Source organism: Euleptes europaea, chromosome 10 (assembly GCF_029931775.1).
Source record: "Euleptes europaea isolate rEulEur1 chromosome 10, rEulEur1.hap1, whole genome shotgun sequence".
Lineage (NCBI taxonomy): Eukaryota > Metazoa > Chordata > Lepidosauria > Squamata > Sphaerodactylidae > Euleptes > Euleptes europaea.
Genome location: NC_079321.1, coordinates 65,674,900 through 65,783,617, shown reverse-complemented (window position 1 = coordinate 65,783,617; position 108,718 = coordinate 65,674,900). Strand labels below are relative to the sequence as shown.

General features: G+C 44.0%; 1 protein-coding gene across 1 annotated transcript; it reads left to right on the top strand.

Moving 5' to 3' along the window:
- Window positions 1-9,781: 9,781 nt before the first annotated feature.
- METTL24 (methyltransferase like 24) lies at window positions 9,782-95,651 on the top strand. The gene is made up of 5 exons (XM_056856717.1): window positions 9,782-10,126; window positions 52,350-52,448; window positions 60,322-60,461; window positions 70,043-70,268; window positions 95,242-95,651. Exons 1-5 carry the CDS (start codon window positions 9,782-9,784, stop codon window positions 95,554-95,556), a joined length of 1,125 nt encoding a protein of 374 aa, XP_056712695.1. The 3' UTR covers window positions 95,557-95,651.
- Window positions 95,652-108,718: the final 13,067 nt, after the last annotated feature.

Genomic DNA, 108,718 nt, shown 5'->3' with positions numbered 1-108,718 from the left:
GGGTGGAAAGGGACTCTCACTTTCAACTCTATATTACCTTTCGTTTTTTTCTGTTAACTTGTTTTAACTTTGTTCAAAATCTTCTTTTTCTTGTAATTTCTCTATAAAAATTCTGTTTAAAAAAAAAGAAAAAGAGGGGTATAAAAACCAACTCTTCTTCTTCTTTCTAAACCTGGGACCCACTGAGCTGAAAGTCTGTAAAAGGAAAAGGGGATAGAATTATGACCCCACCCCCCAAATATCAAGAAAAGGGCAAGAGTAGTAAGTAGAGTTGCTAGCTTCGTGTTGATAAATATCTGGAGATTTTCAGGTGGAGCATGAGGAGGGCAGTGTTTGGGGAGGGACTTCAATGGGGTATCATGCCATAGAGTCCACCTTCCAAAGTGGCCATTTTCTTCAGGTTAACTGATTTCTGGAGATCGCTTGTAATCCCAGGAGGTCTCCAGCCACCACCTGGAAGTTGGCAACCCTAGTAGCAAACCAGGAAGGCTGGGAATAGGAACTACAAACTGAGCACCAGGAGAGGCTCCATACAGAGGAACGAGCCAAGAGCCATGAAGGAATTCTGTCCACTACTGAGTGGATTTGTTTCACCACCCTGCTGCTCCTCTGAGCATGCCTGCCGAGAAGCAGGAGTCATAGCACCCCTGATCTCTACCCATGTACTTGTGGGTCTTCTGGAAGTGAATACAAAAATAGAAGCTTGATAAGGGCTCATGACCCACTAGTTGGGGCTCCAAGACCCAAATGAGGGTCCTGACCCATGGGCTGAAGACCAAGGCTCTAGGCTAAATGCAAAATGTAGTGCTTTAAAAAGTAGTTTCTCTATTAAATAGGGACTAGCCACACCAAGACGCAGCAAAGGCAAAATTACACCATTGCAACGGCACTAAACATCCACGACAATTTAAGCAGAGTTGGTTCCTTCATTGCTCTGAAAGGCACTGATTACATGGAACCTGTTCCAACATCATACATCGGAGGTTCTGTGGAGATGTTCCGGGTAACAACAGGAAATTAGCCAGGAACAAATGTTTCTTTCCCCAATGCACTGCATAACTGCTTCAAAACAGGACTTCTATGACATTCTGGAGACAATTCCTGGGGCTTCTCTCTGGGCCAGTTTATATGCTCCTGAGGATACTTCTGATAGGAAACAAAACAAGTTTCCCCTTTTGTTCTCCTGCCGGTCCTGTACAAGAAGAGGGCCAGAATGGGGAGAAGGGTGTCACTAACAATGACCCAAAGGAACAGGGTGGTGACGACCAACGCACACTGCTTAGGAGGCCTCACCTTTATGTAAACCAGTGTTCTCTGCACAGCTGGCTGACTTTCTTTTAGGAGTTGAACCAGGTACTCTGTTTCCGTAGAAAAGAGCAAGAGTCCAGTAGCACTTCAATGACTAACAACATTTCTGGCTGGGTAGGAGCTTTTGTGAGTCACAGCTCACTTCTTCAGATACAGCTAGAATGTGAGTCCATCTATCCTTAAGTAGAGAAGAGTGAATTCACACACCCAATGGCAATAGCATGTAAATGTCCATAGCAGGTAAATTACATTAGCAGGCATGGCTGGATTAGGTATGATATGCAGAGGGGTAGTAGGCATGGAGAAATCAGCATTGGTTTCCCAGGAATCCCAGGTCTCTATTCAATCCAGGAGAATGCATCGTCTTGAGCTTCAATCTTAGTTGTAAAGGAATGCAGTTGTTTTCCAGTTAACACATTGCTATGGGCTTCCATTTCCTGTGGTGCTGTTCAAAACCTTTGGTGTTGGTGCAGATGAAGAATAAATATCTATGAAACATAACAATTACCTTTTATTTTCTGAAATTGGCAAAGATTCCAGGAGTGACTGCTTTTGTCTGTAACCACAAACCCTGGTCCTGCTTAGGAAAAAAAAAACCTATCTCTTCAGAATTTGTGGTCTCATTTGGAGCAATTTAAGATGTCTTAATAGCTGTGCAATGAATGAAACACTACATTGGCTCATGATCTTCAGCAAGAAATCGAAGGATAAAAGACCCCACAGTATATCTGAAGGTCACACTCTGCTAAGGAATCAATGGCTAAATGTTTCCCATCTATGGCATTTGAACCCAGAGGTCTTCTGCTTCCTTAGAGAAACATCAGTGCTGCTAACCTGTTCTGTTTCAAACACAAGTCAGAGTTTGCAACATTGCTGAAGGTATTTTGTTTTGGGGTTGTTGTTTTTTTGCTGTAAGGGAAGAGCTGTGGGGAGAGATCCAGCCATGGACCACTCCTCAATGTAGATTTTGCCTCTGCTAGAAACCCAGGTGATCTTAGGCAGGTGGCTTATGCTCAGCTCCTCCACTTGCCTCATGGGGATAATACTGACCTTCCTTAAGGGATTCATTTATTGTATTTTTAATTCTCCCTTCCCCTAAGGCGTTCAATACTGTGTTCTCACCCTTCTAGTTTATCCTCATAACAACCCTCTGATGTAGGTTAGGCTGGCACAAGTTCATGCAGTGAACTTCATGGCTGAATAGGGATTTGAACCCACGTCTCCTTATTGCTAGTTCAACACTTACTGCTATACCACACTCACTCTGACTGACTGCTGGGTTACAGTTAATAGATATGACATGTTTGAGCTCCATAAAGTATTGTATAAATACCAAATGGTGTTGTTGTTGTTAATATGATTGTGGCTCTCCCACAATTTAAAAAGACTTCATAGCGCCTCCTCTTCAACTGTTAAAGTTGTGTTGCTGCGGCTTTTGACTACAAGCAGTCACAGTGCACCAGTTCACATTATTTATTTGCTTATTTGCTTTGCGATTTCTAGCCCGCCCTGCCCGGCTAAAAACAGGCTCTGTGTCCCACCACTTTAAAAGTTACACAGGCAGGTTTTTCAGGCACATAAGAAGAGCCCTGCTGGATCAGGCCAGCGGTCCGTTTAGTCCAGCATCCTGTTTCACACAGTGGCCAACAGCAGAGCATAGAGGCTGAGGCCTCCCCGTGACATTCACCTCCTGGCACTGGGGTTCAGACGTTTACTGCCTCTGAATGTGGAGGTTCCCTTTAGTCGCCATGGCTAGTAGCCATTGGTGGCCCTATCCCCCCCATGAATCAAATTCCCACGTTGGACAACCCGTTGTTTTTCTTTCTACCACTGGCAATTATGAACGAAGCAGAATCCTATTACTTAGGGCAGAGTTACATGTTGGATAGGTACACATGTGACAAGAGCCCAATAGTTTGGTTGGTTCTTGTAGGTTATCCGGGCTGTGTAACCGTGGTCTTGGAATTTTCTTTCCTGACGTTTCGCCAGCAACTGTGGCCGGCATCTTCAGAGGAGTAACACTGAAGGACAGTGTCTCTCAGTGTCAAGGATGTAGGAAGAGTAATATATAGTCAGAAAGGGGTTGGGTTTGAGCTGAGTACTGTCCTGCAAAAGTAATGTGCTAATCATTGTCCTGTAAGTATCAGATAATGTGCTAATGAGGGTGTGGTATGTTAATATGGAACCATTGTATCCTGAAGTGATCTGTTAATGTGTGTAATCCAAAGCTAATCTGCATGGCTATTGTTGACTGTAGTCTTTGTTAGTCTGGAGGTTTTCAGGACAGGAAGCCAAGCCTTATTCATTCTTAAACTCTCCTCTTTCCTGTTAAAGTTGTGCTGATGTTTATGAATTTCAATGGCTTCTCTGTGCAATCTGACAAAATAGTTGGTAGAATTGTCCAGTCTTTCAGTGTCTTGGAATAAGACCCTGAGTCCTGTTTGTGTCAGTCCATGTTCAGCCACTGCTGATTTCTCAGGTTGGCCAAGTCTGCAGTATCTTTCATGTTCTTTTATCCTTGTTTGTATGCTGCGTTTTGTGGTCCCAATAGTTGTTTCCCCATTTGGAAACAAAAGTGGGCACGTGCACCAAAGAGCAAATTCAAATACCTTTATTGGCATAGTATAGTCACCGAAGAGCAGATATTAGCTGTAGCTAAATGGTGGCAATTGCGATGTCATATATTGTGCTAAGACGCCCACAACATGAATCTGTGTTTCGCATTCCATCTCCGGAGCGCAGAGGATTCTGCATCACCTAACTGGGGGTGTAGCAATTTTAGCAAGACCTACTCCTTGAAAAAAAATGTTGGAATGGCACCCACTTTCCCCCTTGCTGACCCGCGACATCCTCCAGAAATTATAAGGGAAAGTTGTGCCACTGGTAAGTCAACAATTAACAATATCTACAATGTAATCCTTTGAGAGTTATGTTTGCAGACATTTGTTAAAATTTATGAAACGTTATGAATATATTACTAGGCATTCATTGCTGCACATGACTTTTCCTACTTAAAAACACACACCTTTTTATTATTCTGCTTAAATGCTTCTCACAATTGTAAAGATACACAGGAGCATGCAAGGCTACATTGTACAAGTTTCAGTTTCTGAATCAAAAGTTTTGTGTCTCTCCCCAGGCTCTAGGAATGGATTTTGTTTGTTCTGGTTCATTGAACGAATTTCAAAGGCATTCTGATGAGTATAATTTTCCTTCTTCACCATCCTATGTACTTTACCATCCTATAAAGTAATTGTAGAGTTTATTTAGAATTTATGCTACAAGTAATTATGCTTTCTTTGCTGTCTTCTGTGTGACCCTTTATTTTCTCTCTCTCTCTAAGATTGGCTTTGTCCTTTCTTTAGGACAAGAGAGCTTTTGTCTGGCTGAATGTATCTAGCAACTGTTCAGTAAATGCTGACTGCTAGAATACGTGGGTATCAGGGCAGGCATTACTTCATTTCAGAGGCAAACACCTCATGGTAGCTGCCAGGCATTGTTATAGTGGCTGAACTGTAGTTATAACCCTGAAAGATGGATGATTTTGTAACAATCATAACAACCATGGCCTTTGAACAAGATTCTCTACACCACATTCTTTCTTTTCTTTCTCAGTTTGCTCCTACAGACGGAGGCTTGCATCAATCTTCCTAAAAACCATTCTTACGTTTTGCTGTACTGCAGACCACTTTTCTCACTTGCTTATTCTTTGCAGGCCACCACATTGTCATGCACTACAACTGTCATAGGGGAAACCACTCAAAATATAAGAACTGGCCTTGAAAATTAGTACCTTGATGGACACGACTATTTTCCTGTCTGGAAATCAAACCGGTGGTGCCTTTGCAGCGCTAAGATTACCCTAAGGCTCAGGCTGTGGAACTCATTCTCCGGGCCTCAGGAAGGAAGGTTAAAACCTCAGGGCCGTCAACCAGCCCACATACGGTGGCCTCTTTTGAAACTTCTGTGCACGGACCCTCCACACGTTGTGGCTGCGCTTGGCAGCCAAGTGCTGTACTCTATTAGCCACTCCCACTGCAATATTACTTTTAACTGTAAGATAATTCTGGACGATAAATGGACAATATACTAATATGTACTAATAGATGAAGGGCGAGGGGTTCCCTCTACTGGGAAGGCACATCAGAAACCCCATAAAACATGATCAACCCCCCTCTCCATGCTAGGGTCTCAGTAGTTATGAAAAGCGCCCCTCAGTCCAAGAAAAGCCAGGGGAAGAGGGTGGGGGTGAAGAAAAACGGGTAGGGGAGAAAGTTAAAAAAAAAGTATCAAGCAAAGTCTTTTGTTTCAGGAACACACTGCTCAGATGAATGGCTCTTTCCCCACATTGCTAGGGAGAGAATGCCAGGGTTTCAGCCGCATGACGTAAAAGGTGATCATTGTGTCCTAGTGGTTAGTATCAAACTAGGACTGGGGATTCTTGTGTTCATATCGTTTAAACTACGAAGCTTCCTGGGCTGTTCTTTCTCAGTCTAACATATGCAAACAAAGCTGTTGTTGAAGGAATAATAAACACTGCAAGTTATTTGATAAATTGGAAATGATTAAGTTAGTTGTGCCTGTCCAAATTCACAGCTTCCTTATGGAACAGTCCCCACTGGTATGTGGAAGTATCATAATTAGAATGGCTATTCAGTGTGACATCAGTAGGGTGACACCAGCCCATGAGTCTCAGGGTTTTAGATGCTGGAGCCCTAGGTTTCTTCCACACCAGGTGTTTGATCTGGCTTGGGTGCTAAAGAGAAGTTTACCATCTCTCCTAAACCAACCTTATTACAATCATTTTGGAGAGATCACAGCAAAGCCTTGTTAGGGAAAATCTGCCTTGTTAGGAAATTCTGGATCTTTCCCACTGCCACCCACATTGGTGCCATGTTCCCTTGTGTGCCACCAAAGAGCATTTTCGTTTTAAAAAAATGTAAGTAATTTTGTAACCCTATAGCGGTATGTCAATTACTAGTTTTAAAAAATACCAAAAGGACCTCAGGGGGTGGGGAGAAGAATGGCCACTGTGAGGGACTTGGTAGGGGAAATGCAGAGAAACCTGGTGTGTGGATACTGTTTCCTCTGTGAATGTCTTTGCAATTACAGCAGCTACAAGAGACCCATAAACCTTGGGGAAATAACCCTAGCAATTCTGTTCAAAAGTTACCTTGTGTGTGTGTGTGTTAGGTGCCGTCAAGTCTCTTCCGACTCATGGCTACCCTATGAATCAATGTCCTCCAAATCGTCCTTTCTTCAACAGCCTTGCTCAGGTCTTGCAAACTGAGGGCCGTGGCTTCCTTCATAGAGTCAATCCATCTCTTGTTGGGTCTTCCTCTTTTCCTGCTGTCTTCAACGTTTCCTAGCATGACTGTCTTTTCCAGTGACTCTTGTCTTCTCACAATGTGACCAAAGTACGACAGCCTCAGTTTAGTCATTTTAGCTTCAAGGGTCTGTTCAGGCTTGATTTGATCTAGAACCCACTGATTTGTTTTTTTGGCAGTCCACAGTATCCGTAACCCTCTCCTCCAACACCACATTTCAAAGGAATCTACTTTCTTCCTTTCAGCCTTAACTCTACTAAAAGTTAATATTAATATATTCCTATTTAATGAATTTAATAAAGGGTGGTAGAATTGGAGAGATCTAGAGAGAGGCTTGGATCGCCTCTGTGATTTGCAGCCCTTTTGCTCAGCTTCAGCTAGTGAGACAACTCACTTCTTTCCTGGACAGCCAGGATTTGGCCAGTTATTCATGCTCTGATCCTATCTGGATTGGACTACTGCATCATGGTTTATCTGCAGCTGCCTTTGGAAACAGTTCAGAAGCTTCAATCAGAGCAAAATGCATCAGTGAAGCAGCTAACGTGTGTATGATTTCAGGAATTTATTTACTTCTTTTCTTGTCTTACCTTTCCCATTGAGCCTCAGGGGATATATGGGCTGCCTAGGCACAATCCAAAGTGCTGGTTCTTACCTTTGAAGCCCTGAACAGTCTGGGACCAAGGTATTTAAAGGGTTGCTTGCACTGATAGAAACTAGCCATTGGATGCAGTCTTCTGAGGAGGTCCTTCTCTTTGTGCCTCCACCTTCAGAAGTGAGGTGGACACTCACCAGAGAAGAGCTTTTTTACACAGGCACCTTGACTTTAGCACTCTCTTCTCACAGCCATTCACTTGATATCTATCCTGAGTAGTTTTAGGCCCAGGGCAAGAGTTTTTTTGCAATCAGGTGAACATGATTGTGAGGGAACTCTTCCTTGTGAATTCTATGCTCTTTCATCTAACTTCTATTCATCATTGTGATGATACCACAATATTTTATGATGCTAAAAAGCTACTTTCTTTACAGAGGATTGTTAATTGTCCTTATTTTGTCCTCACAGCCATCTTGGGAAGTATGTTAGGCCGGGAGAGTGACTGGCTCCAGGTCAGCCAGTAAACTTTATGGCAATAAGGATTTGAAACCGGGTCTCCCACTACACCACACCGGCTGCACCCACTGTAGTTCTATGACGAACTGTTCCACAGGCACAGCCATTTATACGATATCTGGAAATCATTCCTCTGGGTCCAGTCCAAGCTGGAAACAAGTCCCCCTGCTTTATCTCATTGCGCCCCATACACACAGACTCCTTCCACGGGGTAGCTGTGTCAATTTGGGTAGAATCGTAGAACCATCGAGTTGGAAGGGGCCATAGAGGCCATCTAGTCCAACCCCCCGCTAAATGCAGAATCAGCCTAGAGCAGTGGTTCCCAAAGTGGGCAGTACCACCCCCTGGGGGGGATTACCTAGGGGGGCATTAAGAGGCAAGGGGGCAGCAGGGGGGTGCTAGAGGTGGGCCCCTTCAACTGTGTTGTTGGATAGGGTAGGGGGCAGTGGGGTTGAGTCTGTGGAAGCAAGGGGGCGGTGGCCCCATGTGATGGCATCAAATTTTTACTAGCGGATAGGATACCTTCTGTTTCCGAATATGTGGCGGAAGTCCTGGCGATTGTTATTAAAAACAAAATAAAGGGTAAAGAAACAAAAAAATAATAAAATTAACCGAGGCAATTAATAGATACTGGGAAAACACACAAATGGGTGCTGGCAACAGCTGTGATGGACATTAGGCCTTGGTTTTTTTACTTGTCGCTGGGGAGAATGTATTATTACAGCATTATACAATTTCAATATTGTCATCTTCAGAGTTACATAAAATAAAAACAATTTCAAACTAATCAGCCTAATCAGTAATGATTTTTTCTGACTTCCCCTCTCCCCTCCTCTATCATATTGATATCTATTTAATCCCCTCTGCATTTGTTTTCTAATTCATTATAATTCATTGAGTCATTTCTATAAACTACATATTATCATCCTATATACTTTAATTGTTGAATACTCCATCCTTTCATCATCAATCAACTGAATTAGATTAAGTCATTGCCTTTAACATTTCCCATATTTAATTCATTTTTTTACAATAGGTTATCCATGCCTCCCATTCTCTCATATATTCTTCATTGTCTTTTTGATTTACTAAAGCAGTAAGTTTAGCCATTTCTGCTAGTTCAAACACTTTATGGGATCCACAGTGTTCTAGACCGCATCCTGGTAAAGGGCTTGCAGCGGAGGCCAACCCCCCCTCCCTGCAGCAGCATCTTCATTTAATATATTTATTCATTTAATATATGGATATTCATTTAATATATCCATAAGACCCAAAGTGTTCTATTTAAAAAAAAATATTGTTTTAAATTTTCTTCGTTTAATATATTTATTCATTTAATATATTGATATTCATTTAATATATCCATAGGACCCAAAGTGTTCTATTTTTTATTTTTTTTAATTTTTGATTCATTTAATATATTTATTCATTTAATATATGGGTATTCGTTTAATATATCCATAGGACCCAAAGTGTTCTATTTTTTTAAAAAAATATTTTTTTAAATTTTTCTTCATTTAATATATTTATTCATTTAATATATCTATTCATTTAATATATCCATAGGACCCAAAGTGTTCTATTTTTAAAAAAATATTGTTTAAAATTTTTTTTCATTTAATATATTTATTCATTTAATATATCCATAGGACCCAAAGTGTTCTATTTTTAAAAAAATATTTTTTTAAATTTTTCTTCATTTAATATATTTATTCATTTAACATATGGGTATTCGTTTAATATATCCATAGGACCCAAAGTGTTCTGTTTTTTAAAAAATATTTTTTTAAATTTTTCTTCATTTAATATATGGGTATTCATTTAATATATGCATAGGAGCCACAGTGTTCTAGACCGCATCCTGGTAAAGGGCTTGCAGCGGAGGCCAACCCCCCCCCTCCGTGCAGCAGCAGCAGCAGCAGCAGAGGCAGCGCCCCAGCCTCCCCCCGCCCCCAAGCCCTTGCGAGAGGCGTCTCCGGCCCCTCCCCTGGGGGCCGAGAGGCGGCGGGCCGGGCGGGCTCCCAAGGCGGCCGCCGGCATGAGCCTCGCTGCCCCCTGCTGCAGCGGCTGCCGGGCGGCCAAGGAGCGGCGGCCGGGGAAGGGCGCGCTCCTCCGCCTCTGCCTGCTCTCGGCCGCGCTCGTCCTGGGCCTGCCGCTGCTGCTCGGCCGCGCGCGGGACTCCGCGCTCGCCGCCCCGCAGCCCCCGCCCCGCAGCAACAGCAGCAGCAGCAGCAGCAGCAGCCGCCGCCGCCCAGCCCAGCAGGCGAGCGAGGCGGCGGCCGGCAGGAGGCGAGGGACCTACGTGCGGAGCGGCCGCCCGAGGAGCACCGCGCCGCCCACCTGCTGCCTCCAGGGGGCGCCGCTGCGCTCCAGCCGCAGGAAGGTGAGGAGGCGGCGGCGGAGGCGGCAGGGTGGAGGGGGGGGGGGTGCTGCTCTTTTGGCCTCCTGTGCAGGGCCGGTGCCAGTCATTTCTGCGCCCTAGGGGAACGACTTGTGCCCCTCCCCCCCTGTTAACCAATTTTCAAAAACAGAGGTCTGGTAGAAAAATAAAAGCGCAAAACTTTTTTTTTTTATAAGGCGTTATAATTATGTTGCATAGCACTGTTGTGCTAAAAAGGTCAAGGTCAAGGTCCCCTGGGCAAGCACCGGGGCATCCCTGACCCGTGGGGTGACGTCACGGCCCGACGGTTACTAGGCAGACTTTAGTAGTAGAAAAGAGCAAGAGTCCAGGAGCACCTTAAAGACTCACAAAAATATTTTCTGGCAGGGGATGAGCTTTCGTGAGCCACAGCGTGAGCTGTGGCTCACGAAAGCTCGTCCCCTGCCAGAAAATATTTTTGTGAGTCTTTAAGGTGCTCCTGGACTCTTGCTCTTTTCTACCACTTTGTGAGTCTTTCAGGTGCTCCTGGACTCTTGCCCTTTTCTACTACTGCAGGCAGACTAACACAGCGACCCACTGTGAATTAGGCAGACTTTGTTTGCGGGGTGGTTTGCCGGTGCCTTCCCCAGTCATCCTCCCTTTACCCCCAGCCGGCTGGGTCCTCTTTCACTGAGGAAGGACGGAAGGCTGAGTCAACCTGGAGCCGGCGACCTGGAACCGACTTCCGTCGGGGTCGAACTCGGGTTGGGCGCAGAGCTTGGGCTGCAGCACTGCAGCTGACCGCTCTGCGCCGCGGGGCTCCTTATCGTGGTACTTATCCTAAAATTTTAAAAAAAATGTAAATTGTCAGTTGCATTTTTTCCCCAAGCAACTAATCGGTTTAAAACTTTGCAGCTTTGATAAACCAGAACGATAATTGGTTCTTGTAGGTTATCCGGGCTGTGTGACCGTGGTGTTGGTATTTTCTTTCCTGACGTCAGGAAAGAAAATACCAACACCACGGTCACACAGCCCGGATAACCTACAAGAACCAATGAACTCTGACCGTGAAAGCCTTCGACAATATTCAGAATGATAATGTAAAATTTTTGGGGGACTGGGAGGCTTGGAGAATGTACTGTGAAAATCATTTTTTAACGGGACCCTTTAAAGGATACTCTTTGATCTAATCCCTTATTTACACTTTGTATTAATTTTTTATATTAGGTATTGATTAATAATGTTGGATACGATACGAACAGGTTAATTAAAATAATATTGGGATTAGTTCCGTTAGCAAAAATTTATACAATTTATTTTTAGATGGAAGAGGGAGAGGAGGAAGTCACTTTATTGTTAAATTAGAGATATTACTTGTTTTTCTTTTTATTATTACTATTATATTGTTTCTGTTGATATACTAAATGAAGAAAAATAAAAAAATTATTATTAAAAAAAAAAAAACCTGTGCCGCTCAGGCTAGTTATGCGCCCCACTGAGGTCTGCTCTCTAGGCGACCGCCTAGTTCGCCTAATGGTAGCACAGGCCCTGCTCCTGTGAGCAGCTTGTGGGGGATTGGAGTTGGCCCTCCGTGCCTGCAGGCTCAGCCGGGCACCGTGCTCCCCGCAAGCAAAGAGTGCCTCTGAGCATGTGTTTGACTCTTGGGGCCCTGAGTTTAGACTACGCCCATGCTGTCAGTTTCTCAAAGCCATGCGACAGCCCGTGTTGTCTGTTCTGCTGGCCGCAGCGAAACAATGGGATGGCCGTCGGTGACGTTCCATGGAGGCCTTTTCTGGAAAGAAGGGACATCGGTCGAGCTTGCTTTTTTACACTCTTGGTCAACCGTGCGCTGAGATGTTTGATGGGGCTGCCGAATCAAATGTTCTGAAGTGAAAATGGAAGCAGTTGGGTCTCAAGAAGGGTCTTCTGAGGATTGCTGTGAAAGTGGGCAGAAATATGGGATACGTCCTAAAATAAGGGCTACCTCTTCCGCAATAAACGTAAAGCAGTAAAGCTGCAACCTTGAGCAAACACGTTCAGTCTAGTCTTAGGTGTTTATACTCAGAAGTAAATTATTCTGTGCCCTAGGAGGTTTAATTTCAGGTAAGTGCGGATAGAATCTTGGCTTTACTAGGAAGTAAGCCCTGCTGACAGGAATGGGCCTTACTTCCACGTAACATAGGCAGAATTGCATGGCATGAGTTCTAGGCTGGTGACTTGTCCGACGGCATTTTGTATGTTCTTGTGTGTGTGTGGGTGAATTTGCGTACCACGAGGCTCAGGTTTGGGAATGTATGCCTGTCTGCTCAGTGGGCTGCATGCAAGTACCAGGTCCGTCGAACCAAAGAGGTCATAACAGACAAAGTAGCCCGTAGGGTGAAAGGCTGAAAGGGTTGGCCTGCTTTTGAACAACCCTGGTTGAAGCAGTACAAGCTCTTTGTGGTTCTAATGAGGGCAGAGTTGAGATCCGATTTAATGACTTCCAGCATTTGAGCCTGGCTCAGTTTAAAGCTGCAATTAAGCCAATTAAAATTGGAGATTTTTTTTTTCCTGAGCGAACTGGATCCGGCTGCAAAAATGTGAAGCAGACCCAAATAGCCATGTACTTCAGGGAAATGTTTCCAGATCTGTTCTGAATCCTGACATTATGTCTCTTCTGGATGATGACTCTGAAACAATAGTTGGTGACACTAATTGTCCTTTTAAAATGCGGCAGATGTAGTGTAGAAAGAAAAGCTGTGCAGTCTTTCATTTCAGATAGCTTATTTTATAACTCTTTTTCTTCCTTTAATCCTGATGAAGTCTCTTAAAAGCCCAAAATACATGAACGGTAATAGCATGTCTCAGCAACAGTACTTTGCTGGTCCCCACCCTCTGCCCATTTCACCATGTACCTGAATGCTTGCAAATCTCTTTGGGTTTTGTTGAAAATGAAGAATGGAAAATGCAATTGTAGTTTGAAAGTTAAGAGGAAATGAAGCATAGAACTGTCTTGTGCTTTTAGTAGAATATTAGCATAGCCAGCAAGGTTTTCAAAGGTTGCGCGCATAATCAAAAAGTAAAAACGAATATAGAGCCTAAAGCTTTAAGGAGTTGAACACATGAAGCTGCCTTATACTGAATCAGACCCTTGGTCCATCAAGGTCAGTATTGTCTACTCAGACCAGCAGTGGTTCTCCAGGGTCTCAGGAAGAGGTCTTTCACATCACCTACCTGCCTAGTCCCTTTAACTGGAGATTCCAGGGATTGAACCTGGGACCTTCTGCATGCCAAGCAAAGGCTCTACCACTGTGCCACAGCCAGTTACAAATGGTCTGCAGATTGATTTAAAAGTTTGATAATGTTCACATTCACAAATATTTGAATTTTTTTGTCCTTGATCATAATGCAGTTCTAAATTAAACCACAAGGTTTAGAATTTTAAATGGGCAGGGGGAGCCAGTGTGATGTAGTGGTTAAGCGTGGCAGACTCTAATCTGGAGAACCAGGTTTGATTCCCCACTCCTCCACATAAAGCCTACTGGGGTTCCATGCTCACTCGACCCACATTTTCGAATTCAAAAATTGCTATGCACCAGCAAAAGTCACTAAGCTCCAATCCGGAAGCGTCTCCCCGCTCCTTGAGAATGCTGCTTTGTAATTGGCTGTAGTGCTTACTGTGAGGAAAACGTCCAGTTCCCCCCCCCAAGTGCCGTGGTAAAATCTATTTCAGAAAAAGTAGCTCTTTTAAAGGAACGGAATGTGGGGAGGGGGGGAGAAACCTAAGCATCATTTTAAAACCCATTTTTATGTGATGAAGAACTCTGGCTGGGAGATGTAAACTCAGGAAGCATTTGAGTCCCCACCCCCTGAAGCACTGCTTTGTAAGTAGTGCTTACTGTAGTAAGCAGTTCCACTCTCCTGTGCTTTGGATTATGCATGGAGAGGAGGACGATTTGACCCAGGCTGATTTTGGGAGATAGAAGAATCAGGATTTAACAACAGGAATACCCTGGATTTGCAAGGGCTGGCTGCGAGGTTATCGCTAATGGATGGAAAACTCATGCATAACTCCAAGGAACGACCAAGTCAGTCCGAGGGTGGACATGAGTCCAAGTACCCATGCATAAATGACCAAAGTGTCCTTGGGCCAGTCACAGTTCTCTCAGAACTCTCTCAGCCCATGTGGAGGCAGGCAATGGCAAACCACCTCCCAATGTCTCTTGCCTTGAAAACCCTATAGGGTCATCATAAGTCAGTTGTGACTTGACGACACTTTCTACCACCACACCACATAAGGAAGGAATCCACGTTAAAACTCCCTTAAGGATTCCAACACTTCTAAGGTCTGTTTGTGGTCCAAACCAGATGAGATGCTGGAAGATCCGACTGATCTTCCCAGCATTTCTGAAAGGTACATTGCACCTCTGGGGGAATCAATTTGGATTACTCTAATGGTGTATGTGTGGGGAGCGGGGTTGTAATCCTTTCTGTTCCTTGTGATTTAGCTAATCAAAACTGATCTACTGAGCTCTGGAATGGAGAAATGTCTGGCAAACAAGTGTTCTAGGACTGAGAATCCCACTACACCACACTAGCTCTTCCCTCTCTCAGACTCTTGAGAACTTCCTCCATACTGCAGCCCTACTCTGAATTGTGCGGCCGCTATTTCAATGTTTAAAAGACTGGGGAGGCATAGCATGGGCCTTCTGGCCTCACATTAGGTCATAGTATACGCTTTCTGTCACACTGCTCCATAGTAAACCCTCCTTTGTAAATGTTTGCCACCCCTTTGTACCCCTTTGATGGTCTCTGATGCATTTTTGCTGGGGATAAATAACTGATCATGAGGTATTCCTGGAATTTCTTCGGGTGGGGAAGCCCCATGCATAAGGTTTTGAGAATTCGACTGCAAATACTGTGCAGTTAGAGAGCAGCAGATCCAGCGGAAACAGACCATGCATAAAAGGCCTTGGTTATTCAAACCAAATGCAGATTAAAGAGAATAGATGGAGTAAACAAACACTGGCTTAAGGAAGAAGAAGAAGAAGAAGAGTTGGTTTTATATGCCGACTTTGTCTACCACTTAAGGGAGACTCAAACCGGCTTACAATCACCTTCCCTTCCCCTCCCCACAACAGACCCCCTGTGAGGTGGTGAGGCTGAGAGAGTGTGACTTGCCCAAGGTCGTCCAGCTGGCTTCATGTGTAGGAGTGGGGAAACAAATCCAATTCATCAGATTAGCCTCTGCCGCTCATGTGGAGGAGTGAGGAATCAACCCCGGTTCTCCAGATCAGACTCCACCTCTCCAAACCACCGCTCTTAACCACTACACCACGCTGGCTCTCGCTGGAAATGTTTTACTTGACCATCCTGATTAAAGTAGTAGAAAAGAAGAAGTGAGCTGTGGCTCACGAAAGCTCATACCCTGCCAGAAAATATTTTTGTTAGTCTTTAAGGTGCTACTGGACTCTTGCTCTTTTCTACTACTGCAGACAGACTAACACGGCTACCCACTGTGAATTATCCTGATTAAAGGCTAGTGATGTACTTATCTTTTGTGAACATATATTAACAACATCCTGGGTGCTGAAACACAAAGGAATTCTTAATTCAGTGAGAAATGGAGACCAAAGATACATGTAAATTAAAATCCATGGGGCTTAAGTAGACAACCAAGTTTTGCAATGTGTACCAATAGAATTAAGTGATCTAGCATCTAACAGCCTTATTAGCCCAGTTGGGGGCAAGCTCATCAAGGCTTAAAAGCTAAGTAAGGTTGGCCACAGTCAGTACTTGGATGGGGGACCACCAAGGAAGTTCATGGTTGCTCTGCAGAGACAGGCAATGGCAAACTACCTCTGTGATCAAACTTATTTAGCCTGAGAACCCTAACAGAATGAGAGTAACCAGGTATTGTGGCTTCAGGCCACTTGTATCTGTGAGGATAGCTATGAGAAAAACCTTGGGGAGTTCTTGCTCAAATATTGTCAGGCTAAAAGAGCAGACAGAGAGATCTTTATGTTTGCCATAAAAAGCTGCTGTTTTCTTGACAGTTGTTTTCAACAGCAAACAAACCAATCCCAGGAGCACCAGCCTCATCCTGGTATAAAAGCAAAGCAATCCTGGCCTTAAAATATTATACAGGAAGCCTGGATTTATTTTCAAAGCAACCATGCAAGGGGGAAAAGTACTGATCTTTTCATTACTTTTTAAAGCACTTTCATTCTCCAACTGAGGCATCAGCGTCTTGATTCGTGGGTTATTTCCCTCCATCTTCAGGGTAGGCAGGGCTAAATTTTTATTGGCTTCCTGTCTCCCCCTGGTGGGAAATAGCCTGCAAAACCCAGTTTTCGTCCTGCCTTGGAAGGGTGAGCAGGGTGTAAGCACTCTATGCTTACTGCTTGGCATATATATATACTTACCTTTAGCTCCTTTTCTTGTTTGTTATTGTCTGTAGTTGTGTTGTCCTTTCTGTCTACCTTCCCCCCCCCCTTCCTTCGTGCTTCGAGAACTAGTACAGGGAAGGGAGCATTGTTGGTTCCCGTTAATTAACGGGCCCCTAACATGGCGGACGCCACGAGAGAGAGGGAGGATGATCTTTTGTCTGAGTCAGACTATCATACGGGGCTAGTGCAATCCGCCCAAAAGGACTCGGACCCTCCCAATGCCCGCAGCAGCGAGGCCTTCGGGAGCACGGAGCAGGAAGTCTCCGAACCGGCCACGGACGAAAAGCCCAGAGGCAAAAGGGCGCGAAAGTCCGCGTCGGTTTTAAAGCGCGCGGCCCCGGCTCAGCAGATCGGAAAGCACAAAAGAAAGGGGCTCAAGGTCGGCGCTTTTTCGAGGGCCGGGAAGAAGTCTCCCGTCGGCTCGAAGGGCTCAGAGGGCGTAGCGAGTACGTCTGTGCAGGCGTCCTCTCTGGCGGCGGAGCCTACACCACCTCGCGAAGCAGGTAATGCCCCTGCCTTTGCTATTAATACGGGCGGCCATTTTGGCGCGTTTTCAGGCGGTTTTTTCCCCCCTCCTGTCCCAGGCGGCCATTTTATGCAATGTATGGCTCCCCAACTGCCTCCCAATTTCCTGATGGCGGGAACTCAGGCTCCTAGTGTGCCCAGTTCAGGGGACCCCATTCCTTCCCTCATGGGCAACCGCTCCCTTTCTCGCGAGGAGGCGGACGCTATGATAAATTCGGCCTTGCAGAGACAATGGCAGGCCTTTCATGATTATCAGATGCGCATACAGTCTCTCCCTATGCAGGGGCAAGTCGCCTCTCCCACCTCTAATTCAACTTCTAATTATTCGAGAGAGGGAGATATGGCAGACCCTAGGGAGGGGTCATCGGGTGCTCAATGGCCCACCAAAGCGGCATTGAAAGCACACACCTCACAAGGTGCTGATGTGGTGTTGGATGTTAACTCTCAGTATTCCTCCCTCGATTCCGGAGAGGAGAAAGAGGAGGGTGAATTCGAGTCCGATGAAGAGGCAATTCAGGGGGAGGAACCCCAGATGCGACTCTTTAATGCAGATGACTACCAAGCCCTTTTGGCTAAGGCCCTATTGGCACTTGACTTAAATGAACCATCTGCGGTTATAGCAGAGGACAAAAATAACCTGAAGCAGGGAGTGCCTGAATGCTTTCCACGTCAGAAAGCCAAGCACAACCTGGTCCCTTTTCCTGAGTTTTTTCAAAGAGCTGTCCATGATGAGTGGAGTAACCCTGCTGCTAACAGACAGACCCCGCAGTCGATCAAAAAATTGTACTCCCTTGCACCCCACGCTATGGACCTTCTTAGGGTTCCTCTGGTAGATGCTCCAGTGGCTGACCTTCAAAATCCAGGTCTGGTTCCCGAGGACGGCATGGGTTCCATTAGGGACCAACTGGACAAAAAAGCAGACGCCCTAGCTAAAAAATCCCATGAAAACACAGCTCTAGCTATTCAGGCTAGTGCTGCAATCTCTATTTTTGCCCGAGCTTCATTCTTGTGGGTGAAGAAGCTCATCCAACTGATTCCCCCTAACAATCAGAGAGTGATCGGGGGTTTGGAAAGGGTTCAGTCGGCTATCACCTTCATGGCTGATGCATCACTTGACTCTATGTCTTTTTCAGCGAGGTCCATGGCCTCGGTTACCTCAATCCGCAGAGCTCTCTGGCTCAGAACATGGCAGGCGGATTTTAAGGCCAAAACAACGTTGATGGCATACCCCATTCAACAGGGCAGACTATTTGGAGACAAACTGAATAATATATTGGTAGAGACGAAGGACAAAAAACGTGTCATGCCAAAGCAATTCAAGAGGGAACATAAGTCCCAATCTTACCAGTCCTTTCGTCAGTTCAGAACACCTAACAGGTTTAGAAGTGACACCAGGAGAGGCTCCTGGAATTCCTCAAGATCCTTTCGGAAGGGAGGCAGATTCTCTAGGTCTCAGGGTCAACAACCCCGGGCTGAAAGGGGAGACAAATTCCCCAAGCCTAACCCACAGTGACTCAGACCTAATACCGATCGGGGGGAGGCTGCAGTTTTTCAGCTCCAGGTGGGCCAGTTCAGACACGGACAATTGGGTTTTCCAAATTATTTCTCAGGGGTACCTTCTGGAGTTTTCCTCCCCCCCGAAGGACCGCTTCCTACGTTCGCCGGTGCCTTCCAAAGTGCAGACACGGGACAGGTCTCTCAGAGCCATAAGGCATCTTTTATCTATCAGAGCCATCGAACAGGTCCCTGCTCTCGAGAAAGGCCTGGGAGTATATTCAATATTCTTCACGGTCCCCAAAAAGAACGGGGACTGGAGGGCCATCCTCAACCTGAAATACTTAAATCGAAGGATGCCCCGAAGACGTTTCCGCATGGAGACTGTAAAATCAATTATAGACTCCCTTCTCCCAGGCACATTCATGACGGCAGTGGACCTGACCGAAGCATACTTACATCTGGCAATACACCAATCTCACAGACGTTTCCTCAGGTTCAATTTTGGCCCCAACCACTACCAGTTCAGAGCCCTCCCATTTGGGTTGACCTCTGCACCACGAGTCTTCACGAAGACTCTCGTGGCAGTCATAGCCACTATCAGGCAGGAGGGAATCCAGGTACATCCGTACCTGGACGACATCCTGATCTGTGCACAATCTCATCACCAGTCTACTTTACACACAAACAGAGTGGTTCAGATTTTGCAGGAACACGGTTACGTCATAAACTTCCAGAAAAGTTCCTTAATTCCCTCCCAGTCAATGATTCACCTGGGAGTGAAAATAGACTCTTCCATCAATGCTATTTCTCTTTCCCAGGAGCGGATCCAGAAACTAATCAAATCTGCTTCCTCCGTAGCCAGTTCCAGAACAGCAAGGATCATGTCACTAGCGCAACTACTGGGCCACATGGTTGCTTGTATGTCAGTGGTTCCGTGGGCCCGATTCCATTCCAGGCCACTCCAATGGCAACTTCGCCCTTTTCAACAAGAAATTGCCCGAAAGAAAGACAGGATCATATCCCTCTCAGCGGTGACGCGAAAGAGTTTACACTGGTGGCTGGACAGGGGAAACCTGTCCAATCACTCCTTTTACATTCATGCAGAGCCAGCACAGATAGTCACGGATGCCAGCCTAGAGGGTTGGGGGGCCACATATCTGACACATTCGACACAGGGCCGATGGTCGGTGACAGAGACAACATTACACATCAACGTGCTGGAGTTGAGGGCAGTAAAACTAGCCCTCAGAGTTTTTGCCCCCTTGGTCAGAGGGTTACATGTCCTAGTCAGAACGGACAACACCGCGACCAAGGCTTATATAAACAAACAGGGAGGCTCCAGGTCATCAGCCCTACACTTGGAAGCGGTTCAGATCTTTACCTGGGCCCAATCCAATCTAATGTCGATCCGAGCCGAACATATCAGGGGTGCTCTGAACGTGCGGGCGGATCAACTAAGCAGGCACTTCGCGGACGAAGGAGAATGGTCCTTGGATCATGCAGCCTTCGGTCAAATTACATCTACCTTCGGAGACCCTCTGATCGACTTGTTCGCCTCCGCAGAAAACCACAAGGTAGGAAGGTTCTTCTCAAGGTATTACCAACCAGAAGCGGAAGCCACGGATGCCCTACTGAGCCCGTGGCCCCAGGGTCTACTCTATGCGTTCCCACCCCTTCCCATCCTAGCCAAAGTGCTGAGAAAGATCAGACAGGAGAGAGCAGAGGTCATCCTAGTGGCTCCCTTCTGGCCGCGTCGCCCCTGGTTTGCAGCCTTAAGGCAAATGTCATGCCAGGATCCTTGGAAAATACCGACTCAATGGGGAACTCTGAGCCAGGGTCCACTGATCCACCCAGACCCTCATTGGTTCTGCTTAACCGCCTGGCGCTTGAGCGGAAAGCTCTCTTAGACAGGGGCTACTCAATCGAAGTAGTAAATACCATCTCTGAAGCTCGCAAACCATCTACCAGGCGTATTTATAATTCATCCTGGAAGGCCTTCGTCCACTGGACAAGGAGAAAGAAGTTAGACCCATTACATCCAGGACCCCAGGGGGTTCTCGAGTTCTTACAAGAAGGTTTGCGCCTCAAATTATCTGGTTCCACCCTGAGGAGACAGGTAGCTGCCATAGCCACCGTTGTTCCAGAACTTGAAGGGACCCCGACTTCCAAACACCCTCAGGTCTTGGCCTTCTTGAAAGGGGTAGCTCAGATTCAGCCACCAGTTAGGCACCGCTTCCCCTCATGGAACTTAAATCTAGTCCTTAACTCCCTTACAAAATCTCCTTTTGAACCCCTCCGCTCGGTAGACCTTAAATTCCTGAGAATGAAAGTTTTATTCTTAGTGGCCATTTCATCGGCTAGAAGGGTTTCCGAGATCAGGGCTCTTTCCATGGCTAAGGGCTTATGCACCTTCCATAAGGACAAGGTAGTCCTGCTGCCAGACCCCACCTTTAGGCCAAAAATCAATTCGGCTTTTCATAGGAACCAGGAAATTAACCTGCCCTCCTTTTGTCCCAACCCTTCAAATCCAAAAGAAAAAACTTGGCATACTCTGGATGTGCGTAGGGCACTACGCATCTTCATTAACAGAACAAAAGATTTTCGTCAAACGGATTTCTTGTTTATCGGGATATCCAATCCGAACAAGGGCAAGAGGATGTCATCCTCAGCAATTAGCCGCACAATCAAGGACTGCATTGCCCTGGCTTACAGTTCTTCGGGAAAGCCTGTTCCTGAGGGAATTACAGCTCATTCACTGAGGAGTTCGGCCTCTTCTGCCGCCTTTGACCGTCAAGCCCCTGTAGATGAAATTTGTAAGGCTGCTACCTGGGCTTCGGTGACGACGTTCACCAAGCACTATAGGGTGGATAAGTGGGCTTCTGCTCAGGCTGCCTTCGGGCGCCGGGTTCTTCAGCACGTGGTGGAATAGAGGGCACTACCCGCCCATTGGGGAGCTCTTGGAGGTCCCACGAATCAAGACGCTGATGCCTCAGTTGGAGAATGGAGCATTGTTTTACTTACCGTGAATGCTCATTCTCAGCTGAGGCGAAGGCGTCTTGCCCGCCCGTGCTCAGTTTATTATGACGTACACCACTAGTTTAAGGTTACACTGATCGCTGTTTATTCAGTTTAATTATATGTGTCCCTCATATGTTGGACATACAATGTTTACTATAGTTGAAGGGTTAATGCTTAGGATAAAGTCTCTTGAGTCATTACCTACCTGGCTGAGTTTTCCTGTCTATGATGTTGTTTGTTCGTATTTTTGACACTTTGTTGTTCAAGGAGCTTCATTCCTGTTTTTAGTAGCTAGGCAAGACTGTACCTGAGTTTTTGCAGGCTATTTCCCACCAGGGGGAGACAGGAAGCCAATAAAAATTTAGCCCTGCCTACCCTGAAGATGGAGGGAAATAACCCACGAATCAAGACGCCTTCGCCTCAGCTGAGAATGAGCATTCACGGTAAGTAAAACAATGCTCCATTTGCAGTTAATAGACCAGAAAGTACTGATTATAACATGGTTCAGAACAGTGATGTCTCTTGCAAACTTGCTAGGTTAATGATCACACAGCACAGCTTTGATCTTTGCATAATTACCTTAACAAAAAATAGTTAGTCTTGCTTCATGAATTCTTGATCAGTAGCTGGGGAATGTTATCTTTCAGAAAGTCATTACAGCTGACGTGCTTTAATTATAACCACCCAGAAAAATTTCATCAAATTTGACGAGCTGTGGATGAGTTCCATTGCCCCTCCCCAATCAAGGTTCCTTCTTTCTCCTCCCTTTTCATTTGTTTCTGGCAGCCCACGTCTTGGGTCTGGTTTCTCAAGCCTGGCTCCCATGTGAATAGGTCACCACCTCCCACCCCAAGCTGGCTCTGTGCCCACACGGAGCAAAGGGTGTGCAAAGCTCAGAAGGGGGAGGGGGATGTTGTGCCCAGCGTGTGCATTAGCAACAGCCCTCTGCTCACCAGCAACGGTGCCGTTTAGCAGGTCGCCCTCTCTGCCAAGGATGCTCCCACGCCAATCCCCGCACCACTCCTGCTCATGGCAGAGACGGAGGAGGGGCTGTTGGGTGGGGGCATGGAGTGTCTCGGACAGGTCCCCCATCAATCTGTGTATCTATCTCTTCCCCCATGTCCCTGGTGATGGCAAGCAGCTCCTGCAGGTGCCAGGCACCTGCCATATTGGAGGCTGACAGCTCTTCCATCCACTGCTGACCCCAGGAGAAGGCTTCCCTCCTCTCTTAACGGCTCTCCAGCCACTCACACTCGATTGCCACCCACGTGGACACAGGGGTGATGGTGGGCTGAGCCGGGCGTGGGCCCCATGCCCAGGGACCTGGCAAGGGGCCAGCATCCCCAGCATCACCTGGGGGCATCAGCAGTCACAACACTTGGCTCTAGGGGATGGGGCTTGCCCTGACCTCTCCCACCTCCCCAATCTCCACCACCCAATTCCGCTGCCATCCGATGATATCAAATCCTCCTGCTGTATGGGCTCGCCCTCAGCCACTGGCCCCGGAGACTCTGAGATGCCCAGTGACTGCAGGATGACTGACCCAGCCGTTGCAGATCACCTTGCCAGGGTTAGGGCATGGAGGTGGTCAATGACATCTGCTTCAAACTCCAGGGAGAATAGCTCTGGGGTTGGGGGTCGGAGAGTGGAACATCAGGCCAAGGGGTCAACCTGTAAGTCCTCCTATAGCGCCATCAGCCGCCCTGGTGTCTCCGCACTACTGTGGAATTAGTGATTGGTGTTATACATGAGAGATAGTTTGATGAATTATTAGTTGCCTAGCTTGTTAGGGTCCAGATGAGGCTTTCCTGAGAGTGAGTGGTCTAAAGGCCCCCTCCCTCAAAGAATCACTGACAACCTGCCTGACCCAGCCTGTCATTCAGCTTGATGTAATCTGCCTGGGTGTGTAAGAGCCGAGCGTGCAGGTGGTGGTGCACATTTCTCCTGGCACCTTGACAACATCCTTGAGCTACATCAACTTAAATTCATCCAAGCGGTAGTCATTAGGGTTATGAAACACAACCACAGATACATCCATTCATTTATAAAATATAATATGTAATCTTCCTAATGACCAAAACTGAAAACAGATAATAAACTGAACTAGAACATTTTTAAAGAAAGTAACAGGCTGTTTTGATCTGTTGTTTAGAGACAGTGAATCACATGTCTTTAGGATCTCTTTGACATTGATGCAGTCTGAACTTACCTGTGCCTTCCCCCTCCCCCAAAGAATACGTCAAAGGTGACATGAGCAAGAGAATTTATTAAGAGTAATGGGAACCTGTGTATAAATGTACTGAAGGACTTGAATACCAGAGTAATTTTGGATCGACTCTTGTGGCAATAATTCAGTTGCATTTTTAAAGCAGACACTTGAACAGATTCCAGCTTCTTTTACAAGTACCTTGCAGCAAAATCAATTGAATGCTGCATTATTGTGCATTCTTAATGTGTAATGATGAATGTGCAATGACATAACAATGTTTGAATCATTTTTCTTGTTTCATGGCTATCACCGGCTTGTCAGTTTCTCCTTAAATGTCCCACGGGAAAAGGGGGCCTCTCCCTCAGGACTCTTCCCAGAAGCAGCGCTAGGTGAGGTAGCTGCAGTAACAGGGTTCTGCTAGTCCTTTAATGGAATGGAAATGCAAAGTGAGGCCATAAGGCTAGCTTGTTTGATGCCCAGATACTGCTGTTTCTGTATTTAATCCCATTTGTTTCTCATTCTTCCTCTAAAGGCCTCAGGGTGGTATACACAAGTTGAGTTCTTATTATCTTTGCACTCACCTGGTGAAGTAGGTTAGGCTGAGGGATGGCAACTTGCCCAAGGGTACCTGCTCAGTTCCATAGATAGTCCTTTCTACATACTGGATTTCTATATATTAGATGATGATAAATGTTGCCTAAAAATAAAGATCAACTCTGAAAAACTGTCATGCTTAAATGCTAATAATAACAATTCAAGGTGCTGTTTTTAGATCTATAAAGCTCTTTCCTACTTGGGACCAGGATATCTGAAGGACCATCTTTTGCTAGATAAACCTGCCGGCACCTTACAATCTATTACAGGGGCTCTGCTTAGGATGCCAGTAGCCTTTAGAGGTGGCAGTTGTGTCCTGACTACCCCGGGTGTCTACTTTGATACTTTTTAAATCCCAAGAGAAGACAATTGTGTGTTCTCAAGCTTTTAATAGATAAATTATATTTTATGTTGTGTTGTTTTTAAACTTAAATTTGTAGCTTTTAGTTTGTTTTAGAACTTCTGTTGTTAGCCAGCTTGGAGACTTGGGCTGAAAGGTGGGATAGATATTCTTAAATAAATGTGTGATAGACCATGGCAATACTTTAAAGTGCTTTTCTTTTTGCTAGAGTACAGAGAATACAAGTGTGCTATCATGAGTAGATCAAGAATGTTTTGGACCAAGTATGGGTGACTCTTACCCCAAGGAATTCCCCAGTTTTAATTAAACACTGGCTTCAGTCCTGTGGAAGTAAGCCCCTTGAATAAAGTGGGACTAACATCTGAGCAAAGATGCATATGATTGCACTGAAAGTATAGCAGCCTTCTAGAAATTTTAATTTGTACATTTCTTATCCAGGCAATCTTTCATCTAACAAAATCAAATATTTCTTGAAGATGAAGTTATGAAGATTTTAACACGCAGAAGGTATTTGCCTGTAGCTAAAGTGTTTAATTAAAAATCACCTGTTGCTTAGACGCTTAAGGCTTTATTTTACATTAGGGAAAAGGGGTGTGCACCAATTTTTTTTCTGGTATTTGTGTTTAATAGTCCTGATTTTTTTCAGAAAATATGAAAAAAGCCAATTCCCCATACTGATATGGGTTTTGGGGGGCTTTTTTTCAAATATCCAAAATGTTTTGTGTCTATTAAACCCTATGAGAAATCTTTGTGGAGCTCGGAAAGGGGGATTTAAGGTAGAGCCACCAGATTTGCAGCGTAGCTGACGGTGACACTCTTTACAAGAACCCCCAAGTTTGGTAAAGATTGGGTCAGGGGGTCCAATTTTATAGGGCAGCATTTTCCCCTTGTCCCATGATGACCCCTGCCACGGGTGTCTTGGGCCCTTCCTGCCTTCCCCTGCTTACCTCTGCAGCGCAGAAGCCTTATGGGGGAGCCCCCAGTGAAGATGGCCCCAGCTGCCCTGAGCCAACCGCGCCTCCTGTTCCTTCTGCAGGCTGACGCCTTGGGCAATGCCCAAGGCAGGCCGATGCAGGAGGCTACACAGAGGACCAGGAACGCGGGAGGATGTCGGCAGCAGACTCATACCCCACCCAGCGCGGCATGCTGTTCCTCCGCAGGCCCACCGACCAGCTGATAGTCGGCTGGGTGAGGAAGGGTTACGGCTGAGGCATACGAGGCCCCGCCTCCACTGAGAGGGCTGGCGCGGTGCTAAAGCAGGCCCCGGCCAGAGCCCTTTTATACACTTGGGAGGGCGGAGCCAGGGGTGGGATTGGGCGGAGCTTTAGAGCCCAGTCCCTATAAAAAGCCAGAAGAGTGCTGAGGCCAGGGCGGAAGGCTGCAGGTCAGGCTGGTTCCAGGATGAAAGGCCTGGAACCCTGGCATCCTCTGAGGGAGAGGGCAGCTCAGACTCCCCCTCAGAGTGGTCTGAGGCCGAAGAGGCTCCTCTGGCCAGGCCTCTTGGGGATCCAGAGAAAAGGAGTGCGCTCTCTGAGGTGGCGACCCACATCTCCATTGGAAACAGTGGCAAATGGATGGGGCACCCTCTTTTGGGGCCCATAAAATTGGACCCCCTGACATAGTCTTTACAAAACTTGGGGGTTCTTGTAAAGAGAGTCACCTGAAGCAAATTTGGTATCCATACCAAATGGACCCGGAAAAGCCAAAACAATTCAGCTTTTTCACATTTGCCTTTTTGGCTTCATTGAATTGGTGCCTCTTTTTTCGGTTTGGCATATCCAAATGCAGACCCCTAATCGTAAATGAAAAGAAACTATTAGGACTCACCTCCATTGCGAGCCACTGTTCTGAGTGGACAAAAGCCGATGACTGTGGATTCCAGGATTCCGTAGCATCCAGATGCTCAAGTAATCCACCCTTCCATCTAATTTCTTTGGGAAAGAGTGGTACATTAACTTTATTTCACTTGCAGCCTTATAGCAGCGTCCAGATGGAAATAGCTGCAGTAGCTGGAGTGCATCTCTAGTGTTCAATTACAGAGGCTGGGGCAGTGAGAGGCTACTTGAGGAAAGAATGCACATGAGAATACCGTAGTCTCCATTTTGACACTATGCCCCTACATGTGCTCATTCTTGGTCCTGGCCTGCCTTATGGCACGTTGAATGAGAATACTTGCTGTTTGAGAAACACACATCCTAGAACCTTCAGGGTGGAAATATATGTTACCGTGGCAAACTGTAGATAAGAGGCTACTGTTAGGACCGAAAACAGAGAAACAGTGGTTTCCAATTGGCAAAGGTGTCAGACAAGGACGTATTTCATCTCCCTGCCTGTTCAATCTATATGAAGAATATATCATAAGGAAAGCTGGATCAGATTTAGTTGAAGGTGGAGTGAAAATTGGTGAAAGGAACATTAACAATTTGAGATATGCCAATGACACCACATTACTGGCAGAAGATAGTGAAACGACTACAGTACTGACAAAGGTTAAAGCAGAAACTGCCAAAGCAAGACTACAGCTGAACATCAAGAAAAGTAATGACTGCTGAGGAATTACACAACTTTAAGGATGACAATGAAGAAACTGAAATTGTTAAAAGATTTTCTTTTAATTGGCTCCATCATCAATGAAAAGGGAGACTGCAAACAAGAAATCAGAAGAAGATTGAGACTGGGAGGGGCAACCATGGAAAAGCTAGTAAAGATCCTTAAGAGTAAGGATGTGTGGCTGATGACCAAGGTCAAGAAAATTCATATTATAGTATTCTCCATCATTATATATAGATGTGAAAGCTGGACAATGAAGAAAGCTGACAGGAGGAAAGTTGACTCATTTGAAATGTGGTGTTGGAGGAGTTTTACAGATACCATAGACTGCCAAAAAGACAAATAAGTGGGTTCTTGATCAAATAAAGCCTGAACTCTCCCTAGAAGCTAAAATGAACAAACTGAATCTATCATGCTTTGGTCATATTGTGAGAAGACAAGAGTCACTGGAAAATACAATAATGCTAGGAAAGGTTGAAGGCAGTAGGAAAAGAGTAGGAAACAATAGCTTTAATAGCACCCCTTAGGAGTATATGAATTTTATTTCTCCAATATGTCCCTGTTCTAAAATCTGATTATAGTCCTGGGTGCTTCTCTGCATCCTGTGGTGCCTTTTCTGCATGCCCCATTCTTCTTGGACCCCAGATGTGCACATTCGGTAGCTTTTCCTACCATCACCTGGGGGAATTCTTAGGATATTTAGACAGACTGCCACAGGTCAGTCAGTTCTTCACTCCTTGAACAGGAGGCAGTTGTGTGTTTGAGTGAAAAGAGGGCAGGATTTCCCACTCCTCTTCTTGGCTATACATGTGCTTAAAGTGGCTACTCATGGAGAAGATAACCCAGATAGGTTTTTTTTCAAAGCCAAAAGTAGAACTTTAAGAGGTTTAATTCTGTTCACACACACACAAAAAAAGATACTGGGTGAAATCTAAATGGGTAAAACTAGAGCTGATATTGTATCGAAATAAAACTTGATGATGATGATGGGTAAAACTACAGAACGGATGTTTGTAAAGTGCTATCAAGTTGTATCTGACTTATGGTGACCCCAGCAAGAGGCTTTCAAAGCAAGTGAGAAGCAGAGGTGGTTTGCCATTGCCTTCCTCTGCAGAGTCTTCCTGGGTGGACTCTCTTCCGAGTTCCAACCCTGCTTAGTGTCCAAGATCTTTAAAGACTGGGCTATGCTATGCTGCCTTCCTTCCCCAAGCTACAAAATCCTGAAAACTAAAGGAAAAGTTTCTTGCTAGCTAAATGCACAATCTTCAGAACATCTCCTCACCTTGGGAAATGGATCGGGGTAATTAGGACCGTCAGCCTTTTATTGAATTCTTTTTGCTTGCTTTAGCTCTACCATGAGACTTTACAGGAAAGCAAGAAAAAGACAGGTCCCTGCCCCAAGGATCTTACAATATAAAATCTGCCTCAGCGGGCAACGGAACAAGAAAAGAACGGTAGACATGAGGGTAAGCAAGAGAAGAATATGTGTTTGTTTTAACTTCATTTACTTTGGCTTAGTTTCATCAGGGAAGGGGGACTAAGGGATAGTGTCAAAGGCTTACTGGAAAAGGTGCATTTTGTCACTTCATGCTGGTATTGTGGGAAGGAGTTCTAGGCGTAAAAGGCACATGAGACCACGGGAGGGGTAAGAGTGTAGGAACTTGAGTGAAGGGTTATGAGTTGGACATGAGGTTAGAAATGAAAAGTCTGTGTTGGAGCTGATTGCAGGATGGAAGACAGAATAGAGGTTTAAGTGGGGGCATCACATTGGTCTTTTATGCTTTGGAAATTTGTGTTCGGTTTGCCGCTCTCCAGACGCAGTTTTCTGTTCTGAAGTTACAAACGTCTATGCGTTTGGAAAAGCAACAAACTGAACACAATGAAGAAATAACCAGCAAAAATGTGGTCCCTTTGAGTCACTCCCCCCTGAAAATGCAACTTTCTAATTGGCTGTCTGCCCCTCCTGAGGAGGAGGAGGAAGAAGGAGGGTTGGTTTTTATATGACAACTTTCTCTACCACTTAAGAAAGAATCAAACCGGCTTATAGTCAGCTTCCCTTCCCCTTCACACAACAGACACCCTGTGAGGTAGGTGGGGCTGAGAGAGTGTGACTAGCCCAAGGTCACCCAGCTGGCTTCCTGTGTAGGAGTGGGGAAACAAACCCAGTCCCCCAGATTAGCCTCCGCCGCTCATGTGGAGGAGTGGGGAATCAAACCCGGTTCTCCAGATCAGAGTCCGCTGCTCCAAACCACCGCTCTTGACCACTACACCACGCTGGCTCTTCAGAGGAGGAGGCGGTGCTCAAGATGGAGGCCAGAGCCGGGCCTGCCGGCAGCAGCGGCAACCTGTCCTCACCGCTGCCGTCGCCTCACGCTAGCAATGGGCCGCCACCCCTCCTCCTCCTCTGCTTGCCTGCTTCAACTATGGGCCTCTGCTGGTGCTCCTACTGCCTCTCCCGCCACCCCCTCTTCCTCTGCAGGCCTCAGTGGGGCCCTTGCACAACCGTGGTGGTGGCGGCAGGAACCCACAGTCTGCAGCTGCTTCTGCTGCATTGGTATCGGCCAACCCGGCCTCGGTGGCCCCCCCAGGCACAGCCCTCTCCTCCATCAGCTTGTCGCTGCCAGGCCGGGAGCTGGTGTACAACTAGCACGTGACCAAGCCGATGATGCAGGAGAGCTTCGCTTTCCTCTTCAACATCGAGGTGCTGAACGATGTCCATCCCCCTCCACACCTGTGATCATTGCAAGGCCTGTGTGCGTTTGTGTGCTTCGAAAACACTTTCTTCCACGCTCTTTGTCTCCCCCTGCCGCTGTCGCCTTGTTCAGGGTCGCTCTATGCAAGCCCTCCAAAACTGCTTCTTTATTATGTGATCTTGCCATTCTCCAGATGGCCACCCCCATGCCTTTTTTGAGCGTCGCCATTCTCCAGATCCCCACCCCTATGCCTTTTTTGTTTTGTTTCAGGGAATCACTTCATCGATAAAATGATGAATGCACAAATAGAAATGAGGAGCGAGTGAGAGAAAGACCCGGCGCTCCTTTGCACTGCCACCCCTCCTTCTGGTTACTTGGTTGTAAATTGCCAAAAGAGGGGTGGGGGTCTTTCTCTTACCCACTCATATCTGGTTGTGTATTCATCGATCTATTGGTGGATTCGCGGAAATAAAACAAAAAAAGGCATGGGGATCTGGAGAATTGGCGATCCTCACGCTGTTGCAGAAATAAGTGCCCATTCTCCAGTCCCTGTTGTCATTTGAGCTGGCTTCTGGGAGCTTCAGCGGGCTTCATGGGAGGGCTTTCAGGAAGGCTGGCTGGGGGAGAAGTGGGAGGGGACGGGAAATGAGGAGGGTGGTGGTGTGGGGGGTGGTGTGGAAAGGAAAACGCAACATTACAATTATTCACTCAATTTCCTTCGCTTTGGGACCATGGCTAACTTTAAATTCGTGCTAAAAGAGGTTCCAGGAGCCGCGCAGTGACCCCTGAAGGATGGGAAAACCATGAAGGACTCAAAAGAAGACTCAGTTCTGCAGGGGTTGCGCAGCTAAGAACCAAGCATAAATGACCATTGTCAGTACAATCAGGTGTATTATTTTGGTGGCCGGGTGCTGGAGGCAAGGTGGGAGGAACAATTAGTTTATTAAACTTTTTTGAAGCAATTCATTCTTTAAAATGTTTGAATATTTACATAGTTCCTAAATCTTCATCTTTTGGGGATGAAGCTTTCTGTGGCTAAAAAAACCCCAAATATATACTTTTAAAAACAACTACTACTAAGTATTAGAAGGAAAATTCTTCTTTCATGTGTTCTTTTAAAAATTCCTTTTAAAGGAACACACAGAAAAGCTCAAAAATGAAAAAAGAATGCCTTTACATTTCAGTCCCACCTTCTGAATATGCCTTCATCAACTAAAGTTGGCTCACATAAATATTAACTAAAGCTATATTGGTGTTCCAATTAAAAACCAATTAATGCTGTATCTTAAAAATAATATTTATAATCTCCTAAAAAAAGTTTTCTCATTGGACAGAACCTGTGTGATGTGGAAATGGCCTAAGAAGATGCCTAAACCTTATAAAATATGCAAAACAAAATCATGAGATTAACTGGATTTCTGTACAGTTTCCAGATGTTCAGTGTCAGCTGGATCCACTCAGAAAGGTCTTTAATTTCAAAAGCCTATAGAAGTTTCCAAATTGTTAGTTTTTAGCTTGCCAGCACGCTGGTGAGCCTCAAGATTTTAAAAATTGTGGGTATGTTTTCAAGCAGTTGAGCTTGAGAGTGGCTATTGTTGTGATATGGTATAAATAAGATGTTCATGGTAGTGCTCTCCAGGGTCTCCTGAAAGGCTCCAAAGTAGACTTTAAAATCTGGCAACTGAGTGGATGGCATACTTTGGGGGTTGGAGACTTAAGTCTCCAAGCCCCTGATTTCACTAATTAATAATTGGAAACATCTGGTTCATTTGGGTAAGCGTTCTGTGATAAGCTCCTAATTAGCCAAACGGCCTGCTCAAAGTCAAGTGCCGCTAATTCCAAACGTGTTCTGCCTTTGAGCAAATGTTTGTATAGAGCAAAAGAAATTGAAAGGGGGTGGTGGTTTAACTACTTTGTCTTTAATGGAACACTGTTGTTGGTGTCCAGCTCCAGCAGTCCCAAGGATCTGGCCAACTAGAGTAGTGTCAAAATCCGGATTTGAAGAGTGTGCTTTACAGCCCAGGATCCCTGATGTCAGTTGCCAGAGACTGGAGGCTTGGCAAGGGTGGAAGGTCAGGCTTTATACCAGTCTTTATACCAGGCTAGAGGTTTCATAATGCCTGCCAGTCGTAGGAGCTGCACATCCTGTTCCCTTAGATGCTTGACGAAGTGCTAAAATTTCAGCATGCAGAGTCCTAAGCGTGGTTCCAGATACAGACGATTAACTTCCTGGTTCAAGTCCCTGACACTTTGTACTGTTGAAATTTAGATTGTAAGTTCTGTGGGGGCAAGGACCTCTATCTTCAACCTGCAATGTACCTTCCATAACTGCAGCCTCATATACATAATTAAGAATCAAATAATGCTAAGCATTGAGTATGTTTCTAATGGCCTGTTATGTATAAATTATTTATTTATATTTAAATTGGTAATATTCCATAACTTGAAGGCTTGGAGTGGATAATCATACTTACAAACATTTCATTAAAGACTACAGTGCACAATAAATTAAAATAGGGGGGGAAACCCAGCCCTTAAAAGACCTTCTCCTCATCCAATTCTTTGCCATTAAATTATTGTCTGAAAAGGTTTTGCATTGCTGCATGGAGATTTGGGCTTAGACAATTTGCATATGGCATTATTATGCCATTGTTATATAAGTGAATATTTCTCTTCAGAATTAATGTGTTTAGTTATTAAAATGTTATTCTCGCATGAGAACATCTAATAGTAGTGGAACAGAAAACCTTTGCCCAAGTCCAGAGAAGAAGATCTTTATGGGGAAGCCAGCTTCTGCATGCACATCTCTTTGTAGCTCAGGAGCTGTAAGTATAAGTGTGATGCACATCTGAATGAATATTCAAATATATTCCAGGATAAGATGCTGACTATCCACACTGCATTGCTTTCAGCAGAGTACATCTGAATACAAAATCGTATCCACATTCTGGACCAATGTGTCAGGTAAATAACATTTTTGCATAAGGCCTGATCTAAATGTGACACTGGCAGGCATGCAAAACTAACTTGTGTGATGTTGTGTGTCCCGGTATCTCATTTAAACTGGGTCTTTAACCATTATGCATACAAAAATTAGCAAAGATCCATAGCCCAGGGAGGTGCTGTTGTTAGCCAAATTGCTCGGTTATGAATATTTACATGGGGGAATTAGCAAATCAATAACTGGCACTGGGCATAACCGCAGGATCTAAACCTGTGTCTACGGGAGTCCGTTTCCGAGGTTCAAAGAATAAGGCAGAAGCAATAATTTTCTTTAGAAAGTTTACTTAATAATATGCGCACAAGCAATCCAATAACACGTACACAACACACAATCAGAGCCTAGGAAGTACAGGTTGTAGGATAGAGACGTTCGCCAATGTGGCAGTTTCCCTTTGAAGAGGGGCAAAACTACACCTGATCCAGAAGCGGACGTCCAGGGTTCCGTGCGGCTAGAATGCAAGAAAAGCGGGGGAAGGGGATTCCCGGGGCTCGGCCAGCGAGGCGGGAGGGTGTTGTGGCTGGGCTGTGCAAAACCCACACCAACAGAGCGACAGCAAGTATGAGAGGGGAAAAGGAAGGTAGCTTATGGCTGAGAGCGACCCCATGTCTGGTTGTTCCTTGCGAAATGGCTTCTGCTGGACACTTGAACGGGGGCACAGGAAAATGGATTCCCTCTGGTTCACTCGGAGGGGCCGTCCTGCCCGTGGTTCCTTCATGCCTGTTTTGCGGGACGGTGCGGGAGCCCTTTCCATAGTGTTTGGGGCTTGCTGCACGTCTGGGACGGTGGCGACACGTCGCTTCTGGGGCTGCCATGTATACAGTCCGGGAGATTGCAAGCATGGGGTAACACTGTGTGTGTGTATGCTAATGTTGCACATATAGCAGTTTATCTCATCCTCCTCACCCCCATGCACTTTGTAGGTCCCCACCAAATACCGATTCTTGCTGGCTTGAGTGCCTCAAAGCAAGCAGTAAAGATCAACTGCAGCTGGCCTTACATGGAGCTACTACAGCTGTTATCCACTCCAATCCTGAGGCTCCAGTGCCAGTAAGATAAGAACCATAAGCTCTTCACGAGCAATAGAACAAATAAATAAAAACAGTCCAGTACAGCACAAATTTGCTTTCCTAATAAAAACAAAGCAAGAAATCATCTAGGGAAGAAGAAAATACTTCAAAACTAAGCCAAGTCCCAAAATACGTCCACCAGGCATGGCTGCCGGAAGCTCTCACACATATAGCAGCTGGGGGCCCAGTTTAAATGAGATGCTGGGGGAGTGCAGTGTTACATAGGTACATTTTTTCTTGCCTTCTAATGTCATGGTTAAATGAGGCCTTAGACTAAGGCGCTTAAGACACCTTTATTAACTATAATAGGGTTTCCTGTACTTTAAAATATGAGTCATATTTTTTTTAAAGTTAAACATAGATTTACTTGGAGCCAAAGTAGATGTGCCAGAGATATTTTTATTTATTATATCATGTATAGTCCACCTTTCTCCCTTGGACTCAAGGCGAATTACACAGAATCAGTCAATACAATCAACAGGATGGGTTATTCAATAAACAATACAATAGGATTAGGGTTGTAGAACCAATCAGAAATCTAAGAACTGAAGCTAAGCATAAGTCTTAACATGACACATTAATGATACAAAAACTACATAGTATGCGCCTAGTTTCAGTAAACTAAACACAGTGGCACAGACCACAGACCACATTGGGTCCAGTGTATTTTTTCACTTATCTAAGTCACTTTGTGAATCATTTAGTACAGTGCAACTCTATTGCCTGCATAGAAAAAGCCCTCTTGAATAATTCAGTTTTGCATAGTTTACAGAAAGCCTTCCAGGCCTCCTCAGGCAGGCCATTCCACAAGGTGGGGTCCACAGTGGAGAAAGCACGTATATGGGCTGTGGTTGATTTTGCCCATTTGCAGGTTGCCACCTGCAGAAGATCTTGCTCAGATGAGTGAAGCTGTCGTGGCAGTGCATGAGGGAAAAGGTGGTCTCACAGATAAGGGTCCAAGGCCATGAAGGGCTTTGTGTGTGATGGCCAATACTTCAAATTGAGCCCGGTAACTGATGGGCAGCCAGTGGTGTGACCGTAGAATGGGAGTGATATGCCTGCTCCCTGTAGCTCCCAATAATAGCCAAGCAGTGGCATTCTGCACCAACTGGAGTTTCTGAATTGATTTTGAGGGGAAACCAATGTACAGTGCATTGCAGTAGTCTAGTCTTAATGTCACCAGGGCATGGATCCAGGTGGCCAGATCAACCATATCAAAGTAAGGGGCCCTCTTATGGGCTAGGCTGGGTTGGTAAAAAGCCTTTTTTGCAACTGAATTAACTTTCTTCTTTAGCAATAACATTGGGTCCAGTATAGCCTCAGTGTATTTTTTCACATGAAAATTAGGAGGGGTGTGTTTGGGGGGTTATTTTTCCCAAAAAGGGAGCAGGTGGATGTCTTGAAGCCTAATGTTGCTGCTTCTCCCACCTTACCTTTCTGCACTGCATTGCTTGAAACATTTTTCTTTTATCCTGGCTCACTCGAAGCTGAGCTGGAAGAAAAGCATTCAGAGCAAAGGAGTGCAGGGAGACTAGGTGGGGACAGGGGTAGGTTTATCCCCCCTTACCTGTGCACTCCAGAACACCCCCCCCACACACACACCACCCCTGCTTTATGTGAATAAATACATGTGAATGCTCCTGTAATGTCTAGTTTAGCCCTAAGGTGAAACAGGATGGTGCACATCAAAAAACAAATTGGTATTTTTCAGATGTGGGTATATTGGAGCTGAAAAATATCAGTATTATTGATATCTCTGAATTCCAATACTGGTTTGGTATTCGGATTTGGGTTTTATTTGTTCTGTTTTGTTTTATTTTTTTTAAACGTTTTCACAATGTTACAGCTCTGGAGCCTCCTTTGTTTTTGACATTTGCTCTGGAAGTGCTTTGAGTGTTGTCCCCCCCCCCCCGCTTCCTTCTTCATGCAAGCTTGTTTATGTATGCAGTTGGAAAGGAGGGTTTGGCACCTTAGCTGATTTTGGGCTCAAGGCTTTTGTGGGTCAGCTTCAAGTGTCACAACCAGATTTTGCGACAACACACTTGTTTTTCATAGTGCTGTCATTCCCTGTGCGATGGGTTCCGTATGTGGTCTGGGTGCATAACTGCATGAAATTGAATACTGATAGTGAGAGTATTATTCAAGGGACTGGCACAAAGGAGGCTTTGTGCTGTGTATACATGCTGTCAAAGAAAGCTTTTAAAAAATGCTCTCTGAGATAAATGTATTTGAAGTCTAAAAATAGAGCAAAAGCATTTTGCAGGGCTGGAGAAAATTGTTGACTCTGTGCAAGTCTTTCCCCTACAAGCTTTTCACTTAACTGAGTGGGAGGTTTACTCTTGGGCAATTGCTTCCTCAAAAACAGCAGGTAATCTTGCTTCCCGCATAGACCCTGCGACATTAAGCCAACTGACTTACAGGTTCTTAGGAGCAGACTTTACAGCTTAAAAAGGTTCTGTTTCTTCATAACCAGACACAGTACAAAAATTTATACTTTGCTCCTAAAAACGTTTTCCTGCAAGAAGCTGCCTCTAAGCTGTGCTTCGTGGACACCTTGGGCTAATCTTATTTTTTTAAAATCCCTATCATTCTAGCTTTATCACAGTGTCTAGCGAAAAGCATTTTCTATAATACTGCCACTTCTCAGAGACCCAAAGACATTTAATGGATGCAGCAAATATGAAGTTATAATAATAATTTATGTTGTTTGGGTATGATATAAGGCTATCCACTTGTATGCTTTGTACTTCTTTAAAAGACCATTTTTCTCCCTCAGATGTTTTTCAGCTTGATTCAGTCACAGATATCAGGCAGTAGAAAGGCAAAATCTATACTGGTAAAATGAGGAAAAGAGCCGTACATAATCAGAGTCTCTTTACTTACTTTTTTTAAAATGATAGAAAATTGACCATAAAAGTCAATCAAAAGTCAAAGCACAGGGAATATTTTGAATTGCATTATCAATACATTTGTATCCAGGATAGAGTGCATATTAACAATTAATGGTTTTTCATACCATACTTTCTGCAAATGTAACATTGTTTCAGCCCAACTGGAAACAAACATTTACTGTTTAAATTAAATTTTTATTTTTCAAATGGATAAAACAAAACATACACATCAAATTCTTAATTGTACTGGAACTTACTTTATAATTTCAATTCGGTTATGCCTTCTTTGATTATATTTGCATGTCTGACAATGCATTTCTTACTTAAATTCGTACATTCTATTATTTTTATTGGCTAATAACTATATAATAAAAAAATACTTTCCATTATTCATAGAACTCAAAGGTTGATCTGTTATGCAGTAATGACTAACTTAGCCATGAACATTTCCGTTGCCTATAGAGGGTAATGCAGTCCCTATGATGACGCATGGGACCAGCTTTAAGACCACCCCCAAGCCCTAATTAAAGGGACACTCTGGCTTTTTGTGCTAAAATTGGTTCTAAAACAAGTCCCAAAGGGCCATTGTCCCCTGCTGCCTCAGTGCATGTGCGTCCTTTGTGACACATGACAGTATTTGTGTCGGGGGGGGGGGTGGGGGAGAACAGGGGAAGGGGAAGATAAGGAGGTGGAGTTGAGAGTGAACTTTTACATGGGCTTCGAAGGGCCATAGGAGCAACCCTAGACAATTAGTTCTGGCTTAATGTTTTCTTGGACATCTACAGTAGTAAATGTGGACAAAAGGACCATCCTTGTTATAAAATGCTGACCTCACTAACAAAAAATTCTGGCAACAAGCAGGAGTTTTTAAAAAAGTTTTAAAAATTTTATTTTAACAAACATAAACATATTGAATCATATATACAATATAATGTTACACGTGGCGCAACTCGATTGTCAACTTCTTTGAATTACTCTTTGTTTTTCACATATTCTTCCATATCTGTTAACACATTTATTACTTGCTTGTTAAACATATTTTACCTAAATCTCTTTCATACTATCTCAGTTTAATTCAATTCTGTTCCAAATTTCTAGCTATATAACTGAAAAAACTTCCAACTTTTTCAGAATTCTGAAATTGACCTATTATGTATAAAAGATATCAATTCTGCCATAGTCGCATACTATGTTAATTTATTAATCCATTCATCTAAATCTTGATATTTCTCTGCTTTCCATTTTGCTGCTTATGTCACTCTTGCCACCATCAACATGTACTTAAATAGTTCATTCTATATTGTTGAAATACTACTTGGTAAAATATGTAATAACATATTTTTGGATCCATCTCAAACACAATTTTAAAAATCTTTTGCATTTCATGTATAATTATCCAGTATTTTCTTGCTTTCTTACATGCCCACCACATATGATCAAATGTTGCATGTGTATTATGACATTTCCCATTAAAGTCTTCATTGGCTTATACTATATCTTTAGGTGTGTGTACCCATCTAAAAACATTTTATACCAGTTCTCTCTTAATACTTGACATTCAATAAACTTGATTTATTTAGGCCAAAGATTCTCCCACTGACTCATGTGTATACTTCCTCCAAAGTTTTGCATCCATTTATCATACAGTCTTTGACTTGCTCTGTTTCAGTATTGTGTTGTAATAACAGTCTATAAATTTTCCTTAATAAATGTCTTCTCCCATAATTAATTGTTCAAAATTCATCTTCTTTCTTAATTATCCCCCTTCTTTTTTATTTGTTCTCTCAATTTAGAAGTCATTTGATGATATACGGTAACAACCACGGGATGTTCTTTCCTTCTTCTTTAATTGTTTCCCAAGTTTTTATATTCCCCTGCTTATCCATCAGGTTCTCAAGCAGGAGTTGAGAAACCAGCCAGTTGGCAGGCCTAACAATTAAGGTAAATAAAGGGTTCTCTGGAAATTTTAGTGGCAATAGCTGCCACGCTGTCGCTGTAATCCTAAAACAATTTTTCTGTGAGTAAGCATCATTGAATAAAATGGGATTGATGCTTGGATAGACCTACTAAAGATTGCTCCCTGTGTCTGGGTGGTAATTTAAATGTGAGATATCCCATCTCTGTCTGACATTTTCACTGCTTGTGGATGTTTGGGCTTACATAAATAAACTTAAGCAAATATGCACCCAGATGCTGAGTTTATAATGAACACAGATGAGAGCTCTCCATTCCAAAAAGAGAGAAAATAGCAATTTAGTAAATCAAAAACTGGAAATGAGAGCCAGGAAGCCACTTGTTTCCATGGCTCTTAAATATTTTTCAAAAAATTTATTGATGTTCCTTAGCACAAATGGGCTGTGTTCATCTTGGCTAAATTTCCAGAAAGTTATTTGAGAATTATTTCTGTTTTGTGCTCTTATAAACTGATTGTGAAAGAGCAGAGATTGTGTTTTCTTTCGTTCTTTGTCCATGTGCCTCAAAAGAAGTCATGTTGCCAGCGGGCAGGGAATTGCAACTAATTTGCATGACAATTGCTGGCAGTTATTGAGTGGTGCTGTTAAAAAAGAAAATACCTCAGGGCAGACACTTATTCACATTTAGTGACATCGGATGATGGAATGTTTCTACCTTTCTACCCAATGGAGACCCAAGCAGTTTACAGCATTCTCCTTACCTCCATTTTATCCTTACAACAACCCTGTGAGGCAGGTTAGATTGTGAGTGTGTAACTGGTCCAAGTTCACCCAGCAAGCTTCCATGGCAAAGTGGGAATTTGAACCTGGGTCTCCCGGATGCTAGGGAAATTCTCTTGCCACTGTATAGAAAATGAGTCATTATTGAACAGGCTGTAATAAGTCTTGTTTTTCCTGGGGGTTCCTGAATCTTGTTGGGTATGCTTCATTTCAGCTGTTGACTTCAGTGAGACTGAACACAAAATTGCAGGGGGAGATATTAGACATTGTATATAACTCGGTCTTCACCCCAGAGCCAGATTGACCAATGCTCAGATGATGAAGGATATTTCTTAACAATGCTCAAGGTGAGGGAGGCTAGGACCCAATATACCTCTGTGCCCTTGGGGAGAAAGCAAAATGTTCCTTCCTGCAAAGGGTAGCAGAGTTAGGAGCCCAGCAGCTGCTGCCCTTCAGGTTCAGGGGATAAACCTAGCTTATCAAACCTTCAGACGAAAGAAGGAGTGGGGAGGACAAAGAAAGTATGCAAAATTATGGTAAGGAGAAGATTGGGAAGTGGCAGCCCTGATATGGGGTTGGTGGGCAGTAGACTGCTATCCTCTGAGCAGTAGCCTGCTTTTCTGTAAAGACCTGCAAGGGAGTAAGGCCCTTGGCAAGAAGAAGAATGCATTGGAGCAAAGGATCATTGTTTTAGTAAGCCTTTCCCTTTGACAGAGGCTTGGGTTCTCTTTTTCTCACACCAAGGACCCAGAGCCTCTGGTTACGGAAACAGGGCCTTTGAATTCCTGATTATTATTTCAGTGTTGTATTTTTTGGAAGGGGACAAACAAGACCACATTAATTATGCAGCTTATTTAAATGGCACATATGCTCAAAGAGAAAGTGGTCTCCAGAGGAATATCAATGCAAATTACTGTCTAATTATTCGAACAGTGTGTTTTTGCAACGTCATGGGAACATATTCACATTGCTTTGACTCTATATTTCTCATTGCTGTCTTTGTTCTTTGACCTCGCAGTCCTCAGCTTCTCATGCCTATTTTTCATAGTTTTGTCTGTGCAGACTCATGGTTTTGTCAATGACATTATGATTCTGTCTGCTTATGATGATGTCACTGATGCCTGTAAACAAAAGCCACATGGGTTGCCATCGTCAGCTGGATTCAGTAGTGCGCAAATGAGGCTGAGACAGCAAAGAGAGAAACTTGGGAACAAGAAAGAGCAGCAGCAGCAACCAGGGAAACAAAAGCACTGGAAAAGAGAGCACTGGAAATCAAACACATGTTCAGTTTATTTGATAGTCTGCTAAGCTGGGTTGATTGTGCCATATTTGAAATTAATATTGAAATTGGAGAGCATTGATCAGTCCCAGTATTGACACCTCTGCAGATATTGCCTCCAAAATATTACAAGGTATTTCTTGTAATTTTTGCATAGGTAAAGCAAATGTTGAAACAATTACAAATTAGCGCAGGAAAGACGTGATAGAATAGCCCAAATGGTGTTCTCTTAAATGAAGAGAGTATCCAGATATTTTCAGACGGGGAAAATTGTTTTATCAGTCACATTTAAGGCAGATTTTGCTGCAGCTGGCTGATAAGCACAAAAAACCTTGTACAAGTTGTCTTCTCGCATGAGCAGCATGAGATTTGACATTTCAGAAGACTGAACAGCCAATTCTGTGGCTAACTACTGAGACATTCTTCTGGGAGTCTCTGCATCGAACAGTATTTGACGTGTGAAAAATCAAATGGAAAACCCATAAAATATCTGCATAGATTCTGATAAATTCTGCAAGGTGGTGTGCTGTCAGACAGTGGCAGTAGTATTATTAAATTTTGGGTTTCAATTATACATGTCCTATGGCAGCAATCCAGAATTAGTTAAGCATGTACGCACCCTTCTGTGTCCATGGACTTAGATTGGTTTAACTGCTTAGGACTGTACTAAGTTGCAAAAAAATCAGTGGCCTTTAAGTATATCACTCTATATGTATCATGCTTTTTTTATTTATATAGGATGTGTATGCCTGCTTCTAATTATACTGTTCTGCAAAATATATGGAACTTCTGTGGCAATCAGTGTAAGCAAGATGTGTCTTTCTTCCTGTTTAAAAGGCGTACTTTGAACCTATCGCCACAATTTTTATATCACCACCCACTAAAAAATGTCTCATCTATGCTAATTGGGCCAATCACACAAAGTTGGAGGTTCCAAGCCCAGCATCCTCCTACAATGGAGGCAGCCATTTTTGAATGGGTATTCCCTGCAGACACAAAGGTGATGCATCCTGGGTTCATCTGCAGCACCTCCTACTCCAGTGAGATAGAGGGAATGAATTTTACTTTGGGGAAGAGATGCTTTAGAGAAAAAGAAAATTAAGACCAGGAAACCTGTTGACTGATACCATAGTGCTTATGGGTACTATGTTAGGGATCGCTAGATTAGAAGGACATCAATGTGGAGAAGACACACTGAGGATTCCTGGCATGGATGAGGGAAACTTATAATGCAGCTTAGCCTGGTAGATGTCAGAGGAGGAGAGGATGAAGTTATAATGGGCAGAATGAGGCAACTGATTTTGGTACTGCTTTTGTTTTTGAAGGCTGACGCTGCTTCAAGGCTAACACCGCCTGACTGTGTGGCTGCTTGCTCTCCTCCACAGAGGTGTAAAATTTGCAGCAGTTTTTAAGCCATGGGGGAAAAAAACCTTTCCCTCCAGTTTTTTTCTGGGGGGAAATGGAAATTTGGGGGGAAATTGAAATATATGCAATACTTACTGTGCTATCAAACCCGAACTAATTTTACTGCTTTAACAACACCGGTAGATGCATAATTTGTAACTTACTTAGCCTATAAAATTGCAATATTTGACATATTTATGGAATTTAAAAGTTATAAATGCTTTAGTTTTGTACAAGCAAAATTGCATATATATCCAATACTTGAGAGAAAACTGCAAGCTGATTCACTCTATACTATCTTAGCACATGTACCATAATTGTTGCTATCTTGTTAGAGAGACGTCAGTTCTTAATGGAACTTTAAGAGTTTTCCTCTGAGGCTTTGGTGCAGTTTCAGCCCCACCTCCTTCTGATCTTTTTCCCCCCTCCAGCAAGGCAGGGCAATAAGCTACTTGTTATTCAATCTGTTGGTAAACGTTTCACAGTATTATGAGGAAGAGTTAAACAAGTCAACCACAAGTTAGGTCAAAAGAAGGTTGAAAAGCAATGGAAGCCCTACATGCTCCCCTCATGAAGATTAGTATCTTTCTAGGTGCAGAAATGCACCTCCAATTTAAGAGCTGCACATATCTACAGTCCACCGGGAAAATATTTCATATTTGCAACACTCCCCGAAATTTCCAATTTTCCTGTCAGAAAAAAGCCCCCTTCCCTAAACATCCCCCTTTTTATGAACTATCCTATTTCTACTCCTCAACTTGTTTGTTGATAAACAAATATTTTAAACATGTCTCTAGTATTGTTTCCTCAAAATGACACTGCAGTGAGCTTCTGCTCAGGAAAGAGCAAGCATATGTAAAAATATACCCTTGTTAAGGAATATAATATAATATAATAGCCTAACTAAACTGAGAATTTAATTGAGGTTTGCTGGGAGAGGGTTGTGATTGTTGTGCCAGGGCCGGTGATTAAGGTTGATTGCTGCCTGAAAGCTTGATTGTTCCCTTGTTAAGTGGGGCTGTTGTGATTGGAGCTTGTGTCTGAGAGGTGGGGGCTGTGTGCATTTAAATTCCAAGGCTCCTGCTCGCCAGAGGCCTGTGGATCGTGACTGGGGATCTGTAGGTGAGTATAAAATCTTTTTATCTTAGCAGAGTAACTCTCTCCATCTGGTTGGAGTACTGAGCAGCTTGAATATCTATGTGAATTAGGAGCAGATAGCTGCAGGGCAAGGAACTTCGGCACTCAGTTCTTATTTGGTACAGGAAGAGTGCAAGAGAGTAAAGGGCAGGGTTACAACACCAAAGAATAATACAATAATAAATTAATTAATAAAATACCAGTTATGAAGGTAGAAAGCCGGCAGGGATCGGGGGGCTATCCAGTGTGCTGCATGGAGTGTCACATGTATGATTATCTGCCTGCTGGACAGAAGTCGTGGGTGTGCGCTCGGTGCAGGGAGCTCCTGGTTCTCAGGAAGCGAGTTCACTTCCTCGAGGCCAAGGTAGCTCAACTGGAGGAGCTGAGGCAGGCAGAGAGAGAGGTGACTAAGGACTCCGGGGATGAAATAGTCACATCCCAGTCCCAAAGTGACGGCAACCTGCCAGTCACGGATGATGGAGCCCTTGGGGAAAGAGGCCATCTCACTGAGGTAGGGGAATGTGGTACCTAAGAAGGGACCTCTTCCTTGGTGGATGAACAGATATCCTCTCGTACCAAGGATATGCCTCAGAGGCGAGGGGGGCTTCTTGTAGAGGGGGATTCAATCCTTAGGAAAGTAGATAGCTGGGTTTCTAGTGGATGCATGGACCGCATGGTGACTTGCCTGCCTAGTGCGAAGGTTGCGGATGTTACCCGTCATATAGGTAGTCTGGTAGGTAGTGCTGGGGAGGAGCCAGTGGTTGTGGTGCATATTGGCACCAACGACATGGGGAAATGTAGTCCGGAGGTCTTGGAATCCAAATTTAGGTTGCTAGGCAGGAGACTAAAAGCCAGGACCTCCAAGGTAGCTTTCTCAGAAATGCTACCTGTTCACGTGCAGGACCAGCTAGGCAAGCACAGTTGGTGAGTCTCAATGCGTGGATGAGACGGTGGTGCAGGGAAGAGGGCTTTAGGTTTGTAAGGAACTGGGCAACATTTTGGGACAAGCCAGGCCTATACAAAAGGGATGGGCTCCACTTGAACCAGGATGGAACCAGACTGCTGGCGCGTAATATAAAAAAGGTGGCAGAGCAGCTTTTAAACTGAACCTGGGGGGAAAGCCGACAGGAGCTAAGAAGCATCTGGTTTGGGCAAACTCAGTGCACATGGACAAAGGAAAATTGCTTCAGATTTCCCACATGGGAATTACTTGGACATGAAAGGGAATGGGGGAATTAGAGTGCATGGTTTTAAGGGAAAACATAGATATAGTGAGCATTACAGAAACCTGGTGGAGGGTAGAAAACCAGTGGGATACAGTCATCCCTGGTTACAAACTGTATAGAAATGACAGGGAAGGGCGTATTGGAGGGGGTGTTGCTATGTATATCAAGGAAGGCATAGTGTCTAATAAGCTAGAGACCATAAAAAGGGCAGACTCGTCCACAGAATCCTTATGGGTAACGATTCCGGGCCCCAAAGGAGATTTAGTACTGGGGACGTTCTATCGGCCCCCTGACCAAATGGCTCAGGGTGATCTTGAGATGGAGAATGAAATTAGGGAAGCATGTAAAGGTAATGAAATAGTAATAATGGGAGACTTCAACTTCTCTCATATTGATTGGATAAATGTATGCTCCAGTCAAGCCAAAGAGATAAAATTTTTAGACATCCTAAATGACTGTGCCCTCGAAGAGTTGGTCATAGACCCAACCAGAAGGGAGGCGATCCTGGATTTAGTACTCTGTGGTGCTGCCAGTGATTTAGTGCGAGATGTGAATGTAGTTGAGCCAGTTGGCAATAGTGATCACAATGGCATCAAATTTAATTTATATGCAAATGGGAAAGTGACTGGGAAATCTCACACCATTACCTTTGACTTTAAAAGAGGGAACTTCTCTAAAATGAGAAAACTGGTAAAGAGGAAGTTGAAAGGAACAGTTAGGAGGGTTAAATCTCTTGAAAAGGCTTGGGGGTTACTCAAGTCCACATTACTAGAGGCTCAGCTAGCTTGTATACCGCAGGCCAGGAAAGGTAGTAATAAGTCCAAGAGGTCACCACCATGACTAACGGGTAAGGTGAAGGAAGCAATTAGAGAAACAAAGTCTTCCTTCAGAGACTGGAAGGTTTGCCCAAACGAGGCGAACAGAAGCAAACACAAACTTGCACAAAGAAAGTGCAAGCAGATGATTAGAGATGCAAAAAAAGATTTTGAGGGGCATATTGCTAAACACATCAAAACAAACACTAAGAAATTCTTTTAAGTATATTAGGAGTAGGAAACCAGCTAGGGAAGCGGTTAGACCATTGGATGACAATGGGAGTAAAGGAACTCTAAGGGAGGATAAAGCGATGGCTGAAAAACTAAATGAATTCTTCTCATGTCTTCACTGTTGAAGATACAGGGCAGATTCCATCTCCTGAACAGAGATTTTGGAGAGGGGAAAATGAGGAACTGAGGCAAATAGTGGTAACAAGGCAGGAAGTCCTAGGACATCTAGACAAACTGCAAACTAACAAGTCACAGGGACCAGACGGTATTCATCCTAGAGTTCTTCAAGAACTCAAATGGGAAATTGCTGAACTTCAAATAAAGATATGCTAGAAGATATGTCCCTTCGATCAGCCTCTGTACCAGAGGACTGGAGAATGGCCAGTGTAACACCCATTTATAAAAAAGGTTCCAGGGGGGACCCAGGAAATTACAGGCCAGTTAGTTTAACGTCTGTTCCGGGTAAATTAGTGGAAAGCATTATTAAAGATAGAATTGTCAAGCATATAGAAGGGCAAGGTCTGCTGGGCAAAACCCAACATGGTTCGGTAAGGGTAGGTCCTGTCTCACTAACCTATTAGAGTGTTTTGAAAGCGTCAGTAAGCATGTGGACAGGAATGAGCCTGTGGATATTGTGTATTTGGATTTCCAAAAAGCTTTTGACAAAGTCCCCCACCAAAGACTGCTAAGCAAACTTCATTGTCATGGGATAAGAGGACAAGTCCTCTTATTGATTGAGAGCTGGCTGAAAAATAGGAAGCAGAGAGTAGGAATCAATGGTCACTTCTCACAATGGCGGGATGTGAGCAGTGGGGTGCCTCAGGGATCTGTGTTGGGACCAGTGCTTTTCAACCTGTTCATCAATGACCTGGAGTTGGGGTTAAACTGTGAAGTAGCCAAGTTTGCAGTTGACACCAAATTATTTAGGGTGGTTAAAACAAAATCGGACTGTGAAGAGCTCCAGAAGGATCTCTAAATACTGGAAGAATGGGCATTAAAATGGCAAATGAGATTCAGTGTGAGTAAGTGTAAAGTGATGCATATTGGGGCAAAAAATCCCAACTTCACGTATACACTGATGGGATCTGTGCTGGCAGCGACAGACCAAGAAAGGGATCTTGTGGTGGTAGTGGATAGCTCAATGAAGATGTCATCTTGGTGTGTGGCTGCTGTAAGAAAGGCAAATTTCATGCTGGCCATAATTAGACGAGGAACAGAGAATAAAACTGCTGCTGTCATACTGCCCTTGTACGAATCTATGGTGAGACCACACTTGGAATACTGTGTACAGTTCTGGTCACCACACCTAAAAAAGGATATTACCGAGCTTGAGAAGGTGCAGAAAAGAGCAACCAAAATGATTAGGGGACTAGAGCAACTGTCCTATGGGGAGCGGTTAAGACGCTTAGGGCTGTTTAGCTTGGAAAGAAGGCGGCTGAGGGGAGACATGATAGAGGTCTATAAAATTATGCATGGTTTGGAGAGAGTGGACAGGGAGAAGTTTTTCTCCCTCTCCCATAATACTAGAACACGGGGTCATCTGCTAAAGCTGGAGGGTGAGAAATTCAAAACAGATAAAAGGAAGTATTTTTTCACACAACGCATAGTTAAATTGTGGAACTCCCTGCCCCAGAATGTGGTGATGGCTGCCAACTTGGAGGGCTTTAAGAGGGGAGTGGACATGTTCATGGAGGAGAGGGGTATTCATGGCTGTTAGTTAGAATGGATACTAGTCATGCTGCATACCTATTCTCTCTAGTATCAGAGGAGCATGCTTATTATTTTCGGTGGAACACAGGCAGGATGGTGCTGCTGCACTCGTCTTGTTAGTGGCTTCCTAGAGGCACCTGGTTGGCCACTGTGTGAACAGACTGCTGGACTTGATGGACCTTGGTCTGATCCAGCAGGGCCTTTCTTATGTTCTTACTGTATATACTCGCGTATAAGCAGAGTTTTTCAGCCCAAAAAAAGGGCTGAAAAAGCCCAACTCGGCTTATACGCGGGTCAATACGGTAGGTGGAGGGGGGGGACTTTTCGCCGCTGCCTGCCCGCGCGCCTTCCCTGCTGCCTGGGAGTGGCCTGCGGGGCCTCCTGCGCTCAGGGAGGGGGCCGCCGCCTGCCTGCGCGCCTTCCGTGCGGCGGTTTCTTTCCCCCCCACCCCACCCCATCCCAGCGCGCCTTCTGCGTGGCGGCAGCTGTTTCTCCCCCCTCACACACCGCACTGTCCCACCTTTCCCCGCGGCCCCGTCTGGCTGGCCAGCCTGGGGGCCAGGGCCGGTCCTCCCGCTCGCCAGCTGATCAGCGGGCCTGCTGCGCATCGCCTCTCCCGGTGAGTAGGGGCTCTTCCCCCTCCCCCCGTAGGATGGCGCTGGGGTCGGGGTGGGTCTTGAGGGCCTGGGAGCCCGGGCAGGAGGGCGACCCGGGGCAGGGGCGAGATCGTCCTCCTTTTTTAAATGGCAGCCGCCGTGTTAGAGTGCTGCAGTATTGACCCTCGGCTTATACTCAGGTCAATACAGGTTTCCCTTTTCTGAGGCAAAATTTGGTGCCTTGGCTTATACTCGGGTCGGCTTATGCTCTAATATATACTGGTATATTGGTTCATTTTGTTGCAGAACCTGTAGGTTCTAGAACTACATAAAAAAATCAATGCAGCTTTGGGTGTGCTGCAATTTTTTTCTTTGTGTACTGCTACAAATATATTTCAAAATAAACTGAACACAATGGCGTTAGGTGTCCTTGGTTTGCGCCTGGGAAAACACTGGCAGGGCTCATTCTGATCTATTGCCTTTTAATTTCCACCCTTCCAGTCCTCACAAACGCTGCTTAACTAGAGGAACATTTGATTGATTTGGAAAGTCTCTGTGCTTCTCCCTCCAAATGGATTCACATAATTCCACAGCTCCACTTAGAAATGAAGTAGCAGTGACAGATGCTGCAAGTTGGTACTTTAGCTCATTTTTGAAGGGCATTCAAGTTCATTCATTGACCAGTAATGGAAAGTGAAGAGAATCCAAAAGAGCAGTTCAAGTGATGGAAAATATAAGTCTGCTTTCTGGCTGTGAATGAAAAACTTTCCAAAATGTTCTTTTCATCATCACAGTCCCCCTCCCCCCCAAGCTCAATGAACATGACTCATATAGTGATAAAGTTTATTGTCTGCGGCCGAAGGCCATCACAATCCACCATACAAAACATTAAAATAACAGAAAATATCATAAATGTGACTCATGCATGTCCATTCACACCGATGGAGCTTTTCTGACTCCCACTCCTGTTTGCCTCTGAACTTTTGCCTCTGCCCTTTCCCTGTGCTCACCATCTATCCTTGCAACTCTTCCTTTTCTTGGGGATGCTTTCTCGCAGTGTTCACTAGAGTTTTTCTATGGTCATTTATGCATGGGAGTTTTTTTACCTGAGGTTCGTTGCTGGCTGGACTCATGCTTTTCTGTTGGGAATCTACGCACCGGCCGTCTCCCAAGCTCAAATCAAGTCCCGCCTCCTTAAATGCTGCTCTGTAATTGGCTTACTTTGCAGTGCTCACCGTGAGACAAGATTTCCTCCCCCCAAAACCCAACTGCCACATAAAAAAGCATTTGAAGAACAAAAAAACAGAAAACAGAGCAATCTGAAAGAAGGGGAGGGGGAAAAATCCAACCCTCATTTTTAAAAAGCCTTTCTTTTGCTCAGAAAGAACTCAGAGGTAGCAGGAAGCACTTGAATACCTGTCTCTTTACACACTGCTTTGTGATTGGCTGTGAGAGAAACCAATCTTCTATGTTTCCCCTGCTTTCCATCTGCATGCACAGGGGACCTTTACCTTTTTTAAGGACCCTAGTACATGCAGAAATCTTCCAGTGGATCTGAGCCAGTGAATTCAATACAACATCTTCAGCGCCTCTTCTGACACAGAGCTCTGTGGAACTCAAAGGCAGTGACGTGCCATGGCTGCCATTTTATTTACTTTTTTCAGCATGGCTTTGAATGTTGCACATAATGGAAGATGAGAGGAAATGAGATTTTCTACCTTAAATGTCACGTTTCTTTTTCCCTTGCCCCTACTCTCTGACTAACAAAAGAATTTGAGACTTTTTCTGTAGCATTCCAACATGAAAGGATCATATGTATCTTGAAGAGGTTTGACCACAAATGACCAAGAGAAAGATGAGCACTATTACCTCCAATCAGGAAGGAATGGATTATTGAACAAGCTGAAACTGTTTTGAATATTCCAGTAGTGAGGGAATTATCTGGTTTTTAGAATTGCCAACCTCCAGGTGGGGCCTGGAGATCTCCTGGATTTACAACTGATCTTCAGGCTACAGAGATTAGTTTCCCTGGAGAAAATGGCTGCGCTGGAGTGTGGCTTCTAAGGCAGTGGTTCTCAACCTGGGGGTCGGGACCCCCAAGGGGGTCGCGAAGTGTTTTCTGGGGGGTCGCTGCCACTGTCCTGGGACAGCCCACATCCCGGGCTGTCCAGGACTAACCCAGACGCCCTGTAACCCTGATCCGTCCGCGAGGGCAGGGAAGACCCCAAGCAGAGAGATGAGGAACTGGCCGACCGACAGCCAGAAGGAGCCGGGCTGCAGAGACGCGGCGGCGTGCTGCCGCACACCAGCTGTAGCCCCGCTGCCCAGCTGAGAGGTGGGCGGGCCAGCCCTGGGCGCGATCGCACCTGCACCGGGCGGATGATGCGGCAGGATGTATGGGAAGCCGAGGAAGCTCCCCTGGCTTGGCCAGTTCAGGTCTCGGAGGAGAAGAGGGCGGTCCCCCTTGAGGCCGCTACAGCCACGTTGTTTTTACTTTTAGCAGCGCTTGGGTGGGGCGGGAGCTTCAGCCTGGAATCCAAGTGTGCATTTCTGTAGTGTGGCTTTGCTTTTCTGCCCTGAGTCATCAGTTCCGCTCTGGCAAGGCCAAGGGGGAGAGAGTCGAGGTGCATGCGCAGTTCGGGATTTCCCCCTCGAGCGCGCAGGTTCGGGGAGGCGCAGAAGGAGCAGTGACTGGCGGAGGGGAGAAAAAGGCACAAAAAGTCAGAGCAGGATAAGCGGCCCTCGGTTCTTTCCTGGCCCTTCGCTCTCGTGAGGTGATTAAACAGAGCTCCGCTTTGAGGGATAACTGCAGTTCTGTGCACAAGCAGTGTCCCAGTCACAAGAGAGGGGGTTTCCTCGCGAGAGCCCCGGCCTGCTTGGAAGAGTTTTTGGGGAGAGAGGGGAGGACAAGGAACGCAGTGCATGCTCAGAGGCACTCTTTCCTCCGTGCCAGGAAAGGTTGCCACGCCACACAGTCACAGCCGCTGCGCAACAGGCGGTACTACTGTTTGCTTGTTTGTTTTAAACTTTAAAATTTAAAGCAATTATATATATGGATACCCTGGACTGCCAAAAAAAACCAAATGTGTTTTCTTTATCCTATTAAAAATGCCATTTATGCAAATTTATGCAAATGTCACGAGGGTCGCAGGTTACTTGGCAATTGTAAAAGGGGGTCGTGACTCGAAAAAGGTTGAGAACCACTGTTCTAAGGCATTATACTCTGCTGAGGTCCCTCCCCTCCCCAAACCCCGCCCTTCCCAGGCTCCATCCTCAAATCCCCAGGAATTTCCTAACTTGGAGTGGGCAACCATACTAGTTTTGAGAGAACATAATGTTTTCTGTATATCTGGGGGGAAGGGAAACGGCTATTTACATTTCTAACATGGCCACCAAGGCCGACGACACAAAGGAAAGGGACTGCTGGCGCGGGGGGGGGGGAGATATGGTTCCTTTTGGTAGTAAGGTCTTTCCTTCCGTCCTGCTGTTTGTGAGAAAAAAAACTGTTTGCCAAGCTGACAGGATCTCCAAGGTTTTGAGACGACGGGCTTTGACAGGCGTCGCACAGATCACAAGAGCATGAACTGAGACTAGCTTTCCCCAGAGATAAAAATGAGAGCCGTCAGTTCTGTGGGCCACAATGCTTCCTCTTTCAGGACACCTCAGTATGGTCTTCCAAAGAATGAGAGATCTTTTCTCTGCAGATGCAGAATATTTTATAAAGTTTGACTTGCAAATGGTTTTATATCTGCTAATATGCCCTTTTCCGTTTCTCATGAGCTCTGTGGTCACTGCAATCCATGCCCTGTCAGTGGAAGACTGCTTCAGACATTATGGGTAGCTGAAATTTTGTTCTGAAATCACATGCAGACAGCTTTAATGTTCAGGATCAGGTGTACACATTTCCTTGTGCACACGTACCCAGTTCAGATATGTATAATCCTTGTCTGTCTGTCTGTTTAGTACATTTTAATTCTGCCCTTCCATCACAGAGCTCAGAGTGGCATACATGGTTCTCCCTTTCCCATTTTATCCTTACAACAATCCTGCGAGGTAGGTGAGGCAGTGAGTGTGTGACTGATCCAAGGTCCCCAAGCAAATTTCAAGGCAGCATAGGAGCTGGCAAGAACAGGTGAAGGACAGGTGTGTCCCACTGACTGGGAAAGACAATAGAATTTGCCAAGTGACCTTTGCTTTGCCCCCACCCCCAATAGTGGAATTCAATGCTTCATGTTTTAGGAATGGCTTTTACTTTTTTCAAAAACTGCAAGTAGCTTTATTCTTGCTTGTGCTGATTTGTTTTCCTTTTGGTATTCCAGACTATACGATGGCACATAGACTTGCAGCCCTGGGCAAGTCCAGTTCCTTCTTTGAATAATGAAGCCCTAAGGCTCTTGAAGTATATCAGCACCACCCAGGTGAGTTTTCATCTTTTCTCTTGTAGGAAATCATAGGCCATCGGTTAGTTCTCAGGAAAAAAAATTGGTTTTGTGAATGTATTACAAGTGGGCATGGTATATAATTTATTTTTGTGATTTTTGTACTTAACACATACAAATTCAGAGTAAAATTCTGATTCATATCAAAACAGAAACTCTAAAGAGATGCTCCTCCATCAAGGAGTTGATCACAAATTCCATAATTGCCACAAAAACGTAGAACTTTTGATGTGCCTTGTCCACACAATTTCTGCAATATTGTTTGTGTCGTTTTACTCAAAACTTCATCAATGGTCTTTTATGCATGGGGGTTTAACCTTGGGCTCACCCCTCTCTTGACCCACACTTTTCTGATCCGAATTCTCAGAATCCTATGCATGGTGGTTGTTTGCCACGAAAAAATCCCTGGAGTATCAGGAGTACTGCAGAATCACCAGCAAAAATCCAGAAGTGTCTGAGTCCCTGCCCCTTGAAAACGCTGCTTTGTAATTGGCTGCAGTGTTTATTATTAGAAAAAGTCACCACTACCACCACCCCACCAGCTCCCCTCTGCCCCCGGTAAGTGGCCATTTTACAACCCAAGTGCCACCAGAAAACAAAACAAAACAAAAAAGTCAGCATTGCAGCCCAGGGCTCAGCTACCCTTTCCTTGCAATCATGGAGCACACAGGGGAGAGAAAGCTAAACTAAGCCCTGGACAGCAGCCTGGCACTTGGCTTCCCCTCCTCCGTAAGCAGAGATTGTGGGAAGCGCCGGGCTGAGCTACCCGTCCCCTGCAATCAGCAGGGACTGGAGAGGTAAGCAGCCCTCCACCGGTTGTTTTCTTTTGATATGATCATTTATTGTTAAATTGGTAAGAATATAAATAAAAATGAAGAGAGAGGCAGCCGAGGCTAAGATCCAATGCTGCCCCCCCCCCTGCATTTGTGTGATGGGTTACCCACCGGGTGTGTGTGTGTGTGAGAGAGAGCGCTGGACCTTAGCCTCGGCTGCCTCTCTCTTCATTTTTATTTATATTTTTAACAATTTAACGACACATTATCATATCAAAAGAAAAAAATGGTGGAGGGTGGCCAGAGAATTAAGCAGCAACATGGCTGCTTACCTCTCCAGTATCAATGGTTTCCTAGGCTTTGTGGAGGGGATGGCTGAAGGCTGGCTGGAGGGGGAGTGGGAAGAGGAAACATGAGAACAAGGGCAAGTGGGGGTGTGGGTAGAGAGACCCATAGTTTGGCTTATGCACACTAATGGTGACAATTTGACCCGGGTTGATCTCAGAGAGGAACTAAGAATCGTGTTAAAAGAGCATCGGGAAGACCCAGAGAGAATGCGGGGTGGGCGCGCGGTCAACTCTGAGGGATGGAAAACTCATGCATAACTCCAAGGAACAACTGATTCAGTCCGAACGTGAGTCAAAGTACCCATGCATGAAAGAGCAATGTTTGTTTATTCATTACAGTTTCCTCCCATACTTTCTCTAAGGAGCTCAGAGTGGTATTCAGTGTCATGTGTCAGCCTGCAGAGACCTCCTCTGACAAAGGGGAAATAGAAACTAGAACAGAGGGACATCCTCAGGCAGAAGTTCCACAGGAACAACCACAGGGCCTACAGCCTGCCAGAATAGAGGATCAGCCAAAGTCAGGAGATGACTCACCATGCCTGCAGCCTGCCAGTTCAAGGACTGCAGTTGGACCTGACACCTTGCAACATGCAGTGTCTCCAGAGGCCTCGCCAAGGCCACTGGAGTAGAGAAGAAGACAGGTTTGTCTGGCAATATAGCAGAGACGGCAGAGTGCTAGACTGAAGGCTTTACAGAGGAACCTCCTCAGTAGCAGTGATGAGGAAGAGCAGGGCTGAAGCACCACCTGTGAATTCAGCCTAATCAGCCTCAGCTGGCTCTGCTACAGCAGCAGGAGAAGGGATTTAAGCCATCAGTTAGGCTTGGCTGTTGTGCAAGCAACTTGTCACCAACTTCCTTGTGTACCGGCCTTGTTTCCCTGCTATACCTTGGATTCCTGGTATCCTGACTTCTTGGACTGACTTTGACTAACGCCTTGGACTTCCCTTGCCTGTACTGAGATCTTGGACTCTGCCTGAACTGTGAATGACCTTGGACTATTCCCCAGACTACGCTTCCAGCCCTTGCTCCTTGCCTGTATCACAACAGTGACTCAGGTTAAGATTGTGAAATTTTTCCTGTTCCAAAGTCACCCAGTAAATTTATAAATGAATTAGGATTTAAAATCAGATACAAATCTGACAGTTTGTGAAGTTAGGGCAAAAAACCCCTTTTCATATGACACCCAAGGGTGAATGGGGATGTCAGTGAAGCTCTGAAAAAGAACCTACATGCATATAGATCTTCATCTGAATGTGCAGAAGGCAAGTTCAGTAGGCTCAACCCTACTCCCCACTCCATAATTAGGGACAGTCTTAGCTATGGGGTAACCAGAGCAGCTGTGCTAGAAGACCCTGGATTGCCCAGCTGCTGCGCTGCTGCTCACCTCTCTGCCATCTCTGGAGTAGCAATGCCTGGTGGTGGCTTCTGGGCAGTGGCTGGGACAATGATTTATTTAAAACATTTATTTAAAATGTTTATTAGCCACCCTCCTATCTTATGGAATTCAAGGCGGCTTACCATATAAACTGCCTCCTGAAGATTGAAAGTGAGAAGGCCAGGCACACCTGGGGAGGTTGTTCCATAATTGTGGGACTACCACTGAAAAGGCATTTTTGGTTGCTCTTTTCTCAAGCTCTACAATATCTTTTTTTAGGTGCGGTGACCAGAACTTTACACAGTATTCCAAGTGTGGTCTCACCATAGATTTGTACAAGGGCAGTATGATAGCAGCAGTTTTATTCTCTACTCCTTGCCTAATTATGGCCAGCATGGAATCTTCTGAGGAGTGAGGAGATCCTGGGGCAAAAGCCGATGGATATGCAAAAAGCTTGTTGAGATTTGCTACATACTTCATTCTACAGTTACTGCTGCTTTTGTTTGGTCATTTGGACACATTAAACACAGCTCTTCAAATCTACAGTTCCATCAAGCAGAGCTTCTTCTTGCTTCTGCACTAATCATACCAATACATGCCAACTATTGGGGTGGGGAGGTGAAGGGAAATTGGGAAGGATAGGTGGGATATAGCAGGAGAGGATGCTTGTGGGAGCAGCAGAAGGGGTAATAGGGGATCAGGAGAATATTTGATTTTACTGTAATTAAAAAAATGTAAATTAACAGTTTGCATTGTTAATTAAATGTTAAAGTTGTATTTCAGTTGTCTGAAGATCATTTGTTGAAGCACCCCTAAATTTCTGGTGAGCCCCTCCCTAAATCCTCCATAGCCCTGCCTCCATAGATAGTGGCAATGGAGGCCCCTCCCTGTGATGTCACTGACTCCTTCCTATGATGTCATAGCAATGCCTCTGGCCCAGCCCCAGCCCCCCCTGGGAAATTGGAAAGTCTACGCCCCTGTTGTCAGGCATAGGCATTTTGGGCAGGAGATAGTTGAGGCTATTGTGTTGTGTCCATATAGATCTGTTCCTGTATGTGTGTGGGTTGAGGTATTCTAAGCTAATGCCATGGCCTATTTTAATTCACAGAACAAGAATAAGAAACCCTAATTTTTGTTTATAGCTTCATAAAGGTTGAGGAGGAGAATGAGCGAAGCCAGCTTTTGTTTCCATTTCCATGTCGTGGGAAATTAAAAACTGAAGAGTGAGAAGCAGCCTTAGCAGCATTCAGCTGCTCCATTGCTGATCCCCTCCAAATAAAGCTTAATCTTCACTAATGATGTTTGTTTGGTTTGCTTATTAGAAAGGATTAGGAAGTGACTGCATGAGCTAAGGATGATTTCTGATTTTAATTTTAGCTCCCCTATTCAGCTGCTCCATGTCACGTTGGTAGTGCTCCTGTAGTTTTTCCTGCTCCTGGAATGTCTGCTTGGGAATCCCTGTGAGGTGGTGTGTTTGACTTAATTCATACCTTGCACTATTGACATTTGGTAACTGGGTAAAGAACTCAGTTTAAGAGAGAACTTGAGAACCTCAGCTTCCTTCCTTCTAACAGCCCACTCCTGAGCTGAGGCGTACGGGGACGGCGGGGAAGAGGCGCCGTGGCGCCTCTTCCTAAGCCGTTTCCCCGACACCATTAAACAAAAAAAAAGCCGTTTCGCGGCTTTTTTGTTTTGTTTTGTTTAACTGGGGCTTTTCGCCCCATTGAAAATAGCAGGTGCAGCAATGCTGTTCTGGCCACCGGTGCAAGTGGCTGAAAGGGGATAGGGAGCCGACTAGCCGCCGGCTCCTCCCCCCGCCCAGCCCCCGGAATGCCCCTCTGCGCCGGCGCGGCCTCTCCACGCCATTGCCGGCACCACGGAGAGGGGGGAGGCGCAGTCCCGCAGCACTCTCTCACCAGTGGGACTGGCCTCGCCACCAGCGTAAGTACGTGTAAATGCGAGATTACACGTACTTATGCTGGCGGCAAGGTCATGCCACCTCCTATAGACTTTCGGCCCAGTTCTCAGGAATGGGCTCTAAATTTCCAGACTTTATCTGTGGAGGGAAGGCAGGAGAGAGAAAAGTCACTGGCCTTTCAAAATGGTTGAGGGAGGCCTCGCTGTCTGGCTGTTGCCTCTGGCTTAGTAATGTTTGACAGCTTTTGAAAGAATACAGAACAAAGAGCAGTCAACAACAACAACAACAACAAAACACCCCTGTTTATCAAAGGTTTTGGGCGGAGTGAGTGTATACATCACAGGCGTATATCTTACTTTCAAATAATAGTCAGTTCCATGCAAAACCCATGGTGTGCCTCAGCTTAAATATGTAAGGAAAATGCCCTGTGAGAGAAGCCAGCTGAAAAGGGCTGTGCAGGACATTTTTGTTGGGAACAAAATTAATTATGGGGGGTAGGGGAAGCAGATGTCATAGATATAGATTTTTTTTAAACCTTCAAGTCACAGTTGTCTTATGGTGACCTCGTAAGGTTGTCAAGGCAAGAGACGTTCAGAGGTGGTTTGCCATTGCCTGCCTCCGCGCCACACCCCTGGTATTCCTTGGGAGTCTATCATCCAAATACTGGCCAGGGTGAAGGCTGAGAGTATGTGACTAGCCCAAGATCACCAAGCAAGTGTCCATGGCAAAGTGGTGATTCGAACATCGGTTTCCCAGATACTAGTCCGACAGCTTAACCAGTACACCATGCTGGCTCTCTTTTAGATATAGATAGATAATGTTTATTCATATTCCAGAATTTGGCTTTTCTTGATACAGAAGTTGAAGTACCATGATGCAAAACTTGGACTCTGGATCCCAGAATATAAGCAAAATTGCCTGAAACCAGAGGAAATGTCAGATTGATCCTGTCACTTGTTTCTATGGGTTTTACCCTATAGAAGAACAAAATTCTGGTGTGGAAGTCTCATCCCAAGAGTAATTTTTAAATTATATAATAGTGAATACAAAGAAAACAGAAAAAAGCACAGAAATATATAGAATACATAACTGTCCATACAATTTGTTACTTAATACTTTAAAAGACAATCCAATATAATATAATATATCAAACTGGGATTGCTACCATGTACACTATTATTCCAACATACTACTATAATGCTGCTAAACATATACCAGTAGTTATACTTGCCTATTCAACTAAATATCTACCTCCCCCTTCCCAAGAGTAATTTTGTGTAATCTGTGCCTTTCTGGGTAGTAATTAATGTTACTGTTTTGAGTTTTTCTGCGGCAAACAGTCCTGTTGTGAATCCTAACTGAGATTACTGCATGAATGTTTTACTTCATTTAGGATGTGTGTTTCTAGTTAGCACAGTTTAAGCATATATTTAGTTTTTATGTTATTTGGTGGGCTTTATATAAGCATATCATCTTCTCAAAATGAATGAATGGATTTAAGCATACATCTAAGTATTTAAATTGGAATTTAAATCCCAAAGCAGAGAGAGAAGAAATCTCCTACCTGTACATTGTTTGGACTATTGCTTTGCAATCCTATGAATTGAATCAATGGATTTCATACCTATAGCCCAAAGAGTTGAAAATTATTATTTTATTATTTTAAAAATTATAGTAGTTGCATAACAGAATAACTTAAAAGTATGTTTATTGAGAGAATGGGGTATAAATATTTTAAATAAGACAAAATGCATTAAGTAGAATATGGAGAAACAGAATGGTTTCCAATTGGCAAAGGTGTCAGACAAAGAAGTATTTAATCTCCCTGTCTGTTCAATCTATATGCAAAATATATCATAAAGAAAGCTGGATTAGATTTAGAAGAAGGTGGAATGAAAATTGGTGGAAGGAACATTAACAATTTGAGATATGCAGAGGACACCACATTACTGGCAGAAAACAAATAGTGAAGACTTGAAACGACTACTGATGAAGGTTAAAGCGGAAAGCAGCAAATTAGGACTGTAGTTGAACATCAAGAAGACAAAAGTACTGACTACTGGGAAATTACACAGCTTTAAGACTGATGATGAAGAAATTGAAATGGTTATAGATTTTCTATTTCTTGGCTCCATCATCAACCAAAAGGGATGCTGCAACCAAGAAATCAGAAGAAGACTCAGACTAGGCAGGGCAGCAGTGAAGGAGTTAGAAAAGATTCTTACATGTAAGGATATGTCACTGGCAACCAAGATCAAGATAATTCATGCCATAGTATTTGCCATTACTGTGTATGGGTGTGAAAGTTGGACAGTGAAGAAAGCTGACAGGAAGAATGTTGATTCATTTGAAATGTGATGTTGGAGGAGTTTTACAGATACCATCGACTGCCAAAAAGACAAATAAGTGGGTTCTAGATCAAGTCAAGCCTGAATGCTGCCTAGAAAATTAAATAACTAAGCTGAGGCTGTTATACTTTGGTCACATTATGAGAAGACCAGAGTCACTGGAAAAGACAATAACACTAGAAAAAGTGAAGGCAGTAGGAAAAGAGAAAGATCCAACATGAGATGGATTGACTCCACAAAGGAAGCCACGGCTCTCAGTTTGCAAGATGTGAGCAAGGCTGTTAACGACAGGACATTTTGAAGGACATCAATTCATGGAGTCACCATAAGTTGAAAGTGACTTGATGGAACTTAACACACACACACACAAACACAGAGAAACGTTTTAGCTAGATTCAATGTACTACCCGCAGCTATTCTAAAAAGCCCAACTCCGAGAATGTTTGTGGATGTGGAATTGGTTCTATCGAAACCATGGAGCATGTCTTATTTTATTGTAGAAGATATAAGCAGTAAAGAACATAGCTGATTAACCCGTTAATTCCTGATAAGAGACATGTCTATAGCTGATAAGCTACAATTTCTGCTGGGAGGTTATGATCCTGCTACCACAGTTCCAGTAATGAAATTTATGCTGGGTTTATTTGAATTTAAGAGATATGAGGAAAATTTAAAGAAGATATATATGATCAAATAAATTATATAAAATTAAATATTTTTAAAAAATTCTGCCTCGCTGTACCATCAAAAGAAGGAAGGAGAATCAAATGCAAAATCCATTCCAAGGCTTGAAAGACAAATGCATTGCCTTTTATACTCTAAGGACCTGCTCTCGGATAAATGCCTTCAATGCATAATATTTGCTGGTGTTCAGCTATTTGCTTTCCCTGTTTGTTCTACTCATCTGTCTGATTTCTTTCCGTCCAGCACATTCTTCCCTTAGCAAAGCAAAACGAACAACTAGCAGCTCACCAATCACATAATGGCTAACCCATTTCCTCCCCATCCCCTTTTCTCCCTGCTCAAAGAAAACATAAGATGTATGGAAAGATTATAACATAGGTTAAAATTAATTCTTTTTGTTTGAACAGATGTCATGCAATCATATGAACACAAAAGACCTGCCAGAAACCCCTGATAGCCTAAGGAGGCCATGGTCAGTCTGCCTGGATGACAGATTAAATTTGGTTCATCAAATGAAAAGCAAGCAGTGCCGTTTATATTCACTGGGGTAAGTGTCTCCTTTGGGGGGAAAAGAGATTATTTCAAGTGCAACAACCATGAATGTTCTACTCTTAAAGCAGTCTGTTAAAAATAGTTTCTGCTACTGATCTCATTTGCCTGTTTCCAAGAGAAACTTATAAATCTTTTCTCTGTCATCCATTGACATTATGTAGAAGAAGAAGAATAGTTGGTTTTTATATGCTGACTTTCTCTACCACTTAAGGGAGTCTCAGACCGGCTTACTATCACCTTCCCTTCCCCTCCCCACAACAGACACCCTGTGAGGTAGGTGAGGCTGAGAGAGCTCTAAGAGAGCTGTGACTTGCCCAAAGTAACCCAGCTGTGTGTAGGAGTGGGGAAACAAATCCAATTCACCAGATTAGCCTCCGCTGCTCATGTGGAGGAGAGGGGAATCAAACCCGGTTCTCCAGATCAAACTCCACCGCTCCAAACCATCACTCTTAACCACTATACCACGCTGGCTCTCTAGAGTGATTTAGCCTACATTTTTGGAAGATCTGCAAGTTTATATTGTATTCAGTAGTGTTGAATCCCCCCCATTAGTGAAAATCCATTATACCAGAAGAAATCATTGAGTGTTTGACTATACCTCTGATTTTTGAAAAACCAGGGATCTTCTGAAAATTCTCCAAATGAATATCCTCTGTGTTCAAATGCAGGAAGCAGACTGTGAGACAGAAGTATACACTAACTTGGCTCCATAGGATTGACGACTGCAACTATTTCGGCAACTTTGACATTCTTTTTTGGCACTGCCATGATTGACAGAAATCCCTTTGCTCTCTTATAACCAGATGTACTTGAACTTACGGTTCACTCAAGACTTCCTCTGCTCATAGTAGGCAGTCATTGGGTTGGGTTTTGTCAAAAAGATCCATGTGTGCAAGAGAAGGTGTGATTTTCACCAATTCCCTCCTCTTGTGGCAGCCCTCCATCTCACCGCTAAAGCAGCTCCTGGCCCTCATCTCCCTAGGAGAGGCATTTTGGATGGCATTTTGGGCTGCACCAGCATGGGTGAGGTAGCAAAGTTGCATCTCTGTGCATGGAAGTCATTCCATGCATGGATGTTTTAGATGGGATCCAGGCCATTATCCTGAAACAGTCTTGTAGAAGTGTTGAGTCCAAAAGGGGGCACTCAGCTAGCCTGAGTCATCCTGCTTGCTGTCCAAGTCTGGGGATTAGGATGCCGGCGCGGTCTTTGACAGCGTTGGGACATACTTGACTTCAAGAATTCACTAGGATATGATGGGGTGATAACATAGAAAATGATTAATCTAATTCTTGGAGGATAGGACTATCAGTCATAAATTAAGCCTTCATGTTCAGAGGCAGTATATCTCTACATAAAAATTATACGGCAGGCATCTCCAACAGATGGCTTGTGATCTACTGGTAGCCTGCTGGCTGTTCCAAAGTAGCATGTGCTAGAGGCCCCAGGAAAAGATTACAAAAAGATCTTCTCTAGGCTTTTTTTTTAAACATAGCTTTTATTTCATAGGATTTTATCTGTGCTGATCAGCTGATAACTGCATTTCTGGTGCTCTTTTCAGTCCATGTTTTGGTTCTAGGACAGAACAAAACTTGGTAATATGCTGGGGTGGGGGGAATAGTTCAGGATATTTTTTATTAGTCAGAAGTAGCTTTCATTAAAGAAAAGGTTAGTGACCCCTGTTCCAGGGACAGGTAATAAGGGAGTGTAGTTGCGTTAATGAACTTTCCATGGCCTTCACTGGCCATTGGCGGAAACAGAACACTGGAGTATTTGGTCTGATCCAGGAGGGGTGTTCTCATGCTTGTTTCTGTGGTATATTTACTGTTGCTTTTAACTGCTTATGTTGGATAATAAATGAACTTCTTTTTGAAAGAATCCATAAGGACACAATTTTAGACATCAGATGACCTTACATAAATTACCAACAAAGAATAAGTAAACCAACAAACTAATTTCTGGGTCAACTTCACAAGAGCAGCACTGATTCAGTTATCTGTCTTCTATTAACAGTCCTACTTCCAGAATATATATTAATATTTTGGCAGTGCAGATTTCTAAAAGGGACAGAAGGAAAATAAGAAACTCCAGCCAGGGTTTGGATAAGTGTATGTGTGGTTGTAATTATTGAGAATTACATAGCAATCAGCTCTAGCTCCTTTTGACTCCAACCCAATTACATTCTTTCAGAGACATTGGCACTTAACCCTGCTTTAAGATGCTCACTGGTGTGTGATTGCACAGAAAAGCAATTTTGTTCCGCGTAAGAAAAATCTCCTTGAAATATGCTTCTTATCTAATGTTTTTATTTATGAAAGAGGAAATGGAGACCAGCTGGGCTCTTCCCAGAGGACAACTGCTGAGAGAACAAATGTTTCAGAGTATAAAAAAGACAGCTCTACAATTAATCTGTATTGTATGAAATGTTGAAAGAAACGTCGTTATTGCTTGCGTACTTGTAAGGACTGTGGTAAGAAGGAGAATGCATTTCATATGACCGTAGTGGATGCTGCCCCCCTTTTAGATTAATCCCACCTGTTGGGATTCATATGTTATAACTTGATTTAGGAAAGATAGTGCTGCTCTGTGATAGCCCGTTGCATATTGCATTAATGTAGCGAATTATAATTTTTGAACTGGCTTATTATAAAATCGTTAGTGCATTTATAAAATAGGTTGTTGCTCCATCTGAGGCAATGGGGGTTACCGCACTTGTATTCCCAGCGATGTATTAAGAGTTTGAAAATGTTATAAAAAATACTGTTCGCACTTTGTTTGGCCCCTTTAGCTGTGAAGATGTCTTCCAGCCATTTATAAGCCGTGGTATCCAAAAACCCTTTTAAAGCGATGTTTTTTATAACATTTTCAAACTCTTAATACGTCACTGGGAATACAAAGTGCGGTGTAACCCAGAATGTGTAAGCTAAAAAAAGGTTACTTCAAAAAAAATATGCTCATATAAAAAGACACCCTGTTAAGCAGAACTTCTGCCTGAAATGTTGGTTACTATTAGAGTTATGCATAATCTTTTCCCCTGACATTTTGTGGTTGGCTCAGCCTCCTGCAGCAGCCATTTTATGGTTGGCCCCACCTAGGGTTGCCAACCTCCAGGTACTAGCTGGAGATCTCCTGCTATTACAACTGATCTCCAGCCGATAGAGTTCAGTTCACCTGGAGAAAATGGCCGCTTTGGCAATTGGACTCTATGGCATTGAAGTCCCTCCCCTCCCCAAACCCCTCCCTAAAAACCTCCCTCCGGTGGCAAAGAGGGACCTGGCAGCCCTAGCTCTGCCTCCTGCAGCAGCAATTTTGAGGTTTCACTCACCATCCTGTGTCTGAATTCCAAAGGCACACAGGCTCAAAACAGTTGGGGACCCCCATTCTAATATATTTGCAGGCAATGTTAAGCATTGTGAAATTTATTTTAAAATTATTGAAATTAATACACATAGTGGAACACTTTCCCTTTCCCTCTAAATATAGAAAAATTCACGAACAGTGGAACTCTCCTTTTTTTTCTAGATTTCCCCCCCATAAGAGCTGAAAATCAGAGCAGCATAATAAGCAGTGTTCGAAGCAAGGAAGGGTCTTGTTTGGAAACCTTCAGCAATATTGCATATCCTGTGTTTCCAGGGCACCAGAGACTTGCTAGATTGCCTGTCTGAGTTAACGAGAAGGAGTCTAATTGATACGCTGAAAATGGGAGCCATGACAAAACGTAGCAATAGCTGAATAAGATATGAATTTATATAATTGAGCTTGCCATATTTGTAATATTTTGTAATTTTGTAAGATTCATTACCATTTGCAGTTGCTCGATATTACAAAATATTATTTCTAATGTTATTTCTAATGTTTTGTAATATTGCATGGTTTGTTTTTCGCAGAGAATTGTGTTTTCAGTAAAAGAAAAAGAAAAGAAACCTACCTCGGCTTCACTGTTCCTGTTGGCAAAGGAGGTTATGGAACTCTAGACTTAGTGACTTTGGATACAGAATTTTATTTGGTTAATATAACAGATGAGGGATATGATTGGTCAGGAAAGTAGAGGTGGCTGTTAGAATGGCTGTTAAAGCAGTCAGTTAGGAGCTGTTGGTTAGAGATCCCAAGGGACAACAGGGAAGGCTGGGGAAAAAACACGCTTCCTGAACACTAGAATCTACCGTAGTAAAAGTTGTCACAATAGCAGAGGTAAGAACATAAGACCATAAGAGGAGTCCTACTGAATCAGACTAGTGCTAGTCCAACATCCTGTTTAAGAGCATAAGAACATAAGAAAGGCCCTGCTGGATCAGACCAAGGCCCATCAAGTCCAGCAGTCTGTTCACACAGTGGCCAACCAGGTGCCTCTAGGAAGCCACAAACAAGACGGCTGCAGCAGCACCATCCTGCCTGTGTTCCACCGCAACCAAAATAATAGGCCTGCTCTGATCCTGGAGATAATAGGTATGCATCCTGACTAGTATCCATTCTAACTAATAGCCATGAATACCCATTTCCTCCATGAATATGTCCACTCCCTGCTTAACGCCCTCCAAGCGGGCAGCCATCACCACATCCAGGGGCAGGAAGTTCGACAATTTAACTGCGTTGTGTAAAAAAATACTTCCTTTTATCTGTTTTGAATCTCTCACCCTCCAGCTTTAGCAGATGACCCCATGTTCTAGTATTATGGGAGAGGGAGAAAAGCTTCTCCCTGTCCACTCCAAACCATGCATAATTTTATAGACCTCTATCATGTCTCCCCTCAGCCGCCTTCTTTCCAAGCTAAACAGCCCTAAGCGTCTTAACCGCTCCCCATAGGACAGTTGCTCTAGTCCCCTAATCATTTTGGTTGCTCTTTTCTGCACCTTCTCAAGCTCTGTAATATCCTTTTTTAGGTGCGGTGACCAGAACTGTACACAGTATTCCAAGTGTGGTCTCACCATAGATTCGTACAAGGGCAGTATGATATCAGCAGTTTTATTCTCCGTTCCTCGTCTAATTATGGCCAGCATGAAATCTGCCTTTCTTACAGCAGCCACACACCGGGTTGACATCTTCATTGAGCTATCCACTACCACCCCAAGATCCCTTTCTTGGTCTGTCGCTGCCAGCACAGATCCCATCAGTGTATATGTGAAGTTGGGATTTTTTGCCCCAATATGCATCACTTTACACCTACTCACATTGAATCTCATTTGCCATTTTAATGCCCATTCTTCCAGTATGTAGAAATCCTTCTGGAGCTCTTCACAGTCCGATTTTGTTTTAACCATCCTAAATAATTTGGTGTCATCTGCAAACTTGGCTACTTCGCTGTTTAACCCCAACTCCAGGTCACTGATGAACAGGTTGAAAAGCACTGGTCCCAACACAGATCCCTGAGGCACCCCACTACTCACATCCCGCCATTGTGAGAACTGACCATTGATTCCTACTCTCTGCTTCCTATTTTTCAGCCAGCTCTCAATCCATAAGAAGACTTGTCCTCTTATCCCGTGACTATGAAGTTTGCTTAGCAGTCTTTGGTGGAGGACTTTGTCAAGAGCTTTTTGGAAATCCAAGTACACAATATAAACAGGCTCATTCCTGTCCACATGCTTATTGACTCTTTCAAAAAACTCTAATAGATTAGTGAGACAGGACCTACCCTTACAAAAGCCATGTTGGGTTTTGCCCAGCAGACCTTGCCCTTCTATATGCTTGACAATTCTATCTTTAATAATGCTTTCCACTAATTTACCTGGAACAGACGTTAAGCTAACTGGCCTGTAATTTCCTGGGTCCCCCCTGGAACCTTTTTTTATAAATGGGTGTTACACTGGCCATTCTCCAGTCCTCTGGTACAGAGGCTGATCGAAGGGACATATCTTCTAACATATCTTTGTTTGAAGTTCAGCAATTTCCCATTTGAGTTCTTGAAGAACTCTAGGATGAATACCATCTGGTCCCTGTGACTTGTTAGTTTGCAGTTTGTCTAGATGTTCTAGGACTTCCTGCCTTGTTACCACTATTTGCCTCAGTTCCTCATTTTCCCCTCTCCAAAATCTCTGTTCAGGAGAAGGAATCTGCCCTGTATCTTCAACAGTGAAGACAGATGAGAAGAATTCATTTAGGTTTTCAGCCATCGCTTTATCCTCCCTTTGAGTTCCTTTACTCCCATTGTCATCCAATGGTCCAACCACTTCCCTAGCTGGTTTCCTACTCCTAATATACTTAAAGAATTTCTTAGTGTTTGTTTTGATGTGTTTAGCAATATGCCCCTCAAAATCTTTTTTGCATCTCTAATCATCTGCTTGCATTTCCTTTGTGCCAGTTTGTGTTTGCTTCTGTTCGCCTCATTCGGACAAACCTTCCAGTCTCTGAAGGAAGACTTTTTTTCTCTAATTGCTTCCTTCACCTTACCCGTTAGCCATGGTGGTGACCTCTTGGACTTATTAGTACCTTTCCTGGCCTGCGGTATACAAGCTAGCTGAGCCTCTAGTAATGTGGACTTGAGTAACCCCCAAGCCTTTTCAAGAGATTTAACCCTCCTAACTGTTCCTTTCAACTTCCTCTTTACCAGTTTTCTCATTTTAGAGAAGTTCCCTCTTTTAAAGTCAAAGGTAATGGTGTGAGATTTCCCAGTCACTTTCCCATTTGCATATAAATTAAATTTGATGCCATTGTGATCACTATTGCCAACTGGCTCAACTACATCCACATCCCGCACTAAATCACTGGCAGCACCACAGAGTACTAAATCCAGGATCACCTCCTTTCTGGTTGGGTCTATGACCAACTCTTCGAGGGCACAGTCATTTAGGATGTCTAAAAATTTTATCTCTTTGGCTTGACTGGAGCATACATTTACCCAATCAATATGAGGGAAGTTGAAGTCTCCCATTATTACTACTTCATTACCTTTACATGCTTCCCTAATTTCATTCTCCATCTCAAGATCACCCTGAGCCATTTGATCAGGGGGCCGATAGAATGTCCCCAGTACTAAATCTCCTTTGGGGCCTGGAATTGTCACCCATAAGGATTCTGTGGATGAGTCTGCCCTTTTTATGGTCTCTAGCTTATTAGACACTATGCCTTCCTTGATATACATAGCAACACCCCCTCCAATACGCCCATCCCTGTCATTTCTATACAGTTTGTAACCAGGGATGACTGTATCCCACTGGTTCTCTCCCCTCCACCAGGTTTCTGTAATGCTCACTATATCTATGTTTTCTCTTAAAACCATGCACTCTAATTCCCCCATTTTTGCTTGGAGGCTTCTAGCATTATTATAGAAACACCTCCACACTGTTTCTCTCTTTCGACTTGCCTGGCATGTGCCTTTGGGCATCTTTAAGTGGCTATCCATCATTTTTTTCCATTCCCTTTCATGTCTAAGTAATTCCTCTGTGGGCAATCTGAAGCAATTTTCCCTTTGTCCGTGTACACTAAGTTTGCCCGAACCGGATGCTTCTCAGCTCCTGTCGGCTTTCCCCCCAGGTTCAGTTTAAAAGCTGCTCTGCCACCTTTTTTATATTACGTGCCAGCAGTCTGGTTCCATCCTGGTTCACACATAGGGTTGCCAGGTGGGTGATATTGGCAGGCAATTGGAAGGGACCACCAGGGTCATCTAGTCCAACCCCCTGCACAATGCAGGAAACTCACAACTACCTCTCCCCCACACCCCCAGTGACCCCTACTCCATGCCCAGAAGATGGCCAAGATGCCCTCCCTCTCATCATCTGCTTAAGGTCATAGAATCAGCATTGCTGACAGATGGCCATCTAACCTCTTCTTAAAAACCTTCAGGGAAGGAGAGCTTACCACCTCCCGAGGAAGCCTGTTCCACTGAGGAACTGCTCTGTTAGAAAATTCTTCCTAATGTCTAGATGGAAACTCTTCTGATTTAATTTCAACTTGTCGGTTCTGGTCCGACCTTCTGGAGCAACAGAAAACAACTCGGCACCCTCCTCTATATGACAGCCCTTCAAGTATTTGAAGATGGTTATCATCATATCCCCTCTCAGTCTTCTCCTCTTCAGGCTAAACATACCCAGCTCCTTCAACCTTTCCTCATAGGTCTCCAGACCCCTCACCATATTTGTTGCCGTTCTCTGGACACATTCCAGCTTGTCTACATGTTTCTTAAATTGTAGTGGCCAAAACTGAACACAGTACTCTGTTGCGCACAGCTTGTCTGGACTTCAGGAGTTTATCTGGTAGCAACTTCACACCACGCAGTTCTGCTATGTACAGTTTATTTACAATATATACACAGAGTCCTTTAGCTGTTATCATTCACAGCTCTGAGCAACAAAGTGCTTCGCCAGCACGTATATTCCAGGCAAGAAGAAACTTACATTCAATACACAGACTTATATACACATTCATGACCAATCACAGTTCACCTGAGATGAGTCATTCTGGAAATCCCCATTCCTGGCTGTACTAACTGGATCAGACCAGCATACTCACATGACTTAGCTGTCACTCTGATCAGTATGATCTGTTTAGCAAACTGCAGACTAGCCAGAACTTAGACATATGTTGACATACTCTAGGTGAGGTCTAACCAGAGCAGAGTAAAGTGATACCATCACTTCGCATGATCTGGACACTAAGCGATACCATCACTTTGCATATGATCTAGACGCTATACCTCTGTTGATACAGCCTAAAAAATTCCTTGGGGGGAAAATAAATTATTTGGTGGGTCTTTCTGGATTTTTTTTTCTTCGACCTTTCTATCTCCAGTGATGTATCTTTCAGAGTAGGTCACCACAGCTCACACACCACAGACAGAACTTCTTTTTCACTGCGTCCAGTAATTTTCAGGTGGAGTCAGTTTACATGTTCAGCAATGAGCCATTGGACGGTGAGAAATCAAGCAGGGAACATGCACATATGAACTACCTTTTGGGACACATTATATGGTTGTTGCACTGCCATTTGCAATTGTTCAAGCCATGTTCAGCAATTTTGTGGCTGCATGGTCAATAAGGACTGAGTGGTGAGAAGGACACATGGGAATGCAGTTGCACAGCTGTTCTGTCTTGTGCCATCTTCTACTTGGATATGCTTCATCCGCTTAAGCAATGGTTTGGAGCGGTGGAGTCTGATCCGGAGAACCGGGTTTGATTCCCCACTCCTCCACATGAGCGGCGGAGGCTAATTTGGTCAACTGGATTTGTTTCCCCACTCCTACACAGGAAGCTAGTTGGGTGACCTTGGGCTAGTCACACTCTTTCAGCCCCACCTACTTCACAGGGTGTCTGTTGTGGGGAGGGGAAGGTGATTGTAAGCCTTAAGTGGTAGAAAAAGTCAGCATATAAAAACCAACTCCTCCACTTCCTCTTCTTCCTCCTCCTCCTCCAGAATTTGCTGTCTGAGGCAGGAATTCAATTTTGCTCTTATCTTAACCATAGTGCTTTATTTCTCCCAGAGAAGTCAATGGAAGCCATTCATTTTTGGGGGGAGAAAGTAAATGTAATACAATCTGTTGTCTAATGACAATTAAACAGATGCAAACTGTTGTATCTGTGGCCACTTTTCTTGTAATTTGGTTTCTATTTGAAAATAATAGTACTTTCCCTGACTGTTTTGGCAAGACTGGGCGATGATGATAACCAGTTTGAGCTGAGCATGGCCAACAGTGGATGTGAGGTGCATCGCTTTGACCCTAGCATCAGATCAGCACATATTCAAGAGGGACATCTCTGGTACCATCGCCTATCCATCGACTGGCGGGATCCTAATCCAGCGATTGCTGCTCATAGGCTTCATGCCAACACCAAGAAACTTGGCACCATATTGAATGACTTTGGACACCACAAGGTAAGAATGTGTCCCATCTTCATATGGCTTTGAGGGGCACTTGGACAGACATAGCCATTGTCTTCATACTACTTGTCCCTAGAACTAGTATTTTGACTACTGTGTGCAGCTACATCCCATTTATACAAGTGGCCCAGAGAAAATCTGAATAGTCAGAAATTTAGATAATTGGGAATGGTTTTCTAATGCTGACAAAACATTATGGTAGCATGGTGGATACACAGAATCAGACACAGGTAGGGTTGCCAACCTCCAGGTACTAGCTGGAGATCTCCTGCTATTACAACTGATCTCCAGCTGATAGAGATCAGTTCACCTGGAGAAAATGGCTGCTTTGGCAATTGGACTCTATGGCATGGAAGTCCCTCCCCAAACCCCGCCCTCCTCAGGCTCCACCCCAAAAACCTCCTGCTGGTAGCTAAGAGGGACCCGGCAATGCTAGACACAGACCACCAATAGGTGGATGTAGGTGATTGCCCAGGGCACCAGAGGGCACCAGGGGGCTCCAAAAGAAGCTTGCAGGTAGCAAACGGCAACCCTGAGCAGTGCTCCTTGGCTACCTGGGTGGTCTTGCTCACCTTTCCCCACCCTGCCCCCTAAGGTGGAAGATCAGGCGACCAACAGGCTCCATTCTCTTCTTCCTTTGTGGCAGCTCGAGGGTCAGAGTGCTCGTGGGCCAGTGGCAGCTTGGAGTGTGCCCGGGCCAGAGGGGGGGTGGGGGTAAGCTGGCTGGCAGGGTGGTGATCGCAGACCAACAGGTGGCCTAAGGTTCCAGAAGCCCTTAGGCTGGCCCTGTACAGCATATTTGCATAGTCATGGTATAAATAATCCAAATCATGCTATGGATGTTTACATTTCTAGCTGCAGAGAGGAAAATGAAAAATAGGAATCAGTAATTATTAAAAACAAATTTCCCTTAACCACTCTTAACCCGACTTGTTCTCCTTTCACACTCTCTCACAGTGTTTGCTTCTTTAATTTTTTATTAGCTGTTAAGGTTTAGCAGTGACCCAGACTTAGGACAGTGATCTTAAATTCAGAATTTATACAGTGAGGAAAAAATTTCAACTATAGTTGGAAATGAAGAGATGGTAAGAGGATTGTTTATGTTCGCAAGACTACTATTTTCCCCCCTTGGTAGCAAAAGCATCCTGTTTTGAAATGGGCTGCACACTATATATTCTGGGCTTGCCTAACCTCCTTTTATGGTGTTGCAAAGGCAGTAGTATGCACCAGCTAACTTTTGCCAACGCATACTTCAGGAAGTTAATGACTGCTAGCAGACTTCCATGTAAGTGCCGCCCTCAAGACTGTTGCAGGGATGAATTAAACTGCTAATACATCTTGATGTCCGCATCTAGTGCCACATTTTTTGCTCCTTTTAAAGATATAGGGATAATTATCTGAGACGACCACTTTCTAGGCTTGTAAAGCCAAGCCATGAAATGTAAAATATTACTGTAAAGCAAAAATGTGCTATTGGGAGGGATTGTTCCATTATCTTGACTGTTTTATAATTATAAATGTGTCTTGTGGCCAAGAAATATTATTATTTATATTTTATTATTTACGTCACTTTATACCCTGCCTTTCTCCCCAAGGAGAACTCAAAGCGGCTTACATCATTCACCTCCATTTTATCCTTACAATAACCCTGTGAGGTAGGTTAGATTAAGAGTGGGAGTTGCTGGAGTACACCGTTACTAATAGATAGGAGGGGAGTTGTTACATCCTCTGCCAGTAATTTCAGGAACTTTTACTTTAAACATTTTAAGTTATTTATTAAAACATTTATACCCTGCCTTTCCTCGTGGTTCCCCCTGCTTCCACTTGTTGATTTTCCTGCTATGCGTTCATTTAGTCCACTTTCAAAGCTGCAGGTTATAGGCAGAAGCATGGTTATTCTCCCCCCCACAAAAAAGCCTTGCACACTCACCAGTGCTTCCTCTACTCTTAAATTAGATAGGGATAGGATGTATCACTGCTGCCATCTTGATTTAGATTGTTCCAGAATTAAGGAAAATTTAAGAAAATTAAAGATGATTCTTGGTGTCTCATTCCCAACTTCTTGACTTCACCTGCAGTTCCGGGGAGGTACATTAGCTTGTTCTTCCACTTCAACCTTAATGACTTTCCCAAGGAACAACACTGCTTTGGGAAATATTATAATAAAGCAACATGTACCAATGCATGTTTACCTGAGAAACTGAGCCAGCTCTATTTCTGATCTTTTTGCTCAAAACCAGCAACTGTTTATTTTATTTACTTCAATTGAACCCCACCTTTCTCCCCAATGGGGATCCAAAGCAGCTTACATCATTCTCATCTCCTCCATTTTATCGTCACCACAACCCTGTGAGGTAGGTTCGGCTGAGAGTGTGTGACTGGCCCGAGGTCACCTGGCAAGCTTCCACGTTAGAGAATGGGATTTGAACCTGGGTCTGTCAGATACGACTCTGTTACTCAAACTATTATACTACACTGGCTCATAATAGAACAGGTCATTGGAAAAAGCATGTATGGTTGTTGTGTGGGTGGGGATATTTGGATTTTCCTGCCCATTTCTTGACGTTGTCTCCATGGCAGCCATTTCCTTCCCCTGTCACCAGGGGTTCTTTTAGTTTGTTTTAAATGGCACCAGAATATATCAATATCTTATAGTAACAATATGTGTAACAGGTTCTCCGAATTCTCAGCTTTCATTTTTTTAAAGTAAATCTCTAGCTCCTTCCATTGTGAAGGTATAAGGGGAAAGGCATATCTCTGCAATGGAAGGGGCTTGACCTTCCATTATAAAAAAATGGAAGCAGGTATTTCAGAGAACCTGTTTACACAAACTGTTACAATGGTATGTTGATATAATTATATTCTGGTGTTGATTTTTTTAAATTGCTGAAACCTCAGTGGCCCAGTGGAGGGGGGGCTGCTGTTGAGAGCATGGGGCAGGGAAACTGCAGGGAAAACCTGCCATGTGGTGGCCCCATTTATCAGCCATTGCACGAGCAACGAAAAACCACACAAGCCCACCTTCATGTGGAAACCATCTAGGTCTCAGGGTTTTGATTCCCCTTCCCATTTTTCTTGAATTAATTTTCACCCGCTCAACATTCCCTGCCTCTTGGGTAATATTGAGTCCTCATTATACTGTTTTGGGTTTCCTCTGTTCTTCTGTCAACCTGTGGAGTCCCCTGAGTATGCGAGGCCTGGTTTTGCTGCCTTCGTGATTGGCATGGTGGCTAACTACTTTCCTATCATATTGTAATAATGCAACAAAAATAGAGCAATATCCCTCCGAGTGCCAGATGCTGAGAATGAACAGGAGAGGGCCATAACCTCCATGCTCTGCTTGTGAGCACCCAGAGGCATTTGGCCAGTACTGGTGGAAACAGGACCCACGCCTTCAGGACCTGGGCCCTGAACCTCAAGTGCATTTCTTACGTTTTCATGTTCTTAAATGCCCTCTAAACACAGAACCATGCAGATGAGAAGTAGCCAAGTTCCACCGCCCGATATCCATGTGCGTTTGCTGTTGATGATGTTGTGAGGCATGGGATTGTGTTTAAATTTCGCCCTGGGAAAACTGAAAACCATTTTGCTTTACATTCATTTTAATTTCTTGTTTACAGGAAATGTGAATGAAACAGATCTTTCAGTTTGCATAGCTTTCTTTGTTTTTGAAGGAGGCCGGGGGAAATTAAGGTTCCCAGTACCTCTGGCGTGTTTATTGAAGAGAGATGCCAATGAGCTGCTATTCATTAAGAACGTATCAGAGTAAATACAGAGTGTTTTCATTCTCCTGCATGGGCATCACATTGTCCATGATTGCAAAACTAGGCCAGCGCTTTCCAATTATTTTAGATTAGCGGTCCCTTCTCCCCTGTGGTCTTTTTTCACTTATCAAACTTTCTCCTACTTTCCTAGAAACTGTTACAGTCCAAACCTTTCTCTTTGGAAAAAGTTAAATGTGATCCATGAATTAAAAGAGCATTTGTCATAAAAATGCCTGCATTTGTCTTATGAGCTTTTCCTGTATTCCTCCCCATCCAAATTCCTTTACGCAGCCAAACAGACTAAGAGCATAATTGAGAATACTTTAGATCAAAAGTGCAGCATATATTTCTGAGGAACATTGAAGAATTTTTGCATTTGATTTTTTTACTTCCATTTTCACATCTGTATACGTTTTACCAGTGAACTCAGCTAACCATTTGTTTTTTTTTAAACTTTCTTTTGGGGCTGATTCTCACAGGCATATTTATTACTCATTATCTGCAAAATCAAGCAATGACGTAGATGTATGGATGTAGATAGACAGATTTTTCACATTACACCCAGTGTCAACATAAACACCATATTTTTCAACAGGAAGAACATTTCTAGAAGGCTTGACAGATTTGGCTGGGAGTCATTAATTGATGTGATTAGTATGCATGTGTGAATCAAATCTAATGCATAGTATTCCCTGAACTTCACAGGGCAGCATTTGTTCTGAGTTTTAAGCAGATTTGTGGAATTCCCATAATCATAGCATTCAGCACCATCTAAGAAGGGAACTGTGCCAGCCATAATCCATATCTCATGCTTGTGTATGTGTGAGAGATCCCCCTCTCTGAGTTTGCTTCTCCAAATCAGTTGCTCAGACGTTGATACAGAAACAATAGATTTATTGAAGCCTTCAGGAGATGAGACAGGCACAGGTAGAAAGTTGCAAGTGAGGGGCTATACGGGTTTACAGAATATATTGACTCCAGGGCACTGGGGCACTGGGGTTCACACTTATTGTTATGGGAAGTTACAAGCTTGGCATAATACAAAACATCAGACGGATCCCAGGAAGTCTGGTGCGGCTATCACACTTCCAAGGCCGCACCGGCCTGAGGGAGTACTGGCAGGAAGAACAGCGGGGGGGAAGATACATGGGCCATCAGGCCTGGCGCCTGAGACCAGAAGGTGTGAACTGCTTTTACGAGTTCACTGATAACACCGCAGGTGATGGAAAGCAGAGACACAAAGACAGAGACCCTCACATTCTGCCCCCCTTAAGGCCCCCCTCCGAGAGGACGAGGCTTATCGGGATAAGCGAGGTGGAATTCTCGGACCAAGCGAGGAGCTGCCATGTGGGGTGCGGCCACCCATTCGTCATGAGCGGAGCCAAGGTTTTTCCAGCGAACAAAGTAAAACAGTTTCCCTTTCTTCCATTTGGAATCTAAAACCTTGGATATTTCCAAATGGGTATCCCCTCCTACTACGGTAGGAATCTCATGAGCGGGAGGGGGGTGGAACTGGGGAGCTGCTACATAAGGTTTGAGGAGGCTTATATGGAAGACTGGATGAACTCCCTTGAGAGTCTTAGGGAGACTCAGTTCCACGGTAACCTCGTTGATTACTCTGGTAATGGGGAAAGGTCCTACATAACGGTCGCTCAGTTTTTTGCAGGGGCGAAGAGAGCGGAGGTTTTTGGTGGACAGATAGACTTGCTCCCCCACCTTGAGTTCCCATCCCGGAGACCGGTGTTTGTCTGCTTGTTCCTTGTACTTGCTTTTTGCCCTTTCCAGATTTTTGAGCAACCATGGCCAGGTGGATTTAACCACCTGAATCCACTCCTGAAGATCAGGGGTAGACTGGAGCTCTGGCGAGACGGGGGCAGAACCGAAAGGGCCAAAATCCGTCCCGTATATAACTTGGAAGGGACTAAAGCCGGTAGAGGAATGAGGCGCATTGTTGTACGCATATTCGGCAAATGGCAGCAGGTCGACCCAGTCGTCCTGGTGGAAATTTACATAGCAACGCAAATAACATTCTACTACCGCATTTACTCGTTCCGTTTGACCATCCGTTTGGGGGTGATAGGCGGAAGAAAGGCCCTGTTCCTCCACTCCCATTAACTTTAGGAAAGCCCGCCAGAATTTGGCAACAAACTGGACCCCCCGGTCGGAGAGGACCTTCCTCGGGATCGAGTGTAGCCTGAGGACGTGCGTGATGAACAGTTTAGCTAAGCCCTGGGCTGAAGGAAGACCTGCACATGGAACGAAATGAACCTGTTTGGAAAAGAGGTCTGTGATAACCCAGAGAACCGTTTTCCCCCGACTTGGAGGTAGGTCGGTGATAAAATCCATGGCGATGACTTCCCAGGGACGGGAGGGGTTCTCAAGCGGTTTGAGAAGCCCCGGGGGTTTTCCCATCCGTTTCTTGGCTGTGGCGCAGGTGGGGCAGCTGCGCACATACAACTCTACATCAGATCTCATACCGGGCCACCAGAATTGCCTTCGAACCAGGTGAAGCGTTTTTATGAAACCAAAATGACCCGCTAGCCTGGCCCCATGTACAAGTCCCAATACTTCTTTGCGAAGGGAAGATGGGACATATAGTTTCCCCCCTTGCACCCACCAAGTGTTGGTTCGTTCCAAGCCAGTGGGGAGGAGATGGTGCTCCTCCTCCTGTAAGGAGGCGTCCCGGAGTCGCTGTTGGAATGCTTCCGGGATACCTTTGAGCGTAGGGGGGGTCTCCGGTTGGCGGGCTTGGGATCGGGTGGTGACGGCCAAGCCAGGGACTTCCCCTCGCTGTTCGGGAGTGAACAGGGAGTCGACGGGGCGATCGAAATCGTTGCGATACTGGGGAAGTCGTGACAAAGCATCAGCTAGGGCATTTTCTTTGCCAGGGACATGTTTGAGGGTGAACCGGAATTTTGCAAAAAATTGGGCCCACCGAATTTGTTTGGCATTGAGTTTTCTAGCTCCCTTGAGAGCCTCAAGATTCTTGTGATCTGTGCACACTTCGAACGGCAGTTCGGCCCCCTCCAAGAAGTGTCTCCATATGGTAAGGGCATGTTTGACCGCTGCTGCCTCCTTCTCCCAAATGGCCCAGTTGATTTCGGACTGGGAAAACTTCTTGGAGAAGTAGGCGCATGGCCTCAACCGTCCCCCCTCATCCCTCTGCAATAGGGCCCCGCCCATGGCTACATCCGAGGCATCCACCTGCACCACGAAGGGCTTGGTGCAATCCGGGTGAGCCAAAACGGGTTCGGATGAAAAAAGTAGCTTTAAACGTTCAAAAGCTTGCTGGCACTGGGGAGACCATTGCAGACGGGCTGAGGGGAGTGCGGCGCTAGCCCCCCTGTCCTTGGTACGCAACAGGGCAGTGAGGGGAAGCGCAACTTGGGCAAAGTTGGGAATGAAATTCCGGTAAAAGTTGGCAAACCCCAAAAACTGTTGAAGTTGGCGGCGGGTAGTGGGGGTTTCCCAGTCCCGCACCGCCTGGACCTTGGCGGGGTCCATTTCCAACCCTTGGTGGGAAATCACATACCCCAGAAATGTAATAGAAGGTTGGTGGAATTCACATTTGGACACCTTAGCATACAGTTTGTGCTCCCGCAGCCGCTGGAGCACTTCTCGCACTAGGCGCACATGTTCTTCCATGGTCTCAGAGTAAATAAGAATGTCATCGAGAAATACCACCACCCCCCGAAACAGTAAATCATGCAAAACTTCATTAATTAATTGCATAAAGACACTCGGAGCCCCCGAAAGTCCGAACGGCATGACCAGGTACTCAAACATCCCAAAACAACTGGAAAAGGCCGTTTTGGGTTCGTCTCCTTCTTTGATGCGAATGCGGTGGTAGGCTTCTACCAAGTCCAGTTTGGTGAAGATTCGGCCCTCCTTTAATTGTGCTAGAAGGTCAGGAATAAGAGGGAGGGGGTAAGCATTAGACTGGGTGACTGCGTTCAGTCTGCGAAAGTCAATACACAGTCTTAAATCTCCCGTCTTTTTCTTTACAAAGAAAGCTGGGGCTGAATAAGGAGCCTTGGAGGGGCGTATGAAACCCCTCGCCAGATTGACATCCAGATAGTCTCGCAATACAGTCTTTTCACTAGGGCTCATGGGGTAAATCTTTCCCTTAGACAGTTTGCCTTCCCCTACAATCTCGATGGCACAGTCCGTTTCTCTGTGGGGAGGCAGTTCGTCGCACTCTCTAACATCGAAAACATCAGTAAACTGCGAGTACTCAGAGGGTAATTGAGGAGAGACTGGGGCGGGGGACCCTACCAGTGCGGCGGCTGGAGTTCTGAGTACCCGTTCCTTGTCATGCAACCCACAGGGGTTTTCGGGGAAGGAAAGCACCCGTTTAACCCAATCAATGGAGGGATTGTGTCCCCTTAACCAGTTCATCCCTAACACCACAGGGGTTACAATAGGGGCGATGGTGAAATACAACCGTTCCCAATGTTCCCCCACGGACATAATCACGGCTGCAGTTCTGTGGGTCACAGGGCCCCGTTTAAAGTCACTCCCGTCCATTTGGGAAAAACGGAGGGGTCCCGGAAGCCGCTTGCGCCGGACACCCAACTTCTTGGCAGTTTCCTCATTTATCATGGTGCGGGCACACCCCGAGTCGACCAACGCGGGGACCTCTAACGGGGGACCCCCTTTGGGTAGGGACAGATGAACACGCACAAATACATTGTCCTCTTGGGCGCTTACCATCGGTGGAGCTCCTTGCACAACGATAGGGACGGTCTGCTGCGGAGCCCCCTCTACAGCAGACCGACGGCGTTTTTTGCCGGCTGTTCCCACTCTTCCTCCTCGCTGGAAGAGGGGGACGGGGTGGTGGCTTCCGGGGAGCCGTCCGAATCAAAGACGGTATTTGTAATCCGGGACCCCGATGGGACCGTAGAGTCGGATGCCCCATCCTGGGGGCGCGCGTGGAGAGCGGAGGGTGCGCCGGAGCGCCGGCTCAGTGGTCCACTTCTGCGGCGAGGCTGGCTGTCGGCGGCCGGTTTCGTCGGCTCGGCCTGGGTTTGGCGGGGGGGGGTCGGACGGCCTGAGCGAGAGGGGCATTGCGATGCAAAGTGACCCTTTCCCCCGCAGATCAGGCAGACGCCGGCCTCGAACCGCTTGCGGCGTTCCGCGGCCGAGAGACCCCCGCCACCCCCTTGCCGGAGTTCCCGGCCACGGTCACCTCGGGGCCTGGGGTCTCGCCCAAGCCGTTGCTTGGACAAGTTCAGGAGTTGTTTGCGATTCTCGATGTCAGCAGCATGGCGAACCCAACCTTCCACATCCGGGGGGTTCCCTTGCATGAAGGCCCAATGTTGGAGGTCTGGGTTGAGACCCTCCCTGAAACATTGTACCAAGGTAGCTTCACTCCAGTCCAGAATTCGGCTAGCCAGTGACTGGAACTCACTTGCATACTGCGCCACCGACTTAGTCCCTTGGCGCAGTTGCATCAGGGAGGCTTTAGCCCGCTCACCCAGAGTCGGGTCCTCAAAACGGTTTCGGAGTGCTACCATGAACTCGTCCAGGGTTCGCAGCACCGGCGAGCGGAGTTCATACTGCAACACCATCCAGGCAGCCGCCTCCCCTTGCAGTAAGGAAGCCACGTACTGCACCCGGGACTCCTCAGAAACGAAGGTTCGGCCTTGTTCCCGCATAAAAATGTCTACTTGGACCATAAAAAAGGTCAACTGGTCTCCCGACCCGTCATACGTGACTTTCAGGTCCCGACGGGCCGGGGGGGCAGGGGTTGCGGGCGGAACTACCGGCGCCCCGTCTGGGGGAGCACCGGCTGGAGGTTGCAACTTCAGCGCATCTAGGGTCGTGGCCATCTCACCCATTACGCGTTGCATGCTCTCCATCTGCTCCTGCATAGCCCGGCGGTCTTCCTGCCACTGCTTTCGTTCTTCCTCCATGAGGGCCTCTTTGCGGGCCGGGTCCCCTTCGAGTCCCGTGCTGGGGAAGGCCAACCGGCGATCCTTCGCCGCAGTCCGCGAGAGCGACCAGCCCTTGGGAGAGTCCAGCCAATAAGTAAGCCCCCGGGGACGTTCGTCCCGATCTTGGTCGGGGGCGCGACCCTTCGGTTTCTTTGGCTTGGCTCCCTCCTCCTTCGGGTCCGGCTTCTCCGGCTCGTCCGGTTCCTTGGGGGCATCGGGGTTAGGGGTGGTGTCCTCGTCGGCTGACATTCTGTCCAAAGCGGTACAGCTGCAGTCCGAGAGGCAAGGACTTGCAACTTAATGTGAGAGATCCCCCTCTCTGAGTTTGCTTCTCCAAATCAGTTGCTCAGACGTTGATACAGAAACAATAGATTTATTGAAGCCTTCAGGAGATGAGACAGGCACAGGTAGAAAGTTGCAAGTGAGGGGCTATACGGGTTTACAGAATATATTGACTCCAGGGCACTGGGGCACTGGGGTTCACACTTATTGTTATGGGAAGTTACAAGCTTGGCATAATACAAAACATCAGACGGATCCCAGGAAGTCTGGTGCGGCTATCACACTTCCAAGGCCGCACCGGCCTGAGGGAGTACTGGCAGGAAGAACAGCGGGGGGGAAGATACATGGGCCATCAGGCCTGGCGCCTGAGACCAGAAGGTGTGAACTGCTTTTACGAGTTCACTGATAACACCGCAGGTGATGGAAAGCAGAGACACAAAGACAGAGACCCTCACAGTATGACACTCTGATGCGTTGTTCTGACCAGTTAATGGATGCTTTTTGAGAGGATTCTAAAGCTTGGCCAGGGAAGCATGACAGCAGCAGTCTATAGGGAAGGATTCACTTTTTTGGGGGGCTGTAATAGTAGTTTATTGTATAAGACCATGTGTGTGTGTGTAAAGTGCCGTCAAGTTGTAGCCGACTTATGGTGACCCCTTTTTGGGGTTTTCATGGCAACAGACTAACAGAGGTGGTTTGCCAGTGCCTTCCTCTGCACAGCACCCCTGGTATTCCTTGGTGGTCTCCCATCCAAATACTAACCAGGGCTGACCCTGCTTAGCTTCTGAGATCTGACGAGATCAGGCTAGCCTGGGTCATCCAGGTCAGGGCTGTAAGACCATAGGCCATTATAATTTAAAAAAAAATATAACAATATCGTTCCCAGGATTGAAACGTCTAAGCATTTACAACAAGTTCAAGCTTATCTTGATTCATTTTTCTCACTTGTATCGAACAGCTTTGGACTTTCTGAAGACTTTTTCTTTTGGGGGGGTAATGTGACAACTATGTGGATTTAGGCTTCTCCACTTTCCATAAACTGGATTGTAGCCTGCCTAAAGAGGCACAAATTAGTTGTAGAAATAGGAAGGCTATAAATACAAAAACTAAATGAAGAAGCTTGCAAGTGGAATGGTATTTTTCACAATAGTGCTAGCCTTTTGGAAGTAGTTGGATAGGTCGAAGGCAATGGAAAGTCAAAAAAGTAGGAGCAGTTGAAGAACTTAAACTGAGAAAAGGAATTGGATGATTTTCTCAGAAATCCCAATTTGAGGAAATTCTGAGAAAAAAATGCTTGGCCTGAAAGGAGAGAATTGTTAATGTGAGCAATGGAATCATGCAAATGTTGCCAGCTCCTGATTATTTCTAGAACATCTGTTTCCTCTCAGGACAGCTGCCATGTCTGCTCTGCCAATTTGAGATCATTTGCCTCTTTGGTCACCTCCTCCTAGAAATTTTTTTCTCTTCCAAAACCATGCGATGGAGAGAAAAATCTTGAATGGCTTAGTCATCTGAAGCTTGGAGTATGTATCGGATGACTTCATTTGTGTATTGGAGTACCGTAGCTGCCTTCTGCTCTGGTATTCTCTGTTTTCTTTTCCCAGTGATGTGTTTGTGACTTGCATTATCTAAAAATTGCTGGTCATGACAGCAATTTATAGCATAGGAGGCTGTTTCATTCTCCATAAATCCCTATGTGCCTTTGGGCCATGGCTTTTGAGAGGTAGCATGGGATTACAAAATAATGAAGATACATTTAACTAGAATCCCTCTACAATAATTTATTATTCTTTAAGATTTTTTTCCCTTTTAGCTTGGCTGTATTTTGTATTCTTGTTCTGTATGACTCAGATCAGCCTGGTTCAGATATAGGTGTGCACTTAAGAAGACCTAGGCATTTAGTTAGTTTTCCTGTTGTTTTGGATGACTCTGGTCAGGTCTGATTCAGGTGTAGGTGTGCACTTAAGAAACCCTAGGCATCTTGTTCGCTTTCCTGTACCAGATCATTTAACTCCTAGCCAGAGGTATACCTCAGTAACACTATAGGTTCATTCTGGGATTAGTATATAAGTAAATACTATTAGAGAATCTCTGCTTCCATTCTAAGTTTGTTTATTAAAGCATAATTTTTACATTCTTAACACAGAGTAAATCCACAAAGCGTTATACCATCAATCCATCATTGTTACATAGACAATTAAAGGAGAGCAATTACATGAATCTATGATAGTTTCTTACCCCGGAAGTACGCGGGTCACAGGCAAGGAACGCCTTTTGAGAAGAAGCTCTTGATCCCCCACTTAGAGGATTTTAAAATAATCTCCTAACAATAACTATGTATTCCACTTGATAAGGGTGCACATTCTTGGCTAACTCGTTATCATATAGCTCCAAACCCCATACCAGGTTATTTTTACTTAAAATAACTTCTTAGAATATGTACACAATGTTTTTTTATTTTATTTTATTAGAAAAAACCCAATGACAATAACAACAACTAAAAAAAAGCAGAATTACTGACAGTCTTTGTAATTTAAAATACTATACATATACATATATACATACATACATACATACATAATAAAATCAGATCAAGTCTCCCATGCTACAGCTTATTTCTATGTCTTCATATTCATCATTACGTCCTGACTGAGCGCAACACATTCCTCTTTCCCGCCCTTATTTATGAAATTCTCTATTTTACTTATTGTATGTGACCATACCACATCCAATCTTATTGTATCTCTGTTTTTCTGATATGCTGTTAGCTTAATTAAAACATATATTTCTTTAACTTTAACCAGCCATTCCTCTCTATCTTTGGAGTTGATTTTTGTTTCCAGTGACTGGCAAAGTTTGTTCTAGCCACAGTTATCTTATGTTACACCAAACAAAGTTGATCTTTAGCTAGATTAGGTACCAGATTTAACAAGAATATCTTGGGTTTACATGGAATATCAACCTTCATTCCAACCGTTAGACATTTCACTATTTCAGACCAAAATGATATAGCTCTCTCACATTTCCACCACATGTGTATAAAATCTGCTTGTTTTCTATCACAGTACCAACAGCTGTCGTTTTCTGATTTATGGATTTTACTTAGTCTAAGTGGGGTTATATACCACATATATACCATCTTTATTAGATTTTCTCTCATTTGCATACTGACTGTAAAATCTAATCCCTTTGTGAAAATTTGTTCCCATTCTTGGTCACTTAACGCTCTAAGTAAGTGTTCCATTTATCCCAATATCCCGTTGTTTGATTTACTTTATCTTTAAGTATAATTGTATATTTTTTTGAAGTTGGCGTTTTGTCTTGTAACATCAGCTTCTCAAACTCTGATTTATCTCTAATTTCGGATATGTAATTTTCTTTTAGGTTATTCCAATATTTTTTTATTTGTAAATATTCTAAAAATGTAATATTAATTTCTTTTTTAATCCATAATTTTACATAAAGGTTCTAAATTATTATTTCTAATCCAATCATTACATTCATTCTGTTTATCTTTATTCTATGTGGTAATTGGAATTCTGGGTTCTCAGCTAAAATATTCCATAAAAAGGTAGACACTGGGGAAATATCTGGAGCTAGTTTCTCTCTTAGCGCATCCCATTGCTTTAGAATGGTATTAATGCAATTATTATCTTTGTTGTAGAAATTTTTCCTATAAGTTTTTTTTAACCCAAAGCCATCTATTTAGAGGGAATTTAACAATGTCCTGCTCAATTATGATATATGGTTCCTTTTCATCATTTACTACCCATGATTTTAACCACTTTATCCTAGCCACCTGATAATACATTAATAAATTTGGCATACCTATCCCTCCTTAGCCTTTAATCTCACATAGGTTATTGTTTCTAAATCTATTCTTTTTTTTTTTTTTTTTTTTTTTGCCAGATGAATCTATTACAGATCTTTTGCCATTCTTCAATCATTTTTTTCGGTATGTCTACAAATAAATTATTAAAAATAAAATTCAATTTTGGCAAGATTATCATTTTAATTAGGTTGTCTCGGCCTAAGAGAGAAAAATTCAAAGGGAGCCATTTCTGAAAACAATCCTTCAGTTCTTCGCTATTTTTCTGCAGTTTAAATTTAAACATTTAGTTCTATCTTTACTTAACCATATTCCTAAATATTTAACATTATCAGCTTCTCTTAGATCTTCTGTCCATAATTGTTTCTCCTTTTTGTTATCGATAGTTTAAAAAAGAGCTTCAGATTTATTTGCATTTTACTTGTATCCAGATATATTACTGAATTCTGCGATCACTTTTCTAACCTCTAATACAGATTTATCTGCTTCAGAGAATATGTACACAATGTTAATTCATTCTTGCTACTTTTTATCTTAAATGTATTTTAAAATAGTGATTACAGGTTTTTCGTACTTACGAGTGTCTTTTGGTCCTCAACGGGTGCATGCTCTGTCTTTGAACTATATCTTTGCTTCTTTGAAGCTGGGCGGTCTTCCCATTCTCAATTGCTGTCTGCACCTGGGCCTAAACAAATAGTATCTATTGATATGGGTTAGATCAGTGGTTCCCAACCTTTTTTTGACCAAGGACCACTAGGACTTTTTTGTTCGGTGCAGGGACCCCAAGGTTCAAAATAAAAATTCAGAGAATTTGAAAATAAACTTTAATCATAACTGTTAGTTAAACATTAAACTTGGAATAATATTTGAATATATATATTTTATAATAGAGAATTTTTAATTGAAAATATTAATTTATTATGGGTTTATAACTTTGTTTCGTGGACCTTAATTTAGTTCTTGCGGACCCCTGGGGGTCCACGGACCCCCGGTTGGGAACCAGTCATGGATTGTAGCTGCCTGTGTACTTTGCCCCATCCATCTTTGAAGTCTGCACTGCATTTTAACCATGCCCCCTTGCCTTGATTCCTCATTAGTAGCCTTGTATGCCCAGGAGGCAGCCAGCTTCTTACTTTGTCTAACTTTTGCTCCTAATAAAGTCTAAACTGCTTCAGAGCCTTTGCCTGATGGTTTTTGCTTGAAGGATGCTAAGGACAAGTCTCTGAGTCTGACAGGGTTGGATCCAAATGTGCCTTTCAGCACGCAATGTCTTCCACTTGCAGAAGAAAGGTTTTACACCTTGTCCTAGTTTTACACAGTCTGAGAAAAAGGATACTGAATCCAAAATGTTCTATCCCTTGCAAAAGATGTTGCACCATGTTTTGCTGTTGCAAAAAGCATGAGATCAGCTGTAGAACCTACTTATTACAGATCTGTGTGAACTCTTATACGACCTCTGGTGTGTTTGTTCAACAGCCCTAGTGACTATTTTTCTTTTCTCAGAGTTCTTGGGATCCATCCTAGTGTGTGATAAAAAAGTTGTATCTATGTGCTAAGCAGTCTAAAGTGAGTATGACAGGAAAGCTGAATTCTGATGGCAGTCTACATTATATTTCTATTTTACTCTGCTTCTGCATTTTATAGGGGAGGGCAAAGAACTATGTAGAGCACTGAAAATCTATCCTCTGACCACTGGAAATCCTGTTATTTCTTTCATGTACTGACAGCGATGCTTCTGCATCTGAGGTTAGTTACCAGGTATTATACATGTTTCTAAGCCTCAAGGATTGGGAAAGTGCAAAAGCTGGGAGCCCATCCTCATGGTGCGGTAGGTGCAGCTCATGTTCATGGCAAGCTTCTGCAGCCAAGGTAGTCATGTATCAGCATGTGCTTAGCTGTATGTGCATTGGCCTTTATTATCCTGTTGCAAAGAAGGCCATGAAGCTGGGATTCTAGGCAGATTATGAGAATGGACCCTGTGATACCCAATGTGTTGAATTCTGTCTTTAATACCAATTTCAGTTCTTGTACAGAATAAGCATTATCATTGAATATATCCATCTTCTTTGTTGTAGGACTAATTTGTAGTAGTGTAAATATTTTCAGTCTATCTAGATCTCTTCATCAGGCAGAATGACAAAGTATTCCAAGTTCTGGGATGTGAGAAGAAGGGATGAATGTGTAGGAATGTGCAGGTGGATATTTACAAATAGAGATTTCACTCAAACACCTATTTGTACATAAATGCTCAGCATCTGAATGGACTTATTTCTGGTATTTGGGATTGGTCAGAAACCTTCTCATCTGACAATCTGACACCTCACTGTCTGATCTAATTTTCCAATCAGCAGGAGGGGCAGCAAGTGGAGAGGGAATCTGCGGATATGTGCCTGACAGGATCAGTTAGCTTATCATCCTTCCAAATAAGATTGTCCCAAGTGGTGTTTCTGTGCACAGTATACATCTCACTGGCTTTAGGAGGACTTTTTGTTCATATACAAGCATGGATCTTAATCTCTGGTTCAGAGTCTGCAGCTTGTTAGGTTTTCCTTGCACATGCTTTAAGGGGGTAGAACAGCCTCGAGCTGCATTTCATCACCCCCTCTGATGATAGGAAGCCCACCTGCAGCAGTAAGAGGCAAAGGCTGCAGAGATAGGTGGGGAATAAAGGCAGAATCCTTGGGTCTCCTGTCCTTACAATAGGGAGTCCTTCTGCATTGTAGTTGGGGAGGGGGGCAGAGCTAAGAGCTTAATGCTTCCCAACTACAATAGTTAAGAACACACACACATACTTTGAAGACACACACACAGTTTAAAGACACAAGAAATGTCAGTGTTGATATCCTTTGTAAGAAAGAACTGGTGAATGTGTTTATCTTATTAAAAATCACTGCAGACATGGAATAATCTGACATGCATCGGTTTTCTCACTCATGTAAAATAGTTTTGATAGATCTTAGTATTTTGATAGATCTTAGGTGTTCAAACTGTTCCATATGTTAATACATTGGCTGGGTATCTCCCCCAAGTGTAAACTGTGCCTGCTAGATGAAAATGCTGCTCTCTACCTGCCCTTCAGGTCAATTTCTGGAGGAATCTAGAGGGCCTAGTTGATAGCCCAGGGTGGGTATCACAAGGATATGCTGAATGAAAAAAGAGTCTTTATTTGTTCACAAGTTAAATAGGTGGTTGGCAGCATGTGGGGATTCCTGTCAAGAGAAGCATGGGGGTGCTGGGGAGGGTTTGAGAAATACTGCCTTAAAGTAAGTGGGCTATTGGATGAACTGAGGGTTGGACAAAGTATTCCATTGCTCATGCCCTTGAGTACCACGCAGAAAAGTGTTCCGGCAGGGCAAAGTTTGGCTTTATTAGAACAACTGTAATCAAACTTTCATGCACTGCACTCCCCCAGGGTCACATTGCCTACAGGCCAACAGAAGGTTAGAATGTGTCCCAATGCACTGAGTAGGAGCAAGAAGAAACTATTTGATGTTGGCTGACTAGCTGGTGAATTGGGCTTCCAGAGCGACAGCGGATTGGGGGCATGAACTGATGTTGCTGTCATCTCATCACTGTTTGCTGGATCATTCTTGCTTCCGTGTAATACCTAATTCGATGTTTCTGGTTGCAAATCAATACACAACATACATTTCCATTGTTCCTGAGGAAGCTGGCCTTGTGAAAGGTGCCTTTAACTTCCCATTGCTCAGTGAAGGAGATGGGAAACTGTCTTAATACCAGTGATAATATTGGGCAATCAAACACAAATAAAGCTTGTTGAGTACACACATTAACATTATACAGAGTTTTTAAAATTTTATTTAAATATTTGCTTTGTGTTAAAAAACAATTTTGCTCCTATTCTAATTAGCCCCAGGTAAGCACATTCCCTATACGTTTGTAATGTCTAAACCTTGTTTTGTACAGAGAGAGCGAAAAAGACTGCTTAAGACCAGTGCAGCATAAATAGGCTGCAAATATTTGTTCAAGAAGAAGACAAACAAGGGTCCATTGTAAATCATCGGAGTATGTGTGTGTGTGTGCACGCATAAACATCCTGTGGGCTGGGGAATCCAGCGGTGTCTGGGGCATAAGATCAAAAAGGGGAAGAAAAAATGGGGTTTTTCTTTTCTCTTGGACAGGGTGACAGTAGAACATTCATTAGATTAAATTAAGGTGTGACGGCATGATATTGGCCTTTTGGACTGGTGGACATATTGGGATGGTTTTATGATATAAAATCAGTTGCCTTATGGAACACTGGGACATTTGGGAGTGAGCTGTAAACCCCCGTGTGAGGCAGGTATAAACTCCAGTGTGTACTTGTGCATTTTAAGGGGGGGAAATGGCATGGAGGGAATAGGGTAAATGCTCCTGTTCCTTTTTTTTTTTTTTTTAGAGCCAGTGTGGTATAGTGGTTAGGAGTGGTGGACTCTAATCTGGAGAACCGGGCTTGATTCCCCACTCCTCCACATGAGTGGTGGACATTAATCTGGTGAACTGGGTTGGTTTCCCCACTCCTACTCATGAAGCTAGTGGGGTGACCTTGGGCTAGTCACAGCTCTCTTAGAGCTCTCTCAGCCCCACCTACCTCACAGGGTGTCTGTTGTGGGGAGAGGAAGGGAAGGACATTGTAGGCCTGTTTGATTCTCCTAAAAGGTAGAGAAAATCGGCATATAAAAACCAGCTCTTCTTCTTCTGTACATCAGCCCAGATCCAGATAGGCTTGATACACTGAGAGCATAAAGGTGGGCTGGTGGTGCACCTGTGCCACAGGGTGCAAGCATCACTAGTTGGAGACCTAAGTCCATTGTGCAGAAGGGAAAGAAATTACAAACATCCCTCCACAAAGCCTCAAAGAGAGCACACCAGAGTCTCTAGCAACCTGGCTACACCCACCAGTCAAGAAACAGCATGCTGGTGAAACCCCATGAGTGACATACACATCCAGCCCTTGAACTCCAGCTCCGCCCCCCCCCCCCACTTGCTGTAGGCAATCTGCATGGCTTGTCAGATACCAGCAGTGATGTGGAATGAATGAAGCGGCAACTTCAGTGGCAGTGGGATGCACTCTGGTCACTGTAGCCCCTGATTGGCTGCAGATTTTGTTGTCATTCCAAACTATGCTAGTGCTTGGCAGCAGGGAGCAGCGTGGGAGTTGCTTAAAATTTCTAATTGCATTAGCCCCTATGGGCTATGCCAGGGTTTTTGGTAGCATAACTTTACACTGACATCTGATTTATGCCCAGGTCTGGAGGGGCTTAGGAAGCTAACTAAGACCAGCCGCACCAACTGCACTCCTCTGACAACTCACAATTCTGTGCCAGTGTAGCAGTTGTAGTTCAGTGCCTGTGCCCCAACATGTGTGTGTGTGTGCCGGCCAACATGACTCAGAGATAGAGTGTGTAAATCCAGGATATGTTAATGTGGGGCTTCATTGTTATCCTGAGTCCTGGCTTGTGGCTTGACATTGTGCTGTCATTTACTTAATTTATTAATTTAAACTGAATTGGATACCAAGTGTTCATGTGGGCTCTGTATTGGAGGCTAGGTGACCAATTCACTGAGATTCTACTCACATAGACAGGCTACATCTGTCCAGTGTAGCATTATATGAATAAACAATGGTTGCACTTGGGAAACCTAAAACCACAACCTCATTAGTGACAGTAATAATGTTTCATCCTGGGACATATTATGTAACTGAGGTTGCAATCAGATGTACATTTACTTTGAAATAAATTCCTTTGAGCTCAGTCAGATTTACCTTTGAGTAAGCAGCCATAGAATTGGGCTATGACAAGCCTCCATACTGTTGGAAAGATGACAATCATGTGGAAGTGGAAATGTCTAATCCTGAATTCCTACACAAAGGCAGCATCTGAGCTCAGAGTTTTAGTTGAAGAGGAGTGGGTGAAAGAGCCAAAGGTCGATATGATACTGTACAATATCATCCAACTATACCTAAGCTGGTCTGTATAATGCTGTATGCTTTTAAAATAAACTTTATCTAATTTTTCCTGGTGGTTTCTTAATTGTTTAATTCGTAGAAAAAGTTATCATTTGTATAGAAGAAGAAAAATTGGTTTTTATATGCCGACTTCCTCTACCACTTAAGGGAGACTCAATGAGTCCCATGGCGCAGAGTGTTAAGCTGCAGTACTGCAGTCAAAAGCTCTGCTCACGACCTGAGTTTGATCCCAATGGAAGTCGGTTTCAGGTAGCCGGCTCAAGGTTGACTCAGCCTTCCATCCTTCCGAGGTCAGTGAAATGAGTACCCAGCTTGCTGGGGGTAAACGGAAGATGACTGGGGAAGGCACTGGCAAACCACCCCACAAACAAAGTCTACCTTGGAAACGTCGGGATGTGACGTCACCCCATGGGTCAGGAATGACCTGGTGCTTGCACAGGGGACCTTTACCTTTTTTACTAAGGGAGACTCAAACCAGCTTACAATCACCTTCCCTTCCCCTCCTCACAACTGACACCCTGTGAGGTAGGTGGGGCTGAGAGAGCTCTAACAGAGCTGTGACTCACCCAAGGTCACCCAGCTGGCTTCGTGTGTAGGAGTGGGGAAACAAATCCAGTTCACCAGATTAGCCTCCGCCACTCATGTGGAGGAGTGGGGGAATGAAACCCGGTTCTCCAGATTAGAGTCTACTTCTCTTAACCACTACACCACGCTGGGGATAGTGCTATGAAATCACAAACACTTCAAACTTAACAAACATATAAAATGTAGAAACGTGCTTTTGTAAGCACTTGTCACCGTAGTACTCCTTAAAGCAACATCCGCAGACAGGTAGTCCAAAAAAAAGGGTTGACTTTATTAGAAAACATACAGGTATTCAGAGTTTGCAGAAGTAAAAAGGCAGGAATGGGGGGGCAAGGATATACAGCAGAATATAAGGAGGAATAGTGGTCATATAGGTCATATCAGATAGTACAGGTTGACATAGCAACCCCGGGCTAACGGTGCCAGGCTCCCTTGGGCATCAAAGGCTGGAGAGGAATGCAACGGTTAGATAAACAATCCTTGAGCAAAGCATCTGCGAGGAGACGGCTCTTGACGGTGTGCAACTGATATCAGCATCCACCATCAGGAGTCTGGGTGTGATCCCGGATGCCTCCTTGTCTATGGAGGCCCAGGTCACAGCCGTAGTCAAGGCGGCCTTTTCCCCCTCTACCCCGGACTTGGCAGCTGGCGCCCTATCTCTCCTGCCCTGACCTAACCACGGTGATCCATGTGACGGTCACCTCTAGGCTAGACTACTGTAACTCACTCTATGTAGGGCTGCCCTCAAGACTGATTCGGCGGAGACCAGCATCCGTCCCTCCTGGATGGTGCGAGTGGGACAGCCGGTGGCAGCCGTCCCACTTATGCCAGCACAGCCCCTTTTTAGCCTCCAAAGGACTTTCATCCTTGGAGGTCAGGAATGGGCTGTAAGTGTGTACATTTGTCAGAGAGAAGTAAAAATCTGACCTGTTTGCAGTTTTTCAGTTTTTTCTGTTAAAATCCATGATCCAAACTTTGTTGTAAGTACTGATCTAGGATGGGCGATGCCACAGTGAAATCTGATATTGCAAAGGTATCTGATGCTCATTGTCAATGACCTTCTGCTTGGAAAAACCCACTGCTGTGAGACATTATCTCCCTCTCTCATAATACTAGAACGCGGGATCATCTGCTGAAGCTGAAGGGTGAGAGATTCAAAACAGATAAATGGAAGTATTTCTTCACACAAAGCATAGTTGAACTGTGGAACTCCCTGCCCCAGGATGTGGTAATGGCTGCCAATTCAGAAGTCTTTAAGAGGGGAATTTACAATTTCAATGAGAATAGGGATATCTGTGGTTATTAGTCATAATGCATATGTATTCTGTCCAGAATCAGAGGAGCGTGCCTGTTATATTAGGTGCTGTGGAACACAGGCAGGATAATGCTGCTACAGTCGTCTTGTTTGTGGCCTTCCTAGAGGCACCTGGTTGGCCACTGTAGACATGTTCATGAAGGAGAGGGCTATCCATGGCTACTAGTCTAAATGAATGATAGTCATGATGCATACCTATTCTCTCTAGCATCAGAGGAGCATGCCTATTATATTAGGTGCCATGGAACACAGGCAGAATGGTGCTGCTACAGTCGTCTGGTTTGTGGGCTTCCTGGAGGCACCTGGTTGTCCACTGTGAGAACAGACTGCTGGACTTGATGGGCCTGGGTCTGATCCAGCATGTCCTTTTTTATGTTCTTATAATTGTGTATGCTGTGGCATTACCTGATGTTAGATAAAGAAGATGTTTCTATAAATGGATAAACCAATGGAGCTATCTCCACTGAGCAGTGTTGCACCCTGACATTAGTTTAGGTGCAGAGTTCTGAAATGCTCTCTAGTTTTTTGGTGTTTGTGTGTATATAGGGTGGCTGCAGTGTCAGTTTCATACTATCTCTTATGTCAGACCCTTATCTTGTTCCTCACGCTGTTTCCGACAGCATTTTGGGAAGCAGAGGGAGAAGGGAAGCATGAAACTCCTGTTCCACTGTTGGAATTGTATTCAGTTAGCAGGAACTGAACTGTGAATCCATGATAGAGGGTGCATACTTTTGTCTATTATAGAGTAGTCAGGTATTATTGAAGCGTGGTGTACAAACATGATGAAAATATGTTTTAAAGTGAGTACCCACACGGTATTCCATCTGCACCTGTGTGTAAATAGAAAAGACTGAACAGAATGACCAAGGGAGGTGAATACTATTCATTGTGGTGTGTTATAGAATGAAGTAGAGTTTAGCATTGTAAGACTCTTTCCACTTTTAAAAAAGTAAACTTCTAGGATGACAGCTGGCTTTCAGCTCATGCAGTAAAAACAAGAAATGTTGGGCAGAGTTGCCAGTGGGAGGAAGATGGGAGTTAATGGTTCCATTTCTTTTTCTTTTGGAAACTATTTTGTATTTTTCCCTTGTGGTGGTGTTTCTTTTCCATTCTTCTGTCTCAAGTGTTAGCTTTTATTCTACTCATGCCTCCCAAACCCCACATTCTTTGAAAAAGCTAACCATGAAACAGTTTAAAAATGCATAGACATGTGTAATATCATTGTCTTTTTGCCGAATTCAGGTTTCCATGTTTCAGGCCCAGGCATATTTTACATGATGGAAATTCAGGCGACTAGCAGTTATTGTTCACAATTCAAACCATTCCTAATGGTATACAATGGTCTAGGAACCTAGAGCTGAAGCACATGAACATTGTCTGACTTAGCCTGATCCCCCCACTTTAATAATGATAATATGAATATAATTGTGATGCAGAGGGGTCAGGAACATATGAGAGTAGATAAGCTTGTAATTGAAAGACCAACGATAACCTTTTCTGTATTTATGAGTAATGTCTAGTGCCAACAACCCATCACACCCTTGTAAGATTGGGAGAGTGCCCTGGTAAACAATCAATCCATATGGTGAAGTCTACTACTAGGCTTGCCAATTGCCCAGTGGGGGCAGGCAATTGCCCACCAACCCACTGTGCTGCCCGCTGACCAGCTGAGGGTTGGCGGGCAAAAGACAGCCAGGGGGAGGCACGCGACATGCGCTCAACCCATGTGACACACCGACATTACTTCTGGGTTTACCTGGAAGTGACGTGGACACTCTAGCAACCTCCACTGAAACTCTATGAAAACCATAGAGTTTTGGCAGAGATTGCTAGAGCGCCCGCATCACTTCCGGGTAAACCCAGAAGTGACATTGGGTAAACCCAGAATTGACATTGGCATGTCATGTGGGGCGCATGTCATGTGTCCCTAGCCATGCTCTAGCAAAGCTCCCACCAGTGGAGCAAAGGGACCTGGCAACCCTATCTACTGCACAGAGACAGCCCTTTAGCACATGGCATGGTTTCAAGCTGTTTCCACAAAAGTGGTTGCGTTGTGTGCACTGGCTGTAATTGAATTATTAGAGGCAGACTTAACAGCTATTTAAGAGTTAAGAGGAGGACATGAAACAAAATCATGCAAATGCTGTGCAAAAAAACTGAGCTGGCAAAACTGAAAGATTATCACCATATGGGGTGTTACGATGAGCACATGCTTTTCTTTGTCATCCAGGATGGGCTCTTTCTTCCTTTTTGGAAAGGCATAAATAGACAGCTGTGGATCTGGATGAAGATAGCAAACTTCTGACATGAATGCTAATTAGCACCCACACTTGCCTTTGTACAGTCTCAAGGAAATTGCTGCAAAACCACTCCTAGAAAAGTATTAATAGAGATTTTCCATGGCTGTGTTATGTGGTGACAGAACCTACAGTAGCTACCCGGTAGTAATGAATCTACTTCAAGGAGCCAGCGTGGTGTAGAAGTTAGAGTGTTAGTCTGATCAGGGAGACCCAGGTTTGAATCCTCACTCTGACTTGAGTGCTTGCTGGGTGGCTTTGGGCCAGTCACATAGACTCAAGCTAACCTACCTCACAGGGGGTAGCCATGTTAATCTGTCGGTAGCAGTAGACTAGAGCCAGAGTCCAGTAGCACCTAAAGACTAATAAAATTTCTGGCAGAGTATGAGCTTTCGTGAGCTACAGCTAACCTAAAACAACTTCTCACCCGCAATGATAAACTACTTAACAGTAGAATGGACTCCATTACCAACTCTGGGGCTGTACCAGCCTATATACCTCCTAATTCCATGTTTTCCACCCATCTATTGTGATTGCCCTAAGGTACTCAGGAGAGGGGCAGTTGTATCCCAAGGGGTATTGCTGGGAAGCACCACATTTCCTATGTAGTTGGGCTAGGGTTGCCAGCTCTGGGTTGGGAAATACCAGGAGATTTTGGGGGCAGAGCCTGAGGAGGGTGGGGTTTGGAGAGGGGAGGGAGGGACTTCAATGCCATAGAGTCCAATTGGCATAGCGAGCATTTTCTCCAGGGGAACTGATCTCTATCGGTTGGAGATCAGTTGTAACAGCAGGAGATTTCCAGCCACCACCTGGAGGTTGTGCAAATCCCTAAGGAAAAAAATCTCAGTACGCAGAATCGCCTCTAACAGTCTCACCAAGTGGCCCAACTCTGCTGCTCTTTTCCTTCTATAACACAAGAATATAATATTGGTTTACATTGTTACAGCCTGCGTATTTATCATCCTGTGTTTTTATCAAATTTTAACAGATTGACGTCCTCAAAGCAGATATGGAAAGTGCAGAGTGGAAAATTTTGGAAAATCTTATCCTGGAGGATGTTGTGCCGCAAATTGGACAACTGGTGTTTGAGATCCATGTTCATTGGCCTGGATTTGAGGTCAGCGGTAATGACAGCACTGTGGTTCGGTACTGGTACAGTCTTCTCAAAGAGTTAGAACTGAAGGACTTCAGGCTTTTTCACACTTACAAAGACTTATCGAAGCCACAAATATTTCTAAAAAGGGAGGCCTTCAATGCAAGTAGCTGCTATACTCTGAGCTGGGTGAATACAAGATGGAAATAGAAAGTCTCCGCTGTGGAAGAGAAATGTGAATCATCACCTTCAGCAGTGTTTTTGAAGATGACTTTGGGGGCCTTGACAAAAGTTACTGAACTTGCAAAGACGCAAACTGTAATGTATAATAATAACAACCGGTGTGCATCCAACCGCACAGTTCTGAAGATCTGAGGGCGCTTGTGTCTTCAGAAGAGGTGGTGATGGTTTCCGTTGATTCATCTCCCCACTGCAGACTCCCCACTTTGCCTTTCATATTATTCCTGACTGTCTACTGACCCTCCCCCGCCCCACCTAGAACAAAGTTTGAGGGGAGGGTGTGGTGGGGTTCAGTGGACTGCAGTTGGAGGCGGAAGCAGTAAGGTTCTGTGAATTGTTGGGTATATGCCAGGAATATTTCCTTATTTTCTCAGTACTGTTCCCCAAACTGGAAAGGCATAGTTTCTGTATCTTGGAAGAAGTAGTTCAAGTTTAAAATAGTTTGTTTGCTTCAACTGTACACATGGCTGCAGATCAGTCCATGCCAGACGAATGAGAGAAGTAGGCAACTCTGTTCTGTCATAATTGCATTGATTAAGAAGTTTGTATGCATGAAAGGGCACTGTATTCTCATTGGCAGACAAGATGTGCTTTTAGCACAAACTAGCTTAAAATGTTAATCCCCCCCCCTCTCTTCATTTGGGCTAGAGGAAGGGGAGGCTGAGTTTCTCAGTGTTCTGACCTACAAGGGGCACTTTGTTATGTTCTGTCTTCTAGTACGTCTTCCCCCCTACACACACACTTAAATATCCTGCTTTATTTTCTGGCAGTCATTTTCTTAAATAATTCCCCTTTTTTCTTTACGTCTTTCTTGTCTGGTTACTGTAGTATATGGCTCCTTCTCAACATGCTTAATTTTAGCAGTTTGCATCAAATTAGGCAACTTTTGCTTGCAGTCAGTGGCAATAAACAATAAGAAGAGCTCTGCTGGATCAGTCAGAGGGTTCATCTAGCCCAGCGTCCTGTTTGCCAGAGTGACCGACCAGTTGCTTCCAGGAAGTCCACAAACGGGTCATGAAAGCGACAGCAAGCAACTGTCTTGCACCCAGTGGAGGACTGCTGCTGAGGATGAAGGTTTTATTGAGTCATTTTAGACCTGCCCTCCTCAAAAGCTTTTCCTCATGTTTAAAATTGCCAATATGGACAATGTATAATACAGATTACTGAAGCCCTGGCATGTGTCTATTTTGCAAATGCAGCCAGCTTGAAAATGTCCCTTTTCTCCCCCTGCACACTTTGCCTCCTGGTATTATGAGGAACGATATCCTTCTGGGGCCTTCTTTTCTCATATCTGTCATTCTGGAAGATGAGTTTTTATTCCACAGCTTCTTTCTGTATGTGATAAGGAAACAAATGTAGCCTTCTAATTGCCTTTGTTATCACTGACAACAATGTCCAACATACAGAAAACAACTGATCTAATTCCAAAATTGCATTATCCATTTAAACTGAAAATGGTAAAGTAACCGCCTACTCTTGAAGATTCCTACCATAGCTCACAATTAAGCCTTTCCAGCTATATACTAGATCCTAAAAATCCAGTGCTTGTGCAGTTAATGCAAAGTGTATTTTAAATATGCAAGAAGATACTTGTGAATTATATTATAAATAAAATCTAGTTCCATCAAAGACAGAAGGGAATATGATCAAATGTAAAGCATGATTGAAAATTCTGTGCTGCATATGGATGGTTTTGTGCCTGCAGAATGCTGGCTGTCTTCCTGGCTGTTAGAGTTGGCACCAAACAAAATGACAAATTACCGGTATAGTAGGCTCAGGATATAGAGAAACTTTAAACAGTAATGGAGATGATGCTAAAAAAAAAAGGCAGCTCTATATCAGTTCCAAGTTGTAGATTCATTATGGGCTTTTTTTGTGATCTCTTCCATGTCACAGCTGGTACAGGTGCACAAATTCAGTTCTAATAGCGTATGTGATGAGAAATAAACAGCAACCAGGCGCAATCATTCAGTGGGCAACTGCATTATCCAGGTCAGAAGTACCTTATTTAAAAAATTTGGGGAGGGAGAAGATAAATGTACTCATTTTCATACATGATCATAAGCCCACTTTTCCCTAAGTGAGCAAGGACAACCCAATACATACAGAAAAAAGAAATGGTTCTATAATGAAGGCTTGAAAAATGATATAAATAGCACTATAGTAAGCTGTGGGAATGACGGCATGGCAGCTTGTTAACCTGTACCTTCCTGCATGCACACGTGACCAAATGTCTTTATATATGGATGATACAGCAGCCCTTGCTGGTGCATATAAGTTTCATTCTGTCTGTATTCCCTCCTGCCACTAGACTAGATCTTGCTTTACATTCTATATCATTGTATTGCTCTAGCAAATATACTTTGGCTTTCACTTGATTTCTTCTTCTGTTTCCCTAACTCCCCTCCCTCTCCTTGAAAGACAGAAATAGACAGAATGCTGCTGGCGTCACCTTTCAGTTGGAGACCAAAGTGTAAGTATTCATTTTATTCATGCTTCTATGCATTTTCCCCCATTTCTCCTCTTATGCATGGGTTCTATATTGCATTTCTCCCAGACTTGAAACAACAGAAAGATTTTGACTCTTCAGGGAACCAGGGCATATAAAAGGCCAAGGTAAAAACAAAAAGAGATTTGTGCTGTGCCCACATCTACATTTAATGTGTGGTATAGCCATGAAGGAGCTAGAAAATATTTTGAAGTGTAAGGATGGCCACCCAGACTAGATTAATTCATGCCATCGTATTCCCTATTACTATGTATGGGTGTGAAAGCTGGACAGTGAAGAAAGCTGATAGGAAGAAAATAGATTCCTTTGAAATGTGGTGTTGGAGGAGAGTGTTACGGATTCCGTGGACTGCCAAAAAAACAAATCAGTGGGTTATAGATCAAATCAAACCTGAACTGACCCTAGAAGCTAAAATGACTAAACTGCGGCTATCGTATTTTGGTCACGTCATGAGACGACAAGAGTCACTGGAAAAGACAGTCATGCTAGGAAAAGTTGAGGGCAACAGGAAAACAGGAAGACCCAACAAGAGATGGATTGACTCAATAAAGGAAGCCACAGCCTTCAATTTGCAAGATCTGGTCAAGGCTGTCAAAGACAGGACATTTTGGAGGACTTTCATTCATGGGGTCGCCATGAGTCGGAAGCGACTTGACGGCACTTAACACACACACATAGCTTGTTGTAGCTGACATCTTACTGTCCATTTCTGCTGTTGCTTTTAAGGCTGACTTGAGATGCTTTTTGTTCCACCCGAAGAGAATCCTGTGGCAACTTAGACAGATTTATTGTTGCATCTGCTTGAGCTCACTGCTTCAGATTGTTTTTCATTAACAAAGAGCCATATGCTTTGTTTGCAATAGGGCTGAACATTGTTCTTTACTTGGTGCCGATGTGTTTGTATATGAAACAGGAAGACATAGGCGAGTTGGGCAGAGAGAGAGATGCTCCTTTTCACATTCCAGCAAAAGTAGGTGGTTATTCTTTCACAGACAAGGCTGTTATTAACAGAAGAAAGAAAAAATATATTTCTGCCCTGAGCCTTTTAAGACCACAGAGGCCACCTAGCTAAGTAAAATGCAAAACTAAATCTATCCTTAATTGCACATTTAGTTTCTGTGCCGTCTATGTTTGTTTGCAAGTTTCTGGAAGTTCTAGGCTGAGTGCAGTGAACAGGGCTATACGTTGTATAGCACAGCACTGGTTTTAAGCATCTGAGCTCAGAAAGGCAAGCTGAAAAGAGTCTGGCTTATACAAGTTCCAAGATTCATTTTAAATGTTGCTGGGTGTATGGAAAGTAGGGCTCTGAGCTCATATTTAAAGGGTTTTTGTCTACTGGCCTCTGGGCATGTAGCATTTGTAGCCTAGCATTCCATGGCCCTGATGGAAGTGGCACCTGTCCGCAAATGGTACACCTTTAGCTGGGACCTTGCACTTTCATGGTGGGCCATGCTAGTTTAATCCTGGCCACTAAGATTAAGTTAATTCATGCCATCGTATTCCCTGTTACTATATATGCGTGTGAAAGCTGGACATTGAAGAAAGCTGATAGGAAGAAGGTAGATTCCTTTGAAACGTGGTGTTGGAGGAGAGTGTTACGGATGCCATGGACTGCCCCCCCCCCAAAAAAAACAAATCAGTGGGTTATAGATCAAATCAACCCTGAACTGACTCTAGAAGCTAAAATGACTAAACTGAGGCTATCGTATTTTGGTCACATTGTGAGAAGACAGGAGTCACTGGAAAAGACAGTCATGCTAGGAAAAGTTGAGGGCAGCAGGAAAAGAGGAAGATCCAACAAGAGATGAATTGACTCAATAAAAGAAGCCACAGCTCTCAGTTTGCAAGATCTGAGCAAGGCTGTCAAAGATAGGACATTTTGGAGGACATTGATTCATAGGGTCGCCATGAGTCGGAAGCGACTTGACAGCACTTAACACACAACACTCATGTTAGTTTAAGTCAACTTTAAGGCAACAGCCCTCAATACTTGCAAGTAAAATTCTTTGGCAACCAGTGAGATTGCCAAGTATATTTCTTGGGCTTCTTTAAGGGTACATTGGTTAATGGAACATATGAGAGAATTTCAGAAGAAAATCACCTTGTGTTTCATAGATTACTGCAAATCTTTTGACTGTGTGGATCATGAAAAGCTATGGCTGATTTTTAAAGAAAATGGGTGTGCCACAGCATCTGATTGTTTTGATGCACAACCTGTACTCTGGACAAGAGACTACTGTTAAGACAGAATAGGGATAAACAGAATGGTATCCAATAGGCAAAAGTGTCAGAAAGGATGTATTTTATCTCCCTATCTCTTCAGTCTGTATGCAGAACATTAACAATTTGAGATATCCCAATGATACTACATTACTGGCAAAAAATAGTGAAGATTTGAAACGACTACTGCTGAAAGTTAAAGGAGAAAGTGCCAAAGCAGGACTACAGTTGAACATCAAGAAGACAAAAGTAATGACTGCTGGGGAATTACTCCTTTAAGGTGGACAATGACAAAATTGAAATTGTTCAAGACTTTCTATTCCTTGGCTCCATCGTCAACCAAAAGGGAGACTGCAACCAAGAAATCAGGAGATTGAGACTGGGAAGGACAGCCATGAAGGAGCTAGAAAAGATTCTGAAGTGTAAGGCAACCAAGATCAAGTTAATTCATGCCATAGTATTCCCTGTTAATTTTTGTGGCCTCTGTGCAGTTTCACATGGGACTGCATTTGCGCAAGCTAGCTGCGGAATTACCAGAATAGGCCTTATAGGTACCAACTCTACCACTAGTCCCAGCAAGGGCAGCAAAAAACGTATTTCCCCCAGCAACAGGGTAAACATTACCAACCCAAGTCAAGGGGGAGAAAGGGTACACGCTCCCCTGACTGCTCCTCTTCAAAACAATCTATGGCATGACTGCCAACCGGGAAGGGACTGTTAATTTTTTCGAGAGGTTGCATTGGTTCTATGTTTATTGGTGTTGTGTTACTAGTGATAGTTGGGTTCTAACAATAATGAAATCTGGTTATTTTCTGGAGTTTTGCTTTACTCCACTGTTCTCCACTGCCAGGTTCTGGTCCAGACCCTCCACAATTGATGGATGAAGTTGTTGGCCTTCTGGCTAAAGAGGCTATCACAGAGGTGCCTCTTTCAGAGGGTGATCATAGGTTTTATTCATGTTACTTTTTGGTTGACAAAAAGGATGGGGTGAAGCATCCTATTTTAGACCTATGGGTGCTCAACCAATACCTCTGTGTATGCCCTTTTCTAATGTTATCTCTACAAGAAATACTTCCACTGTTATATGAGGATGTGTGGTTCGCTGTCCTTCATTTAAAGGATGCGTATTTCCATGTGGCAATACACCTTCAATGCAGGAAGTTCTTGAGATTCTTTTGTGCCAGACGGCACTACCAGTACACGGTGTTACCCTTCGGTCTTTCTACCATATCCAGAGGTGTACAGAAAATGTGTAGCGGCAGTTGTAGCTCATTCAACATTAAAAGAATGTACAATATTTCCACACCTAGATGATTGGCTTCTAGTAGACAACTCTTTCCAGTCGTTATCTGAACACATTGATTTGGTACTCAACACTTTGGGCTCTCTAGGACTGGTTGTTAACCATGAAAATCCAGATTGGTGACCACTCAGACAGTTAATTTCATTGGGGCAGTGCTGGACTCTACAGCTGGCAAGACCTATCTTCCCATGTCCAGGTTTGTTGCAATAAAGAAGCTGGTCTTAGAACTATCTGCCTGTAGATATCAACCAGCTGTCAGAATTCAGAAATAGCTCGGCCTAATGGTGTTCACCACAGCTGTGGTCCCATATGTGAGGCTAGGCCTCAGACCCCTTCAAAACTGGTTTATCCATAGGATCTGAGTTAATGTGGACCCACACTGTGGACCCACAGTGGTTTAAACTCTCCATCCCACGTTCAGTTCTGCCCCTCCATCACGTGTCTGATTGGGCAGGAAGCTGTTGGTTCTGGGCGCATGACAGAGGGGAGGGGGAGTGTCCCTGGACTTCGAACTCTTCTATAAGCTTTCAAGTAGAATTCCATGCTGGCCTGCCAAGTGCAATCCCATGTGTGCCTGCACAGAGGACCACTTGATGAACAACAGTTACAGGTAAGTGCAGCACTGTTTTAGTATGTGAAAGTTGGACAGTGAAGAAAGCTGACAGAAGAAAGTAGATTCCTTTGATATGCGGTGTTGGAGGAAAGTTTCATGGATACCATAGACTTCCAAAAAGACAAATCAGTGGGTTCTAGATAAAATCAAGCCTGAACAATTCCTAGAAAGCCAGTGTGGTGTAGTGGTTAAGAGCGGTGGCTTGGAGCGGCGGACTCTGATCTGGAAATCGGGTTTGATTCCCCACTCCTCCACGTGAGCAGAGGATGCTAATCTGGTGAACTGGATTTGTTTCCCCGCTCCTACACATGAAGCCAGCTGCATGACCTTGGGCTAATCACACTCTCTGAGCCCCACCTCTCTCATAGGGTTTCTGTTGTGGGGAAGAGTAGGTGATTGTAAATCAGTTTGATTCTTCCTTAAGTGGTGGAGTAAGTCGGCATATAAAAACCAGTTCTTCTTCCAGAAGCTAAAATGACTAAACTGAGGCTATCATACTTTGGTCACATTATGAGAAGACAAGAGTCACTGGAAAAGACAATAATGCTAGGAAAAGTTGAAGGCAGCAGGAAAAGAGGAAGACCCAGTATGAGACGGATTGACTCTGTAAAGGAAGCCATGGCCCTCAGTTTGCAAGACTTGAGCAAGGCTGTTAATGATAGGACATTGATTCATAGGATCGCCATGAGTCAGAAGCGACTTGATGGCACTTAACTCACACAAAGCAGCTCATCATCTCAGGGACTGAACTACTGGGGGGGTGGATGCCCAGTGTTTGAAACATCAGGCTTAAGACAATTTAGATGACTACAAGGAACCATCTCCATCCAGGCTACTATAAACACTTGGAGGCTCAGGCAGACCAGTTTCTCCTCACCACCTCTGTATTCCTTTTTTCTTTAATACATGTCCAATTGCCTTTGGTGTTTTGTGATTCCTGCAAAGCAATGACTATGTGCAGTGCATGTTGTGACTTTTTTGTGCAATTTACAAACTATCCAAATTAGAACACCCCCCCAAGTATGCAAAAAAGATTACTTATACAAACAGCATTTATTGCATACAGCCAAACGCCTTTACCACCAAACATAAAACATAAACTGTAAATCATATTGCTAAAACTACCAGATCTAAAAATACTCAAGTTAAAAATTTCTCCCTTCAGATACAGCTTTTGCTCATATTTTCTTAGCCGCCACAGTAAACAATGCAAAACCTGTACCTTGTATGGTTCCTGTTTCACCATCTTACTCATCGGCATGGGACTAAATTCCCCATTATAAGAAAAGCTGATGAATGTGGCACCAGCCTTCACTGCTGAGGAAAATCTTAACTTTAGGATAAATCTATGATGTGTTTTATAACATGCATGTGAATGGAAATATTTCCTACAAGAAAGGCATCACAAAACAGTTTCAGTTGGCGGAGGGATCTTGCCCACTCATTCTTCATGGAAAGATTCTAGGAGGTGGTCCCATGGGAATTATCTTGCAGAATGCTTAAGAATGCTTTTCTCAGGCCAAGTAACAACTTACACAGGTTGAGTATCCCTCATCTGGAATGCTTGGGACCAGAAGTGTTCTGTATTTCGGATCTTCCCGTATTTTGGAATATTTGCATATACATAATGAGATATCATGGGAATGGGACCCAAGTCTAAACATGAAATTCATTTATGTTTTATATACACTTTATACACATAGCCTGAATGTAATTTCAAACAATATTTTAAATAATTTTATGTGCATTGAACCATCAGAAAGCAGGGTGTAACTATCTCACCAGAATATCTGTAATCAGCTGTTAAAACGAGCAACAACAAACTAACAACAGCAGGTTTTCAGTCTCCACCTATGATGCTGTGTACACTGTATTTTATTTTTTGGGGTGAGAAGAAACATCAGAAGCAGTTAAGGGACCAGGAAGTGGGTCCTTTAGGGATGAGGAGGCATTCTGCTGGATGGCTTTTTAAAATGTTTCATCCAGAGGCATCTGCCTCATTCACAACGCTTTTTGTCTTAGAAGTCTGGTTTTCGGGTTATTTATGGTTTTTGGATGACCAGTTAAGGGCTGCTCAACCTGCAAATAACACTGCTGTGCACCTGGGGATTTGGGATACTAGTATGCAACTGATACCCCCCCAAAAATCTTGGGTACTAGGTGCCCTGAGTAGGCACCAGAAAACAGTAACAGGCCAGATGAGAGTAAGAAAACCATCTAAATTCAGGTAAGATATTAATGGTGGAAAGTGAACTTTCATGTAGGTGATTTGCCTTTCCTGGATGGGATCATACTGCAGCTTTATGAATCAGATCAACAAATTATGTACATGATGTTATCTCTATCTACTTTTGAGACTAGCTAGTGTTTGGATAGTAAAAGAAACAGCAAATTTTCTGTATGAGCAGGTTTGTTTGTTACTCAGCTAGGGCGTAGTTATGGGGAGTTGAGAAAGGGTTATCTCACCTTAAAGTGGTTCAAGACCAAGCATAACATACCAGTGATGTTAAAAAGGTATGAGGTAGAGCAAAAAGGAGAACTTCAATAATAGAGTTGGAACTAATGCAGAGAGAGTTTAGAAATGAACAAAAATTAAAATTAAATCAGTCATGAAAAGCTACATTTCTGCATAGGAGACTCTCAATCCCAACATTTTCAATACTTCAAATGTAAATAAATGTCAACTTTAAATGTGTTTTGCACAGTATTTTACATGGACTGAATGTAGACAAGAATTTAGCAACCTGGTCCAGAAAAGGGCTTCCAGGTGCTCATTTGTTTAAGGAGGAATGATGCGAATTGGGATACTCGTCTCTGCGAAGATGTAAACTCACCAAATTAGCTGCCTTCAATTAAACCTGGGGTGGGGAACGTCAGGCCCGGGGACCATTTAAGGCCCGCAAAATCATTTGGTCTGGCCCTTCATGGGTCCTGGCAGATCTCTAGCTTAGAAGGATCTAAGACTGGCTATCTGCCCCCTCTCTTGGACAGGAACAGCCTCAATTCAAGGCGGATATTTGTTTTGCTGAGAAAAGGAACCTTTTCCCCCCTTGCAGAAGAGTTGTTAGCTATGGAGCTGCTAGGACCACCCAAGAAACTGTGTTAACCCTTTCCCACCCGGGCCGTGGAGAAACGTGGAGGCAGGGCTGGGGGCGGAAGTGGCGACAATGGTGGGGTTAAAAGGGGCAGGCCCAGAATGCGTGCGCGGGGGGGGGGGTTCTTAGCCAGTGTGTCCTCATTTCATCCCTGCAGGCGGAGGTAGCAGCAGCTAGTTGTAGAATCTGGCCCCGACCATGTGGAGCAGGAGCAACTCCGGCATGTGGCTGGATGGCTATGCCCGGCTGGTGCAACAGACCATCCTGTGCCACCAGGTGGGCGAGTGCACCACTGGTTGGATGCCTGCCTGCGCGCGGGGGGTGTCATCTGGGGCAGCTGCCTGCTTGGAGCTTGGTTGGCTAATTTTTAAGTTGATAATTTTGTATGGCCCGCGAATGACGTTATAAATAGCCAAATGGCCCTTGGCGGAAAAAAGGTTCCCCACTGCTGAATTAAATGCACACCCCCATGTACTTTTTAGCACAATTAGACATGCATAGCACCACTTTTACACAAGGCTAGAGCCTTTAGGTGATTAGGGTGATCGTGTTTTCATACTCCTCAATGTTTTTTAAGCATTTTTCTCTGAAAGCTGCTCATGAACAGTATTTTCTTTTTTGTGGAAAGAGATTTATTCCAAAGGTGTAACAGCCAAGAATTCCATGTGGGTTTGTAAAATTTCTGGAAATTTTGAAGTTATGAGAAAAGTTTTCCTCCAGAAAAAAACTGAAATATATTCAAAACTGACTTTCCCATGAAACCAAAATTGCTTTTACTGATTTAACATGAAATACATTACTTTTAACTTAGCATACACAAATTGTATTATTTGTCACATTTGTGGAATGTAAAAGTATAAATGTGTAAGAAAAATTACAAATACATTTAATACTTGAGAAAGAGTTCCAAACTGCTGCATCCTATGCTACCATAGCACATGTATCTTTAACTCTGGTGAAAATAATAAAAGTTGAAGCTAGAAAACCAATTCTGTAGTAAACAAAAGAAAGTGTATTATTGGGACAGAAACTCTCATAGGCACAATTGGTATCTCTGGCAGCATGTTTGGATATTACTCTAAACTTCAAGGATAATACATTATTAAACAGTTCAGTGTTTTCAATGGTATAAACACATTATAGCAAATGAACTGTTGCCCCAAATATTTATATTCTTAAAAATATTGTATATGTCTACGGTAAGTTTTTCCAGCGGTCCCCCAAATATCCTTTTTCATTGGAAAAACTGGAAAAGTCCTGAGACTTTTTCATGTTATTGTACACTAGAAATGAGTGAAGTGCTTTGTAAGCCAAGGTTTTTCTCACTGGAAAGAAAAGATTTCCACCGGTTTCCCCCCCACTGCTACCCCAAATTGCCCCATTTTTCCCATTGGAAAAGCTGAATAGTCCTCAGACTTCTCGCACTATGCATTTTGAATGTGAAAAACCTTGCCTTAATAAGCATTTCACTTATTCCGAGTTTCTTTTCAGAGTTCCCCCAAATTTTCCACTTTTTATAATCAGAATTTTTTTTCAAAGAGTCCTGGGGTGGGGAATCCTGATTTTTTGCAGGTCCTCACATCTCTAGTGTAAAGTATCATATGAAGAAGTGATGACTTCATCCCCCATAGATGTCTGTTTATTCCATGAATGTGCCTAATTTAAATAAAGTTTATAATACCATTTGAAATGAGAATTGGTGTTAAGGAAAGTAAATTGATTCTTTGTCCACTAGCAAGTTATAAGCTTAGAAGGGGGAAAAACACTTGTGACGTATTCCCAGTTTTACAGTGTATATTTCATATTTGTAGCTAGATGTTACATGATTCACTCAGCAGATCTTCTTCCCTAGACTAACCCACTGAATTCTGGACCAAATTTCTACTACTTGAAAAGTGGCCATTCGGAGGAAACTGTGTACAGTTTAGTGGCATAGATGAGTCCCTGCCCCCCACACCAGTGTTTGGCTTTGCACATAATGTGCAAAGCATACTGAAAAATAAGTTGCTGACAGTACATACCATTAAGCTTGAAATACCGAGAAATGATTTCAAAGTGTCAGAATAAATGTTTTTAAGAAATGAGAGTGACTGAACAAAATGTGTCTTGCATTGACTGTGGGCGGCAACAAGTCTGAAATGCTATTTAAATCAAATTGAGGCAGCAGCTGTGAATTACAGGAGAATCATCATGGATTTGTGATCTTAAAGGCAGATGTGAAGAACCCTGCTAAACTTTCCTCCCTCCATTATTGATGGAAGAATTTTCAAAGGTTTCTTATCATCCGTTTTAAATTACTCCAATTTTGTATTGGGTAATCCCAGTGTGAAGAAAAAAATTACCAGTGTTGTTAAGGTCTGATGAAAGAGTGTATGCAGTTGTGTGATAAACTGCAGGAATGCATTCTGAAGTTTGTCTATGTTTTCACCTCTTGCCACACTCTGACAAACCATGCATTAGCATAAAAAGTTATGCACAGCAGGATGGATGTGTTTCTTTTCTGTGGTGGGAATGCACTAGGAAGCAGTGGTTTCCTGGGACGTGTCCCAGAACCAGAAAACAGCAGGCTGTTTTGTATGTTTACTCCAAAGTATTAATCTTCACATGAGGAAAAAAAATAGCATGGAAGCAATTCTAGCTTATTGCAGACACTGCCCACTTGCAATGTTAAAACATGTTCATTACAAGAGGAATTCTTTCATAATATTTTAATATTATAAAGGAAAGGAAAGAAATTCACACTCTGACACTGCGGCAAACTACAACCTAATACTAAATAAAAATTTAATAAAAACAGACAGGACAATGCTAGGGATGCTGTGTTAAATTGAAATATGTCTTTTTATATAAAACATTTATTAAAAATAATTTCTGTAAAAAGAAAGATGGAGACATATATACAGTATTTCAGCACACAACATTTCTATAAAATAAAAATAGATATTAAAGTGCCCGTTTATTTACAAAGATGTGGGTGGACAAGGGATAAAGCTGCTGCTGCTTCCAATTACATCTTTGAGGTACATTTACAAAAAGCTGCAATTCACTAACAGCGGCTTCTACACAAACCTGGCTGGATAAATGGGGGTGGGGGAGTTGCAGTGCAACAGTATGGGGAGGTTTATATGTCAAGAGGGTTATGCACAATGTTCTTTGGATTTCTTTATTATAAAAAGCAAACAGAGGAATAAGAATGGCTATAAAAGAGAACCCTATATCATCAAGAAATCTGAAAAGCAGGTTTTGAGACAGGTACACTCCCCCCTCCCCAAACACACCTGTGCAGAGGAATCTTCTTGTGTACCAGAATAGTAGGGGATGGAGTCCTAGGCTGAGTTCCACTTCAAAAGAGGAAGGTTGAGGGAGGGGGTTCAAGGGCACTACAACAGGTA

Coding starts and splice junctions, on each gene's coding strand:
- METTL24 (XM_056856717.1), top strand. CDS start 9,782: ATGAGCCTCGCTGCCCCCTGCTGCAGCGGCTGCCGGGCGGCCAAGGAG. Junction 60,462..70,042: donor TGCCGTTTATATTCACTGGG/GTAAGTGTCTCC, acceptor TGTTTTGGCAAG/ACTGGGCGATGATGATAACC. Junction 70,269..95,241: donor ATGACTTTGGACACCACAAG/GTAAGAATGTGT, acceptor AAATTTTAACAG/ATTGACGTCCTCAAAGCAGA.